Genomic DNA, 106,143 nt, shown 5'->3' on the forward strand with positions numbered 1-106,143 from the left:
ACATTTATTTCAACTGTATGCGTCTTGCAAACTCAGCGGCTGCAATTCGTTATTGCAATGCCTGCCGTAAAATAATTAGTTAATTAATGAATCTACGTTAATTAGTAATGTCCGCCTCTTCGAATAATCCAGCTCAAGGACAAGAATTATGCTATCTGCCCCATAGAACTTAAAAATGACCACCACGTATACGCTCACGGTCAAGCACACGTATAGTAGAGTGGAAGATCACAAATGCTGTGTAGTTTCATTGCGGGGAACACATCACGGCTACAAGTCAGTCAACCGCGGTTTGGAGTCGGGTCTCTCTGAAGCGAACAGCTTCACCTTATGCGGGTTTGGCACATTTAATGCCTTTATATGAAGTAATTTTTATCGGAGCGGTCGACCTTTCTTTGTCTCCGGGTGATGGTCTCGTGATCGTATGGTAAGGCGGCAATGTGGTCGACACGTTGCGTTACCACATTGACAATATCGCCGGTGCTGTGGAGGCATCAGAAAAGAGAAGAAAAAACTCACTGGCGATTTAGTTCTTAATTGGAGAGAAATGCGTTAGCATAACGTCGCGCCACTTTGAGGCACCGGGTCTATCATTTAAACCGCGTTCACCACATGTTACAAAGTGTTGTTCGGGAGCTCACTCAACACAGATCCTGCCTCTTCAAGGAGCGAAGTGGAACTTTCTCCCTCTCTCTCTCTCTCTCCATATATATATATATATATATATATATATATATATATATATATATATATATATATATATATATATATATATATATATATATATATATATATATATATATATATATATATATACACACACACACTCATCAAGCTCCCCTCCCATCTGCTCTCTATCACCTGACCGACTTCCCACATTTCCCACAAATACATTTTTTCCACTTTGACACAACACATTAAAGAAGACAATCTACGTACGGAAAATCTAATTGTGACCCATGGCAGTGTACGTAGTCCTTATGGGAAATAGAAGTGCATCCTATGGCAGCGGAAATTCTTGACAACGGCACTCACCGGCACTAATACTCCAGGCCTCCTGCAGAAAATAAGCAGTTGTAGACGGATTGAGCTGACGGAACCGCTTTTACGTAGAATTTACTTGCGCTCGCGTCACGTAAGTGCGTGCCTATATGGTTCTGCTCGTGTCGTCCGACGGACTCAAGTGTGGGTCGGAGGAAAGAAAAGAAAGCGAAATAGCATAGAACGTGATCAGAGGAATTGGAAGGTAACCATCGCAAAAACAGAATCCGGTGGCATAGGGGAATCTGTCAACGGTGCAAGGGCCACCACGAAGGCCGTCCCCGGAGCTGGCTCACTCACGACCTCTACCACGCCTCGTCATTACAGTAGCGCCGCATCCATTCATTCGGCCAAATGACGCTTGTTTTGCTCCCTTGCCTAAACGCGCTCTTGCCAGCAGGACCTGCATCCGTCCGCACAGACCAGTCGCGCCACCGTCGGGGGACGCAGCCTCCGTCGAGTGTTGATGCTCGTTCTCTTCAAAAGCGCGGACATTTATGGGGATAAACTGCGTTTGTCATTCGCGCTAAGAGAGGCTGCCCTCCATTCACAGTGAAGGTGACAGAGCCACTGTTCTGAGATGAGGATAGATGCAGGCAACTTGTCCCTCCGCACTCGGGTGCTTTGTGCGTTTGTCGTGACAATTATGCTCTTTATTATTAAGCGATAACGACTTGCCTTAAAGCATAATGTTTGGTGTATATTATATGTGTGCTGTAAGTCCTGTGCTGCCTATGAGTTCAGCCAGCGTTTTGTGGTATCTCTTGCCATGTGCCCAGCGATAATAGCTAGTCGGGGCACTGTAGCGGAGGCCCGCTTGCAGTAGGAGACGGGAGCGTTCCGCTTGCAAGCCTGGACAAGTCCGTACTATGTGGTAGGCACCTGCTCTCGTCACTAGAAGGAGACAGTATGGACACGTTGCATAGAGCGGAAAGTTCGGCCAGTCCCATGTAGAGGTGAATGCTGGTGTAAGGGCTATTTCGGCCCGAATCCTCCTAAACACAACTTTCCCCGCCTTAGTAAGGTGACTGTGAAAGGAGCGACCTACGGTGGGTTAAGAGCATGCGTGTCCTGCCGGAGGGAATTTTTTACGGGCGCGGAGTGAGGTGAGGGGTCGAGGTGGCAGGGGGATTGACAGAAGATTAGCAGGCCTGCGTGCCTTCGGGTCTGCAGCAATCATGTGATACCGGAGAAGACACTTGCCGAATGGAATGACGCAACACCTATTCAGGTACAGAACATCGAAAAAGTTTACAGTACAAGTTGTCGAGAGCCACTGGCTGGAGATATCTACCAGTACAACAGTCAGCACGTGCCTTTTGATATAAATCGCACGTGAATTAGGCCAGCCGGCATTTGGGCGAAGGCAGCCAGGAAAAACGGCACATCAAAGTACTTCGGTGTTCAATAATAAGTACTGCGCAGAAAAGTGAATAATGTTTAGTAGCGTGGAGCAAAGGAAAAAAATTTCGTGATTGGTAGCCATTATATTGAAGGTGTGCAGGAGTTCCTAACGATTAGGGGGGCGCAAATGGACACACATACATAGAAAAAGACAGGCCAGACAAGTACAGGAGTGTGTTCGAGCCTTCAGGCTAAGTTGTCACAGAAGACCCGGATCATTAGAAGGGACTTTCAGGGGAATAAACATGGCTTGGAGCGCATATGGAAACTATTCTGGCTCTTTCAAATCATGAACGATAGCTTACCGATATCCTTCGAAACGAAACTATGCAATCGGTGCATTGTACCACTACTAACCTATCGGGCTGAAACTCAGAGGACAACAAAGAAACTTGAGTCTAAGGATCGTGCCACGAGCGATGGAAGGGAGAATGATAGGAGAATGAAGAATGAACGAAGAGACTGGAAGACAACAGTGGTGCATCGGAGAGCCAACGCGTGTAGCTGAGTGTCTAGTTGAGATTAAGATGAAGTGAAGTTGTGTAGGTCATGTAATGCGTAGAACAGATAACCGGTGATCCATTAGAGTGACGGAATGGAGTGCCAATGGAAGAGAGACTCAGTCGAGGATGACAGAAGATTAGGTGGTATGATGAGATTGTGAAATTCACAGGAATAGAGCTGGCTGTTGCAAGACGGGAGTAATTGGAGATCGCTTTTATTTAGCATATTTATGAAAAAAGAAAATTGGGGATAGAACTTTCTAATAAAATGTGCAAAATGGCGGGCTGGTGGACCATAGTTGATGGGCAGTTGCTATTATGTGCTGTGCAGCGCCAACAGAGCACACAAAACCACAGACAGCACCCTCGTCTTTTCCGTCTTCTTGCATGCTCTGTTTGTACTACAGTGCAGATAATTCCATAACGTCGTTGTCCTTTCTATCATTCTCGTTTTGTAGAAAGCAAACAATTTTAAAAAAAAGTGCAGCGCGCTTTCTATACAGGATGCAAATTAGGCAAGTATGCTCTACCGTGCAGGTCTGACAACGAGCAATAGCTATCCAAGGAATTGATCGGTAAGAAAGTGAAGCACATTTTCTTGCTTTTGCTCGTCAGCAGGCTCTGCTGAATAAAAATATGAAGGAGAGCTTTCCCAATATTATACGTACAGTACACTTCTAGGTATGTCATGGACTTTCCCCGATAGCCACGAACGGAAAAGTGTAAATGACTACATTTTCACGATTTTAGCCAGTTGCCTACCATTCGCGAAAAATTTGTCCAGTGAACATTTCGCGCTCCTGTCATAGTAGACACGCTGTTCTTCCGCATGACAAAATTTACCATTCGCGAATTATTCCCAAACTTAAAACCGGCCCATAAAAAAGAAATATCGATCTCACGAACAAAATCTCGCTTATAGTAACATGAAGCGCGATATTTGAATTTAGGACCGGTAAACATCGGTGCAACAAATGAAATATCCTCGCACGTCGTACGCAGGAAAGTAACGAATATGTGGGACTCAGTATAGTAAGAACCAGCAAAAAAAAGAAAAAAAAAGAAAAGGAGAACGTATATGAGAATAAAAAAAAATGCTCATGTAACATACACATTTCCCAAGGCGACCGTTGTCTCGGTCATTAGGCCTGAGGGTCATGTGCTGGTTGCATTCACTGCTCGTCGACAGCGTCTTGAAGCTAGACGCACTACACGAGTATAATATATAATGACGGTAATTAAGCAAGCCTTCTTTACTCTTTTTCACAATATACGCTTTCGGTATACCTAGTGGGCGTGTCCTTTATTACACGAAAGTAGGATTCCCGGAGTTTGATGAAGCGTTCTTGTTTTTGTTTTGTTGTGATGTAGGTTTAGTGAGTCAAAATGTAACAACTTACGCGCTGGCGTTTGGCTGGTAAAATCCCAGCATACAATGTAACGCATGCACATGTGCACGCGTGTACTTATTTGAGTGGTTATATATAGCTGCTCAGTGTTGCCTCTTAATTACGAGAGGCAACGTAACGCAGTACATGAGTTGTTCCCGACCCTGGTATTCTGCGGTGCAAATCTTCCCGTTCGACATTGGAGAATGCGCCATCAGGAGAGGTAATACCGGAAAAGCCAAGTGCGCAGAAAAGAACCCTTAAGTGACAGCAGCACACAAACATGCGAATGGAAGTTTCCGCATTGGCGGAAACCTTTCATTGATCAAAACGGAAAAGAGCCAACATGGTGACTGACGCTATTTCTAAAGATTATGCGGATACATCAAGACAAACGTTTTATAACTGCACTCTCTTTATACGGCGGATAGCTAAATTAAGCGCTGGCGCCGAGGAGTTCCCAACGCTAAAGCCGTGACAGTCCGTGACGTCGGGGGGCGGTTTGACCTCGTTCGGGCAAGGAGCCGAGAAAGTGTATCAAGCGCCGCGGCGCTGATTTGATCTGGGTGACACGACCCTTGTGAAGACCCTCTTTTCGCCGCGAGCAGCGTGGAATCCCCCGCGCGGCGTCCTTTTAACGCGCGAGACGCGGCCGTTCGCCGCGGGTGTCTCGAGGAGCGCGCAGCGAAAACAAACTGCGTCAGCTCAGCCCACTCTTCTCCCCAGGTAGCCGACTCATTCCGAGAGTCACACGTTTTTTGGCGACACTGGCCAGGGAATAGAGCGAAATGGGTGATTTTGGGTCCGTTTCCTAGTAGTTCCCCCTGGGGGCGTGTTGGGTGGCACGCGCCGGTCACGACGCATCCCTGCGGACGGACGCCTCGTGAGGAGGGCCAACCGCGCATTACGGGTGGCGTGGTTCCGAGGTCTGGCACTTTCGCAGCTGCACGCCAGCGTCGCCGGTCGCTGTTGGCGCAGCGTCGGCACTCGGTGCACCAGATAACCTGCCGCAGCACGAGCGCGGCAGCGCATCTGCGGAGAGGCCTAACGAGCCCCTCCTCCCCGACCGAAGCGCTGTCGTCATTTGGAAGCGCATCTGTTCCCCTTCCTGCCTATGCCTGGCCGCGAGCCGTGCAGCAGCCACTCGGCCGCAGACGGTCCGCCGACGACGCGAGCCCATGCCGCGACCTGCCGCCGCCCTCGCCCCATCGGGACTCCTGGTCCTGATGCTGTACGCCCTCGCAGGCACCGCGGCCGGAGCGGTCTCCCTGTCCAAGGCCGAGGTCGACGAGGTGAGCACTGCCCGCGCTCTTGGCGTTGCGTCACACGCTCGCTCCGTTTTCTCACTCCTCGCTTTCGATCACACCTCGAGAAGACCACGTGCCCCGCGCGATCTCGTCGCTGGAAAGAAGGAAACCAGTTGCCGCGATCGAGGCCGCAAACCGGCAGCGCTGCCTGATACCAACTTAAAAGATTTAATGGTGACGCTTAACGCTGCCTTGTGAACCAGAGCAAGTGAACGGGTATGTTACAGAAAATATTCGAGTGACTGTTGTACGAAAGCGCGTTTGCTAGCGCTGCTCAGTAACTGTCTCCATTCGCTTACAATGAGGATAATCTTCGAATTTCTTCACTTAGCCATATATGCGTGCCATTGAGCTCTTTTCCCAAACTGTCTGAAGTGCAGTTTAATTTATGGGTGTCAAACAGTTAAGTTTCATCTGAAAATTCAAGCATTTCTTTCTTTACTTTTGTTCATAATGAATTCAAAAAGGTCAACATAAGCTCTTTTAAGCGCTCGAAATAAGTTCTGAATGGAGCTTACGTCTGTCTCGGCTAGCGAGAGGAAACGTTCAAACCATTTAACAACGCTCCTGCTCGCCCAGTGGAATTCACCACTATACACAGCTCGCAACATATGGACTTCTACACTCGTCAAATTCTTTGCGCAAAACCAAAAACTGGCACCAGAAAAGCCTCCGTTACCAGAAATTTGCATAATCCATACTAACAGCATTAAGGAAAGGCGCTGGCGAAGGAGTGCGTTGAAGTAGCGAAATAAAAAAAAAGCTATAAAAATTTTTAAAAATGAGCAATGCAACGTGCTGTGTGTTGTTACACTGACAAAGATCACCGCAGTCACAGATGCTGAGTTGTTTCCTCCAAGATGTGTGGGCTGATGTCTCCGCGAAACTTGTAAACAGCACAGGTAAATTCAACAGACCTACGGAATTCGTGCTTAGCTCTTCGTAAGACCAAGCGCCTTCAAGCGATGCTTGAAGCTGTTTTCTGTAGGAAGACAGCTTCAAGTACACATGCGGCGACTCAAGCTATTCATTTTCTTTGTGTCCTCTTTATCCGGTTAATTATGTATAGTTGTTTCATATGCCTGTCCGCTTCTTTTAAGCAGAGAGTGAGATGCATTCATACTGATAAAAGCTTTCCTAGCCCGAATAACGTGATATTGATTCTTGAGCACAAATGAACATTTCAGATGCGATGTCCCACCATAAGCAGATTAGATGCGCGGCGTACGCACGTATTTCTATAGCGTAAGGAATGTGTAGCTCATAAGTGTCACACTGACCAACCGCTGTTTGCGACATGTGTCGTCCTGCAAGTGACAGCGTTTAAAGCTTGCTGTTGAAATACACGTACGCGTGTCATAACAGACGAATTTCATTCGCAAACTGTTTTACCATGTGCTTCTACTGTCGAAGACGCAATTTTTTGAAAAGGAAACACTGAACTTTATTTATTCTTTCTGGACAAAGTAGAGGACGTCGGTAGAAGCAGCAACAGATCTTGCTTGGGTCCCGTGCCCCACATGACAGCGAATGCGGCACCAAAGAGAAGTGCATCGTACAAGCATTACGGAAGTAGCGTCCAGCACATCCAACACGAGGGCAGTGGTAACAAGCGGCGTAACTAACTCGACACCTTCTGCCCATGAAGTCACTATATAATCCAGGAATGTTCATAAAAATAAAATTGGCTTTATAGAACGGACAACATTACTCGCTTTTCCATAAATAGCCGACTGTCAACGAAGAAAGCAGTTCTGACCTCCAATATAGCTTCAGTGAGGATATTATTCTACAGTACCTTGCCCTGTGGCCAGATGAAAATGCGTCAGTGATCTGGAAACACAAGGGGAAAGTGACAAACACAGCTCCATGGTGGAAAAGACACGTAGAGGCAGCGGCAAAACAACGAGGCAGAAGGATACTCTATCCAGCGCTTTTGCCCGGACAAACCTGTGTCGTTGCCTCTGCTGTTGTTCGAACGCTTTCTCCTCCGGCAAATTAGCGGGCGCGAAGCTTCTGCGAGGTCTCAAATGCAGTATAAGGAGCTCGCGCCTTCAATCGCACCTGAAGAGACAAGGTGCGTCCATAACACCACCGACGTGCACGAGCACTGTTTCTTTTGACAAAGCCCGACGCGGACGAGATTAGGACCGAGGCTTTCGCTTCCACATTGATGCAGCTGTTGTGGGGCAGAACAGCTGCGAGCGGCGAAATCGCTCTGTCCGAGGAATTTACGGCGACGCACGCATACCAGACCATCCCGACAACGGCCGGCGGCATGGGTTTCGCGCTCGGGGTCATAGAGCACGTGACGTCACTCGTAATGTTTGTGGATTTGCTTGCGAAAGGGGTGCAGGGCCGCTGAACGCGTCGCGATCTCTTTCCTACAGCTCAGGAGTTTACTATTCGCACTGATGAAAACATGTGATTTCTATTAGAATCCCCTTTTGAAACAGGGCGGCGACAACTAGTCACCTAGACTGCTTGAGCTAATAAGCTTTTGCTAGATGTATTGGAGTCTAGAATTTTGCTTATCTATTCTTGATTATGTCTCTCTCTCCATAAAACCTCTACGCCAGTAACCGCTCGGGCTATATCAAGCTCTTCCTCACCCCTCACCCCCCTCTTTTTTTTTTTGTTACGAATACTCAGAAGGCCTCTCGCTTGCCTCAACTGCTGTTTGGTTAACGCTTCCATCCGCTTTGAATCCCTTTGCTAGGTGAACATGTTGGTATTGTATAAAGATGTGCTGAGTTGTCTCCAGATTTTTGCTACAGCAGGCGCATGCTTCATCCTGCTATGAATATTTGCCGCGATACGTTTTTGCCCTCAGACAGCAAGCTCGGGTGTCAAATAGCAAGGCACTGCCCGTTGTGATATCGTACAGGTTTTCCCTCCTGATTTGTTGCCGTATTTGTAAATCTCTATGGAAATTTTTGTTACCATGCGTTCAATCAAATTTACCGTCTCTGTTTCCGTCACGTTCCTTTTGACGGCTTCGGGTTGCCTTCTTGCACTTTCGATTACACTGCACTTGGTTTCCAACCTTCTTCACCTCTTCCTCCATTTTGGGTCCATGCTAATCATATATACATAATTGTGCACTTTAGCCGCCCATTTCTTTTCATCCATGTTCCCGGATCACTTTTCAAAACTAACTTTGCTCTGCGTTTCTGTGACTTCAAAAGCGGTCCAACCCATGTCACCCTCCCCTTGTGGTTTTACCGTGGACCTCCAATTATAATTGGCCCACCGACCTTTTGTTAACTGGCAAACCCGATAGAATATCTGGTTTTAAACACATAATGCAATTCGCGAAACTTAGCGCTGGAACCATTACTCCTTTCCAAATGTCTCTCGCCACCCTATATTTATTGTAGCCCTAATATGCTCGATATTTATTTATAGCTGCATTCCGCTTCTCCTTCATTCTGAGATTATCTTGCCGAGTTCATCATCGTCTCTTTCGCGGAAGCCTATTGCGAGCCGTTCGTGCCGACCTACGAACGGCTCCGAAAATTCTGGACCAGGAACACGAACATAGCCTTCGACAATGACAAGCGACTATCTGTTTACGACCCCAGCTAACGCTTAACCAGCCTGCTGAGGGGTGTAACGAGGTTCTCGCAATGCAGGGAAACTATCCCGCGCTATCGCTGCCCGCATGACTTCCTCTATATGCCACGTATAGAACTTCATTTCACATTTGATAAACAGATCAAAACTTGTTTTTTTGAATGACGCAAGTTAAATCCACCTAGGCTCTATTCCACGATGAATGCAGATTCTGATGCGCCACATACTCATTGTCGCTGTGATAAAAGCGAGCGAGGCCTGAGAGGGATAGGTCGTGGGCCTAATTAAAAGCATGTACGCCGAGAACGACATGTCGCTCATATACACAGCACACTCCTTTTCGCCAGATGTCGCAAGGACGGCTTCATTGAGACCCAGGCGACGTCGTACAAAAAAACACACCACAACACAAGCGATGCTGTGTGCACAGAATTCATGTCAACGGCCCGCTCGTTATGGAAGTGACAGTTGGCGAAGGAAGACACGCACGGCATGGGAGCACTGCTCAGACGTGGCTGCAGCGAGTGTGTAGCACGGTGCAACGCGCTGCGAATATGCTCGCGAACATCTATACTAGGGGTGTCGCCCAGTGGGTGCGGCCGGGAAGTGTGGTCACTCGCCAGTCACTGCCGAGCCCCATAGATGGTTAAAACACGTTGGCGAGCTAGTTGGTTAGAATCCATGGGAGAGTGTATAAGCGCGACTGGACGAGGGCGAAGAAAGAAACAGATACACAGACACAGCGCTTCACTTTCAACTATAGATTTTATTTTCGCACGCATCGATAAATGTATACCGTGCGAGCGGAAACAAACGTAACAGCAAAAAAAGAACATTGAGTGGTACATTTCGTTGAACCGGACACGTGCCCGGTTCAACGAAATGTCACTCGCTACTTAAACGGCCATGCCCCCCGCTCGTGCACGGTTGTCGCTGCAAGCATCATTCGTACACTTGTGTCTCATGGTACAGAACAAAAAAGCAGCACAATCAATCAATCAATCAATCAATCAATCAATCAATCAATCAATCAATCAATCAATCAATCAATCAATCAATCTCTTCACGTCAGTAATAGTAAAACTGAGAAGAAATGTACATATAAGAGGTGGTCCCATAGTAAGAAACTGAATTGGGACCTCCTCAATGAATGAATGAACGAATGAGTCAATTCATTTATCCTTTTTGAATTTTTCAATAAGAAATTAACTTTCTGGTCATTATAAGTGCTCAGCGCTTGTTAGTCCAATGGACAGTGCTAGAACTTTTCAATGCCATACAATAATAAGATTAAATTTATTTTAAAATATTTCTACATTTTCTGGAAACTCGATACAGAATAAAGTGGAAATGCACTTTGCACGAGGGAAAGACATGCCGCTCTTCCGCACCTCATCACCAAGCTTTTGGAAAGCCCTCACGGTCGTGCACATCGCAGCCAGCAGCGGGAACACGCCAGGTCATCGGGAAGTGCACAGTCGGCTATGTATCGTGAGCCCGGGTCCAAGCTCGCACCTCAGTACTCTAGCCGCCTTCACTCATTCGAAAGGCGACGTATGTTGGCAGCTCTCTCTCTCTTTCTTCTCCTTTCTTCCTTTTTTTTTCTTCTTCGTTGGTACACCGTGTACCTCGCCGATTGATGATTTTTAAAATTTATTATTATTATTTTTCTGTTGCGAAGCTGGTGGGCTCGCGCCAAATTCCAGCAGCTAGTGGTCGTCGTTGCAGTCTTCTTTGCTCGATGCACCGCGCTCGTGCACTTCCCACTCCTCCTGTTCCTCCTCTTCCCACAGCGGTGTCACAAGTATTCATCATTACACGCAAAGCTGAGCAACTAAATTCTGAAATGAAAAAAAAATTGACAGTCACTTAGTCTGTTTATATGACTTGAATACGAAAGCATTAGGACTTCTCTAATTGATTGGTTACGTCCATGATACGAGACGACACAGATTTTTTACATTTCCTTCATAACTCCACCTTAATCCACCTTAATCATCCTTGCTTTAATATGTACCAACCTTAATCCATATTAATCCATATCAATCCACCTTGATCTAATTTGTACCAACCTTAATCCACTCCAACGTCGCTGCGACGTGACGTCTGCAATGACTCACGCACTAGGCCCACCTTTAGCCTGCCAGAAACGTGGAGCTGCCGTTGTGTCGGGGAAGCGTGGTCATCTCGCACCCCGGAGGCCCGGGTTCGGCTTCCACCCAGGCCCAAATTTACTCGTACTAAATTTTATTTTCAAAGTCATTAATTTACTTTGTTTACAGGAACCTCCATGAGTAATCTGACGTAAACCGGAGCATTTTTCCACTATTTGCGCCGTCGGCCATATTTTTCCAACCGTCGCTTGATCATGCCGGATTTTTTGCCTCAATGGACATATGATGCTTTCGTATTAATAATTTCATTTTGTTTGTGCTCTACATTTGTTTGTGATCAACATAAATTTGTGCTCTACAATTGCTGCAATTTCAAATAACCCGACATTTCTGGGGCCGAATTCACAAAGCTTTTCCTTCAGAAGTACCGTTTTCCATTGCACCTATGCTATAGCTGACATGGCTGACATCTGCTCTTATAGTGTTAGCTTCAGCATATATTTTGTGAACATGGGCCGTGATACTTTTACCTTAGCACACAAAAATAAAGATGCGTATAGACTCTCTATGTTTACACCCGCAGGGACGCTATTAAGTAAAGCTATTCCGAACTTTTCTATTCCGATTATGCAATGAGCCATCCACGATTGGTTAAAAAATTTTCTGGCCACCCCTCTTCGCCTGTCTGTCGAGCGACGCCCCAAAAACCGCGAATACGCCCCATCTGATATGTATGTGCACACTGATTATGCATAATTAGACTGAACGAAAGAAAAAGAATTTCTGATTCGACGCCTTCTTCGTCCTTAGCCCTCTGCTATTGGTCAAACGTTTTCGGGTTGCGCGCACTTCGCCTGTCTGTCACGCGACGTCTCCAAACCGCGAAAACTCACCGCGTCAAATTGGCGTGTAGGCGTTAAAAACGCATTAATATGCCGAAAAAAGCAGATTTTTTTTCTGAACACTCGGAGACTGCCCCGTTCCGAAATTAATAGAAGATGGCTGCCCTTCGATCACTCTGGCACTGGCTACTCGGAGCTGCCGGGGAGCATGGATTTACTTGCATATAGTAAACATGTTTGCGTGACAGTACAACGTTATCGAGCCCTTTCGTCACGTATACGACTTCGCTCTGCCAACTCTTCGTTGTTGAGGATCCGTTCTCGTGGCATTTTATCCTCCCGTTTCACGCCGCAGCGATTTTCGACCAGCCACCGCAAGCCAAGTAAGGGCAAGCGGGCCAATCGCAGAAGCCGGCACCGCCCTCCTCAACCGGTTATCTACTTTCACTCTGCTGGCTCGGCCCCATCGACCCTCTCCACTTGAGCGCTCCTCGCCTCTTGTCAGCGAATCAAACAAGAAAAACTGCTCCATGTAGGCAATGCTACTTGCTTTGAAAGGGAAAAAAAAATGACCTACTATAAACCAGGGTTAACGCCTGACGCTTACGTCGGTGATTATGTAAACTTGAGGTCAGGAGATTGGAATAAAAACATATTAGAATAGTTTTACGTTATGGGGCCCGAGGTCTCGAAAGTCTTCCGGGTAAGCCCTCTGGGACCACACAATTGTCTGTGGATATATGGAACTCTCCAGGTGGCACCAGTTCTCTTGTAGAGATAGAATGTTTGACAAATGAATTTTGTTGCTAAGTGCAGAAAGAAAGCCACGTACATGACTACCTGAGCTTGACGCATGCGGCACGTATCTTATATCTGAATCGGTCGAGACCATCTTCAGTCGACCGGTACTTTAACCCTTTGATTGGCAGCTCAACAATATTGTTGACCTTACAAAAATATCTGCAAAAACTACACAAAACCTAATATTAGTCTATGCATTTCAATTTACCTTAATTCATGGGCCTGTTGAAGAGTGGTAGTGACAAAAATGTCGACCGTGAGCAGCTGCAGATGTTTTGGCGACGAAACTCGATGACTTCGTCGGTATCGTCTTAGCGGACGTGGTGGTCGTATTATCGCTAATGCGAAAATCTTTCACTTTGTTTAAGAAAGCTATTATACTTTTTTCTTCATTGAGGTGCCTCTCAAGAACATGTACATTTACCTTGTCAAACCAAGTACCAAACAGAAGTTTTGGACCGTACATTTGCCTCTAATAAGCTAGTCAACAATATTTTCGATCCGCTGTATCTCACTTAGTTTTCAGAGAAACCTTTTCATATTTCATTTGGTATGTATTTGAACAATATCAAGAAGAAATAAAGGAGTAAAAACATTATAGGTCAGGTCTTCCTTGCCAGTTAAAGGGTTGACAGGACCGCGCGAGCGTCGAATGGCCGGCCGGTAAACGCCTTCTAACGGCGCGAAGCGACGCAGTCAGCAAGAGCGAGAGAGACCAGCAACAGATCAACAAGTTCTTGCTGACCTGGTCGCTTCGCGCCGTTAGAAGGCGCCCACCGGCCGGTCATCGCGCGGTGCTGTTAAAGAATCGATCGACTGTCCGTATAGTAAACTATGAGGCAACATATTATTTTTCATTAGCTAACTTAGCTGTGTTAAATGCACGTTTTCTGGGGTCATGAACTCGCTGTTGCCACAGCGCAGATAAAATGGGTCTATAGTACATCAGCCTGTGCTGTCCATCCAGCCTGAGGCCTTTCGGCATCTGACAGTGCAATTAAAAAAAGGGAGATTTAAATAGGATTGATTAAAACGGACCCGAAATGAGAAAAGCAACCAAAGGACGACAATTAAATTACTCCTGTGGGGTAGAGGGGACTACTTTATAACGCAGTTAGAAAAATAGACCATGATTATTTATAAGGTTTTAAGACTATATAAAAAAGCTTCTCAGACAGGGAGTGAACTCACGAATTTTCTCGCTAGTAACTGATTTTCGTCATTGGTAAATCAACATCAGGATTGGTTGGAATTTTCTCGTACGAACAATTCTTTCGTGACAGTTTTTTATGAATACGAGCCCACATTCTGACGAGGTATGCTAGTTTATTAGGTTTAGAAATATAGGTGAAAAGACCTCCCCGATAACCTGTGAGAACTTGTGAAAATTACAAACGATAAAAAACAAGTGAATCGTCAAATGCATGCAGTGTTCTGCCTTCAACGAATCATGCTAATTGCCTTTTAGCCTCTAAATACGTTGATATCGTCGAATATGTATTAGCGAGAGATAGCGGCAGCTTTTATTTATTCTTCCTTTAAGGCAGATAGATTGTAAGCATAGGTCTGCGCCGAGTCACTGCAAGACAACTTCAACGGAACTTACGTCACAACGGGACACATTCCTGCCGTCGCCTTCTAACTTAATTGGTACAATCGCGCTGTTACAATGTCTAGGCGTCCTGAGTAATATAGTCTGCATCGTGTTTCCTGTACACTTCATTTTGGGTTGTTTCAGAGTTTTTTCGTCCGCTCTCATTTCCCCTTTACCCTATAATTCCTACACTCGAATTAAAAGCGCAGGTAATATTTCCTATGCTTTCACTGAACTTATTGTGTGTTGACTTGGTGTGATCGCACCTAACAAAATATTTAACCACTCGGTTTCTCATCTTCTCGTCCATTGTACCGCGAGGACCTCGACTCTGGAGTCTTTGATGCCTTCACGTAGCATACGAGGGCATATTGCCCAGTTTGCTCGGTTCACGTATTACGGAACGCCTGCGGTTAAAGGGACGTCCACCGTCATGGCCTTGAGCGGCACTGGCTAACACTCCCAGGTCTTGCACACATACACAAATACGCAAAAGGGTGGATGAGAGAAGAGCCGTTACCCTAACTGAATAAAAAAAACCTTGGAGGACGCTTAAGCATCGCCTTTAAGAGCGGAACGCGATAGCATTCAAAGATCCCCGACTACATCTCACGCTTCCCGGCGACTGCAGCTTATGTAACCCTAATGTTTATCGGGAAACGCTGGCGGCGAATGCGATGCACGAAGGCGAGCTTTCTGGTAGAAACTCGGCCTCTTGCGTGCGCCGTCATTGTTTCGCACTTTTAATATTTCAGTCTGAGAAGGTTTAACATAAAAGGCATGCGCTGTCGGCGTTTTGTTTAATGACATTTGTTTGTAGGCTGCATTCTCAACATTTCGAGGAATAACTTTGTAAATAATGCAAGACAAGGTATGGGCAACTTTGGTGGCAGGAGAAGAGCTTTAATGCCGCATAGAATATATAGGGTAATTTTCGCTCACAGGATGCACGACGCCGGATGGCGACACAGGATTTTCTTAACGCTATCGCGTCAAAACCCGCCTCCCTTACGCCTTGTGAAAGTGCACGTACAGCGAAGATGTTGCCGACGTTAGACGAGCACGACCCACGTTAGACGACGTTAAACAAGCACCACCACTACAAGCGACATATGTCACGCGCGCATGGACGATACGGAAGTGCAGCATACATGCTCATTCCTCTAGGCCCTCTGCCAAGCGCAAGTGTCTTATTGAACTAATCCAATTTTTCAAAGTATATTGCGTCAGAGAACTTGTAAAGTACGACTTGCAAGCTGCAGGCATGATAGCTTCGGGTTGTAATTCGAATATGCGAGAATAACGGAATCGTTGAGTAGAACTCGTTGCTGAGCGAGTTGGTTGGGATCTAATGAATACATTGTTGCGCCAAAAAGGAAAACAAAGACTTAGGAGGGAGAGTATGAAACAACAAATCGAGCGCTGAACTTCAACTGATTTTATTCTTACAGCAGCGCAGGGAGAATGAACAAATGCGTACACCAGTGTTGCCTAGAGCGATTACAGTGACGTTTTTAACAGTCGCATCTCGTTGTCAAACAGAAAAACAGACATATCACTAATACAACTCGTGCCTCTTTCTTTTATGTGATCAGCTCTCGATCTGTCGTTTCATACCCTCCCTCCTAAGTCTTTATTTCCCTTTTTTGGCGCAACAATGTATTCATTAACGGAATCGTCACGTGAGGATGTCACCTGATGACGTAATCTGATGATGTTATCACGTCAAATGTTAGGCCACGTGATGACGTCTTCGTCAAGTGATGATGTCACCTGATGATGCCATGTGATGACTCTCGGAGGAACAGCACATTGTGCGCTTCGCGCTTATTTGCACAGTCTTCGGAATCAGCTCACATTTTCGTGTGAGCATGGCGCATGCGGCCACAAAAAAACCCGACCTGCTAGAGGGTAACAGCTTGGCTGTAAAAAAGAAAGAAAGAAAGAAAGAAAGAAAGAAAGAAAGAAAGAAAGAAAGAAAGAAAGAAAGAAAGAAAGAAAGAAAGAAAGAAAGAAAGAAAGAAAGAGGATACTTATGGGGTTTTACGTGAAAAAACCACGATATGATTATGAGGTCCGCCGTAGTGAGTGACTCCGGATGAGTTTTTACCACCTGTGGTTCTTCAACGTGCACCCAACGCACGGTACGTGGGCATCTCATCCCCATCGAAACGTGGCCGCCTCGGTTGGTATTAGCTCAATTGGTGGAACATCGCAAGTGTAATGCGAACGTTGTGGGTTAAGCTCCCACCGGCGGCAAATTGTTTTTTGTCCACATTCATTTCTCCTTACCTGATTATTTCTAGGTTTTAATAAAACCACAGGCAATTTCCCATGTGCTTTCTGTGGCTTCATATTTTGTTTAATTTATGTGGTAGAGACAGAATGGACATTTCTTATTTTCTTTCTTTATTGTGCGGTTTGCGTAAATCGCACAGTGCGCGCGTATTATTTCACCAGAAACAGGGAAACAGGTCAAGGAAAAGCCATAGAAGTAAAACATGCTGCAGCCACGTGAACAAGCGAAAAGCGTGAGTGGAGATCAGCACGAAATATCGGTACGTATTCCAAGATTATACGTTGATGACTGAGCAACGTATTTTGAAATATCCGCTACTTTTTGACTCGGAAGTCTAACCAACGAAGTCGATATATATACACACGACGAAGAGCGAATAGGTGTCGCGCTAGAAAGTCTTTGGTTCACCTTTGGCAGAGAAAGATTGCAGTATACAAAACGCCCCTTGCTGCACGGCAAAGTGACCTCATATTACTCTGAGGTGGAAGGCGCGTAGACGACGACATAGGCAAGAGAGGTAAAACACACACAAGGCGCCCGTTTTCCAACAATGTCTCCTTATGTGTGACGTCGTCTACACACCTTTCACCTCAGAGTATGCTAAGCCAACACGCCCACTATTCCATCCTAACCTCATATACTGAGCTTCTACAAGTAGCTTTGCAAGGAAATTGAGTAAGCACCGTGGTAAAACCTGCAACGAAGCATTTGTCCTTGTATACCGTCCCTGTGGACGCCTTTATCCAAAAGAAATTATATGACTATATTTTATTTTAGAACCAAGACAATGAGCATAGATGCCACGCTTTCATTAGTACCTTCAGTACAAAAGGAGCCTGACGATTCAGGGCACCAGTTCACAAATATTTTTGCTCATAAGTACTTTGCCAACAATCGGCTAGCCGCCTTCGTTGATAATATGTCTGACATCGTAATTGGCTGGCGCCAGCTGCTCTTACAAATTTTAGCGTAAGCACACTTTTTTGAGTAAGGGCCTATCGATGTGCCACTGGTGGCCGAAGTTCTTTTTTTTTTCTGTTCATATCGCATCAGATGGTCGCCCGTTCAGTCTCGAACGCAGCTACGAACGAAGCTTCCAACGCAAAAACATGGTCGCAGATTCCACTTTAGTGCTCGATATTGTGGGTGCAGTACAGAAAGAATTATCTGGCAGATGCAGCCGCAGTGCGGTACATGAACCGTCCAATGAGTGCTGCTGAGGCTGTACGGGGCATTGGAGTACAGATATGGCGTAACCAAATGCCGCACGAGTGACACTAATTCACGCGTTACAAAACTTACGAGCTTAACTTATGATACAACTAGTCGGGGTCCTACGTAATCTTGCAATCGTGTTCGCTCTTTATTCGTAGTGGCCCTCCGTGGTCAAGGTTGGCGGTTGCTCTTGTCCATGCTGCCCGAGTTTATTCGCGCCATTTATGGTCCTTACGTGTCTAACGCGGGGGCTATAGCCGAGCGATCGTCCAATTTCTGCAGGAAATTGCACACTTTTAAGTTTTATAACTACACATGAGCGCAGGTTTGCGTTTGATAGATTATAGCCACCACGGCAGAGTGGGCTCTCCGAAATGCGACCACTGCCGCTCGTATCGACGGACGTATACTGCCAAGATGCGCCTCCCCGAACGCCGCTCACGGGACTAAATTTAGCTCCGATTGCGCCATACGTGGCGCGACAACGGTGCCATCTGTGTACGCGCCCTATACACGTTCGAGTAATGGCTTTTTTTCCTCTACAAACGATACCAAAGTAAGGCGCGTGGGTAGTAAGCGTTTGCATATACATGTAGGCAATAATGGAATAACATGTTTTCTTTAAATGCGTAAAAAAGCCTATGCTGACCGAACTGAACGTTTTAACGTGAAGAAAAGGACAGAAAAGAAGGAAAGAAAAACGCGACTGCATTGAAAAATACAAACAGCGCGGATCCAGCCACAAAGGGACGGCGAAGGAAAAAAAGGCATCGGCCACTTGGAAGAAATGCGGAAAATTAATAGGAACATACATGGAGCGCGAGGGTGGCACACTTTTTTTGTGAATGGATCACTGAAAACGCTTAAAAATTGGTACGTGACTTAGAATGAGCCATATTAATTCCTGTGCAAGGGATCTGAGTTCCAAATGTAGATACACACGCCAGGAAGTCGACGAGGAGCGCCTTCTTTTCGAGCGTGTCTGTCTTTTTCGTGCGCTAATCCACTTTATAACGAATTGGCCCGACAACAGGTTCTATTGAAGCTTCTTAAATACTAGGCGGGTATAATGCAAGAATTCCTTTCTCTCCATTCTGTTGCCTTCTTGTCATGCACCGTTTCACGGCTTGCCGATCCTTGTGATACCGCAGGCTGAACGCCGTCCTGACCACCGGCAAAGCGCGATAAGGGAGTTCAATGAAATAGAATAACGTTACAGCATCCCGGCGCTGCTTCACTATTTTTTTTAAATCTCCTTCACAAATTCAACCAAGTCCAATTGTAAGCTCCCTTACAGATATTCACAGGAGGTTTGCGGGAGACCCATAGGAAACACCCCTTAGCGCTACCAAAAAAAAAAAAAGAGAATGATGCGAAAGCCACACGGTGCTCAACCATATCGACGAATAAAGCTGAATGCGAAAATTCCGCAACCGTTTAACTGCACGACTTCAAGCCAGTCACAGCACTATTTTAGGGCATATGTTATGGGCTATCTGACAGAATATGAGAGCTGGAAGTTTCTTCTAGTGTGTGCGCCCACTTATGTGCTCTTATTTACAATTTCCATTTTACAGTTTCCAAACCATTTTAGCAACCACACGATAGCCATCCATACTATCTCAGGCTGTATTATCGCTGCCTTTACCATCGTTCTCTCTCACTCTTGTGAGTTTCCCAATACTGCGTAGCTTTTACAGCTGAGGAACCATTTTATACGACTAATTGATTACATAAATGTTTCTTCAGTCTAGTATCTCTCACTATTTCGTCTAAGAGCTCGGTATCAACGGCGATTAGCGCTGACAGCCTAAATCAGCCACAGCCAAATAAACTTCATGAACATCGGGTTTACTTGCGATTATCAAGTTAATTTCAGGCAGTGTTAGTCAATTTTGGTGCATTAACCTCGGCGAGTAAAGCATTCTGCAGCGCCTCTCGCTGACGCAGCTGTTCTTGGCGCGCCCAACCAAGCGAAAGCGCATTGGCTCGGTCCCGTCGCAGCACGTGCAACCATCGCAGGGCACAGCCACCCATGCGCACTCAAGCGATGCATTTTCCTTTTATTCGATGCGCCTGTGAATGTGTTCTGCTCTGCCGCCCAACAAAACCTGCCAATGGTGACACCTCGCCTGCTTTCTGGTTGTCTGTCCAGTATCAACGTTCACAAAGCCGAAGTTTATCTGCTTCTGCGCTACATTTCTTGCCCATCGGGCTCTTTTTTTTTTCTTATCTTTTTTTTTGGACCCTAACGTCTTCAACAGCGCTTGTATTGGTACCTTACTTCGTCGTCGTCTGCTTTAGAACTGTTTGTGCAATATGAACAACTCGTTATGTTGTAGAACGCCAGCGCCCTCAGCGACATTAGTTAGCACTTATGCCGGTTGTCCCACGTAACTTGAGGCGAACCTTAAAAATATACAAATGCCACGTAGCTGGACAGAACCAAGGTAATGTTGTTTGCGGTCGCTTGGAGATGCTCAGATTATTTCACAGATTATTTCTTGCATTCCGCATAATTACATAATTAGCCTTAATGAATTATTGAACTGCTCAAGAATTATAATTAGATGAAAAGTCTCAATGAGAAAATTGTCGAGCAACGTGAAAAACTCCCGATACAGCTTTCTGTTGCTCATTACGTGCTACATAAAAATGTTTTTCCAAGCATAAGAGAAGCCCGCGAATACATACAAAATTGCCGCGCGACTGGCCGCTCGAAGCATATATATATATATATATATATATATATATATATATATATATATATATATATATATATATATATATATATATATATATATATATATATATATATATATATATATATATATATATATATATATATATATATATATATATATATATATATATATATATATATATATATATATATATATATATATATATATATATATTCGCTTTTCGAACAGCAGAAGCATTCAGAGGAAGCCTCGCATGTTCGAGATGCTTGTCGTTCTGAGAAGAAAAGGAGCCCATCTGGTGTACCTGTACATTCCAACTTTGCTCCGTCCTAATGAAGAACTCAACAGCGTAATGCCGTACAAACCGCCTAAGACACACCAAGTCTAACGGCCCATTGTACGGGCCGTACTAAATAAAAATAAAAAAAAGACTCCGCACCAACGCGCATGCAACGGGACTTAAAGACGCAGGTAATAATTCGATTCATCGACGGCATGCGAGTGGACATAAGCATGCCATGCACGGAACTGAAGTTCTCCACTGTTCGATGCCGATGAAAAATGGGCGGCCGGAAGCCTACACGGCCAGCGAAAGCAGGCATGAATCGAAACGACGTACGCACACAAAAGAACTCGCGCGGCCAGCCCGGTAAGCAAGGCTCGCCAAGAGTTTCTGGACTGGTTTGTTACTGCGAAGACCAACAATGACTGAGAAATCAAGGACACGCAATGGATTACATCACATTACACCGCAATTCGGCGCCCCCTAGCCTTTAGTAGTTGCCAAGAAATGTGCTGCAACGGCGTGGGATCTTTTGTAAATTTTTGCTAGCGGACATCACAAGGTGCCGGTGGCTTCACTCACTCTTTGCTCCCGGCTCGCGAAACATTGCTCGCTCCGATGCGCTGTCCGCGCTGGCAAGGAACAACGCCTGCAGTTTCATTGAGGAAGAGCCTACAGCAACGACCGGACTGGGAGGTGATTTACACGGTGTTCACCGTAGTAGGAGAACCTCAGGCCGTCATCCATGCTTCTATTTAGAGCGAAGCAGTTCGACGCCCGTTCCTGTGGCAAGCGTCGGCGTCAACGTTGTCCCTCGTGACCGAGCGAACGAACACAGCGAAGGATAAAAGCGAACGCGGAGCGGGGGATGAAAGACGGCGAAGAGAGCGCGAGGAGGAGGGTGCAGCGGAACCATGAGGCGGAAAGCGAAGGAGAAAAAAAGCGTAGTGCCGCGCAATCGTCGGTGAATTTTTTCGTCCTCTTTTATGACTAAAGGTTACGCCACAATGCCAAGCAAGTATTCAATGAAATACTTTTACACGTCAAGGCTGTTCGCAAAAGCAGATTGGAGCCGCTCATAATGCTGGACATACCATTTACGAAAGAGGCCGGCAAATGGCAAAGAGTTGCGAAAGAAAGGCTTTGTGAATATCTAAAGCTTATTTGTCAAGTATACCATTGGCTATCTATGAGTGGCAGGTATCTGTGAGGGGCACAGTATATTCACAAAGGTCGCCTCCACGTAGAAGCGTTAAAATGCGTTTGCATGCAACCTTAACCGAGTGGGCCCTCTCGGGCTTTTATGCCGTGTGGCCGCAACTTTACGGTTGCATACAAAATATTTTCCCATCTACTTGCCGCCACACTAACATAAAAACAGGATGTCACGATATATGTTGCACTCGGAGAAACGAAACAGAACATGGAAAGAACAGCTCCTTTACTTGAAGGTACGCTACTACTTTCACTTTCCTAAAGAGATGCACTGAAGCAATTTACTACCGAATGACGCAGATATCGTGGGCTTACTCACACTGGGCAACAATTTGGCTGATACTGTCCGCAACTGTACGTTAAATGTGCTGCCGACGGCCCTGTCCCGCCGGACAATGTTTGAAAAAGTGTTCCCAGCGAACGCCGAACAACATCTTGGACAATTGTTGCCCAAGAGACATGTCATAACAAAAAGAAAAGAAAAAAAAGCGCTCTGTGCGGCTGTTCCATCGTTCTCCCTCGTTCTTGTCACGTGCAAATAACCACGCGACGGATTTCTTAGGGAAGCAAGAGAATGAGATCACGGCAATCAGCAACTTGTCGGATCCTAATTAGGTAAACCCCACGTGCCGTGCTAGGTGTAAGCAAGCGGTATCGCCTGTTCATATGGCTTCAGGTGCCTCATATACTGTTGTATTGAGCACAGAACACAAACCTTTCACCGAGGAGCCCAAACGCGCTAGGCAGCGCAGGCTTTTATATCGACGTCGCAATGATGGTAGTGGATGACGTCCCTCGTGAAGAGCCATTCCTTTATAATCGATATCATATCGCCTTCCTTATCGGACGATATAGCATGCATCTTGAGGACAATCGCAAATGTAGCGTAAGCACAGCTCGCCACGTTAACGCAAGCAGAGATGTGACTGCGGCGCGGTTCAGTAGGCGACCGCATTCATCAGCGTTTGTAATTTAGCAATGTGTACGTTACACGTACCGGGATGAATTAAAGGTGCTATTGCGTCTTCGTGGCACGTGTCACGACATGTGCCACGCGCACAATAAAGCACACTAATCCTAACGAGGCACCATAGCGTTCGCCGCAAGGTGTGCGACGGAACTAAAAAGAACTCCGCCACACGTGTGGTACAGCGCTGTTGTTAATTTTTGTGGCCGAAGCTGTCACACTGGGCAACATCGCTGCAGTTTCCTACGCTGTGCTGTGCATCATGACGAGATGTTCGGTAACGCAGAATTGATCAACACATTCGGATGGGAAATACGTGCTCCAGGGTGAATAGGCCTTAAAGATTTCCATCAACTTAAAATGTAACCATTCTCTTTCGTCGCAGTTTTCACTTTGCTTTCAGACTGATATCGTCATTACAGTATAGTTAATCATGTGACCTACGATGCGCACTTTGATGCGAAATACTCGGTTCAGAAGTCCTCCAGGCTCTGAGCTCGGCTCATGAAGAGCTCTTACACTATAAATGTTGAAAATTTCAGCCAATCCTGATGCCGGACATATCATTGGTAAATGGCCGAGGGCAAGGAGCGCTTGCGAACGAAGAGCTTTGTGAATTCGATCCTAGATTGTCAGAGACATTTTTTTATTGCAGATCTCGTGCTCCGAAAACTTTTACTGCTGGGAATACATGCTGGCTGATATTTGGGGCAAAGTCTCAAAAAGAAACGCTTTCACTAGGAAGAAAGGCTCTAGGAAAAGCGAATTATTCCTGGTTGATTTAGCGGGTATTTCATGTAACCGGTAGGTAAAAGAAGTCGGTGCTCCTTGACCAATGCGAGCCAAAAATCTCAGCAGGGCACAAAGCAACTATCCTAAAGACTACATTATATCAAATTTTTCAATAAACTACGACTGAAGCAAAAGAAACGTTCGATGCTTATATGAGGTATCTGATATACGCAGTTCCCATAACTTTGTATAAATGTCAGAGTGTATTGACATTTGATGCAAGTGGCAACAGTTAAGTTGTAAAAATAGTTGAACTTTTGTTCTTAAAGAAAGGAACGCATCGATGGGAATCGCTTTTATTTACCATTCCAGCGCGAAGTGCGGATGAAAAAAAAAAAAAAAAACGTTACAGTGCCATTCATTGTACGTATACACCAAGCTCTCGAGGATGTTTCATTTCCGCGCAGATGCCAATTTACCTTTATTTTTCTTATTCGCTGTGGTTTTATAATGTAAGAGAGCGCCCTATGTTCTATTAATAAATTGCAAAAGAGCACTATAGCTTGGGCTGGTTGATCCACACCATAGCTAAGAAACAGAATGCACGGGAGAGGACATACAGAAGGAAAAGACGAAGACTGCAGGGCCATAGCGGGAATAAGCAACTTAGCAAGAACAAGTTTGCGGGAAGTGCGGCCGCTCAGCCGCCGCGGGTTCTGTTGCGAAAAAACGGGCGCGGTAGACCAGAACGCAAGAGGAGTCTCACCCTCGAATATGATCAACCGACAATACGTGGCGGAAGACAGAAAGAAGCGGAGGTAAAGGCGACCAAGCCCTCTTGATCGACGGCCCACATATTATAATGAGAGTATCCGTCCAAGCGAGTCAGCGGCTTCCCTTCCCGCGTGGTCAGACCGGCAAAGAGAAGTGACGAAGCTAGTGCGTAATAGCGGCATTCCACGAGCCGCCGTGCCGTAATACGAACGCTCTGCGCCTTAGTGCGGCGCTAAACCTTCGATAGCACCGCGCGTTCGGATGGGAATTCAAATCTTTGGTGAAGAGTGTAAGTGGGGACTGGCTAGCGCATTTCCTGGTGGAATTTTGAAGGTTCCTCATTTCTTCTCTTTCTTTTTCTTTCTGTCTCAAACTATTGCGTTACTTTATCGCAAGTGTCATGTGGCACTGGGTTCGGCTCTGATCAGTATTCGGTGTGTCGCGCGCGCACGCCGTCATACCCATTGCGACCAATGTCAATTAACCGCCAACTTGTCCCCGTGCCCATGAAATACAGCATTTTGGAATATCAAGGTTAGATTGGGCCTACCATTCTTTTAACAAAACCTAGCGTTCCTCCTCCGGAAGACTACGCTTATGGCTGTGAGAGAAAACAGAGAAGTCACTTGTGTTCGTGCTGGTGACTTGTGGGCTTGGAGAAACAAAGCGGAACTTCCATGTTGTCCATCTTGGCCTGCAGCACAAAGGGGCGACTAAACAAAGCACCTGCTCCAGAGCTTGATCTTCTCACAAAGGTCAACATTGTTGTCCTGCTCCACAGCGAAAAACAAACAAGACAGGGTCAGGACCTCCAATGCGCATGCGCACGCTCGCACGCTCGCTGACACTCCCGCAACAAACACATGTTTACTCCCATTTACTCGCTCTACGTTCATACCGGCTTGAGCACTTTCATACAGCAGTCGTTCGTCGAAAATTTCTCATTGTGGCTCACCCTCGGCACTAATCTTTCCTCGACAAGCTTTACTTTAGGTGGCAGTAAGGCTTGCAAAGAGAGTCGCCAATCGTAGAAACAACCTGGTGCGAAAGGCATGCATAAATTTTGATTAACTTAAGTTAGGGTTGTTCTCTGCAAACGCTCATCATTAATGACTATAAATGTGAGAACAAGGTTGCGAAAAAACAAATATTACAGCGAAGCTGTTAGCCTCTAGTTGGTCGGTACTTTTCGTATCCGCCTCCGCCAGCAAAAATGTGGGCCGATCCCGGCGGATGTGCAGGGCCAGGAGCAGTGGCTTGTACCCCCGTAAGGCAGAGGCTTCAAGCACTCAGCAAAGTGAAGCGAACAGTGCATACATTCTTTGGAATCACGCATACAACATACCGAAAAAGATTCGTTTCAATAAAGAACAAGCAGGAAACAAGCATCCGAAGCACACAAATGACGATAAGGTGCTCCTGATAATAGAGAGTTTTAGCAGAGCGTTTACGGTCCGCTCCGCTCAGACCGGCTTATCACAACAATTGGCACGCAGCCGCTCAGCAAAACACTACCGGGAACTCTGACGCGCGTGCGCACAGCACACATAGCGGCAGCGGAACGTGGGGCGCTGACCACGTTCCGCTAGGAACCTGATTTAGCGGTGCGTCAGGGAGCGTGTAGTTGCTTTCGTAATCGTTTTACCGCCAAGCTGAGAGCGCGTCAGTGGCGTCTCTGGGAGACGTGCTTGTTAGATAAGCGAAGTCAATGCATTCTATGCAGCCACCGGTGCGCTGAAACGTGTGCGGAGCGGAGCGCAAGCAAGCGCTCTGCTAAAACTGTCTAATATTGCGAAGCACGTAGCGCTCCCCGCATAGGTTTCCCGGTAAAGATTACTGTTGCGCAAGCTGCCGCGGCGACGGCAGCTTGCGGCGTGGGGATTTACATTCCTAGACTTTCGTATATAAAAGAACCAGCTTAGCAACTGATTTCGATGTTGCTGCAGCACCGCTATGGGCGGCGGCATACTGTCTAAATTACCATTGCTCCCATTACTGCTATTACTGCAAATTACCATTCCTACTATTACTCTAAACAAATAAGGCATTGCATACTTCCCTCAGCAGTCGTAGTGGTAGTTTTCTGCAGCTTCGCTGGACATATACTATGCAGGGCCGGGATGGCGAGTACATTTTTTGAACTTCGCTAAATTTAAGGTTTCTTCTTGTCTTAAGGCTAAACAATTTATGCAGATTTTCTGGAAAGTTTTTATAACATAGTTACAAATAGGGAAAAGACAATTTGTTCGCTGTAACGTTAAAGGGCTGCTGTAGCAAGCAAATCAGGGAACAGACTTTCAGGTGATTCGGAATGTATTAGAGTAGGTCAGGGAGACGCTGCCTGAGAGTGTCATGTTTCAAGTGTCTATTATATTTTCCATTGAACTGCAGATTAACATTTTTTGGAAGGCTACAGTGCAATAGATATGAAGAGAGACAGAGAAAACGATAAGAGAAAGGCGGGGGTCGACGTTAACTTGGACTGAGCCCGGTATGCTATCCTACACAGGTTGAACGGGAAAGAAAAAGAAGAGCAGGAGAGAGGGTCATGTCTTAGTGTAACAATCTAGTCGCTGACGTAATGAAAATGCTCAGCGCTCATCCTGGTGGGCGGTTCGCACCTGAACAGATGCACTCAGGCCACTCGCAGCCTCACGCAGGAGCGCATTTTCCGCTCGAAGCTGTCGCACATCAGCGGCCAACGCATTCATTCGACTGGCCATTGTGTGCATCATCTGAGCAACACTAGACGAAGCGCTGATGGAAGCCGCGTCCTGAAGATCGAGGGAAAACGTAGGTTCCTCGGGGGCCGTGTCTGTGCAGCCGGTATTGCAGATGATCTCTGTCGACGATGGATCGGGCCGCTTCACACACTGAACACATTTGTATACTTGCTGGTCCCGGATTCCATGAGGATATTGTATTCCTCGGTTTGTATGTTGATGCATCTTGCCGGCAAAACGCTGCCGACAAGATGCGCACGGCAAAAGTTGCTGCCTATGCCACGAACGGGCTGGGAGCACCGCGCAGATCCGTCTGCCACGGGCGCCATCATACATTCGACATGAGTGAATGAAGTCAGGAGTGTGCTTCAGACTCGAAGCACACAGCTGTGACATGCGCGGTTTATTTGGCGACTTTCCGCCTGAGTTCGCGATGACGAAGCGGTTCTTGTGGCTTCGACCAGATATTCTACGAAAAAGACGTGCTGTATATTTGCATGCAGGCGAATCCGTCAACAAGGCAGAGCCAGCTAATCGCCGATGTCCAATACCCAATTTAACGAGCCAAGAGGTTATTATTGGGAGAGAAGCCCTGTTCCCTTAGGTGAACCTGTTATTCCGTTCCGTCTCATCGCTGGATCAAAGCGTCTTGCGTCCTAGGAAAGCTTCCCGTTCTCCCGTGCTCGTGGCGGCGTGCGTGCTGTTGTGCGGACATTTCTCTCCACGAAGGAGGGGTTCTACGACGGCGCCGGGCCACCTCAATGGATGCACATGAAATCACTGGTTTCCTTCACGGAGGGGATCTGGGGAAGACGGACGGCTTATGTATGGGACATTCTGTGTGTTACGAGTGTACTGCTCCGATATAGCAGGTAACTATCAGATAGTCCCGTATTCCTGCACTTGTGAGCCCTCCTTAATTCATTAGACATATGTATGCTCTAATAACCTCCTGTAACAATGTGAATAAACCCTTTGCTATTATTTCTATCAAGGAAATATAACTCCTCACCAGCAAGCAACCCTTTGCACGAAGTGATGGACGACGGCGTGGATGCGCTTAGCAATCTTCGTAGGTGAGCTACCACTTCTGAGACGCGCCTACGCCGTAGGCAACAGAGCGACGCCCGTCTCCCATCTCAGAGTTCTAACATGAATAAGAATAATCTTTATTTGCACTGAAACAAGAAGATGATCGTGGCAAGAAAAAAAAATATTGGAAGAAAAAGAAAACGAACGTGGCGTGCTATTATTATAGGCTTGGCAGATAGGTGCAAACCCGGAGCGCCTCCCAGCCAACTCCCCACAGCGAGGTCGCTGCCTGTTAACTGATCCAGAAGCCACTGAAACACGATGTTGTACCATTTCGTGACCATGTGGTGGTGCGCTTCTTGTATCGTGACACGAGTTCTTCCCAGGACTCACGATAAATAGCTCACTGCAAACACTGCTGACTCTCTCCCTTTCTTCCCCTTTCTATTCCCCTTTCCCCCACCCCCAGTGTAGGGTAGCAAACCGGATGCTGTTCTGGTTGACCTCCCTGCCTTCCCTATACCCTTGCTTTCTCTCTCTCACTGCAAGGGCTATACCGCAGAAATCCCATGAAAACCAGTCCGTACAGCTGCAGCATCGAGCCGACTGTTGAGCTCCATGTTTTACCGGCGATTAAAATGAAAATGTGCACAATAGATGCGAGTAAACAAGATGAAGGCGCCAGGAGAAGGCCCGGCCAACAAGAGCACCTAAACACCAAGGGGTTGTCTCATAGCTACTCGAGATGAAAGTCACTAATGTTATATCGCACGGACAAGTGTGGCAAGTGTCTGTTCAATATTAATACATTCGCTTCTGCACAGCATTAGACTATGGCTGCGCAGAGTATAATTCCCCACAATTAAAAAAAGAAAAGAAAATGCGCTTAACGTGAGTGGATGGAGGTAGGCAAAATAGGGTGTGCTGCGCTGAACAATGTACGGGGAAGGCCAGCCCCTCCCTACTGCTCACATTTGTGGAGAAAAAAACGAACTGAAAAAAAATTTATGAGGTTAGCAACACAGCTAATTTGTCATATCTACGTCGGTGTTTACTGTCCAAACAGGTCATTGAGCGTGTGTCGATTTGGTCAATCACATCAACGAACCCCTAATTTTCACAATATTGCTGGCACACTTGCCTCTTGGTGTGACATCACTTTAAGCAGCAGCGAGAGAGAGCTTCCGGAAACACCTGTACCGCTGTACCACGCCGCGTGGGGTGAACGCCCAATTAAGACAGGTGGCAATTTGAACAACTGCGACCACTAGTAGCAGCCAAGCGCAGTCATTTTCCCCAATCCGTACACGTGCGGAACAGAGGTGGCGAGCCCGATGGCCGTCGGACGATAAGAAGAGTAATCGAAGTGGTGGTTAATCGTTATGGTATACGGAATGTTTGAGGCTGCTAGTGACATTAGATTGGAAGCGCAGTACTGTAGCGGTGGCGTGAGAGACTTTCTTTACTGAGCCGTCTTTTATGGACCGATGCCGTGGCTATAACGTCGCCCGCTATTATAATTGGCCAACCGCCGCGAGGGCTTAGCGGCCATGGTGTTGCGCTGCTGAGCAAGAGGTCGCAGGATCAAATCCCGGCTGCGGCCGCCGCATTTCGATGGAGGCGAAATGCAAAAACGCCCGTTTCTCGTGCTTTGGGGTCACTTTAAAGATCCCCCCCCCCTACCCCCCGGTGGTCAAAATTAATCCGGAGTCGCCCCACTACGGCGTGCCTCATAATCAAGTGGTGATTTTCGCATGTAAAACCCCGGAATTCATTCATTCTTCTAGCTGGGCAGTGCGCACTGTCTCCCTGGCGCCTTCCGCTGCCTGCCGTGCGGCCTTCAGTCGGTTTTATTCTTCCAGCTGGGCAGCGTCCATATGGGCCAGTGCACAGTATGGCGTGGTGTGCCATGGCGAACATGCATTACACCCATTTTAAGAAAGTACCTATAGTACCATCTCCAATCAATCTGCATTGCGGGTTGCCATTTCATGCTCACATCTACGCTCGATTACGTCAGAGCCAGCAATTATTTTTGCATAGGGGACGTGTACAAGCCGAGTAACTATTCTGATGGTTTGGTAAGCGACGTGAGTAAAGACATTAAATCACCTGTAACTGGTCAATGTTCACAAAGTTGCTTCACTGAAAGGCTTCAAGTAAGGCGCATTAGCTTGAACAACCAGGAATAGTTCCGTTCTTTTTGCAAGCTCGCATTAAAGGAAGACGTCCGAAGTCGTTTAGATCATTATGCGCGCGGCACGTTATGCCGCGTATCTTAGCGAAGGATCGGTGAAACCATAATGAAATTGAATTTAGGCCGATGTATATACAACCACCGCCTTCGCTCTGTGGCTATAATGGCCTGTTGCTTTGCATGAGGTCGTGGTTTGAAACCCAGCTATTTCAGTCGTTTTTTCTTTAACGATAAACTACAGGCACGTGCATTTTTACGTAGTAATTAACGTTAAGAAACCCTAGATCAATATTATTCCGTAGCCTCGACATCTCCCGTTGCTCCCTATTCAGATTCGGGTCGTTAAAACTCAGCCAACGAAAAGCGCCGATATTTTACGCCGAGCAAAACATATCAAGCAATTGTTTCTCGTGGTGTCCGCGCCCGGGAAATCCACAGCATGATTAGGTACTTAATACGGGTGTGGCTAATGTCGCTTACCATGTCGCACTGGGTCTAAAGTGTTCAACCAGCTTGAACAGGAAGTATTCTAGTTCTTTCTCTCTTCTTTAAAATAAAATGCATATTAAACCATTACACTAAAAGCTGTATGCATTGGCAATTACAGAATAAACTGTTGAAGTGGGGTGGCTAGCTTCACCTGAGCTTATGGCCTGAAAGTCTAGACTACGTGAAATCCAAATAAATGGTTATTCAATCAGCTAAGACACGCCGTTCATCGCTCTGTACTTAAAGGAGTCGAACAGACACCTATGTTAACGTCAGAAACAGTAAGGATGCAAAATAACCAAGCGTAGCTCCGCTAAAATTGTAGATATACAACGAAGATGATTTTATTTCTCACCTGCATTGTGCTTTGTTTTGTAAATGTAAAGTTATCCGACACCTTATTCTCGTTTGCTGCGAGCTACCTGTCAATAGTAACCTCCGCAATAGTAAATAATTTCTAAAGACACTAAACAGCGCCACACATCCGCTAGCGTTTCGTGGCGATTTGCGGTAGATCTACGTATTTGTGGCATTTTTCAGCTTTGTTAAAATATAAGTGCAACACTTACGACCACGAAGAGCTCCTTGCGTTTTCGGAAGCTTCATGCAAAGGAATAAATTCACTGATCTGCGAGCCAAATGTGACGGCAAATTTGCTTTTCCAATTTATAAAACGCATTTGATACTCTTAATGTAAATCGTAAGCGGTCGTTGGCACGCTCATTGAGCGTAATAACTATGTGACTTCTACAACTTCTGCTGCCGCCCTCTCATTTCGTGTTCCTTGTGCTGAAAGTGGAGGCAGCATAAAAAATTGCACGCCCAGAAGTTCATTGCTTTTCTGCCAGTCATCTGTAACAGAAGCCACGACGCCATATACAGCTAGAATAGCAGCTTGGGCTTGTTGGTTTTACATCCTGGTGTTAACAGCGCAAAACGTAGACGAATCGCTAAGTGCTGGCGCAATACATGACCCTATACAGACGCCGCGTTTCTGGAGGCGTGGAAGAATGTATAGATGCACACGGTCCTGTCGCTTTTCAGAATGCCTGCAGGATTTCAATTGATGGATTCCTGAAACTCCTTTCTGTATATTTGAAGTCCACTCATGTTATGTAGGAGGGGAATGTGTACCTCCAGAAACGCGGCGTGTGTATAAACGTCATGTATTGCGCCAGCACTTGGCAATTTGTATGTTGCCCAGAAAGGTTACTTCAGAATGCCCTAACCGGAACAAGCGTCCGGAGAGTCTTTCGTTATGTTGACGATTACTTAGTTCTGTGTGATGGCTCTGGCGCGAATTCAGATGACGCAGTTTCGGAGGCACTAACATGCTTTAGTCATGCGCTTCAGCCGCTTGCGGTTTACCCACGACGTCCCCACACAAGGGTCTTTGAGATTCCTTGATCTCAGACTCGAGCTCTCCAGGGGGAAGGTCTGCTGGGCCTATGAACCCAGAGGCGACAAGGCGCCACTGCCATTCCAGTCAGCGCATTCAAAACGGGTGAAGAGAGCAATTTCAAACCTTTGTCTAACAAATGCTCTTAAAGAATCGTGCATCCACGCGATAGAACAAAGTTTTCGTCGGCAGGTTGACCGCCTTACTAAGGCTGGTTACCCGTCGCACCTTCTTGTGTCTTCATGTGCACACCGAGCTACGCAACAGGCTCTCAGGGGATAACGTGCAAAAACTTGTGTACATGCACTCGAACCTCAATGTCCGCAAGGCTTCGTCCGCTGCACAGAGAAAGCGTTGACGCTTCAAGCAGAAATGAATCGGACATAGAATGCCTAAAAAAAAATCGCTATTGGCGCTTTGATGTGAAATCAATGCCTTGACGTGAAATCGCGCCTAGATTTTGAGCCCGGAAGGTTCTGCCACGCCCCTCAAAATTTCATTGAATTTTACATCCCTGATACTGAGTGATAGCGACCCTGTATATTCTATCGCAGGGCGTTTCCTTTCCTCGCGTCTACCCGCCGTGGTTGCCTAGTGGCTATAGTGTCGGGCTGTTAAGGACTATAGGTCGCGGGATCGAATCCCGGCCATGGCGGCCGCTTTCGATAGGGGGCGAAATGCGAAAACATCCGTGTACTTAGATTTAGGTGCACGTTAGAGAACCCCAGGTGGTCCAAATTTCCGGAGCCCCCCACTACGGCGTTCCTCATAATCTGATCGTGGTTTTGGCACGTAAAACCCCATAATTTCATTTCCTCGCGCCACCCGCACCGCCGCACGCCGAGCGTCATCACGTCGTTGACAAGTGATTTCAGTCGTTCTACTCGATAAAGAGAAGCCAACCAGGTGATAACAGCACTGGCTTACGTACCACTTGCTTCAGCTCTTGTGCCATCGGTATCGGCAAAGGCACGTTCCCACCGTAGCCATAGCGTTTACTATGTTACTATATGCAGTAGCAGCATTAGCCCATGCTTACTAAGCCCTTTTGACCGCTTCGGCCGGCGCAGCGGTGTCACTTTATCGTGTGCACTGGAGCAGTATGTACGCTGACACTCGTTGCCGCGCGACACTATACGTACAGCATCTCTGAGCATGATGAGGTGCCGCGCACAGGTGCTGCACGAATCACATTCAAAGCGCTGAAGATGTTTACTCCGCGGCGTGCGGACGAACTGTTATTAGACAGTTTTCGTTGGGCGTCCACAACCAGCCACGTACGCAGCGCGCGAGGTCGTGCGTACGTAGCGAAGCGCGCGCGCGCGATACGGCAATAGTCGGCCGGACGCAAAAGTTGAGAAGGGGATATTGCTGACTTGCACGCGCAGGAGCCGGCAGTGTGCCGCCCAGCGCCGCCATATGCCAGCTTCTGGAACTGCGTAGCCAATATAAGCCGCCACGAAGTCAAACCACAAGCCGGAGTCGTATTTTCGGCAAGAGCCATATCGAAAAACGCGCTCTCGTGGACACGCGAGAACGTCCCACAAAGCCCGCAGCGGACGCTACGCAGCTTTTGAAAAGCTGCGGGCGCACGCAAGAGACCGTACGTGCTCCTGCGTACTGCGTATATATATATATATATATATATATATATATATATATATATATATATATATATATGATCCACGTTTGAAAATAGACGCGACCCACTGCTGCTGCTGCCGTGTGCGAAAACGAAAATGCCGGTCATGCTTTTCCTTTTTCTTTATTCTCTCGTTTAATTCCGTCCTGGTAAATACACAAAGTGTGACTGCCTGCACTCGGATGTTGCTCGCAGTGTTTTTTTTTCTCCCTATATTTAGGTGAAAATGCGATACTAAGGCAACCTCCCTGCCTTTCATTTCTCTTTTTCGTACATTTTATATCCACCTTGTTGATTGGAAGTTTGTAGGAGTCGTCCAGTCCATTTTTTTAGCAAATACTTCTTTCATGAAGAGCCAAAGCGTTAGTCTTGGCAGTGCCGCTTGAGCTACTGCCTTCAGTAATGAAAGAACAAACTGAAATAATCAATGAATACAACAGTACCAGGTGCATAAATAGAGCGCAAATAACCCTCAGAACATGAAAACAGCCATCGTATTAACGTACAACCGCTCTTAAGCAGGTACTGCGTGCTCAGGCCGCGCTGTGGCGCGCTGACCCCAGCAGTATACAAACTACGCGCACAGACGAAGTATTCGACAGCTGTCTATAGCACGCAGAGCGACGCCAGGGTTACCCTCACTGAAACGCGCAGACAAGGAAAGGCAGTCAGAACATGAAAACCTCCCCCGCATATGCTGCACTGTGCTAGCTTGCGCTCGTCGTGACGTCAATGACAGGGGCTAGCGCACCGAGCGGCTGTGGCGCTGATGTCACCGGCACTAGCTGCCTCTGGCACAACACAGACTGCAGTGGCGGAGAGCCGGCTGCAGAAACTTCCGCAACACATTTTTTTTGCACCTGTTGTGAACGCGCAGCGAAACTTTTTGCGGTAGTTATAGATGCTGCGCACTCTGTATCCATACACTACCTCGTCTCGCCACCCACCCCCACGACGAGCGTATCCTATATCGCCACGTGGGCTGTCCTTATTGTACGGCGTTCTAACGCGCTAAAACGACGCACCTTGTACTTGACCTGAACCTTTTCTCTACCCTGTAGTCCGAAAACTATATATGTTTCTTGTATACGATAGGAATCTGGGTCGGCATTACATGTTTTGCATGGTTAGACATGACACATAAGAGAGTTCAGAAAGTTTGACACGAGCCAGTGCGAACACCAAGCAACTTGTTATCGCAAGTAAAATTCAGCGTGATTACACATCTCGCAGCTACATAGGACACAAAAGATTGCTTTATACGAGAGGCTTCGAAAACGAGTACAAAAGCTAAGTATGACTGCGTTATCACAAGTAAAAGTGCATGCCTTCGTTTGACTTGACCAGAATGACCGTTTTCCTCGGTGAAATGCGTTCGTGTGCCAAACTGGACCATCAACAAAATCTTAAGATAAGGCATTCCCGCCCATTTTTTTAGCTTTCATGTACTTAAGTGATGTTACAGGTGATAGGAATCACGCGTTATGATTGGAAGGGCAAAGTCATAGTGGCGGCCTGTGCTTTCCCATTTGGATACAACTTGCTCCCTTTCGCTGGGGCCACCTGCAAAGTATGACGTGTCAGGATAGCGCAGAACTCTCCACCGAAACAGAGCAATGCAAAATCTGGCAGCAGCTGATGCGTTCAATATACGGTACGTTTGTATATGAGGCTTTCCCACAGCCACTTTCACACAATGCGACTTCACTCAATTTAAAAAGCACGCAGCTACGTGTAAACGTCACTTGCTTCTCTCCGCTACCTGCCGCTCTGACACAAAATAGCCATCATTTACACTACGACACCATGACACCATGCTCAAAGAAATTGATGGGAATGCGGAGCAAGGGTAAAAGGGGTGAAGCGTTCTACTCACAACCTAGGAGTTTGTGAGTTTCGCACGCCGTGGTCTACCTTTTAGAGTGTTCGGTCGGTTTCCAGTAAGTATTGTTAGACAGTGCATAATGTGGTCACAAATAGAAAGCAGTATTAGGAGGTGATAGGCAAGGAGGCGAAGCGAGAATGTTACAATCGTAAGGTTTCGTTCCGTACGAATAAATGCGCTTTATATGAGACCCGTATTTCAAACCATATCCACAAAAAGCACCGCGTGAGCCGTAAAAACGATTCTATTGACCGACAGAAGTCATGTGCTGTGTCCGGTCGAGTCCAATCGAGCGGTCCAGTGCTTCCGCATACACCTCATTCAGTGCAACGTGAGGTGCCCCAAATTGCTTTTTATGTCATTTACCAAGGTATATTATTCTAAACTTAATAACACCCCTTCTGGACAATGTGGCGTGCCGTTTAAGCCAGCCTCTTTGTCTGTCCTAACTTAATTGTCGATTCGCAGTTTTCATGCGAAAGCATTATATGCCCCACTACGCGAAAATCTGCCGTAGTCGGCATGATAGAAAGATAGTACCCAAAATGGCTGACGACGCAAAGGGTAAACACACACCAAAAAATGTTCAAATTGACGTCAAATTTCTCAGGGCGGTTCCCGAAAACAAAGTAAATTAATGGCTTTGAAAATAAAATTTGGTACATTTCGGTTTGGGTGTGAGTCGAACCCCGGCCTCCGGGGTTGCTAGACGAGCACGTTTCCACCGACGCCACGGCCGCTTTTTTTTTCCGGTCTTATTTTCATGGTATTTATTACAGTAGCATGCATCGCCACGGCGGCGTCACGGTTCTGGCTGACTAAAGATGCGCCTAGTGCGTGCGTCATTGAGCACGTGACGGCGTAGCCAATGGGGAGAAGGCGGCGCCACGTCATGAGTGTATAAAATAAGTGCGTCCATGATGTTCCGAAGTGTACAAACGGTACAATGCTTTCGCATTTCCACTCGTAAGCAGTCTTAAATGTCTCTGCCGATTTTTTTCTCATGTTTTCTTGTTCCTTTCTTTGTTTAGTGTTTATTCAAAATTATTCGTTTAGGCTTGAAAACGCCTTCTAGATATATTGCTGTACCGCTGAGGTCACGTCCTGTAGTGATCTGGCGTAAGAGAATTGCTGTCTTCGTCTTCTGTAATGAGGCAGTGCCTTGAGCGCAATACGGACCGCGGTACACTGTAGGATTCCTTTCGCTCCAGCGTGTTCTTTTCTTATCATCGATGAGGAAAACCAGAACACGATGAAAGCAGGAGCCAACGTTTCGACAAGTGGGCTCGTCCTTTTCATCGAAAAAGACAAGTCCTAGTTTTTCATTGAAAAAGACAGGTCGAGACAAGTACAAAGACATTGTTCTGGTTTTGCTCATCGTCTTGAATTTCCATCTCCGCATTTTCCGTGTCTTCCCTGGATTTCTTATCGTCAACCACTCACGACCGGCCGATGCTGGTGATAACGTAGACGTAGCGCCGCTCATGCCACTGAATAAGCACGAAAAAGAAAGTAATCTACATAAAACTGTTACATTATCCCAGCCCTATTAACACCCGCGGTCAACCCGATGGATCGGTGACTTCAAAGTATGCCACAATTCATCACCGCCCTGAACTGCCAATTTCATCAACTTTCCCGTGGATCTGGGCACATTTAGTGCGGTTGAAGGGGGAAAAGAGATATTGGTTAAAGCCTGGCTACTTTTACGATGGATGGAGGGGGAGGGGTCATGCCACCTCTATTGGCTACCGCTTTCCAAGCAACGATTCCCGATGGCGTATTCCCGATGGACCGGTATCTGAGCGCCGAACGCGTGGCAGGCCACAAATTCAGAATGTGGCTTAAAGTTCTGGAATAATGAATTCAATTACTGAAGTTGCATTGAAGGTCTTATTGACGATCCTCGCACAACTTGCAATGTCCACCGCTGCTAGCTGTGAATTTCGGCCAGCAAACGCTCCTCTCAGTGCACCACCTCCTGCGCTCTAACACAAGTATACGCTAGAGGCTTCACGTCAGCTTCAGGTAAAGTGTCAAAACAGTGTCACCGACCGACTCCTGCGCAGTACGTTCTCATTGTGGTTTGACACTGTTTATTTATTTATTTATTTATTTATTTATTTATTTATTTATTTATTTATTTATTTATTTATTTATTTATTAGTATACCCTCAAGACCCAGAGGGCGTTACAGAGGGGGTGGGTACAATGCAAATACAAAACAACAAAACAATAAAAGGAATTTATAGGAAAAAGCAACAACAGTTTGCAGCTACACCAGCAAGTGTTCAGTAACTGCAGACCTGAACAACGCTTGGTCCTCAGTGGTAGCGATGGAGGGGGGAAGGTGATTCTACTCTCTACTTATCTTCGGAAGAAAAGAATGTAAAAAGAGATTAGTGCGGCACAAAGGGACGGCAACTTTATTTGGGTGGTCAACACGTGATGAAAAGTAAGCAGGTTCTGAGATGAATTCCTGTCGAAGTACTTGATTACGAAAGAAAACTATATGACAAAGCAAGAGGCAGGAAATCGTTCTTCTCATTACCAGGTCTGGAAGGTTAAGAATGGATTCCATCAAGGTGACACTGGCAGTACGAGCAAAATCACTGAGTATAAATCGAGCTGAACGGTTCTGGACCGATTCTAAGGTGTCAATTAGCGTTTATTGAGCTGGATCCCATACGGCTGAAGCGTACTAGAGCTTTGGACGGATTAATGTTTGATTTAGCTGTAGTTTAAGGCGTGCTGGCGCTTGGCGAAAGTTTCGGCGAAGGTAACCAAGAGTACGACAAGCATTGTTAGTAATGCAGTTAATGTGAGAGTGCCATGATAAATCGTTCGATATGTAAACACCAAGATATTTGTAAGTACTAACCTGCTCTAGTTTAGTTCCGTTCAAGCTGTAGGTAAAAGGCTAAGAAGTATTAGAAAAATGCGAGATTGCCATACTTTTACATTTATTTACGTTAAGGGTCATTAGCCAAGTATTACGCCAGTAAGAGACGCGATTAAGGTCAGCTTGAAGAAGGTACTTGTCGTTTTCGTTAGTTATTCTACGGTACATGACACATTCGTCTGCAAACAGCTTTATGGATGGCGATGTTGCGCGGAAGGTCATTGATATATATTCAAAAGAGCAAAGGACCTAAAACTGAGCCTTGCGGAACGCCAGATTTAACTGCACAGGAATGTGATGAACAATCATTAGTCGTTACGTACTGAGTGTCGTTAGTCAGAAAGCATTCTATCCATTTGAGAATACTGAGGTCGATGTTCAGCGTGCTTAGCTTCAGTAGTAATAGTTGGTGCGACACTTTACCAAAGGCTTTTTCGAAGTCTAGAAACATACAATCAACCGGAACTCTATCATCTAGCGCTAAGATGACATCATGCGTAAAAGACAGAAGCTGAGTTTCGCACGAGTGGTGCTTACGAAAGCCATGTTAAAGCCTGCTGAAGAATGAGTTGGTTTCAAGAAATGTTATAAGGTTAGAATAGATTACATGCTCAAGCATCTTACAGGGGATACTTGTTAAAGAAATTCGTCGGTAGTTTAAGGCAGAGTGTTGGTTACCGGATTTCAAGACGTGAATCACCTTCCCCACTTTCCAATCAGGTGGCAAAGAGCACTGGAGAGACTGCGTGAAAATGTGTGACAAAATTATGGAAGAGTACACTTCAGTGTTTTTCAGAAATTTTGCATTTACGTCATCCTGTGCTCGGCTCAGCAATGCTTCAATCTTGCATTCGTTCACGGTTTACGTTCTGTGACCTTGATACAACGTAGTAAGACTCCGCTTGCCTGTACGCAATCTTACTCTTTCGACAAGAGAGAAGGGAGGATGCTTAGAAAGCCAGGGAAGGCTTTTTTTTTTTAACAGATAGAGAGAGCGGAAGAGGAGGCTTACTATATGGCTTGCCAGGTAAGGTAGCTCTATCACATTGTTTTATATTTAAAAAAGCGCCAAGAAAAAAAAGGAAAACAGGAACTGTTTCGATTTTGGTGTCATTATGGAAACATACGATCGTGCTTCCATACATTCGTGTGCAAGAACGACCGATTTGACGCTGCAGTAACGTCGAACGTTTCAGTGCGTGTACCCGTCATTACTGATGAGCGGAAACGTAAACATTACTGCTGAAGGTTCACTGCTCGCTGTTAGAGGTACCCACATAGCGAACGTTGAGAGGTCAAGTTGATGATCGCCCAACGTGACTGGAAGTTAATAAACAGTGCGATTCTTCGAAACGCATGTACCGACGCCGCAGTCCCACTTTGTGATGCAACAGGTGTCTTGACGCGAGCGGCCGCCTCGCGTGCCTCGTCGTCACAGCCGGCAAAGCTGATTTCCCGGCGTCAAGGAAAGAATTGCCGTTGCCGAGCACGTTCCGAGTAACAGTCATACTCAGCGCCTCCACTTGTTTCACACACCGATTAAGCTGCACCGTCTCGCAACACTGCGAACCGTCATTCATATATACAGGGTGTATCAGCGAACGCTTTTAAAAATTTTCAAGGTTGCCTATGGCAGATAGCACAATTCTAGTTCATGAGCTGGTCTGCTCGAAGAGGCGGACATAATTTGCAAAAAAAGTTGAAATGCGTAGTCGTCTAATTAAAAACTTCACTAATTAAGTTTTTAACTAATTACTGCATGGCCCATATTGCAATCAACAAATTCTAGCCGTGGAGTTCGCAAGGTGGATCCACTTGAAATGAATTCTCAGGATGACACCAGTTTCGAGATATCAATTCCCGAACTTTGCGTAGAAATGCATTGGCGTGCCCGTTACTGTTGTGCGTCAATGCATAAAACGAAGTTTTCTTAAGAAAATTAGAAGAACGACAACGCATTTTTCTGCAACGTTCGGGAATTGATATCTCGAAACTGGTGTCATACTGAGAATTCGTTTCAAGTGGATCCACCTTGCGAACTCCGGCTAGAATTTGTTGATTGCAATATGGGTCATGCAGTAATTAGTTTAAAACTTAGTTAGCGATTTTTGATAAATTGATTATACATTTCAACTTTTTTTTGCAAATTATGCCCGCCTCTTCGAGCAGACCAGCTCATGATCTAAAATTATGCTATCTGCCACAGGCAACCTTTAAACATTTTTGAAAGTGTTCGCTGAAACACCCTGTATATACGCATCAACGGAAACAATAGTACACCAGGGCCGACATATTACAGTGCAACCCTATCAAAGAATATTTTTTTGTCGACCTACGCGATGAGTGTTTGCACGACGGACATTCGCTGTGCACTTGTCAAACCTCCCCTCCCTTCCCCCCATATGCGATACCACTCTACCGTTTTCGTTCACCGGCTACCTGCACAAGTGCGGCATGATGTGGGTAGTGCGCGCGCTTCTAGACAGGTGGACATTCCAATTGGCCAACTGCGCAGGCGCGTCGGACATGTGCTATAGTCTTCTTCAGTTGTTCAAGAGAAAACAAGGCGGCGGAGGTCGTGTAAATACCAAAATTATTTCCATATGATAACTGGAAATTACCATTCTAAAATAGCGTGCAGCAGGAAAGAAAAGAAAAGAGCGCCCTCCACTGAACTTTGTCTCAACCGCTGCGTCTTTTTTTGTTAATGGAGATTTTCCATAAGGAATAATGGTTGGTACGTCTTACATGTCTGCTGTAAGGGCTGCGTGTGTTTGAATTCAAGGAGAGTTTATATGGTATACCTTTCAACCGTGGAATTTCATTTCCAGACTCTTGCGAATTCTACATCTATTGAGTGTATGCTTTCAGGATTATTTGAACGACGACATTCATGTGTGCGCAAACAATGTTTTTTTTAACTACCCAGTGAACATGATCCTCTGTTAACGCATGTGCATATGGGTACTTATGGGATGTATGTGGAATGCAGTGGCGATATTTTTCAGCGTACCGGCACTGACCCGCAGCGTTGTTTGAACCACCCAATAAAACGCTCTCCTCGTTTATAGGAGGTCACTTTTGCTTGATTTCAAAGGGAATAGGATTACCTACCTGGACCCCATGCACCAGGGGTTGAATGATTCACCTAAGGATTAGCGGCAAACCACGGGCGAGTTCTTCTTCCTCAGCGACACACAGCTGAAGTTTTTTTTTGCTCATTGGCTGACGGGACACGCAGTATTCGCAGCACTCTATCATCGCATGCATTTAGTGACTCTGATTACAGACTTATTTAGGGGAGGTCGCTTTTCTTTATTGCAGGTCCAGTTTGTCCACTTGGCGTACAACAATTATATTCCGGCTCAATGCGAGGTGTCCCGGGAAAGTGAGCGACATGAGAATCGATGCCACTGACAAAGTTGGTCGCTCTATACGTGCCTGCTACATGCATAAGTCGCGTCTGCAGCCGCAGTGGCACGAAGCCAAATAGCGCGCATTCCCCGTCGAGAGGACCACGCACGCCCGCCCGTGATTGAGATTCCGTCCGCGCAGCAGGTGCCCCCGGCATTTAAGGCTTCCTGAGAACCGTTATCGGGGCAACGCTAATTAACTGTTCTTGTTGTACGCACGCCGAGTACCGGTAGGCATGCACTAGGTCTCTGATCTTGAGCAGACTCAATGCAATTTCGTCTCTTCCGTTTCGCGCAAAGAACGTCGACGTAGCGACGTGAGACGCATAGGAAATAGGACCAGATGAGATTTCCCACTACGATCGGTGTACTTCCTGCATTCGGATTGTCAGCGTGCTAACCGAGCGGTGGCGGTTAAATGGAGTTGCTGTAACATTCGTTGCATTCAAATACTGATTTGCATGTGCTCCGAACGGATCGAACCGCCACGCTCAGCTTTGAAGTAGAGCTCCGAATTCCAAGAAAAATTGAGAGAATTCATGACACCCACATTCTGTATTAAGTGTTATTTTTGGGTGCAGAATATGGGATTCGTGCGTAAACCTTTTTAGCAATCGATGCTGTCCACGAGGTTGCTCGAACTCGTATGTGTTGTGCTACTTCATACTGCTTTGTTTTCTCAATAATTGAGCAACCAATATTCTGCGAACAAAAACAGTTTCTGTAACACAGAAAAAGATCGCAGGCTTGACAAACTATGGGCAAGTTGGAAAGTAAGCGATCAGCAGCACAGGAAAACGATGAAGATGGGAAAATAAATAAGCAACCGAAAATTCTGCAGATCCCCCAACGCAAAATATTGAAATGTATGTGAAGTGAAGCTGTAGTGACGTGAGTAATTAAACCAATGCGATGGCGAACAGTTGTGTTTATTTTCACCCTATCTATCATGCAGTGCTTATGCGTAATGCTCATGTAAAGCACAGGTCACAATTTTATTGTCAACACTGTTTCTGTTCATTCACTGCACACCGTTCACAATCTACGGCAACATGCAAACACCAAGTCAGGTGGATCCACACTTTGTAATGTGCATGCAGCGATGTCGCGAGGGCGATGTTTGATTTCTATCGAGGGAAAGATTGGTGAGGAGAGGTGTATGAAGGGAGAAGCACGACACATGTGTTAATGCATTTAAGGCTTGCGTTACAGTGGCAAATTATCATTCTGGGGGATTGGTCAAGAGTGGCCACTTACGCAGTAGTACATACCTAATGGCCCAAGAATGGGGTAGGCCATATGTATAAGAAATTTATGACATTTGAATAAGCCGTCCAAAATCACGCGCCATTCCAGTAACCGTTTATTGACGAGTGTTGCCTACAGGCAACATACCAGGAAATTTTTTTTTTCTTGACGAGTTTTCGTATTGAATATGAAGTTTCTGACTAAATGTCTTCGGTCGTCACTAATGTCATGCAGCAGGCGTTATCTGTTGATTTGGAGCTGGAAAACTGGACGAAGAAAAAATAAGTTTGCCACACGACTCGCTTTGTTTTGACAGCATGACCCGAAGAGACAGATCGATGAAAAATCTTTGGCTGCAGTGGTGCCACACACGTGATGTGAAGCAAATGAAATGCATTCCTGTGGTTGGAATTTCTACAGATAGCTCTCGTCATATGTGAACCACAGTGTGGTTCACATATGACGAAAACTTGGGCTTAGGAAAAATATGGGCTTAGGCTGAAGCCCACTTCCAATTGTCTGCTGGGTATTTCTTCCCTGTTGCTGAAAAAGCTTCCGCAAAATATTTTTTTCTTTTGGTTGATTATGCTTATTCTCGATGTATTTTGCACATTTAGACAGTAAATATTTTCTTCCGGGTATCCATTTGTGCTGTAATTAAACGGATAAAATGTCTGTATGTTTTAAGGATACAAAAGAACCGACGTGCGCAGGTTTTATGTAGTGATTTATTGCTTTATTACGGAGAACAGAGGTGCGCTCCCTGGCACTACTTTGTTGGCCGAAATTCCGTGCAAAAAAGCACAGTTGTGCCCGTTTTGGGAAAAAGTGCTAACCAAACTATCCGGGAGATTTTAGAAGCAGCTGAGATTGCGTGCCGTGGCGATAATTGTGTAAGCAAAGAGTCAAAATAATTGTCAGATAAAGAGCTATGCTACTATACTATACTTAAGCATATAGTCCCGCGAAGCATCTAGTACTAGAGCACTTGGCGGTCGAACCCAGGTGTGAATACCACTGTGTGAACGAGGCGGTCACCGGAAGATCAATCAGGAGTGCCCCGGCGACCGTACGCCATGTTTGTAAAATAGCTGTTACCAAGCAAAATATTTTGCTTTTATTTCCTAAATATTGAAAAAATAAGAGTAAACTATTTTGAACTGATTTCGTTGCAATGGTGTGTAGCGTACCGTGCGCCGTTCTTTCTCTCTCTTTAAAAAGCTGCGCCATATTTTTAAGGCAGACGGCTTTTCCTCCCCGGCCTATAGCTGTTGGGGAGGAATAATCCATACTGGTTTTACTCGCACGAGAGCTAAAAAACAGAATTTACTAACTTTGTTATGAATTATTTCATGACACATAGCAATTGAACTGCAACTGGTCAGTGCTCGAGGCATGACTGTCCGGTGACACGAATTCGTCGACCAGTGCCCGTTCCGAGCAGTTCTTGGTTAAAGTTGCTGCAAAATGCTTCGGCGTTCTACTTAACGTGTCGCCGAAAAAAAATTCATTTGCAAACTGGGAAACAAAACTACACGCAACGCCACTGTTTGTACTGGTACGCTTTAGGAAGGATTATCTAGGAACAGGTGCTAGAGCATTTTCCATCTGGTAGACAAGCGCTGCCAGTGCGATTTGCGATTTCAACTTGTATCCCAATTTAATCACTACTTCGATACTTGGATACTTAATTCACGTGCCTGTCGACAACCGAGTGGCCTCCTCGACAGTTCACGTTGTCATAATAAATACGGTACTTTTCACAGAAAATGGCGAGCTCGGTGGTTTTATGTCCTTATGTCCATAGCGCCTGCGTCCGCAACATGAGTCGAATGTCTTTTGCTTTTAAACACTTCTTTTGAGCAGTCACTAAACATTAAATATAAAAAGACCCACATTCAACAAATGTAAATTAAAAATGTAATCACAAGAACTGGTTATTCAAAGTTTCTTCTTCTTCTTCTTCTTCTTCTTCTTATTATTATTATTATTATTATTATTATTATTATTATTACTACTACTACTACCACTACTACTACTACTACTACTACTACTACTACTACTACTACTACTACTACTACTACTACTACTACTACTACTACTTAAACGCTCTAATTATCCCACTAGTTCTCAACTGAAATTAAAGCTGCCCTGAAGTATAAAGATCCCACGCACCGAAAATCCATAAGGCATGTGCCTAAAGAGTGGAAAGAAAAACTGCGCTTTTTTTCGGACTTTGAAAATGCCTCTATAAGCCGGATTGCGACTCGTACACTGCATCCTTGGAAAAGGGCGCCTCTAACCGGCCGGCGGAATTTCGACAATATATCCGCAAGCGCTCTAGAGAACGGGGAGAGCTTTTAAGCCTGCTCGACTCAAGCGGAGTAGAAGTACAAGCAGTAGGGGAATATTTTGCTCCCAATTTCTCATCCTTATATCAAGCTTCAGGTTTCAACGCTGGTGTCAGTCAGCAGCAAAGGACGGTTCCTACATCTATAGTGCTGGGTTGTTTGATAAAAAAACTCATCAGCGAACGCCTTAAGCGCTGAAAGCCTTCCCTACCCTGCGGCCCTTGTGGCACCCCCACCGCAATTCTAAACGCTTACGGCAATATATTTGCATCAGTATTGACATCTATATATAATAGCTCTGTCAATACTTCCACTTTGCCTCACATGCGGAAAACTGCTCGTGTTCTTCCTGTATTTAAGTCTGGCTGTAAAACCAATGTCGCGAGTTATCGCCCGATTTCTCTTCTCTGTGCCTCGTCTAAGATTTTCTAAGACCTGAGCAAAGTCTTCGATGTAGTCTGCCACTCACTGCTTCTGATTACGCTTGCGCACTCTGGTGTATGTTCGTCAATCTCTTGCGCAGTTTTCTTGTTAGATCAGGTTATGTTAACGTCAATGGCCGAATGTCTTCTTTTTACATGGTAACTAACGGCGTCCCTCAAGGATGAGTATTAAGACCACTCCTTTTTAAAATATTTATTTATGACGTTCCCCCATTCCGTTATTCGGAACTCTGCCTTCCTTCTATATGCCGATGACATTAACATTTTAAAGAAAATTCTTACTGTTGATGACTGACGCGTTCTGGAGTCTGGCCTGTTTTCTTTTTCTAAATGGTGCAAACATAACCTTACCTTGAATGCTGTTAAGAACAAAGTCATGACTTTCACACGCATAACAGCAAGCATTTCTTTTTCTTATTCTGTAGATTTCTGTGCCATTATGTAAAGCCTGTGAGATCAATGATCTCGGTCCACTTCTTGATACGACCTCACACTTTTCAGCTCACACTAAACGCGTTGCAATACGGCGTATGCACTCTCTTGGCTCAGTTTGCCGACTATCGAGAGAATTCAATTCTTCTGCACCATTCCGCAAGTTGTACACAGCAATCCGTCTTCATCAACTCCAATACGCGTCGGTCGTCTGGAATGGTATTTATAGATACAGAAGTGACATTAAGATCGGGTCCAGAAAACGCTTCTAAGCATCACCGCTTTGCTAACACGGACCTTGTTCTCGCACTGTTGGATTATTGCCCTTACGTCGCTGCCGACGTAATCGCGCTGACCTTCTGTCTCTATTCAAACTCCTTCAACGTATCTTCGTAATATATTTTTACATATTATTGCTTTTTTTTGCAATTGCGTGATTGTACAAACAGATATAAAATTCGGATAGAATGTGCGTATACACTTCCGAGTTTTGCCACCCGGAACACGAAAACGCAGCGATGGCGAACGTAGATCACAATCGAGCCTACCCATGCACAACTTGGCGTTTGTAAAAAACTTATGTCGCGCCGAAGCCTCCAATCGGACAAATACACCAGTCCAAGATCCGTTAAAATACAACTGCATGCAGCTGTAAAACCGCCGGCGCCTGTTATACCTGTCATGTACAACCAATAAGAGTAAAATTTGTTTCGCTTTAAATGAAGTTTGTAAACTAAAGAGCCAGTGAATTCAACGCCCCTGGTGCAAACTCAAGACAAAACTGCACAATGGCGTAGTAGCGAACCAGGAAACAATGAAATCTACAAACTTTTTTTTGTTATTGTTACGGCACGAAATCACACCGAGCCCTCCTGGGGCTAGAATAATAACATGCGACACAAACAAGCGAAAATTGAACCTGCAGTCGATCACAATTATCATAGCCCTGTACCCGATACATCCGCCGTGCTTTACCGCCAGAAAAATATCACCAAACATTAAGCAATTGTGTCGAAAGGCATAATTGCTTCGTATTTCTTGATACTAGCGAGCAACATCATTGAAGTCTTCTTCATGCTCACTTGAAGTTCACCTATCACGCACCATTGCTCGATGGAGAAGAGGTCATTCTGCCAGTAACAGACAGTTAGGCATGCTTTCAACCTTTCTGAACAGTTTTAGGTCGCCAGCAAACAATAAAGCATCTGCGTTGAAGCAAATATTCTTTTAATTTATTATCGCATTAGACATCATGATTTCTTACGAAAGTAATGCCAGCCCCTGCAACCTACTGAACTGCAATGCCAAATTGCGATAGCTATCACAGGCAGTTTCAAACGTTTGGTGCACTTATTCAAAGAAGAAGAAAAGATTGTAAACGATATAGCAAACGGAAACCGCAAGCCATTCGTGATAGCTCAATGGTTCGCACCTGTGCGAAGCTAAAACTGCGCTTCCTAATTATAACATTTTGTTTTGTTTTCTGTTTTGCAGTTCTGGAAGCAATACAAAGATGACCAACGTAAGTGAATATCACTCGGCATTGTTCATATTGCGCGAACGTTAGCAGAAGCTTGTAATTGCTGAACAGGGAGTGACCAATCTTGGTTAATGTACCTTGGGAGGCCTTGTATATTCAAAGGGTCTTTAATACTGGGTGTTCTTGTGAAGGCTAACAAAAATTTAAAAATCGCCTGTGGCAGATAGTACAATTGTAGTTCTTGAGCTGCATAGCTAACTAATTAATAAAATTTCACTAATTAAGTTTTACCTAAGTAAGGAACATATCACAATTTGCGAAATGTAGCCGGTGCGATTACAAAGCATATCTGCTTGGAACGAATTTTGAAGACGACACCAATTTCGAGATATGCGGCGCCAAATGGGAGGTATAAATGCACTATTCCACATTAAAAAAGATAAAAGAAACGCCGTTTTATGCGTTGAAGCACAAAAATCACTACGCCAATTCATTTCGCCGCAAACTTGAGAATACATATCTCAATACAGGTGCCATCCTCAGAAATCGTTTCAAGAAGCCTTGCGAGTTACAATTGTAGCCTTGCGAACTCCCAGGCTACAAGTTCTAAACTGCAGTATGTGCCGGAAAGTAAATATTTAAAAAATATAATCCGTGAAATTTTGGTAGTAAGGCAATCATGCATTTCATTTCTCGTGTAATTAATGTCTGGCTCTTTAATTGAGTAATCTCACTCAAAGACTAGAAATGTGCCGTTTCTTACAGGTGATCTTTAAAATTTGCTGACAGGCTTCGCAAAAAGACACGATATACATACAAGTGCATTTAAAACGACTGCTCTCAGTCAACGCCACACAAGCGCAAGAATCTATGGCAAATTGCAAAGGCTGAAAAGGATCAAGGAAAAGAAGTAACGCTGATCTGCAATAAACTTAGATAAAATAAAGACGGGGAAGATAAAGCGCTGGTTATTTGCATGCTTGACACAATCTCTCAATAAGTGAAAAAAATTCGCATAGTTAATCAGCTAGTCAACAGACTTCTAAAGGAATTTCGTTACCGCAACAGGATCCTAACATCGTTGTGCTGAGACCTGGCTGCGCGAAGAAATAAGTGATGCCACTGAGAGGTGTTTCGAAAAGACAAATCTACTAATAGTAAAATAATAGCTGTTTTACTGGAAAGTGTTGCGGAGCGTGAATGTTCGGGCATAAACGCCTCACAGCGTGCAGTTTTTTACCGTTGTTAGACGGCGCTATCTTCGGGGTCGGCACGCAAGAACGGTTACACATTCACCAAAATATCGCGGTTAATAATAATAATAATAATAATAATAATAATAATAATAATAATAATAATAATAATAATAATAATAATAATAATAATAATAATAATAATAATAATAATTACCCAAGATTAGTTTCCAAACTCAGCTAAACGCTTCAAAAATTTCATTCGAATCGGTCCTAGCGGTTGCCTAGTGAGAGCGTTTCTGCGTTTGTAGAGCATTTGTGAATAAGTAAACCGGAGTTGACCCCGAGCTACAGCGTCCTCTTAAGTGCCGGATTCTAACTATATGGCAATCCATACGATGTCTGACTTGTGGCAATATTTCTTTGCTCGCTAATGTAGACGTCAGTATATCCCTGCTTCCTTTTGGTTAGGCGCGGCTGCAGGAGTGCTACGTGTCTAAATCCAAGCTTATAACAAGGCACACGGAGCCAGCAACAACAACTACAGTTTTCTAGATCTGCAAGAGCAAAAATACAGTCTATCATTCGTATGTGTTTATGTACAGTCAACCAATGAAAGTTTACTGACCGCAGTCTCTGAGAAAACGTTGAACTTCCGAGCAGTTTGCGACCGTAGCCAGCAAAACCATACAACACAATGTTGTTCCTGTATAATACAACAATCGGGAAATCTAAATACCAGGCTGGGAGTTCCTAAGCTGCTCAGATATTGAGCTTTTCTTTTTTTCAGATTCCGTGGTCCGTAAGTTTTGTGGCCAGTTGTACAAACATGAACAACCACACGAAGCCAACAAGAACAATAACATAACACCAAGAAAATCATGGGTGAAATTATTCAGTTATTTTATTGTTGAACTTTATACTCAGGTTTAGACGTGCACTAAGAAGAACAACTCCAGCGAAATTTCACATCGCATACAAATATTTGTAGTGAAAGTGTAGCTACAGAGAAGGCTGCCAGAAAAATTTTGTTTGTGAAGTGCGAACGGGTCCATCAGAGTCAACTTGCAATAGATCGTGTTTCTTGAAAACTAAACTTAAAAACAACAAGCCGGCATTACAGCTCTGCGCTCGTCCGTTTCTGTAGGCTTACGCTCATCCGGTGCTTAACTGCGCAGTTTCTAAGAGTGACTACTCTACATGCAGACTGAATTAACAGCAGCGCCAGTATAAATGCGTATTCAGGAGGCTGTGCACATCGCAAAGAATAATACTGCAGCCGTAGCTTGTTTTGAAGTCCCGACAGTTCTGCAGCTTTTCTTAAAATGCCAGGAATATTTTTCCGCATTTTGGGTTGTCGCATACACCAGAAAGGTGACAATGCTCTTCTCGCAAGCGTCAATGCTGATGGCAGGTATAGGCATGATGGATTAAGAGGCTGGCAAACGAGACGACGGTGACGAAACCGAGTCAAGTGCTTAATATGAATTTCCAAGGTATCCAAAAAGCACATTATAGTGATCAGATGATCACGAGAGAGCGAGACATGTCTTATCAATACACGTCATGCTCGGAGAAGTGCACGAATCGTGCAAGCAGTTCCCAGGTATAGAGCAGGCGCGCTGTACCGCAGCGAGTTTCTGGTTTTCAATTGTAGGATTGCAACTTCGACTGCACAATTTACAGCCGAGAAATGCGAGATTTACAATTGTGGTCAGCAATGCATGTCAGCGCTCCGAAAGACGTATCTCTTCATAATGGCTCCGAGATATCGCTCTGTTTCATTGTTAAGAATCGTTTAGCCATTGACGCGTAAGGCAAAGGTGCCGTATTAGTGGTAAGTGCGTTAACCCAACAAAGGGGCACTTTTTTGAAGAGAGACCCGGCCTTGCCTACTTAGGTACAACGGCACTCTTAGTCGCGGCCTTTGTCCTGCATTAATTCGTTGCCGAGCGTCAACGAATGGGTGCGCTACAGCTGATGCCATGCGCTGAAGTTGTCAGCGCAAATTGATAGCTTCAGAGTTAAAATCAGCAAATCGAAGAGACTTTTACGTGCCAAAACCACTTTTTCATTATGAGGCACGCCGTAGTGGGAGACTCCGGAAATTTAGACCACCTTGGCTTCTTTAACGTGCACCTAATTCGAAGTACACGGGTGTATTCGCCCCCACCGAAATGCGGCCGCCGTGGCCGGGATTCGATCCCGCGACCTCGTGCTTAGCAGCCCAACACCATAGCCACTAAGCAACCACGGCGGGTAAATCAAAGAGACTAAAGAGCGTAAGGTAGGAACGCGTATACAGGGTTCACGTTACTTGAACCGAGGATTTTTAAAACGTGGCTAACCGCAGCTGAATGAATGCTGAGAACAAATAACGTAAAACTATTCCAATATGTCCTTATTCCAATCTCCTGACGTCAAATTTGCGTAACCACCGACGCAACCATCGGGCGGTCACCCGCAGGGTTGTCTGAACAAACAAATCAAATGCTTCCCTCGTTTACAGGAGGTCACTTTTGTTTGCTTTAAGAACGAATAAAGTTGCCTACACCGAGCGATCGTCTTATCTAATTCAAAAGAAAATTCAATTTTGTTCGCCATACTATAGCATCTTTAACGTGCACACGTCACTGACGGGGTGAGGTTTTGTGATGTCGCGTGACAGGCAGGTGAAGTGGGTGTCGCCCGAAAACTTTTAACCAATAGCCGAGGGCTAATGGCGAAAAGGCGTCGAATCAGAAATAACCATTTTTCTTTCGTTCTTTCCAGTTATGCATAATCATTGTGTACACGTCATATCAGATGGGGATCGAGTTAGCGCAGTTTTCGTGGCGTCGCATGACAGACAGGCGAAGTGGTCCCAAAAAGTATTTGACCAATCGCGGAGGGCTGATTGCAGAATTGGAACAGGAAAGTTTGGAATAGCTTTACGTTATAGCGCCCCAAAATTTTATTCAACCGCCGCGCCGAACAGGGCAACGCCTCTCGCACGATAGCGAACACTCCTCGCGCAGAACGGGACAGGCTCAGCAGATACAACGACATAACCAATGCATGTCTAAACGCCAGAAGGATATAGCCACCGCCGAGTCCCAAAATTGAACAGGAGGCAGGCCGTCGCCTGGAGACAGCTCCAGACGAACACATTACCCTAACCCATTCCATCTGAAACGTATCTTCCCAGATAAGCATCAGGACGACACGTGCAAATTGTGTCAGTAGGGACCAGCACCACTCAACCACATGTTGTAGGAGTGCAATGTAATTATAGGAAGGAGGCAGTTGCTCCAAAGACCCTGTCGTCGAGGTGGGCCGCCGATCCATCCATCCATCCATCCATCCATCCATCCATCCATCCATCCATCCATCCATCCATCCATCCATCCATCCATCCATCCATCCATCCATCCATCCATCCATCCATCCATCCATCCATCCATCCACCCACCCACCCATCCATCCATCCATCCATCCATCCATCCATCCATCCATCCATCCATCCATCCATCCATCCGTCCGTCCATCCATCCATACGTCCGTCCGTCCGTCCGTCCTAACGTTGGGCCTGTCAAAAGCGAAGGTGGCCGGAGAATGGACAAGAGCACTTACGAAAGAAAACCGTTGTGAATACGGTGTGTATAGTGTAGCTAAAATCGCTTGAGCTGTTTTAGTATTTATTTGTATCAGTCATGGCGCTCTTTGGCCATACCTGGCCCTTGCGCCATTAAACAACACACATCCATCCATTCAGTATTTATTTGACATTGAATTTGCAATGCTCCAGTCATTCAGTTTACTAAGAATAGTACCGTATAGACCCGTGTAAGGGCCGCACCCGCGTAAAGGCCGCATCCCCAACTTGGCAGCCAAAAATTTGGAAAAAGAATTTCAACGGAGAAACAATAGCGCTTGGCACCCCGATGCCACGCGCGCGCATCGGCAAATTTTCGCTCGCTGCGCACTTCCGCATGCCGCCACTAGATGGCGAGAGCTGCGGGTTGACCCATGATGCAATGGTACATCCGGGCATCTGGGGGTGTGCATAAGTCAAGGCTGCACCGGCACAATTATGACGATAAGGTTCGGTCCCGTGTAGGGGGAGCACCTCACCAAAATTGTGAATAAACAAGTGCAGCCCTTATACGAGTCTACGCGGTACTAGCTGTTTCCAGCAGTATCAGGCTTCATGAACCTACTTGTGTAATCAGAATATATGATGCACTATAGTGACGCTTCTGTTTTCGAACGTGTTCCAAACATTTTGCGAAGTGAACTCTCAGCCTGCGCTATACGAAGGATGAGGAGAGCTGTTCCTTGGTGCAGGCGGACCCCTTGCAAGAGTTGCCGGCAATTGCTCCGCCCATATTAAACCCGATACAATCTGAAACACTTCGCAGATCAGCTAACAAGAATAAGAATAAAAAACAAGTTGACACGATGCCAAATACGCTGCGCGTTTTCTAAACCCCGACGACCTACACGGCTCACCATTTCCAACCATGTATCACGGAGGAGCCAAAGCATCTATCTCCTAAATATCGAACAGCACTATGCGAACGAAATAACACACGTATATGTACAGGGTGATCATCTTTAAGTTTTACGGTATCTTAGGAATCGCCTGCGGCAGATAGCGTAATGCTTGTCGTCGCGCTGGATTATTCGAAGAAGCTGACATTACTAGCACGAGAAATCGAAACACATATTCAACTGATTAACAACAAATCACTAATTAACTTCTTAATTAATTACTTTACGACCAATATTCCAATTCACGCATTGAAGCCGTTGAGCTTGCAGGACGGATCCACTTGAAATGGATTTGGAGGATGACACCAGTTTCGATATTTTATTTCCCAAAATGTGGGACGAAATACACGGGCGTTCCAGTTACTTTTGTGCGTCAATGTATAAAAGAGCGCTATGTTAAAAAAGTGGAACAACAGTGCATTTTTACGGCGAGTTTGACGGCGCATATCGCCAAACTGGCGTCATTCTGGAAATTTATTCCAAGTGGATACGCTTTGCAAGCTCGTCAACTACAATTCATAAATTGCAATCTGTGCCGTAAAGTAGTTAAGTCGGAAGTTAATTAGTGAATTTTCGTCAATTAGTTGAATAGGGGTTCCGAATTCTCGTGCGGGTAATGTCCGCCTCTCTGAATAATCCAACTCAATGACTCGAATTTTGCTATCTGTAACAGGCTGCGTTTAAAAATTCCATAAAGCTCAAAATTGATCACCGTGTATATTGCATCAGAAATAACATTACGAGAAGCCGCTAGTAGAAGGCTTACGCCGGACGACACGAGCGCATGCGGTCGTGCTAGAAAGAGCGTTGATACTTTACACACACATCGCCTGTGTGTGTGCGTGCGTGCGTGCGTGTGTGTGTGTGTGTGTGTGTGTGTGCGTGTGCGTGCGTGCGTGCGTGCGTGTGTGTGTGTGCGCGCGCGCGCGCGTGTGTGTGTGTGTTTGTATGTGTGTGTGTGTGTTTGTGTGTCTTTTGTTTAATGTCTGTGTCCAGTTATCGCTTCTTTGCTCGTACTTATGGAATAATGAAGTGCCCAAAACGCCACTCCGTTGATACTTTGTCGTGCAGTTTTCTGCACTTTTTGCTCCAAGCCCATGCTGCTGACAAGCACGTCTGTTATTATTAATAATAATTTTATTATTAGTAGTAGTATTATTATTGTTGTTGTTGTTGTTGTTGTTGTTGCTGTTGTTGTCGTCGTCATCGTCGTCGTCGTCGTCGCTGCTGCTGCTGCAGCTGCTGCTGCAGCTGCTGCTTAGCACCAAACGGTTACACACATAGCGAACGTGCGCCGATTGAATCGCCACCCACCGCTGTACAGTTATACTTGATTTGCAACCTTTGCGTAGAAATGCGAATGAAATCGCACATGTTTTTAAACGGAAACTAAAGGTGCAGCGATAATAATTTACGACGATGGCATTACCGTACAAAACAGAGCGTACCGTACAGCTCCTTCCATGACATCGCAATGCTAAACTTTCGCAGAACCGTCGACTAGTATTTTTTTCCTGAAGGCTGGCAAAAAGTACGAGACAAATGGCAACTTATTTAAGATTTGTTGTAGTGCCCGCCAAATCTGTGACCATATAACAACGGAAATGGCACCACATAAATAATCTGTACTAATGAAATATTGCATTAGCCGCAAAAAAGTGTTCGATGCCGACGTAGATCAATACTTGTCCTTTTCTAAAAAAAAAAGAAATAAAAATTGAATAGTGTGTTGGTACTGTCACACCTGCAGTTCGTTCAAAGTGCTCGCTACAGCGTGGGTTGCATGCAGCGTAGGTTGCTTGCAGCGGCCAAGAGTGAATTATTGCTTTCGCTGAAGCCAAAACAGGAAGGCAATGCCCTATCCTTCATAATTCCCATGAAAATGTTTTTCATCGCTTGAAATCAACAAATTTTCCTCTACGTTCATTCACATTCTAAATATACCATTTAATCAAAGGGTGTTTACCCCCTAAATCTAGTGTAACGTGCAAATTTGAATGATTTCAGCCACTGCTGAATGGAACCTTCAAATTCTTGTTTAGAAGTGAGACAAGAAGACTGATTGTGAGTACGACTAACACTGCAAAAAATCGGGGCAAAGGTAGATAGACGGCGCTGTGTCGTTAGCTCTTGTGTCGTGCACGCTTTTAGCACCTGTGTCATCTGTATTTATTGTGCTATCTTTTGCGCTAGGTGTTAATACAATGTTGACCAATAAATGCGTTCAGGCTCCATACGTAAAGAGACAGACGATACGCTGTCCGAGGGAACACTAACAATCACAATGTGACCGCGGCGCGATAAGCTTTTGATCTGTCGGCAGAGGTAGCTAGCGACGGTGCTGCAAGTCTGTATGCCTCGACTGTTTTATTCAGGCTCTGAACTGAACTCCGAATTTCTCATTCAGACTACATTAAATGCCGCTTTCGCGCGCCTTTATTTCAGAAGCACACAATCAGTCGTGCGGATAGTACCACTTTTTGTGTTCAAAGCTCAGAAATGTTACATAGGAAATACAAACTGCCTAGAACCGCAGCGAAATACACTGACCAAGCCGTGCGCCCAGCGCTTCGGAACATACGAGCACGTCCGCGAACTCACTCATGTATCGACTCCCTCAAATTCAGAGCCGCTCGTGAGTCAGAGCCCGAGTCAGCCGAAGTGAGTCCCAGTGTGTGTAAGTTGACATAAGCCTCTGTAAGGTTGAGCATGAAGCGGCGTAACTCGAGGCGAGTTGAAGTAGGCGTGAGCATGCATTAGAGTGATACCCACGTGAATTTGAAATTGTGTGTCTGAGTGAGTTCAAGTCAATGAACGAGAAGAAGGAAAACCGAGGCACTCAATTTTTGTTAGTCACAACACAAGGTGACAATGAAGCCACCGAAAGCATAGGGGATATTATTTGTGGTTTTAATTGAAGTGTATAAATAATAGCGAAACATGAAATGAAAGTGGACGAAGACACAACTTGCGCCAGTGTGTCTGAATCACATTTGACTCCCGTTGTTTTTAAGTCCATCAGACTTCGTGCGATGCCAAGTCCCCATGAATCAGAGGGAATCTGACTGTGGTTCTGCGAATGTAGTCGAGCCCATGATTCAATGAATCTGGGTGAGCACGAGTATGGGTCCGTGAGTGTGAGTGAGCGTACCTGAGCCTGATTTTGGTGAGTGAGTCTGAGAAAGAATATAATGAGAGGAAGGTAAAGAGATTAACCAGAAAAGTGAGCGGTCAGTTACATTACAGAGGGAAAAAAGGATGACAGAATAGAAAGTAGGTCAAGAAAGATAATGTTCCGCGTACAAGGAATATGTTCGCCATATCAAAAGGGATCGCACAGGACAGTTTTCCTATGCACAACACAGATTCCGATGTACAGTACATGATTCTGTCCGATGTGTAGGATAGAAAGTGATCACAGCCTTGCGCGCCCATAAACAGTGTGGTCTACGTTCCAGTATCCTGCTTGTAGACAAATACCTATTGTTTAATTGTGCCAGTGTAGGAGAACGACTATCTCTGTGCATCAAACTAAGGATTGCCAAATAATAGATGATCGATGATCGATGAAGGGCTCTGTTCTCGATGTGGCGCATGACGTGTTCTGGTAATCATTTCTTGCACGGTTGTTCCCCTGCGCGAAGTGTACAAACCATGGGCGCTATAACGTAAAACTATTCCAATATCTTTTTATTCCAATCTCTTGACGTCAAATTTGCGTAACCGACTACGCAAGCATCGGACGGCGACCCACGGGTTGTCTGAACAAACCAATCAAACGCTATCCTCGTTTATAGGGGTCACTTTTGTTTACATTAAAAACGAATAACATTGCCTACGCTGAGCGGCTTGTTTTATCTAATTGGCTGACAAGAGGCGAGAAGCACGCTCAAGTGGAAAGGGATTCGATGGGGCCGAGCTAGTGCACTGAAAATCGATGATTGGATGAAGAGGGTGGTGCCGGCGTCGCGACTGGTCCGCTTTCCCTTACTGAGCTTGTGGTGGCTGGTCGAAAATCGCGGCGGCATGCAACGGAAGGTCAAGAATACCGCTAAAACGGATCCTCAGCCACGAAGGGTTGGCAGAGCGAGGTCATGAACGTGCCGAAAGTGCTCGAAAACGTTACACGGCCACGCAAAAAGTTTTATTGTACGCAAATAAAGCTATGCTCTCTGGTAGGTGCGAGTAGCCAATGCCATGAGCGATCGGCGGCAGCCATCTTTTATTCCTTTCTGAATGGGGCAGCCTGTGGCTATTCAGAAAAATAAATTCCGTTTTGTTCGGCATATTAATGCATCTTTAACGTGCACACGTCACTTTTACGGGGTGAGTTTTTGTGGTTTTGTGACGTTGCGTGACAGGCAGGTGAAGTGTGTGCAGCTCGAAAACTCTTGACCAATAGCCGAGGGCTAATGGCGAAAAGGTGTCGAATCAGAAATAACAATTTTTCTTTTGTTCGGTCCAATTTTGCATAATCAGTGTGTATACGCGTCATATCAGATAGGGAGCTATCACGGTTTTCATGACGTCACGTGGCAGGCAGGCGAAGTGGGGGTGGTCCAAAAAAGTTTTTGACCAATCGCGGAGGTCTGATTACTGAATTGGAATAGAAAGGTTTGGAATAGCTTTACGTTATAGCGCCCCATGTGTCTCTAATTGATCGCACCACCTGCACGTTTGCTGTAATTACTAGGCGGCATAGCATTCCTGATTCGTTAGCGACTGGGTCTTAAAAAGGCTTCTTCGGTGACTGTGGCAGCTAGATGCGCCAGTAAGCAGCTAGGTGCGTCCCCGTTGCCTACGTGGCTCGATCGTGGCCATCGGGTGAGCGCGGAGACCCGTTCCGCTATGTTTTCCTTCCTCTCTAGTTTGAGTGCTGTTCAAGCTTGCTGAAAATGTCTAGTGTATCTAGCCGCCTTCACGGTCGCCTGCTTAGTGCGGTTCAGAACCACGATGTTAGAATGATTTGTAATTTTTTTCTTCCCCTTTTTCCCACTTTTTTTATTTTTTGTTTCTTCTCTCGCTTCTCTCGATGCGGCCAGAGACAGTGGAATGGAGCCGAATAAATAACATAGTGCTACCTACCGCGATCGCAAAACCCGTCTGTCGCGGATAATTCAAGTGAGTTTTTAAGCATGTAGGTTCCTCTGGGCTGGTCTTGTGCGCCTTAAGGTGGCCTCGCCACCTACAGGGTTACCTGACTGAGCTATTTTGGATGTTCGGATGCTATAGTAAACAGTTCAAATCCTTTTTTTTTCTTTTAAGGAATTCAGCTGCCGCTTGAAATTAGCCTTTCGTTGGTAAGGGGGCGCTTTTGCTTTTGCTGATTGCCTCTTTTACCTTCTTTCGGTGGTGCGCGATAGCCACTAATGCACATGTCACTCAGTACCCATTTGCCCGAATCAAGTGTCATTCCTGCGGCTCGCCGGAGCGCGGGTTAGTGAGGTGTTCCATTTGTAGCTATGTGAATGAAGCGGTGGCGTGGGGCAGAGGTAGAACGCCGGGCATCGAACCTGAAAGTCGTAAGCTCGAATCCTCCTCCAGTACACTACATCTTCAGGCTTCGAGTGGCTCCTAACACGAGCAAAAAAAAATGCCGAAAGCCAGTGGGGCCATACTAGTTCAAGTGCAACCAAAGCAGGAAGGCGCACTGAGCTTCAACAAAGACACTCACTCAATAGAACAGGAATTGCCCTCCCTGGTGCAGTACTCAGCCACTACCTCCCTCGTGACCCCTACAATTAACCCATGGCCCTCAGACCCCAGTGGCTGCGGAGCACTTGACCAAGGCGGCAGTCCGACCTGCGACGCGGCAGAGGGTGCTAAGTATTTCTGGATCCGGAGAGGCCGCCACTGTAAATTGGACCTGCCAACGTTCAACACACGAACCCTCTCGAGTGAAGCTAGCTTAGCAGGACTCTTTGAGGAATTATCAGGCATTGCGTGCGATATTATTAGTCTTAGTGAGGTTAGAACTGGTGAGGCTTATACAGTGCTGACTAACGGCCACGTCCTCTGCTAAAGAGGACCTCCAGATAAGAGACAATACGGGGCAGGACCTCTAATCCATGAGGACATAGCGGGAAAAATTGATGCATTCTACAGCATTAATGAGAGGCTAGCGGTAGTAATAAAAGCAAATGGGAGGCATATAATAAAGGTAGTACAAGCCTACGCTCTAACCTCCACTCACGCTGATGAAGCAATAGAACAGCCTTATGAAGATGTTGAATTAGCGATGAGAAAAGTGCAAACTCAGTATACTGTAGTCATGGGCGACTTCAATGCAAAAGTGGGGAAAAAGCAGGCTGGTGAACAAGCAATTGGCAACTACGGCATCGACTCTAGGTACACTAGAGGACAGATTTTGGTACAATGCGCGGAAAGAAGTAAGCTCCTAATAATGAATACCTTCTTCAGGAAGCTTAGCAACAGGAAGTGGATCTGGAAAAGCCATAATAGATAAATAAGAAATGAAATAGATCTCGTACTCTCTGCCAATCCCATCATAGTGCAGGAGGTAGAAGTGTTAGGTATGGTAAAGTGTAGTGGGTCATAGGTTAGTGAGGTCTGGGAGTTCCCTCAATATGAAGAGAGAAAGAGTCAAGAAGAAACAGGCCAACCTAGACGCAGTAAGGGCAAAGGCGGACCAATTCAGGCTCGTGCTTGCAAACAAATTTGCAGCTTTAGAACAGACGTAGGAAGATGACATAGAGGTAATGAATGAGACCCTAACTGGGCTGATTTCAGAAGCAGCAATTCAAGTGGAAGGTAAGGCAGCAAGGTAACCAGTAGGTAAGCTCTCCCAAGTAATAAAGGACCTAATATAGAAACGACAAAACGGGAAAGTGTCCAACTCAAGATATCAGACAGAGTTCGCGGAACTGTCAAAACTGATAAACAAGGAGAAAGTAAGAGATATTCCGAGATATAACGTGAGAAAGACTGAGGAAGGAGTAAAAAAATTGACGCAGCATGAAATGATTGAGAAGAAAACTTGGTATAGGACAAGGCAAGATGTGTGCACTGAAAGATAAGCAGGGTAATATCATCAGGAATTTGAAGATATCGTAAAAGAAGCGGAAGAATTCTATACTGACCTGTACTGTACCCAGAGCCGCCATGCTACCCAGCGTCATTGACTGATGATGATGATGATGATGACGACGACGATGACGACGATGACGACGACGACGATGATGATGATGATGGTCTCAATGAAACTGTCGGCAGTGCACGCAGCACCATCAACAATTCTAATGAATTCGGAGTAGATTTTCATAAACGCAACTCCGAACCATAGCTTGAACAGGACAGTTGCCTCGCGACGAGGGATCTCGGCTGGAGTTCGGAGCTGTAGCGAGGGGCTCCGAGTGTGCTTTCTGGCGCCTGTTTAACTTGGATGATTCTACTCCCTTAGCGATTACGGATCGTCAATCCGATGAAGTTGTCTAGCAGCGTTAATCCTTGAAAGTGGGATAGGAACACACTATCTCTCTTCATGCAATGTTACAGCAGTTCCGTGTGCGCTATCATTGCCAATTATGCCACAGTGGGCAGGCAAGAACTTAAAGATAATTTCGCCTCCTCTTTGTGTGATGTGGTGATAAATATCTGTATTTTAAACCATCAACTACTCATGGTAGTCGCGTCAGAGGAATAACTGCAGACATTGTGATGGTCGTTTTAATTCACGAAATATTACCCGCTGCTTCGGAGGTTCACGATCAGTAAACTGAAGAGCGCCACGCAGGACTGCAAGTTCTGCGAGTGCCGACGTCGTAACATGAGAAATCTTTACTCAGGTTATTCTGAGTCTAAGTGAGCCCTAAGCTCAATGTCTATTTTGTGAGACTGAGTGAGTTTCGTTTATTTTGCCGACCTATGGTCCGAAGCGTTGTGCGCTTCACATGCCGCGGATAAAATTTCAGCCATTGGTGAAGCTGTTTGCTGCGCCGTGGCGCCATGCAGCGGCTGCACGATCCCTATAGGAAATGTTAGTCAAGCAAGTTCACCGTTCTCCGATAAGCTGATTTTTTGACGACCATGCATGGACCGAGAAGTTTGGCGAATGACAAAGGAACTTTTCAACCTGACGCTCAGACACAGAATAGGAATGAATATAACTAACATTCGGGATACTCGACCACAGCTTGGAGATTACAACGCGTTGTTTGTTTCGCCTTTCGTTCCTTAGCTTTCATATTCTAGTTAACCTGCCTTGCACTACTCGAAACTGCCAAAATTAAATCATAGCTTTGAAATGCTTCAAACTTATAGCCGAGTGCTTTGGCTGCGACCGCACGTCAAAAGTTCGTCAGAGACACTTAAGACTGCTTACGTGTGGGAATGCGAAAGCATTATAGTCTCTCTGATGAAATGTTTTTTTTTTCTGCGCGTTCCTTGTCCGCGCAAGCTCTCGCCTGCGTTCTAACTGCGCGCCTCGGTAAGGCCAAACGCGCCAAGCGTCTCAACGCGCTCGCTTGCCCGCGAGGAGTTCGTAACTCGAAGGAACGCTCAGCGCCGTTCGAATGGACATTAATGTTTTTTTTTTGCATACGCTCATTGTACACACGCGTGGCGTGGCGCCCACCCCCTCCCCATTGTCTGCGCCGTCACGTGCCCAACGACGCACGCACTATAGGCACGCCTTCAGCCAACCAGAAGAGTGCAGCAGCCGTGTTGTCGGGGAAGCGTGCTCGTCTCGAGCCCCGGAGGCCCGCGTTGGATTCCCACCCAGACCGAAATTTCCCAAACTTTATTTTTAAAGAAATTAATTTACTCTGTTTACAGAAACCTCCCTGAGAAGCTTGACGTCTATCCGAGCATTGTTGGACGTGTTTTTACTCTTTGCGCCGTCGGCCATTTTTGGTACCATCATTCGGTCACGCCGCCGACTACGACGGATTTTCGCGTAATGGAGCACATAGTGCTTTCGCATTATAACTCTGCGTTTTCGAAATTTGTTCAAATAGTGGTGCTTCTAAACTTAACAGGCCTTCAAATGTGATATCCAGAGAGCCGCCACTGTGTTTACTGTTCTGACTGCAGGGCCCCTTTGCCCGAGCGCTGCCTCGGAGCAGCACCGCTCCAGGAGGGTGGTCGGAGGCCGGGATGCTGGCGAGCCTATCCCATTCATGGTACGCACAGCAACCATTTGTTCTTGTACATCCAAGTTTTGTTCAAACGCCGTACGAATTTTCGCACAGAACAGCAAGGGGAGCATAAATATATGTGCATAATAACCTAATAATGAGTGAATTAAATAGCATAACACTTAATGTGAGGGAATGTGTGACTGCCGCCGGTGCTACGGCAACGAGGTTCGTGGTATGCTAAGCAGCAATATCTAGGAGCGACGCAAAGTACAGTTACAATGCTTGGTTCGTCTGCTGGCGCTACACGGCCTACCATATCTACTGAAGTGTTTGGACCCTCCCGCACGGTTTTTGTTGTGGTATCGGCCGGCGCTTATGCCCACCGCCGTCCTGTGGCGGCTACGGAGGGCATACTGGCAACGCTCCTATGTCCATTCGTCAGCCGCTAGGGACGCCTATACTCCTTTAGTGTACAGACAAATTCGCCGTAGGACTCTTCGCTGTAGAGGCGTGTAGAAAAACTGGATTAAACGTGAGCAGGCGAGCACTGCGAGAAAAGAAGTTGGAACGATGAGTATCTCTCTGGTTTCTTGACACCTCGTTAGTTTTCTACATTTTAATGCCGAAAACCTCCGTGGGGACACGTTTCCTTCATCATCGCACGTCTCAAGAAGACCTTGTGCTCCCCCTCTTCGCGCTGCGGGCTGCGAGGTCTGACTGGATAGCGTATTGTTCATGATCGGCGTGGACACTAGACCTCTATCTCAAAAGCTAATCGGATGGATCACCTCAAGACCAAGCGGTCGGCTCGACAAGCACACAATGCGAAGATTCTGCGGGAAGCCCGGTTGCTACTGACAGATCCTACCATGGACAAGCCCAAGTTTTCATGTATTTTCGACCGCCTATCTACTAGAAACAACGAGCTCTCGAAGCTTAACGATGCGATCGAAGAGCACATAGCCGATGATCAGCTCGAAGTAGAATACGTAACTCCTGCAGAGTATAACGATGAAGCTATCAGCATGCTTGCCGAGATTCGCTGCAAGATCGCAGCTTTGGAACGCGTGGACAGTATAGCGGAGCCTGCTCCTCAGAATGCATGCAACCCTAACAATTCCTGATGGTATGCCCAGAATTGGCCCAAGCATACCGAATCTTAATATGCCAACATTTACAGAAGACATTCACAAATGGGCAGCTCACTGGGAGCAGCAGTTCGAACAGACTGTTCAACTCAACAACGCTATATCGACAAAGACGAAGTTTTTCTATTTACAGCATCATCTTGCGGGGGAAGCAACAGCTGCCATTTCCCGTTTACCGACTTTTGAAACTTGATACGCAGATGCCGTGGAACTTCTCAAAAAACGTTTTGGCGATCCTAAAAGGATAGTGCAGCAATACCTGTCACCGCTTCGCCATCTACCTCAAGTCGGGAAGAGATGCACGAGGCCTCAGGCAATTTTATGATGCCGTGCAACTAAATATCCACCGTCTGATTGCACTGAACGCACGTACTCTCAGTTTACCTGCAATGCTGACCGATATTCTACAGAAGGCATTGCCATAATGAGATCGTTCTAGTATATACGCAAGGAAAGCGGAGCCAGACTTTAAGATAACATGGGTCTGATACGAACATCTCGGAGCCAGCACAGGCCTCATAATAAGAAATTGGTTTTGGCACGTTAAACCCCATATATTTTTTTCGGAGCCAGCGCTAGCAGCTGCAACATCGGAAGCAGAGTTAAAATAGCTGCTCATGTTCACACGTATTGAATTAGAAAGCCGAGAACCGTGCAGCCCATCGTCACAACGATCTGTCGATGACCGTGCTGAGACAACTCGAGGCAGCAGCACCGCTTCCGTACTGCACAGTGCATGCTACAGCTGGAGCGAGTGTTTCTTCTGTCGATCAAAGAAGCACGGCACACGCGCCTGTGAGGCCAACCTTGCTCTTGTTTCTAAAGAAAGAGAAACTAGCTGAGACAACCACTGCTATATATGTACATCACGAGGTCACCAGGTACGGTTTGGCCACGTCAAGCTCACGTGCTCAGCTTGTCACGGTAGACACACGTCGAGTATGTGTGACCCTAATTATTCAGAAAGAAAGACACTACGGCGCAAACTTAGCGACCAACGGAGGCTTCCGGTAGCACAGCAAGGATAGTATCGTCGCAATCAGTAATGCTATGCGACAGAGATTCCACAAATGCTTGCGCCAAGAAGGACAGAGAAGTGTACCTGCAGACTTCTCGCGCCTTCATCGTTAAAAATAGCAGGCAAGATACATTAGAGGGATTCTAGATGGAGGCAGTCAGAGACCATTCATCACATGATAGAGTGTGTAAGCGCGACTGAACGAGGACGTAGAAAGAAACAGATACACAGAGACAGCCCTGTCTCTATGTATCTGTTTCCTTCTATGTCCTCGTTCAGTCGCGCTAACGCACTCTATCATGGATTCAAACCAACTAGCCCTACAACGTGTTTTAACCATTCATCACAGAAGATCTCGCTGTCAAACTGCAACTCAGTTTTGGTAATCAACTACAGTTTTGGGAATGCAATGAGATACAGAAACTGATCCCTTCGAATTTCCTACCAAGTCTGTGGCCGACACAGACTTGGAAAAAAAGCCCGACACACAGCCCGACACAAAACGTACACTACTCAAGGCTGCTTCCCGAATTTTCGACCCTGTTGGTATTCTATCGCCTTTCAACGTCACTGCAAAGCTTTTGTTTCAACGCTTGTGGGTTTTAGGTCAGTCCTGGGATGGCGAGTTAGCAAAAGAGATCAAGACGTCATGGATGATGGACTGCATGGTGCGCAGACGTAATCCAGCTTGACTTCATTAAGATCCCCCTCTGCGTGAGAGATGGGCTATATAGAGCGGTCGAGAAGCCAAAGCTGCATATATTCGTCGACGCCAGCCTGAAGGCTTATGGAGCATATGTGTTTATTTGAGAGCAGTTGATGACGGCAGAAATTCAGCTACATCACTAAAAGCAGCGAAATCTCGAGTAGAACCTGCCAAGACTTTAACACTGTCGAAGCTCGAGCTTATGGCCGCGGTAGTAAAGCCGTATTATTACAATATATCCGCTCATCGTGGGATTCGACGCATTTTCTGTGCTTCATGTGGACAAAGCGAACTATCACACTGAGCTGAACTATCACACTATCACACTGTTATGGTGACCATAACAAGCTGAGTCATTTTGTAAAGCACAAAGTGACTGAAAGCGCATGAGTTGCTGACCCACTCCTGTGGCGCTACTGCCCAGGAGAAGACAACCCGTCAGATTTATTGACTAGAGGCGTATCCGCAAAGGCTCTACGTACATGTCGCAGCTGGTGGAGCGGACCTGAATGATTATGCCAGCCAAGATCAACTGGACCTAAAAATTCAGACGTGAGTACACAGATCAACGAAGAACCAGAGTGTAACACGCAACATGTCCTTCTTCAACTACCGAGAAAAGTGGACAGCCTGATTGACTTAAGGAAGTTGAGCAACCTCCAGAAGCTTCTGCACGTCACCGCCTGGGTATTTCGATTTGTGGATCGATGCCGTCGCACTCAAATGTCGCTCGGTGGCACTATTTCGACAGAGGAGCTAACCAAGACTGAAATGTTCGAGGCATTCGTGAATGACATTGAACACCTTCGGCTTACAGACACTGTCACGAAACACTCCGAACTGCGCGATCTCCATCCTTACCTGGATCAAAGCGGGCAGGTCCGACTTAGCGGCTGACTTGAAAATACGGACGCTACAGAGCCCTCTCCAATATGTCCTGCGCATTTTCTGGTCAGGCATTCATTTTTTTGCCTCTCCAGAGCAAACCAGCAGTGACTACGAAGCTCGAAATGTCCAGGCTTCTCGACGTGACCTCAGCAAAAAGTTGCGATACCAGCAGAAGCTCGTCTACCACCTATGGATCAGATGGAAGAAGGAGTACCTCTTCGAGCTGCGGACACTTCACCTCTACCCATCGCATGCTAATAAAAGTTTACAAGTAAGTTATGGGGTCCTCATCGAGGAACCTAACATGTCTAGCGGTATTTGGCGACTGAGACGAGTCGTGGGCGTCTTCCCTGGTCAAGATGGAGTAACCTGAGCCTGCCGTGTGAAAGATCAAGATGGCAAGTTTATAAGAAGGCCACTGCAGAAATTGTACAAGCTCGAATGTGACAACACTACTCGGGGGTGGGAGTATGTAGGGAAAAAAAGAAATTAACGTGGGCAAGCGAGCACCGCGAGAGAAGAAGTTGTAACGATGACTAAATCTCTCTCTGGTTTCTTCACGTCTCGTTAGTTTTCTACAAGGCATTCACAGTACACATGAAAGACAGGAATTCGGCCGGGACATACGAGATCTTTCGTTATACAGGTCATTTCGTTGTAAAGCCGTTCGACTGTGTACGAAACTTTCTCAAACCTGCGCTCTGCTCCTTCTAGAGGCCGCAGTCTGGCGCACGCCGCCATGATCGCTTTTTAATTTTATCCCTAACGTAAGTGCCCGAGCATGCAACCACTATCTATCAAAGCAAGAGCAATGACCATAAAGCACGATAGGTCAGGTGGAGTGAGGGGGAAGCGGGAGTTCGAAGGATGTAAAATTAAATTATGGGGTTTTACGTTCGAAAACCACATTATGAGGCACACCGTAGTGGAGGACTCCGGAAATTTCGACCACCTGGGGTTCTTTAACGTGCACCTAAATCTAAGCTCACGGGTGTTTTCGCATTTCGCCCCCATCGAGATGCGGCCGCCGTGGCCGGGATTCGATACCGCGACCTTGTGCTCAGCAGCCCAATACCATAGCCACTGAGCAACCACGGCGGGTATTCGAAGGATGTAGGTGGACGCGGCACTTGTAGCCCAGACGGGAAGGCTATGACGAACGCACTTAGTCTACCGTGTGTCCCGGCCAAAGTTATCCAAGCTGTTCAACGAGAAGAAAGATTAATATAATGCAGTGCAAGATATGATTATAAGACCTAAGGTTTTCGGTCGTCAGACATCTGATAATCACACACCGTAGGTCTTAAAATAGTACCTTGCATCGTGTATTGTTAATTTCTTTTCGTTAAACACCTTGGCTAACGTTAGCTGGGACACCTCATATATAATGCTTACATAACGGGCTATTGTTTCTTTTTTTTGCATCCATTGCAAACCCATATTGCGCTCGTATTTGATTTATATTGAATTAATTGATTTCAAACACTTAAAACCGTTTAGATTATGTAATCTAACTTTAAATAAAACCTGGGCCTGGACAAAATGACATTGAGTGCCCTCATTTACAAAGCCGCTTGTAGAGGCGACGTCATAAAACGCGTCGGATAGTGAACGAGACGATAGCGAATGTACTGCCTAACGATAAAAAGTTATCGCAAAAGAAAGGCTCTGTATGTTCTATACATCTCAAACATTGCTGTTGGAAACTGTCTCACGGTCGCTTCGTTATCCGTGCAAATAAACAGTTACGCATAAACGCAGGCCAGCCTCCAGAAGAACGTGACCGGGCTGTCCAAACCTTTCCCGTTCTGCGGTGCCAGCATGCTAACCGAGAAGCACCTCGTCACTGCTGCTCACTGCCTCAAAAAGTGAGTGCTCGACTGCCGGGGCTATCCTGACTAGCCGCCCTACCACCAATAATGCACAAGAAGGACGTAGGTCGCACAAAATGCTAAATGGTACCATTGGTACTTTACACGTCGGGAGCAAAAAAACCCGAGCCTTTCTAATGAATGTGAGGAGCTGCAGTATATATATGGCCATCCGATCTGCGCTGTGGTTTTCGGACAATGATAGGCGTGCCGGGATGTTCTGTCGAATGCAGTGAACAAACATCGCGAAGGAACACGCTGCACGAGAAGTCGTAGAAGTCACACGATGTCAAGCTGCAACAATCTGTAGCGATGTTTTGTACGACCTCGATTTACGCACAGGAACTCAGAATCATGGCACCTGAACAATGATGCAACTACCTGACCAAGTTGGAAGTTAGCGCTTGTCCACGTGTGACTGTTTCTTTGTGTATATGTTTTAGTTCGCAAAACCAATTGACTGGCCCAATCCTTCACCTTAGTAACTGACCAAGCTAAGAAATTGAAATCACTTGCTAGCGTTCGCCCCGTCACTACTCGTTTACACAGCTTTGTTGACGCGATACCAATGCACATGACGTGCACCAGTATTTGGCCGAGGTTGTCGCGTGGTTTCGTAACACGATGGGACAAATGTCGCCCGCTCGTAAACTGTGCGCTTTAGCAAAGTTTAGCGCGGGAGCAAAGAAAGGCGTCTGGCCCAAAAGCCGGGTGAGTAAACTTGTATCCCTTGTTTCTCACACACAGAGCTGAGCCGACTTCGTCACATGTCGCTCATAGCTGGCGGCACGCTGGAAATTGTGCAGGTCAGCAGATGACTGCGTAACTTCGCCTGCTGTGCCCCCTGCTTTTCGCCCCCCTTTCTTCCAGGCGCTTCAGACATTTAATAACCAGCGAAAACTTGTTATTCTGGAGAGTGATATCCTCGCAGACGTCTCAGAAGTTCCGATGCGATTGCCGTCACAGGGACATCCGCTGCTCTTCTAGTTTACAAGTGCTCCTGTGGTCACCATCTCGAAGAATCTCTCGTAGAAACTCCTACCACGCTGTCCACTCCTAAAGATCTGCCCGTGATTCCTACCACGGACAGACTTTCGTAACAAATCTGCAACAAGCAAGATATGCGCTTATAACTAGAGTTGTCGTAATTAGGAACTCTAGAGTTTAAGTGGCAATGTTAAATTTGCAAGACATTAACACAACAATGCTGTATTTGCGCTTTTTTATCGTTCTAAGCAGTAGTGGCGGGTTCCTTCTGCACCGCATGATCAGCAACATTTCGTAGCTTTATCCGGCTCGGTGTATCGAATTGAGGTATACACGCAGCAATGCGCTCGAACATTCCGTACATTCTACTGCGAAGTTGACGACTCGCACGGTTTTTAAAAAACTCGGGTAGGGTGTAGCCAGCCGCCCGCGGCGTGGCAGCAGAGCCCCCAGCTGGCGTCACATGAGTGAGGGCGCCACTCAAGTTACTCGAGAAAGAATTTCTTACTTTTCGCAAGGAGGCGAGGCGGAAGCAGCTTCCGAGTACCGACAGAAAGCGCACGGTATCTGTACGTTTCTTACAATTAATAGAGTTTCCTACAATTACTAGAGGGAACTCTGGCGCTGCGATCGTTCAGCCACCATGGGAATGATGGGTGGATGATCTTCGTGCTTGGGGCTTCAGACGTTCGTGCTGCTTCGTTTATTACGCTTTATCTGGGCCTTAATTGGCCTAAATTACCAAGCAATTTACACTTTTTTTTTAATGCAGAAGGTAATAAGACTCTGCAAGTACACATAATCACAGCTAATTGTAGTGGTTCCGCTTGTCCATGCGTCCGCGGAGTAATGATATCAATATACTGGGCTTTTGTGCTAGAGGTCCTGTTCGAATCCTGCCGTCGGAAAATTTTAATAATGTTTATTTAATTATTTATTACGCACTGCTTTCTAAAAAATTACCGCTTCGCAAAGTCACGAAGCCATTTAAAGCCAGAAGAACGAAGTTTAGGCAAATCCATCTGTTACCCATCATTCCTATGCTGGGTTTACAGCTGCCGTAGACACTAGCACCACAGTTCCCTCTAGTAACTGTACGAGACTCTGTTATCGGTGCCGGCTTGAATCGACCCATCACCAACGTTAGGTTTGCACAGATTCAGTTCAGTGCGTGCTTCGCGCATACTAGAAATGGTTTTAACTCCAATCAGCTACAGACCGTTTTGTCGGCGAGGAGGAACGTAGCCTCGAACCAGCGCGCCACTCTCCTCCTCGCACTGGCATGAGCGGATTCCGTTTTCTCCCAGCGGCAGCTTGTAATGGTAGCGGTTTAAATGCGGATTAGTGCCATTCTAACGTGTTCTGTCTTGGATTTCTGCGATGTCAGATGGCTCAAGGTAGCCGGGCTACCACTCTGCTGTATTCGGCTGCATGCTTTGACCATTGCCTTTGACCATCATGCTTTTATTATCATTTACAGCTGCACAAATAATTTTCTAATTTAGGTTTTGGTGCGCTACCTGGCAAATGACAATTAACATCCGTAATAGCGTCGTTATGACTTTCACTAATAAAATCACGCCTTCCGTTTTTCTTACAAAATTGGTAATAGCCCCATTCAGAGCGTTAGTGAATATAAATACCTTGGTATAGTTTTCACAGCCAGTCTGTCTTGGTCCAAACACATAGATTAAAAATTAAATTATGGGGTTTAACGTGCCAAAACCACTTTCTGATTATGAGGGACGCCGTAGTGGAGGACTCCGGAAATTTCGACCACCTGGGGTTCTTTAACGTGCACGTAAACCTAAGCACACGGGTGTTTTCGCATTTCGCCCCCATCGAAATGCGGCCGCCGTGGCCGGGATTCGATCCCGTGACCTTGTGCTCAGCAGCCCAACACCATAGCCACTGAGCAACCACGGCGGGTAAAAACATAGATTTAATAACCTCAAAGGCACTGAAAAAGTTTGGCTATCTGCGCCACACATTAACAACGGCCCCAAGAGATACTAAACTACTGACGTATAAATATCTGATCCGGTCTTTACTAGAACATGCCTCTCCTGTATGGAATCCGCACAAGCAACGCGACGTTAATCACATCGAGGCCGTGCAAAAGAACGCGATTCACTTCATGTGCCGCAGGTTCGCCTTTTCGCCTTCTGCAGCGTTTCCAACCCTAGGCTTGCAACCGCTCTCAGATCGCCGATGCACGGAATCGCTAATGTTTCTGCATTGCGTTATTAACTCCTCTTGCCGGATTTCATCAGATAGTTGTCTAACTCCTGCTAAACCATCCAATACTAGTAGTCGCCATCACCTAAACATCGCACCTTATTTTGCCCCGTAAAGACACTTTTAAATACAGTTTCTTTCCCCGTGTTATCAAATATTGCAATTCTTTGCCTGGTAATACTCGTTTTCTGCGTTTAAACTTATTTTTAGCGACCATTGAATAGGTAGTTATTTTCATTGCGTCTGTATTGTTCATATTGCCTTTGTTATTTGTCATTGTTCTGATTTTCATACCCACTCCTGCAGTAGCCCAAAGGGCTGCAGTATGTACAAATAAATAAATAAACAAATAAAATAAAAATAACTTTCGGGAGCCAGCGTGAAGTGCATCTTCAGCCACGGCGAATTCGTGGACACCGCCGCTGCGATAGCAGAGAAGCGTCCGCTTTGTATTGCCGCCAGCATTAACAGAAAGGGCTTGATGCCATCGCGTGTATGTTCGCAACGTTTTGTTCCCAGTGAGCGATCGGCGACGAACTCGGAACACGGCACCCATGCTCAAACTGTGATACCAAAGAAAGGCGTGTATTCGAGTCGGTCAACTGTTGCTGATAAAGTTAACTATTTCTTCGGGCACATTTAAATTATTCTGTTCAAACGTGCTTTAAGATTACCATGCTTCGCAACCAACGTTCTGGTAGAAGTTGACCGAGGACGTATTATGAAAACAGTTCGTGCCGACTAAGAAGTGAAGGTGCGTTCTTTTCCATTCTGCAACCAAAGCAATGCCTACCGCGTGCCGACCAACCCTATAGTTCACACGGGCTCTCCCGTGCTTCCGAGTGTCGCCGGCAAGCTGCCGACGCCGCTCATCGCGCGCGGTTTTATTGCAGAAAATAAAGTTGCTGTTGCAAAGAGTGGTTCCTTTTTTAGCTCTCTCGTGTAGGCGAAGTGCCCTTGGCACCGGCACCATTTGAGGCCTAAGAGTGCGCATAATCTTTCAACGCGTCGCGTGCGTCTGGTTGATCGTGTCATATTCGCGGCCACTATCATTAGCTCACTTTATTCGTGTTGATAGCCCTTTCGATTGAGTTATTTTACAGTTCGTGATTTTGTAAAGCTTGATGCACGGGGGCCAGATAAACGATGTTTAGAAAATCGTACCGCGAAAAATTTTAGGAGCACGAAAGTTAGCAAAACATGTTTCCTCGGAGCTTTGCAGTTACCTGGATTAGGATGTACGCTGGTGCGGCACACCGCATGACACATGCAGACACCTCTGATTGTTGTCACCTGAGTAATACCTTAGTAGAGTTCAAGGCTAGACATACAGTAATTACACGTTACATGTATGCGTTACGTATCGACAATGTTCAGACTTGACTCACCTCCTATTTCGATCGTGGGCAGAGCTGCGGGAGCGCCTCTAGGCCCGTCGCCATTCGATAGTGCGGCTATACCGAAGCTAAAAGCTTAGTGACGACACGCTAAGAAGTTTCCCTATCCAAACAACTTGTTGACACCTCTCGGAAAAGCGCGATAACTTGCCACTCGTCGTCTACAGCACGTTCGCTGTGCACCCTCCAACGCGATCCCACATACCAGCATGACGTCGGACGATAGGCGGCGCTGTGACCGCAAAATGGCGGCGCCCTCAATAAAACGGTCCATATTACTGCCACTTTTTCTTTCACAGTGGAGCTGTTAGAACCTCGCTGGGTTTCTCTTGACGTGCGCAGCTTTGCCGAGCTGGGGGATAGAGTGCTGAGCTAGAGTGAAAGCAGAGTATGAAAACAGCATTGCACAGCATAGCCACGCGGCGAGTGTGGGTGGAGCCTAGCGGGGGAGAAGGAGCGGTGCGCACGCGACCGAGGAACGCGGCCCTGATCAACACCCTCTAGAGAACTTTAGGCCTTCTGGCTGACCCTCTCCCCTTGAGCTACGTCACGCAGAAGAGGCCAACATAGAAGTTCCGTGCAGCGCTCTGCGAAGGTACTAGCGGCGCACACGTGTTGAAAATGAAGCGCGGAAGATATACAATAGTTAGCCTCGACTATTCGGAGAAGACCGAGGCGACGATGGCGGCGACAACAATTCGATTAGTTCCAGGAGCCCTGTCGCTCCTTGAATAGCTTCATGGTTAAACAAGTCCCGGCATGCTCAGCCATGCTGCCGCGTGCTTCCGAACGCACATTTTTTTCTAGATGTGACCAGTGCATGCAGTCTCAACACTTGTGCTGTGCTTGCGATTGTGTGTACCGCGAGTCTTCATTGCCCCGGAATGTGGAGTGCCATGCCAAGATATGCCTAATAAGTGCTGCGTGCCCATTTGCCGGAACAATCGGGGCAGAAAAATCACGTCTTCAAGTTTCCGCAAGATGAAGAAGGCCAGAGTGCCTGGATTAGGGCGATAACACGTGCAGACTTCATTGTATCACCGCACTCCAGGGTAAGATGTTCAGAACTTCTTTAAATAGTTACTTTTGAAAAATACGCGAAGTTTAATTGCTCAATCCCTTACAAAAAAAAATATAGATAGTATATAGACAGTCTATAGACATCTATAGGCTGTCTATAGACTTTCTATAAAAATGTTTGTAAGGGATTACAGAAAGTGCCTTTAAATCAGGAATGTTAGGATAAAATTTAGAACAACTTTTACCTTCCTTCTAGGTTTCTGAACTTCACTTCATTGAGGCCGACATCGTGCGGGAGGTCTCTCACCTCGGCGACCTTACAGGGCACACCGTCACTGCACCACTCTCACGCCTGCGTCTTCGCCCAGGCGCAGTCCCATCAAAGTTCCCTCAATATCCACCTTATCTTTCGAAGCCAAGCACCTCGAGGGAGGATCATAATTCCAAGCGCATGCGTCTTGAGGCTGCTTCTTTGAAGAAGGCGTGTGAAGCGTCTGTTGAAGCATTCCGCAAGGAGAAGGAAGTGGATAAGATTCTAAATCTAGAAGACCTGATGCAATTTATAACAAGCAAGAAGTCTACGTTCTGGCACGCTATTGAACGGAACGAACGACTAATTTTACTGCACATCACTGAAGATGACGCTCCATGCATAAAATATTCAATTGCAGTAAAAGCCGACCTCGGCATGACAGTTTACTTCGCAAGGACGCCGATAACGAAAGTGGGCACGGATTCCCCCGTTCCAACTGTAGCAAACAGCAAGAAAGCGGTGATGGCTCTACTCGAAAGCACTGAGAATAGCAGTGCCTACTTCCCTCAAAGTCCTGAATCCTAGCATTGCCATTTGTTGGGCGTGTTGGTAAATTGACATCATATTTAGCGCCAGCAGACAAGGACGGAAGGGAGACGACAACACAATGCTCCTGAATCCTGTAATGAAGACATATGCAAGCAGATTCTTCTGCTGCTTGAAAAGTTGTCTTTCTCGCCCACAGATGGCAGTTCCAATGTCATACAGTTCCTTAGCGAGCAGTTAAAGCTACTCTCAATGAAGAAAGTTCTGAGGCGTTACTCAGCCGACTTCATGATATTTTTCTGTCTACTATTCACAGTATCACCTCATGCATACAAATATATACGCGAATCCGGACGCATGGCTCTCCCGCACCCAGTGACCATTCGTTCAGTATGCTCATCGAACGGCATGAATCCTCAAATCGAAGATCAGAGTGAATCATTCCTCCGGTACATGTCGGGAAGAATCACCGACTTGAATGATCGCCAACGTTTTGTGACTATGATAGTGGATGAAATTCACATCAATCACTATTTCGACTACAAGGGAGGCAACATTACCGGTGCTGCTCTGAACAGCTCAGCTGCATCAACTAGCGCGCCTGTCTTTATGGTGCAGAGCATCTTGTGCCAATTTAAGGAAGTCGCTCACATCGTCCTTGTCCAAAGAGCCGACGCAGAAGATCTGCGCAACTTGCTGAGGAAAGTAATATGCGGACTGGAAGAGATTGGGTACAGGGTAGTTTGTGTCGTAAGTGACAACAATGCTATCAACGCGAAGGCTATGTCTCACTTCTCGTCATCTCCTTCTAAACAAATTGTTTACGCTCACCCATCGAACCCCAAAATACCACTCTTTTTTGTAATAGACCCGGTACACATACTCAAGTGTATACGCAATAAATGGCTGAACCAGAAAAACGACCAAAAGTGCTTCTATAATACTTTCCCGAGTTGAAACCAGACTTCGCTGAAAAACAGCAAATGATCTCTGCATCATTTGCTACAGTCAGAAATCTGCACAACGTGGAGTCCGAGAGGCTGTTAAGCTATGGCTACAGCCTGTCAAGAAAGGCTCTCTGTCCATCGAACATTGAAAGACAGACCGTGAAGTTGGCATTGCAGATATTCAATGACTGCCTTCCTCAGGCCCTTCGAGCCCTTGGGATGAAGCACAACCTTCTGTTTTTTGAGGGTACTGCCACTTTCATTCAGATAGTGGTAAAATGGTGGAAGATTGTGAACGTGAAAACCCCTTCGAAAGGAAAAAGGCTGCTGGACAAGTTCCAAGAACCAGTGCTTCCTTCTGAAAATGATATCAAGATTGTTTTCCTGCGCAATCTTTTCGCCTGGTTGGAAGAGTGGAAAAGCAAAAATTTGGACAGCGGCACGTTAACAAGAGAGACCCATGCCGCTATCGACTATACAACATATGCTTTAGTGGAGTTCACAAAGTACTGCTTCGAAGAGCTCAAGTTCTCGTACGTCCTTTTAGGAAAGATCCAGACCGACAGTCTGGAGGAGCGCTTCGGGAAGTACAGGATGCTAGCTGGATCCCAGTATCATGTGTCGATAAGACAAGTGTAAGAATGTGGGAACAAGCGTACATTACAAAGACGACAAAGCGCGACGCTATAGAAAGCTGCTGGCATGTATCTGTTTTGTATCTGTGCCTCTAAATAAATGCTTTGTAAGGTGCCTGCTGCTCATTCCGCAGTTTCGACTGAAGAAAAAGTGTGGAGTGGTCAATAAAAGCATACGGCTGCTAGGTGAACCAAGCCGCGATCCCTTCATTCAACCCGTATCCCCGATCGTGCCGCTGGCCTCTTCTCCGTGACGTCATTCGCCGAGCACTCAGGCCTTTTTGTCTAGGAGGAGGTGTTGCCCTGATGCGTGCCCTCTCCTGTGACGCGCGAGGCAGGGGGATCAGGCGAGGGAGGAGGGGCGTTCTTCTCCGGCGGCTGCTAGGGTGCCTCGATGTGCTCCTCGCCCGCCACACCGTACAGAGTGGAGACAACCGCGGCGTTTACTATGGCGTTGCCCACGCGAATCGCGGACCCCGTAGTAGACGGCTTTGGCGGACGCCGTAGGGATGCGTTTCCAGCGCTTGTGTGTCTTGTCTACGGTTTGGCACAACTTTACTGGCCTTCCCCCCGCTCCACTGGTTTCTGGTGTCAGCAGAGCCACGCATATTTTTTTTGTTGGCTGACAAAAGTGACTTATTTATTTTTTTGTCTCGATCTTACACCACCTTTTTTATTGATGTGCACTTCTCTTTTGGCATACTTTATCCATTACATCCTCTTGTGATTGTGCCGACCTCAGTCGCCAGTCTTCGCTCACAACAGCCTTCCTCTTCAACGATACATTTACTGAAATTGATGGAATCCGAGTTGAACGTGTCCATTAATTAAATTATGGGGTTTTACGTGCCAAAACCATTTTCTGATTATGAGGCACGCCGTAGTGGGGGACTCCGGAAATTTCGACCACCTGGGGATCTTTAGCGTGGACCTAACTCTAAGTGCACGGGTGTTTTCGCATTTCGCCCCCATCGAAATGCAGCCGCCGTGGCCGGGATTTGATACCGCGACCTCGTGCTCATCAGCCTAACACCATAGCCACTAAGCAACCACGGCGGGTGAATGTGTCTGTCTCTAAATATTAAGCGGCGAACATTGCTCCTATAGGCTTGACTCCTGCGTTTCGCTGATATTTTTAATGACTCAAAAGCCGCAAGAGTTGTCTAACAAAGTGTTCGAAGCACTGGGCATCCTTCTTCTTTCGTTTTCGTCGCATTGTATCTAGCGCACTCTGCCAGAAGTGCGTTTGAAATACCGGCATAAAGCGTCCTTCTATTTGAGATACAGCCTGTGTTTTCGCTGTTAATAAAATATTGCTCGTATTGTAGGCTTTTTCTCAGATGGAGACACGGTAAACATTTTAATCAATGCAATTTGTTGTTTATGTTGCTGACCGATGAAACGCGCTAAAATTTTCCCTCCTTTCGTTTCTAGCAAACAGCACCAGCGTAGCTTCACCAGAATTACCTTTTCTTACTTTCGTAGTATGAAACTGCATACAAATATTGCGTTTAAGTGGCAGACGGAATCACGAAGACGTCAAACTTGACCAGGACAGTAGCCTGCGTAAACCTAAGCGGCGTGTTTGTTTCATGAACAAAAGCTAGCGACAAGGCCTTTCAGATCAGCGTTGTTCGACGTAGGAGCTGGCTACGAGCGTTACTTACGAAGCTGACGAAGCACTCCGACGAAAATTCTTAGCATCTCTAAAGGAAGGAGCAACCGATCATTTCCCACTGAAATCGGTCGGTGTGCGGTCAGACTAACTGCTCGAGGAGTTCTCGGGAGAAACCGAGGCAGTACCTTGGGAAAGCAAGCGAGCTGGTCCAAATATCGAACCGCGGCACCTCGCTTGTGCAGCGCTCCACTCTGAAATACGGGTCACGTTCCCTTATCGCCTGCGCGGAAGATTGTATCCGGATGAACGGCCGGTAGGCGCCCGTTAACTGAGAACAGCCCACAGAAACTAGACTGAAGGAAAGAAGATGGCGAATGTTAATGCGATGAAAGAAAGGCTGGCGCTTGCGATGACGCTTGCGGACATTTGGCACGAAGTCAATAGCCTCAGGTATTTATGGTAGCGGTCTGCGGCGTGTGGCTATACAGAACCGCGATGGAATCGTGTAGAACTCGTGTCTGAGGTTTCTTCATTCAATTCTCGTCAGATATCGTCCCCCAACGCGAAATACACGCCATCGGCACGATAACCGTGAAATGATAAAGAGCCTCCATAGAAGGAAAGTGAACCACTATAAATATGTGATAGACAAATAGGCACAAACTATGGAGGGGAGGGCCCTCGGCCAGGTAGTGCAGACCCTACCCGCCCTCGGACTTGCCATGGGAGTAGGCATGGGAGGTGGTTTAATAGACTGTGTACCTTTCCCGCCCTCGCCGTGAAATGTAAGATGTGCAACGTACCGCAGTGTACTATAGCAATAAAGTTATGTAGATATAGTGTAAGTACGTAGATTGGTACCGTGGACATATACCATTATGCCGACAACCCCGTGCGCGCATTGGGTTACCGCCACCATCGTGAAGGGTATAATGAGCGGGCGACCCCAGGATACGCGTATATAGGAAGTTTGTAGGTCTCGCGGCCTCCGTTACAGCCGTACCGACCGTTAGCTCGTATTTCAGGCCAATTGTAAAAGTTAAGCGCAGCTAAAAGGAATGTTTACAGCGCACACACGGCACAGTTTATCCGTATTTCGTGTACTCTATAAGCTATAGCGCCGCGTGAACTGCGCGTCACTCGCCTAAAGCCGAGTCGGCGACAGCAGCGCCCCATTTCTTGAGACAAGGAGGATATACATGACGGGCAGGATGATATACAAACGGGGCACTCTATTTAAAAGTAGTCTCCATGAGCATTGAGACATTTGTCCCACTGACTAACGAGTCGCGTGATTCCCGTCTCATAAAACTCTTTGGGTTGCTGCTTCAAAAAGTATGTAACTGACTCCTTCACGTCATCGTATACGACACGAATCGGGTTCCGTTGAGCTGTTTATTTTTTTCTATTGCCCCAAATTGTGGAATTCGCAAGGCGGCAGGTCTGGGCTGTATGGAAGAAAAGTAGGGATACGACAAAAGACGGAGGCGTACAAAAGCACAGTTCGCAATAGGGGATCAGAAAATTTGGGCGTGGTAGTTTGAGCCACCATCGTTGGCTCACCCATGCCACCCCCCCCCCCTCCCCATGCTTTCACTCGTTCATGCAGCATGCGGCGCGCGGTCCCGATGTTATCGCCGTTGGACTTTATACGGAACATGAGGGCGACGGCGACGGCAGGAATGCGCCTGGAGGGTCCATATAATTGCTATCGCAATAATATATTAAGGGTATCCGGCAACTGAAGCGTCCCGTGGCTCTTTATTTTCCGCAAAAGAAGTCACGAAATCGAACTTTCACCGTGCGGCAATCCGCTGCGCCGCAACAATGTATTTTTCTGTGTGCGTGTGTGTGTGGGGCGGGGTCACCGAAATGAGAAAAAAAACGCAAAGGAAAGCATGTTGGCCACAATCGAATGCTTACTTTGAGCACCTAATGTGGTTACCGAAGGAATATCGAAGAAAACGTGAGACGCTTGGCCCACAGAGAATCATACGCATACTGCTCGGTATCCTACATCGGCGAGACAAGACTTTGGGAGAGGTTATGCTCAAGCGAACGCGTTGCAATCCGTCGAGTCCCCGCAGAAATGGCGGCGAGCGACCATTGTTTCTTTCACTCGTCTGCTAGCCAGAAAGCGTCCAAAACTCCGCCAGGCGAAAATCCACTCGGCGAGACAAAAACGAACGCGCACCGAAGGGCGCCGCGCGGTGGTCGGGGCAACACGAGAAAAACGCATGCGCCTGGCTCTGGCAACCCGAGGGTAGCAAGAACAAAAAAATTGAACAGGCTCAATGTGTTCTCGCGAATAAAAGTCAAAGTAGAAAAATAAATAAGCACGTAGTTATCTTTGCTGGCTTTAGTGTCTTGACATGAATGCTTTGGCGCAGGGGAACAAGATGATCATATTTTTTTTCTGTGACGTGACGGCACAAACTAACCACCACAACGCTTCCCCTCATCGGACCTCGCTGCGTGCTTTGTCAACTTGTCTGATAGTGTGTTGACTTGGCTTGTCTCGTTGTATGTTCCGATGTGCGACTTTAGAAACGTCAATGCACCTTTAGCGCCAAATGTTTATAACAACATTAAACCCACAAAGTTCTGGATTTGAAAATCTAAAGCCCGACTTTAGAAATGTCAATGCACCTTTCACATCAAAAGTTTATGAGAATTTTAAACCCATAAAGTTTCGGAATTGAAATCCATGCACTCCGTAGATTACTTGGCCTCCACAAGATGAAGCGACGAGCCCGCTCGCCACCAAAACGCCCTTGAAACTTTGTGCTCGGATGAGGCTCCTTACGTTATGCGACTCCTGGTGCATAGGCGTTGCCGCGAAAGCCAGCCCGAGTTTGCAATGTTCACGTGGAATGTCTTTTCAAGTGTGAAAAAGACATTCTAGACAAAATCTAGAACGATTTCCGGCGCCGGGGGTTGTTTTGGTCGGCGGCGCATGACAGCACGAAAAAATTTCGGGGGGGGGGGGGGGCAGGCTGAAGCCGCATAAGCCCCCCCCCCCCCGGCTGTGCCCCTGCTGTCAGTGACGTATTGCCTGGTTTACAATTCACGGCACAGTTACCCGCCGTTGCTATCTGCCCCCGTTTCGGTCGTCTCGTTCGCCCGTTCCCAGCTACCGGTTCAAGCTTGCTCTCATGTGGTTAAATTTCCGTGAGGTAATACAACTAAGCTCTACACTAATTTTAATTATCTAATTAGCGCATACTAATTACTTTGTTGCACATACCTGTCCCCAAAGTGTTCCAAAGAGAATTCTGTACGGGTATGGACGTGCTTTCTATTCGCTTCTGTTTAAAGCATTCGTATGTTATTTTTCACCTGCCAGTAGCCGTCGGCTAGCAGATCATTTTCGTGTCTTGTCCCATATCCTCGAGCGATTCAGGCCTAAAATTGTGTCAGATATCATGACATGGCGACGCGATTTCCTTGCATGTCTTCCTTTCTGTCCCGTGCAGTAAAACGGCGTCCATGCTGTCGGTGAACGTGGGCGACTACAACCTGTCATCGAGCGACGACGCCCAAAATGTGGTGCGCAACGTGCTGAAATTCATACAGCACGAGGAATACGTCATCTCCACGTACGACAACGACATAGCCGTGCTCACGCTCGAGGAGCCGGTGCCGTGGGAGTCTCTGACAACAGTTGTCCTCCCACCCGTCAACTCGGACCTGGCGCAGGGCACCACGGTCTGCGTCATGGGCTGGGGAAGGCTCCAGTACGGTACGTCACGCAACCGCAGCCCCGAACTTTTCTATCCCGTATTTTAAGAGGATATTTTAATGCAAAAGGATTATATGTCCCATTGAGCTGAAATGCGTCGTATAGTCAGCATGACCGAAAGATAGTACCAAAAATAGCCGACGGCGCAAAGAGTAAGAACAAGAAGTGCTCAGACTACGTCAAATTTCTCTTTGAATATAAAAAAATTTGATGAATTTCGGCCTGGGTGAGAATAGAGCCCAGGCCACCGAGGTGCGAGACCAGCACGATGACCCCGGCAGCTACACAGTTGTGGCTGCGCCTAGTGCGTGCGTCACGTCCCGTCGCAGCCATGTGGGTGACGAAACGTGTGACCTAAAATCTTTCACCCATCGAAAAATCTTTCACCCATCTTGGAAGGCTTGTATCAGAAATGGAATAGAAACATGTCGCAACAGCTTTGCGTTCATAGCGCCCCAGTATTCCTGCTGCGCACGCTGTGTGCATGCCGTGTCCGAGCGCCAGGCACAGTCAAGCTCCAGACGCCGATATGCGTGCGGGCACGTGACGGCGCAGCCAAAAGGGAGGAGGTGGCGCCACGTCATGACTGTATAACATGAGCGCGTTCATGGCGTTCCGAGGTCTACCAACGGTATAATGCTTTCGCATTGCCACACGTAAGCAATCTTGAGTGTTTCTGCCCAATTTTTATTTGTTTAATCACAAATCTAACTGCAGTGTCAGACGGCGAATTATTGGCGGTGGCGGTTATCGGGCAGTGCCTGATACGAACTGCCAGGAGCATACCGATGGATACCATTGTCGCAAACGCCGAATTCGCAGCGCGTGGTCGACATTTGCTGCTGTTTATGGCGCCGTCCTATCGCGTTCACAAAAGAAGAAACAAAAATCAAGCGTAGGAACCGCGTTGTCACAGGGCACAGTGACCGTTTTTCCTGACAGAGTCGGATAGCGGTCTTCTTACCTAAATTTAATGAATTAGCCTTTCAGCGAATGGCTCCAGGCTGTACATGTCACATTCTAGAAGTAGTAGCCAATTCGAGAGATGCCCATTTAACGCGACAAATTCCTAAAACCATTCCACATTAATAAAACGAACCTGTTCACCTTTATTGTTAGCCGTGTAAAGTACATTCGTACAAAAAAGCAATGAAATGTTACAGTAAAAATTAATTAGTAAGGTAATTCACTATTATTGGTTTGCTGAACTGTCCACAACTGTAATCTCGCTCGAGTTTACCAAAATGCTACTATGGGCTTTGCATTAGGTTCCTCGCTTAAATCAGAATTCCAAGGTATCAGACTTAGCGCAGCAAAAAGAAAAAAAAAAGATATATTGGGCTTTGTGGGGTAACTACTCAATACAGTAGTCTAGCTTCGATATGTGCACCACTAAATATCTTAGCGTTCCCCACAAGTACACGTCCTGAGAAGCCATCCTCGCGCATTCCAGGCACTCACGTGCGCAACGTTCGCTCACGGCATGTTTTGGGGATGGCTATGTTCAGGATGATCTGAGACACCTCCTACACAGACATGCTACACAGCTTCAGTTCTTCACTCACATGTGCCACAATGTTATTGATTAAATATCAGTGTTTTAGCCGCTTCTTTAATCAGAATGCTTCGATGCTTTGGCTAATGAAGTATGGCGGGAAAATCGCACTTTATTTATGCCGCTACTAAATTATGTTGAAAGATTTTCCATAATACCCTTGCTAATAAACGTCGAAATATACTTTTTTTGCAACTTTGACTATATAATTGTGACCATATGCAAATCTAAGAGGCAATGAAGCCAGGGAAAGCATAGGGGTAATTACTTGCGATTGAAATTGAGGTATATAAAATTATGAGGAAAAGGGAAATTACATATATATATATATATATATATATATATATATATATATATATATATATATATATATATATATATATATATATATATATATATATATATATATATATATATATATATATATACACACTCAAGAGACTGCGAAATCACGATGTTAGAACCATTGAGAAATATTATACCGTGCCACCTCCGCGATCATCAAAACCCGTATACCGCGGATAATTCGGATAATTCAAGCATGTTTTCAGGCATTTGAGGTATACTAAATACACTTAAACTGACTCTACCGACATGCCTCGCGCTGACTTTCTAACGAAAACCCCTCCCCCCCCAAAAAAAAAAAAAATTTGCAGCGCTAAAGGAAGAGAAAAAGTGATGAGAAGGTTTGCAGTAACACGCAAACAATCAGAAATAAATAACAACGTCAACAGTTGCAAATATCACATACAGATTGTCATTGGGCAACAAAAAAGTCGTAGTTTGCGTCCAGTTATTTCTTCTACATTTGCGCTTATATTCGTTTTCGCGGGTTTCCGTTTGCACTCCCCGTCGTCTGTATACGCCTGTCGGGTTTGCCTCCCCGAGTTCACGGCCGTCCGCGCACGTGCGACTCCGGAGCTACGAGGCCAGAACCGTTTAGAAATCGTTCTACCGTATACTCAGTGCAAACTGAGTATACGGTAGTTATGGGCGACTTCAATGCAAAAGTGGTGAAAAAGCAGGCTGGTGAACAAGCAATTGGCAACTACGGCGTCGATTCTAGAAACGCTAGAGGAGAGATGCTGGTAGAATTCGCACAAAGGAATAAGCTTCGAATGATGAACACCTTATTCAAGGAGCGTAACAGCAGAAAGTGGATCTGGAAAAGCCCTAATGGTGAGAGAAGAAATGAAATTGACCTCACACTTTCTGCTGATCCCAGCCTAGTGCAGGACGTCGAAGTGATAGGCAGGGTAAAGTGCAGTGATCATAGGTTAGTTAGGGCTAGGATTCACTTCAATTTGAAGAGAGAAAGAGCAAAATCGGTCAAGAAGAAGCAGGTCAACCTAGAGGCAGTAAGTGTAAAATCAACCAAATTAAGGCTGGTACTTGCAAACAAATATGCAGCTTTTAGAACAGAGAGATGATGATGACGTAGAGCTAATGAATGAAACCGTAACTAGGCAGGCTTCAGAGGCAGCAATTAAAGTGGGAGGCAAGGCACCAAGGCAACCAGTAGGTAATAGAGGGAGAGAGAGATAAAGAGGAAAGGCCGGGAGGTTAACCAGATATCAGTCTCCGGTTTGCTACCCTCCCGAGGTCTCCCAAGAGAGCTCTCCCAAGTAACAAAGGATCTAATAGAGAAACGAAAAAGAATGGAAGTGTCCAACTCAAGAGATAAGATGGAATTCGCTGAACTGTCAAAACTCATCAACAAAGCGAAAATAGGTGATATTCGAAATTATAACGTGAGAAGGACTGAAGAAGCCATAAGAAATGGACGCAGCCTGAAATCCGCGAGAAGGAAACTTGGCATAGGACAAACCGAGATGTATGCAAGGTAAGCCGGGTAATATCATCAGCAATCTCGAAGGTGTAGTAAAAGCAGCGGAATAATTCTATACTGACCTGTACAGTACCTAGATGGATGGATTATGGGGTTTTACGTGCCAAAACCACTTTCTGATTATGAGGCACGCCGTAGTGGAGGACTCCGGAAATTTCGACCACCCGGGGTTCTTTAACGTGCACCTAAATCTAAGTACACGGGTGTTTTCGCATTTCGCCCCCATCGAAATGCGGCCTCCGTGGCCGGGATTCGATCCCGCGACCTCGTGCTCAGCAGCCTAACACCATAGCCACTGAGCAACCGCGGCGGGTACAGTACCTAGAGGACTCAGGATAACTCCATTAGAAATAGTAATGAACAGGGTACAGAAACTCTTCCTATAACTAGCGATGAGGTCAGAAGGGCCTTGCAAGATATGAAACGAGGAAGAGCGGCAGGAGAAGGTGGAATAACAGTCGATTTAATCAAATGTGAAGGAGACATAATGCTTGGAAACTGGCGGCTCTTTACACGAAGTGTCTATCGACTGCAAGTGTCCCAGAAAACTGGAAGAATGCAAACATTATAGTAAACTACAAAAAGGGAGACGTTCAAGAATTAAAAAATTATAGGCCCATTAGCTTACTGCCAGTATTATATAAAATATTTACCAAAATAATTACCTATAGAATAAGAGCAACACTGGACTTTGGTCAACCAAGGGAACAGGCTGGCTTCAGGAAGGTATACTCTACAATGGATCACATCCATGTCAATAATCAGGTTGTCGAGAAATCCGCAGAGTATAATAAGCCCCTCTATGTGGCTTTCATAGATTACGAAAAGGCATTTGATTCAGCAATGATACCAGCAGTCATAGAGGCATTACGCAATTAAAGAGTACAGAACGCTTACGTAAATACATTGGAAAATATCTACAGTTCTACAGCTACCCTTATTTCTACACAAGAAAAGCAGGAAGATACCTATAAAGAAAAAGGTCAGACAGGGAGACACACTCTCTCGAATGCTATTCACTGCGTGCTTGGAAAAAGTATTCAAGCTAATAAACTGGGAAGGCTTAGGAGTAAGAATCGACGGCGAATATCTCAGCAACCTTCGGTTTGACGATGACATTATTCTATTCAGCAACAATGCAGACGAGTTACAATAAATGATTGAGTACCTTAACAGAGAGAGTATAAGAGTGGGGTAGGAGATTAATATGCAGAAGACAAAGATAGTGATCAATAGCCGGGCTAGGGAACAAGAGTTCAGGATCGCTAGTCAGCCTCTAGTGTTTGTGAAGGAGTACGTGTAACTAGGTCAATTACTCACAGGGGACCCTGATTATGATAAGGAAATTTGCAGAAGAATAAAAATGGGTTGGAGCGCATTCGGCAGACATTGTCAGATCCTGACTGGAAGCTTACCACTATCATTGAAAAGAAAGGTGTACAATAAATGCATTCTACCGGTGCTGACATATGGCGCAGAAACTTAGAGACTGACTAAGAAGCTCGAAAACAAGTTAAGGATCGCGCAAAAAGTGATGGAACAAAGAATGTTAGGCGTAACGTTAAGAGACAGAAAAAGAGCGGTTTGGATCAGAGAGCAAATGGGTATAGACGATATTCTAATTGACATAAGGAGGAAGAAATAGTCGTCAGCAAATAGGCGAATTTGAGATGAAATACAGGAATGCAAGTCGTTAATATAGATGAGAAATAGGAGGGGTCCAAGCACGGAGCCCTGTTGTACACCTGAATAAACTGGACTCAGATTAGAGGTTACTTTGTTAGCTGAAACAAACTGTGAACGGTTAGTGAGGAAAACCTCAAGCCAGTACACAATTTTGGGATCAAGGTATAGTTGGTGCAGTTTGTAGATCAATAAGCTATGGCACACTTTATCAAACGCTTTTGCGAAGTCTAAAATATGAGGTGTGCAACTGAACAGTGGTCAAGCATTAGGTTCAGTTTATGCGCGAATGATACTGTTTGGGTGTCACATGAATATCTTTTGCGGAAGCCGTGTTGAAACTCACAAAAAGACGAGTTTGCTTCTAAGAAGTTGGCAATGGGAGAAAACAGAATATGCTCGAAAATTTTGCATGGTAGACTGGTTAAAGAAATAGGCCGATAGTTCAGTGGGGAATGTTTAGTACCTGTTGTGTAGAGTGGAATCACCTTCCCCACCTTCCAATCAGCAGGCAGTGAACCTTTGTCAAGTGATTGCTGGAAAATCTTTGTAAGAATGACGGAGAAATATGTGTTCGTGTTTTTTTAGAAACCTTGCATTAATTAAGTCACAGCCAGGGGCAACTGAGAGTTTCAGTGATGCGATTATTTTTTCTACGCCTACGGGTTCAATTAAAGGGTACATTGCGGCATGGTCGTAAGATAGTGCAGTTGGACACGTTTCATGAGCGTGTTTAGAAAAGTTACGCGTAAAAACGTCATTTAAAACGGATGCACAATCGGGAGGGGGAATTGCGTTATCAGTGCTATCAACAAGACTTAGCGGTGCCCCGAAAAGCCCATAAGTTTGTATTGTTCAGACGAAAGCCTTAGATTTCTATGTTCAAGGTCGCGTTGTGAGGTAGAGAAAATATCACGTGATCCAAGGGAGGCAAGAAGCGAACCAAAGCACGTCTAGCCGTGTATAAGAGATTATTAATGATTAGCAAAGTGAATTAATGATTGATTAGTGATTGGATTAAAGTGAATTACGGTCGATTAAGGTGGATGAAGGATTAACGTGGATTACGGTGGGTTAAGTAGGGATATGATGAATTAAGCTGGATAAAGAAGTATTAAGGTGGATTAAGGTGAATTGCAGTAGGCTTTACAAGGCTTTCGCCTCCGCGTCTCTTAGGCGATAGCTAAAGACACCTGGGGTTTTTGTCAACCACTGGAGATGGGACTTGTGGCGTGTGAAAAAAACATGCTGACAGCTCTCACACTCCATTACTTTACAATTATTCCGCAGAGTTGATTTCCATGATTCCAATCAACACGGCTTCAGGAAGGGTCTGTCCACAACAACACAGCTAATCGAAACTGTACATGACTTCGCGACGGCTTTAGTAGTCAAAAGCAAATTAATGTAATATTTCTTTATGTGTCTAAGGCATTTCATCGAGTGTTCCAAACTAAGATTATCTACAAGCTTGTCATAATTCTATAGGAAAAAACACCGTGACACAATCTGATTGGAAGATTATTTTAAATATGACAGTATGTATTTCTCGATGGATACCCTTCTGATCATGCAGCTGTGTTGTCTGTAGCTCCGCAAAGCACAGTTTTTTTTTCTATATATATAAATGACATTACCCATGGTGTCGATGCAAACGTGCGAATGTTTGCTGATGGTTGCATTATTTACAATATTATCAATACGCCTGAAGACCAAATTGCGCTGAACAACACACTCAGAAAAATGACTAACTGATGTCATGAATGGCAGATGCTAATCAGTTTAGAAAAGACAGTTTCGATGACAATATCTAGAAATATCTAGTTTCGACGACAATATCTAGAGCCCATCAGCTACCAGTATGATACTACAAGATTGGCTCATCAGGAAGGTTGACGAATACAAGTACCTTGGAGTATTTAGAACTTCAGATCTAAGATGAGGAAGAAATGTTTTTTATACTAGCGGGAAAGCTTTTTCTAGTGTTTATTCGTTAAAGCAAATGTTAAAATTCGCCTCTTCCTAAACCAATATTTTAACCTACACTTTCCTTATAAGACTGACGTTACACTGCGGTATAATTAGTTGATTTTCTCACATGAGTTCAGGAATAGCAAAATTAGATTAAGTACAACGTAAGGCAATCATATTTACTTACAATAAATATGACCGTTACACTTAGGCTTCTGAACTTCTAGCTAAGGCTAGAATCCCAATGATCAGTAAGCGTGTGAACTTGTTATGCAAGTTTTTCTTACAACTTTTAAATAAGCTAATCAGAATCGACCGCGACACATATGTGTCACTCACACAAACTAGATTCACTAGAGATAAACATAACAAGCAGTTGACAGAGTATAGATTCCACACAAACATTTATATTTATTCCTTTTTTTCCTTGCGCAATCCGAGACTGGAACTTTTTGCCACCGGAGATCGTAAGCTGCACGTCTGTTGAATTATTTGCAGAAAAATAAAGAAAATCTGAGTTTGTTTCCTAACCTCGAGGCAGCAGCCTAGCGCACATTATCCTGCATTTATGATGCCTATGTATTTAGGATTGTGAATACCTTTTGTGCATATTGTTGAGTCCTACATGCCCCCACTTATTTCTTGTATTGATTTCTCAATCCTACCAGAGCCTCAAAAACTGAGCCTAGCAGTGTGTGTAAACAAATAAACAAGTTGCTCTGTAGGCGCAGACAAGGCAGGTTTTACATAGCCCGGTGTGTGTCCGTTGCAGAGGGCGCCAAGCCGACTACCCTGCAGAAACTGTGCATGCCCTCGGTGAATAGGACCGAGTGCCAGCGGCCACTGACGCACAAGGTGCACACGAACATGATCTGCGCCGGTGGCCGCGAGGGCCAGGACGCATGCGTGGTGAGTGGCAGCTGATCCCGATAGCCGGCTCATGGCTTCCATCCATGGGAGCCACGTATCGGCGTTCTGTGGAAATTCTCAGTTTCGCCAAATACGCGGTGCGGTTACACTGACAGCTTTCATAACTGCGGTGACCTACCGCTATGAACGTTTTATTGGTTCTATTTCATGCAACCGTGTTTACACAGTCTAACGTATCTGGGCTTACTATTCGCAGCCTTGTGCGGCGCGGACTCGACGGTTCACGCGGGTCTGTTTCCTTTGTCAACTCTTCACGGTTACACTGCGCATGCGCCGTAAATCAAAATCGCCGTTGAAAGCTTTAACTCAGGAGCTCCTATCTGAATGCGTAAATAGCAACGAAGAAATGTAAGAGGTCGCCGGTTCGATCCCGACCGCGGCTGCCGCACTTCTATGGCGGCGAAATGCAAAAAAAGAAAAGACAAGAAAAAGCGCTCGTGCGCGTTAAAGAACCCGAGGTTGTCGAAATTTCTTCGGAGTCTACCACTACGGCGTACCTCATAATGAGATCGTGGTTTTGGCACGTAAAATCCCCTAATTTAATCTAAACTTTAATTAAACGAAGAAATGGTTTTGTTTGGCATCCATGGCACCGAATTTCAATGGCAAGGCGTTCTGACGTGACATATTCGCTTATAAATTTTTTTTTGCGTTCACTAAAGGTTCTGGACCTTGAAACCCTAGAAAATATATACTGGTAACACCGAATTTAGTATCAGTTTTTTTACGAACCAGTTTCAGTTTTGTCCTGACGTCATATGACGCAGAAAGTGGTCACGTGGGAGCAAAACATGTGGCATGCAGTCGCCCCAGCTGCTGGGTCGTCACTCGCTTGAACGCATAAAATTGTTGTGCGGCCCGATACAATAGCATAGTTGGTGACCGAGTGAGTCGGAGCAAAGCACCACCGATGTTTTGCTTACACGTGGACATGTTCTGCGTCATGACGTCATGCTGGGGAAGGAAACTGAAGCTGGTTCGGAGGAAAGCTTTTTTTGTTTTTTTTTCTTCTATGATTCCGAAGTTTAGAATCCTTCAATTAACACAATAAATCAAAAGTCAAAAATGTCATGTCAGTACCCCTTTAAAATGTACCTATTTATAGGAAGCAGATTTAGTTAAAGAAAATGGCTTTCTCAGCATGCTAGCCTACTTTTCCGTAGCACGTATGTTTTTCTAGCCTCCTTCGTGAGCCGTTCCCGAAGGTGGTGATATCTAAAAATGTGGGCCGATCCCGCGGGTATGTGCAGTTTAAAAATTTAGGCAGTCCGACGCTCCTTACACTTCCCTCACGCCAGCAGTGATGCCATAGAGTTCCGTGCGCAGTGACTCCGTCTCATTGTCACCCCTAACTCACTCAGAAAGACATTTCCTTTGATCGACTGCAACTAAAGGTGGAACCGCCTGCCAATGTTTTAGACACTATTTCCTGCAGAATTGGGTCATTAAGCATTGAAATGAGATTTTCGGCTACGTTTCTTTTTATTTTTCACTTTGTGAAGGTGCAGTCCTTTAAACACTAGAATAAATACTGGTAAGCGTCAGAGCGACCTAAATAGTTTACTATAATACAGGCGAATCTCGATGACACGATCAAGGTTCAACAGAATTCAGGGTGACACGAAGTTCGAAAGCGTTTTGTTTCGGGATGACACGAACGCTCCACCGGGCCGCGACGGGTAATACGAGCCTTTGAGTCGTCATCCCGAAACCTTTCGGAGTACACAGCCGCGGCGTACAGCTGCGAAGTACTCATAAGGAATCTTAGTATTTCAAAATGCTGACGGAGGCCTTCGCAGTATAAAAGTGCTCATACTGCGGCGTGGAACGAGCGCAGGCAACGTAGATGGCGAGCGAGAAGTTTTGCGCATTACGAAAATGCTCGACAACACCGAGAAAACAGAACTCCAGAATGCTATGAATAACTTGGTAAACTCAAAATAATCTCCATAAAGAACAATGCCTGCACCGATCGTTATGGATCATATGAATTTCGGATGGTACGAATATTTTTCCAGGTAGACACGACGGTTTATTGTAATTGTTTTTACGAACCTGTTTCGGTACACTCGCTCCGTCGCTGCCATCAGTGCCACACGCAAGTGAAGTCAGAAGGGAATAACGCGCGTAGCATTCTTAATGAGCAATTTCATCATATCTAGCGTTATTGATACACGACATCAGGAAACATTGTTGTGGCATCACGTCACGACAATGTAGATGATGCCATATCCGGAATTTCGAGGCAAACTTAAGAACCAAATGAAAATTATGGGTTGGGCGAATATTCCAAGTTTCGAATACGAATCGAATGTTACACACTAACTATACGCATCGAAAAGAAACTATTCATATTTTCAATTATTTAGAACTGTAGCCAAATATTTCGCAACAAACTACTGTTAAAATCGTGTTACCATTCACCATCTGCCGCCGCGTGGGCGATCTCATCTGCGCTTCCGCGGGGGAGGATCAAGGTACCGCGAGGTAAGGAGGGCTACGGTCGCCCGCGAAGTCAGGTCAGTCCGCGGTACCAGCGTGTGTGATGCGGTACCGCTGCTATCACTGCTTCTGCAAGGGGCAGTGGCGAGCGGCTACGACTCGATGTGATGCTCCCTTGGGTGTTGCCGCTGACATTGGTTGCGCAATAACCCCGCGACGAACGGCCGCTCCCGTCATTGGTGGAACGAAAGCGTGAGAAGGAAAGCGTAGTGCCGCGCGAAACGGGTTGTGCGGCGACGATTGCTACGATATGGCTCCAGAGTAGCGCGAGTCGTCTGTATGGAAACAAAGCGCTGCATGAGCGGAGCTCTGTCTGCGGTGGCTGCTGTGAATCGCGCCCACGCGTCAACCACGCGTTCTCGCGATATCCCAATTAGCGAGGCAGTGGCGCCAGTCTTCGCTCCTATTGCAACGTGCCGCACGAGGCAAATTGTCCGCGCCAGCTATGCCACTCACAGAGTACTCTTCCTAACATAAACCGCGTACCTAAATAATGATAATGCAAAGTATTGACACGCGAAATTAAAACACGTATAGAGGCGCACTCAAATTTCGCATTAGGGAGTATTGTAATCGTCGGTGAATGTGTTTACGGCACGCAATTCCTTTAGCTGTTTTGTTTTTCTTTTGCTACTTCTCATCTTTTTTCGGCAGCCATTGATTTAACGTCTGTGTAAAGCTGAGCAAAATCGTTGAATTTTAGTAACTGCACGAAACAAATTTTTATTTAGAACCTGGAAATTTAAGAATTCACGAAAATCTAAGCTACAAAAAATAATAAAAAAAAGAAGCGCAAGGTTAACAAGTCTAACTGCACCAAAAACAAATATCGCAATTCTGTAAACGGCATCGGTTAAAGCATCCAAACAGGACACATCTGACATATATGAATTCAAAACTTACGTGAACTAGTTACAAGGTTTACAAGAGTTTTGTAAAAGTCCCACTTACGAATTAGTGGTATGTCTCAGAGGGACGCATGATCAAATTTGTCTGCATTAGATGCAGTAGGTGCATTTTACAGCGGTGAGATATCGTTTTTCATTGCCGAGTTGCGGGGTGGTAAACTAGATAGTTTCGTTTACCGAAATTTATGGATATTTAAAAATTTTCATTAGAAAGGTTGTCAACATAAACAATCTATTTCACTGGATTTTCGATTTTTCTTTTAAATGTAACAAGCCTCATCAAATTTTGTGCAGTGGTGGCCAAGAAAAACGATTCACCCCTTCCCATGTATTTAGATAGGAGACTACGAACTAAAGGTTCGTCATGAATTCTGATGTCTTTAGAGTAAGATAATTTGCTTTCGACACGTGCGTAGATTTCACATTTCATGTAAAAGTACAGGAGAGTTGTGACTTGATATGGAACTCCTTCCGCAAGTACATACATTCCATATATGTCGAACTACATCAACTGCGCCCCCGTAAGGTACGCTTTTGCGTAGCACTTGTCACGCTGGTTCATGCAACGCCTCAGTCTGTCACGCGTTTAGACGTAGAGTTTTTGCCACGATTAATCAAAGGTTGTTTTCAACTGCGGCTAGCGTGGTAACCAGCCGCAACGTATTACGCGCAAAATGCCTTATGGCGATTTCCAGTGGGCAGTCAGAATTGCTTTGAAGCAGCTCCGAGGGACCCGGTAGTCCAGGCCTTACTGCAGCCTGTACCAATGCACGGACCCACGCGCACCTCGTGCACTCGGAGGAAAGCGGCATGGCTCTAATAACGTGGCTAATTTGACGAAAGCATATCTTACGTACCGAATTAACACTTCATCGAACTACCTTGAGACTGCATATAATTGACATACATCCGCGCGTGCGTGGAAGGTAAACATTCGACTAAAATCAGTCTGGTCGGGAAATACGGAGACCATCGACCACGCGATGAACTCGTTCGCACACCTTATGTACCTGACGAATTTTGTGTCCAGGCGGCGTGTAAGTGCGCGCACGTATCAATGGCACCCACGGTCGCAACCTGCAAGTGAGCAGTAAGCCGAGGTTTGTTTGCCTAAGGTAGCCGCCATGTGCAAAGATGCAAGTGTTAATGCAAGAGCACTTCAGTCAGGGATGGGTCAGTGCATAGTGTATATATATATATATATATATATATATATGGATCTCCATACAGCGTAAAAATACCTCAATTGCATCTCTCGCACGTGTTGCCTGGGATCTTTTGCGGTTATTCGATTTGGAGAGTATCTTAACAAAAAGAAAAGAAAGTGCTTTCCGCGATACATCTGGTACATAGTAGGCTCCTGGCTTTACCTCTTCGTTTCCTTCACAACGCAACGCGTTGAAACCAGTGCACAATCCTGTTGACAGGGTGATTCTGGGGGCCCCCTGATGGTGCAAGTGGGCAACTACGAGGCGATCTGTGGAATCGTGTCATTCGGCAAGAAATGCGCCCTCAAGGACGTGTACGGCGTGTACACGCGAGTCGGTATCTTCGTTCCGTGGCTGTACGAGAAGACTCGGGACGCCAAGTGCAAGCCGTCCATCAGCGACGAAGCAAGCTACCCCGACCTGATCCAAGTCACCACCAAGCCCGCTCTACCGGAGCTAGACCCCGACAACCACATCTAGGACGCATCCCACAGCCTCCGATATATTGGGTGTTAAGCGATTCGCAACACATTTCCTTGAAAAGTGCGTATGGTAAGGAGTCCTGGCGCTCAGACGTACGTTCGTGGAAGGAGCGTGCTTGTTTACTCTCAACTGCAACAATTCACAACTGTCGCTTGCGTATGTCACCAATTATCAAACTACTACACATCTATACCTTATTGCAAAAAAAAAAAAAAAACAGGGGAGTGGGCGTCGACACCAGATGTGGGTCTCTAAAAATTGCCATAAAATTGCATCTCGGCGCTAAGTTTGAGCGCCCAAGGCACGGTCCAAGACGCACTTTTCAAGCGAAATACGGTTGTTTCTGCAAAGCCCGTGCAGAGGTAAGAAACTGCTCTCGGGGGCTCACCTACACTAGCACTTTCAAATGAGTTCAGTCCCTGAGTGGCGCGGATAGATGCGCGGCCACAGCTGCATGACCGCGTCTCGGCTAGCGCAACCGCCAGTGCGCGTGGGCCCCCAAGGTGGTTGCTGGTGACGTTACGTTTACGAATGTGTTTTGTGTGGAAGATGATTATGTCCAAAGCAATGTACACGAGCGCATGAGGCTTGCTTTGTTTTTCTTTGCTCAAAGCAGAGCGCCAAACCTACGCACGTATCGTGCAACGAGACGGATGCCAAAATGCGCAGCCTCATGCTGAAGGATAAACGAACGAAATTTCCCCGTGCGACTGCGCTAATGCGTTTTTGGTGCAGCTGAAACATTCCGTAGCCGTTTTCTGAGAATGCGGTAGACGCCGTGCGCTCCGTGGTCTTTCTGTGGAAGCTTTTGGGCTCATAAGCTTTGGCAACGAATGGCGGGAGAAAGAAGTCCCCAGGTGGCGGCATCACTACATACAGTTGCACCAGCGTCGCCAGAAAATCAGAAGGGCCTCGTTTTCGCCCTCAGATGACGGCGCATGCCGCTGGCGCCCGTCAGTCTGCCGAGCAGCAATTCTCCCGCCTTGCAAACTTTCGGCAGCGCGTCCGCCTCATTTAGGCAAAACTGATGTCGCTCAAAATTAATGTGTGCCAAAGATAACGGTGATAAAATTTGGGGGAGGCTCGTCCTTTCAATACACCACGTCTCATATCTAGTCAACCAAATGGCCCCGGCTGTGTGCCGCAGCGACCACAGGTACGGGGCAGTCGCCGAGGGCTGATGCTCAAGTGACACCATATGCTCCTAGCAAAAAGACCTATTTACTCAATATTTCAAAAGTTTGAAGTCTCTTATTGTTGCATCTTATAGCTTTTGCATGACGGTTTACTTGCTCCATCTTTGCTACTATCCTGTGAAACAAATGGGGCAAAATATAAACGTCGCACATGTTAACATTTTGTGCTAGACAAAAAGTAAAGCTTATGTTTTTTTTTATTCTTCAGTTGAAGTACGATTGTTTGCAAAACGCGTGCGAAAGTATATGCAATTTAGGCGCATATGACAGCTCTATGCGCAGTTCAGAAGCGTGTGTTAGCGGTGTGTTAAATTGTGCTACTTCCGAAGTTCCCGCTACCCAGTGCTTAACACTTTCCATAAGGTTCCGATGGTTATACTCGGGGGTGACTAACACTGGAGCGGCGGTCACCACAGTAAGCACGTGATTAATGAGAAAAGGAAATGGATACGGTTTCGTGGGGTAATCGAGCCTGCTGGGAAAAGCACGCCCGAAATCGCGAGCGACTTTTTAACTTGCCAAGTGCATGCAACCACATCGCTTTCCTCCTCCCTCTCCTCATTAAAAGTCGTGTGTTGACCGATTTTCCGTGCGCGACCTGCCTCCGTGCTCTGGATATGGCGGCCGCCCCGCTGCCGTGCACCTGCAATAAATCGGGCTGTTCATGGCACACGAAAGATCGGCGGAAGCTCGAATGAGTGCGCCAGCATGCACCCGGCACCGTGTGCTCACAGGGCAACTGACGAAAGAGGCCACCATACACGGGCACGCATACGCCGTGCCCAGAAATAGCAGCTTTAGGATCTGTGCCAGCATCGCGGCACCAAAGTCTGCCAGAGTCGTGAAGCCATGCAAGGTTCAGCAATACATGCATGCTGCTTCGATCTCAAGCTGGTGGAGACAGACATGAGCTATCTGGGTTGACCTGTACCGACCTATTTAGCTTTACGCTCGACATGACTGGCCTAGTGCCTTTTCGTCCCGTTTATTGAGCCGCCAAGCCCACCGGCTTTCGTTTGCAAAATTCCCAGGCGGCAATCGGGTAACGCGCGCTGCCTAGCCATTTATTTTATCGCGACGTTCATTAGTACGCGAGCAGGAAGTAAATCTCGTCGAGAACCCGGGCATTACCATTATTCGGGGCATTATTTTCTTACCACGCCATTTCATAAGTGACCAAAGTGATTATCTGCGGCTAATGCGACCATGACAAATTTTGACCGCAGTGGATCCACCATTTGCGCAATGACCGCATCACCACCGCTCACCTTAGAGCAGTGATTGAGAGCGCCACACCACGTTTTTAGAATGCACAAAGGAATGCACAAGTCTCTACTCCATCTCAATAACTCCGTGCAGTGCAGTGAAGCTTCACATCAGACATTCAGTGACGATGAGTCGGGTTCCGAGAATGGACGGGCACTCGCACATTGTGCGCCTCTGATCCTTCCATGGAATCCTCATTCAGACCAGAGAAGGTCCTTTCTATATTCTGGTTGGCCACCCGTAGCTTTCTCTACACAGCACGGAGTTGGCGAGACGGAGTTGGTGAGATTGTGTATGGTGTGGTGCATCAATGAACAAGTTTGCGGAGAACATGGCCTCCGATCTCGGAGGTCATACTGAGAAGCAGGTTGTACATACGTCCGCAGCTAGACCAGATTACACAATGATACATACTGTACAGGAACCAGTGGTGAACTGCACAGCTGATCAAACATCACGCACCTGCTATAAATGCACAACTTTTGTAATGCCAGCGAGGTATGCACTCAACGATCTTCAACGCTAACAATGTCGTTTGTGGCACAGCCAAGTGGCGCACACCCTGAAGACCATGCTTTCTTGAATAGGGATAAAGTGTTCGCACAACACCAGGACATGGACACAAGAAGGTACAACAGAGTGTGTCTACCCTTCCTTCTTGAGTCCATGTCCTGGTGCTGCGCTACACTTCATCGCAATTCAATATGACTGACCAAGCCTACATCACCACCGTTGTCAATCGTGCCTTCAACAGCACAATTGGTGGTCAGAAGTGTCGGCCTGCAACTACCCTGTGGTGTCATGTGGTGATGTTTAGATGCTCTATTGTTGCTGTTATGATTGGAGGCTCATTAAAGGTACACCTTAATTGCTAGACATTTTTGCTATTTTGTTTGTTATACATTACTAGCATTAAGTGCATAAAAGTCTAATGTAGTGAGAGAAGTTCTCCATAAAAGGGATGCTAAATAGAAAAATTATTTCAGCTGTGTTAGTAAATTACCATTCTGCAATACGAAAAAAGCCACGTTTATTGCAAAAGGAGGCTTGGCAAGCCAGAAAAGACGCAAGCACGAAAGACGGGTGGTGATGGTACTTTGACGTTCCCGTGCAAGCTTGCCATGACATTAAATTTGACAGCATCTGCTCAGGCCCAGTTAACTTATTTTATTGTTAAAGATTAACTATATCTATCCTAAAGGAGCCACAAACTGAACTTGACAAGTCTCGAAAACACTTGATACACAACTGCTCAAATACGGGAAATAGACTGCTGTCCCGTTGATGTGCCGGCTCTCAGGTTTTGTTGCAAAACAAAAAAATTAAGCCATTATCTCCATCTTTTCTTTTATTAATCAAGCTATATTACAGTGCAGTTAACAAAAATAGTGTTTCAAAGAATAATCTAGGGATCAATCTAAGCTGATTTAATTTTTCTCTTTGATGTCCCTTTAATGTTGTTAAATTACAGCTGATGCAACCGACTGCCGATTTTAGGGCATGCAAATACAATGCGAAGTGCCCATCAAGTACTGTAATGCGCAAATGCTATGCAGTGTAGCCGTTGAAGGTCCAGTAAAATATGAGTTATGCATCATAAATAGATTATCCACATCTCAATCTTCCTTTCAGTGCCACCACATGTGTGGCGTAACTATTGGTTTAAAGAAACCAGATACTTTCTGCGTATTAAAACTTAAGCCTTTGCTTTTACACTTCATTACAGACAATAAGCATACATGTATGCATACAAAAAAAATGATAAACTAAACGTTTTTAAAACAAGATATGAAGCTCATATTTTACTGGCACTAACACAGCTTTCGTGTTGGAGCATTTGTGGATGTTAAGAAAAAAATGCAATGTTTTGGTCATGCCAAAGAATTTACTGTTCCAAGACAAAATGTGTTAGAGTTATAAGACAGTACACCTGCTCCTGTACTTAAGTGTATGAGTCACCTACAGCTTAGCAACAAATGTAACTGCACTGCAAAGTAGTTGTGAAATATGTGGACAATAAATATATTTTTGTTTGTTAAAATAGCATTGAGTAAGTGTCAAAAATACTTTTTTTTAAATATGAACAACACTGTCCAGTAACATGCTTACTTGTTACTCATTGGCACACACAAAGAAGATGCACTATACTTTCTGGCCAGGTCAGGTAAAAATGGACTGATTAATCACACACTTGGACACATACAATAATCGAGGCACTAAACTTTCATGCCTGACGGGTTACAATGTGCAGATAAAAATGTGCTCATGGAATGCTTAAAAATATGCGCACTGAACTGCAGCTGGAGTGTACAATGCAAAGTCACAAATACAGTAGAACCCAATCATATTAGTAAACCAGTTGAAACACTGCTTAATGTTTACTCTGGGCACTATTGTTACTCCAGTGAACAGAATTGCACACTGAATAAACAGCTCATTAACATGTCAATTGATATAAATATTGACACAGAAACCTGGAATGCACTGACACGATTACCTAAGCCCCCAGTGCGCTGAAAAGCATGCACACCACCCATAAAGAAGAGCAGCTGATTATGGTGAACAATCCTCCAGAAAAACATCAGGGTATGTCACAAACAGTGAATACTCAGAGCTTGGATTTAGCCTGCTGAGCAGCAATTGATTCAGGAATGTGCATTTCCAATGTGCAACAGCATAACTGTGGCTGCTGGTATATACTAGTGAGTTTGCTTTTCTACAGTGGCAGATTTCTGCCACAAAACAAACAGGCTGGCATTTTAACTATAACTTGATTCTAACATGTGACGTCACTGTTACGGGGTCCTCCTGTATGATGGTAACATGAACATTCGAATGCTGTCAAAAGAAAAATAAGTATGTAAGCTGGCCAAACATGTTTTCTTTTAAAAACTTAAAAAGCTGAATTTCCTTGAAGCTTAAGTGAACTGCCAGAAATCAAGGGCGGGTGATTCAGCTCCATTCAAATCTGATGCTGCAAATGCAGGCCTTGCATCCAGGCTGCGGAAAAAAAAGCTTTTTTTTTTTCATGGCTTACACGTTGCTATAACTTAAGCGAACACTAAGATGAATGTGGGAATACTGTGCTAAATAAGCAGTGATAGCCTCTTGAAAAAGCTATCACCAAAAATTTTGGTTTAACTTAGTGCATGGCGTGGTTTTCGTACATGCAAAGTTTTAACCCAAAGCACAACGGCAAACAAGGCAGAAACCGAGAAACACACCTAATTAAAACAAATACAGCAGACGTTTTAACAATGCCCAAGGTGACCACGGACTACAATGCCAAAAGACCAGATATATACTTTTTTTTTGCATAATAAATATTCTCTTTGGTACAAAGCATGTCGAGAAAAGCTTTGCTACAAGATGCATCTAACTATACTCCATTTCAGTTGTTCCTCACAGCACATTGGAAGCTACAGGCTTCTTCGACCAATCAGGAGAGCGAGTACATATTGAAATGTGTCCCTCTGCAGCTTGTCAGCTCACTTGGGGAGACCGCAAGTGTTCAGGGAAGCACTAAAAACAGAACATGGCATGTATTTATCTGCCAGCAGTAACAAAAATGCCATAATGACAGTTATGCATCTTTTTCTATCTTTTTTCTGGCATCCACAGCATATATGAACACTGGGCAACTACGCAGCAATAGCAGGGGTGTTAAGTTCGTTTTCTGTGCCGGTGATAGCGAGATGTTTGTCTGATGACAGTTATACTTGTGGTAAACACCCAAGGCATGCGCTTCACAGTGGCAGACATATGGTCAGTCCAATGTGCGTTACTGGCAATCTCCGGCTTAGCATTACATGAAGATGGACCACTGGGCGTCCCTGCGAACATGTGCAGCTATGCACACACGAATTGGAAATACCAAGCTTTATGTGACAACACTGCTGAGTGCTTCCGCTCACAATTTGCTTGTCAACGTGCGCAGCTGCGCAAGCAAGAAATGAAAAGGCCATGCTTCACTTGAAGACGCTGCAGGGCGTCTAAGTTTGCTCTTTGCTTGTGAATGTGAGCAGCGGTGTACGCACGAAATGGAGAGGTAAGTGGTTCACCTCTCTGAAATTTTAATGTATTATGGCACGAGTTTAATACTTACTGTCACTGAAAAGGCATGCATCTACGAGATACAGAGGAGAAGGGTTCTGGAGACTGAGGAAGTGGAAGATTGGGAAGGAGTGCTCAGCTAGCATGCAACATTGCACAATATGGTGACACCATCTCTCGATCTCTCGTATAACATCCACTTGAAATAGTAGTTCTGCGGAAACCCGCAAGGTGGAGAAAAGTAATTAATAAAAAGAAAATCAGACATCCGCCTGTTCGTAGCAATTGCTACAAAGGAAACTCATACGGGTTCCTCGAAAGAAAAGCCTCAGAGTTGAAAAAGGGTTTCTTTTGTAGCAATTGCTCCGAAAGGGTGGATGTCTGATTTTCCGTTTATTAAGTAACATCCACTTGTACAGGCGTGCACTTGCTGATGTTGGCAAGTGCAGCCATTCGCTTAATTACAAAGTGGACGCTTGCACCTTTACTGCACTCCCTCTGCAAAGTTCCAAGAACGTTCAACGCCAGCTGCTCCGTTCCTTTCGCGTAAAAGAGCAGCTTGGAACGACACGGCACAGGCGAGTTGAGGACAGCATTCTCACGAAAGAAGGAGCCGCCTGCGGTGCTGTGGCTGTGCCGACTACACATATGAATTGAGCCAGTGTCAAAGCAAATAATTGTTTGTACTTTTTATATGCAAATAATGCCTATACGGCAACATTGCATTGATTTCTTTTGTTCTTTACACGTTCTCACTTGAAAAAAAAAAAACTGAGAACTCAATTTTCAGTATCGTAGAGCTTCAATAAATATTTGATTAAGTGAAGCAATATCTTGCACCAAAAACCACAGCTGCAACCTGCAGTTAAAGCTTCCAAGTAAACAGCTGCCAACAAGAGCACCTGCAGGCTATTTAGTCAAACAGCGGGTTCTGAACTATGGCACTACATGTTGCTGAGCAAGAATCTGAGCTCAGAGGCCTCATAGCTTTCGCTCTGCTACGAGGAACTACTGCAACATAGTAATATAGAGAATGTAAGTCAGTAACTTTTCCCCATCTGGCCTAAACAGTACTAGGTACAGAGTTAATTTTCTGCAAGTTTATTAAAAAAAATTATAATGTTAAAAACACTATGCAATCTCTGCCATTCGACCTAAGCTACATGGTGTGCTACACAATAAATGAAACATTAATCATCATTACGAAACGGCAAATTACCTAAACATTACTACTTCCTGAGGGCGAACTCTGGGCTTATCGTGAAGTTAAAGGCAGTACTTATCAGATGTTAAAGCATCTTATTTTTCCTAGGAAGCATGTGCTTCAGGACAATCTGTGGTGAAAGTAAGTGCTTTGAACCCCTATATTGAGAGATGTGGGCAGGTACACAAACTTTATGGGCTGGAACTCATAACTGCCTATCAGTGTCCCAGTTGAATGAAAGAAAATGCATCCGAGTTCAGGTGTCCTCTCAATAGAAGGGAATTATCAGCTTTGACATCTCAACAACTGTCATGAGCTAATTGCAAAGTTTGATGCCAAATGCAAACCACATAACTAAAATAATTGCAAAATCATAAGCAAGTATTTTTTGTTCATATTTATTTTTGTGCTTAATGTGCACTTCACTGAAGGTGTAAGTGTGAACATGAAACACCAGCCACGCCTCCCTTTTTTTTAACCTTTATAGACTGAATGTATTACCATATCAAGTGCTGCTCAACTTCTTCACAAATAATGAAGCACCATTCCAAATGAACATCTCCCACTTGTGCTCAATGTATGAGGAGTTTTTTCTGAAATGAGTCAAATCCACCTAAACAGAATTTGAGAAAAAAAATGTTATAGTGCCCAAACGCAAAGCTCTAAAAGCAATTATATGATATGTTCTACATGTCAGGTACAGCAACATTACAGCGACAAGTAATGAAAGATTATGCACCACATTTGTACAATATTAGCACGTAAAGTTGGGATTTAGCTCTTTTTGATTTGAAACACTTAATTTGATGTGGCTTTGGTCAGAAAACATTGTTGAAAATAACTTTCAGAACGATCTGATGTTACCTTAGTAGAAAAGCTATTAAAACACTGCTATGCTTCATGAACCCTAAGAATAACATTTGGAGAGCACAAATTCATCTGCTTGAAAGCATAGGGCGCCTCATTTGTAATGTCTCGCAGGATCTTTTTCTTGAACAGAATTGAAAGCTGCAACAAAATCAGGAGCACAACTTGCAAACAGACTGGTATAGTGCCTCGATTACATTGTGTGGTAAGCGCTCCCCTAAAGCGAGAGTGAATTTGACCCATTTCAATCCGTACACCAGCAGGATCTGGCTCATTTTCGATTTGAAACAGGATCTGTGTGCCTGCGTTGCAGTTGTCATTTGACCCAATTCGTTCTGATAGATTTTTCGAGGAAAACCAATTATATCTGTTTGCCAATGGAGCATAATTAGACCTAATTTCAGTATTTGGATTTGACTCATTAAAAGAAGAAAAAGTATTCATATATTGATATATTGAAACAAATTGCCCATAAACATCAATGGTTTTTACAGTTCTTGTTAATAGGCTGATAAGCCATTCCCATTTTAATAAAGCTTCATTGTCATCACAGTTCTTGATCTCCAAAGTTTAATGAAGAAAGAAATTTTAAACACACATGCAGGGTTTTATGTAGCAGAACAAGCACAACATATAGAATATATTGGGGCAGAAGGCTTTGTTTGTTTTCTCAACATTAGCTGAAGTTTTGCTGCAGAGAATTTGTTATTTGTTTTTCCTCTGCTAACTCAATTTGCCTTTACTCAGACTGAACAAAACGCATGCCTAGTAGTGAATGAATAGAGTAACACATTTACTCTTTGTGCATTAAGTTGATGACAGCTACAGCTTTAAAGACTACAAGCACCAGCTTCTACGAAAGTTCATCGCTTCAGTTATGACTGAAAATTTACTTCATGCTATGTACCAATAAGGATGGATCTCAGCAGCCCAATATTCTTAATCAAATCAGACGTCTAATACACGCACACACTGATCCGCAGCTTGCGCCTCAGAGCTTGCAGTTCAACCAACATGCTTGTTGATATAAAAATGAAAGTACCAACTTCACATGCTCCAGGCAGGAACACAACTAAATTATTTTCCAAGAAGTCAAATTTTCAGACAGTTCTATTGAGGTAATGTGGAACAAGGTCGAGGATTAGAGATGAAAGGGTTCATTTATCCTTGGAGGCAACTGCCTAGGCAGAAGTAAGTACTACTGCATTTATGATGCCAAATAACTGTCTTAACATGCAGGTTTTACATGAGCAATGCTAAGGCCTTGCCTACACTGTGTGCACAAGGCAATGGTATCATCTAATTATGCTTATGTTGCTTCCAACAAAAATTGATTTAGTAGCCTCTCTGCCATGGCAACAACCATCTTCACCTTGATTTTCCACAAGAACATTTAGCTATGTACCTAAAACACTGCCAATGAAAAACGAGGAGGCTCAATAGCTATGGTCATTCGATGAAGTAATACACATTTGCATAAGAATTTTGTGGTAAACTGCAGAACCCATTTTCATTTTCTGATTCTCCAAATAACAGCGAAGAGCCTTAGCTTAACTGTAAATTCAGTGCCTTAACATAATTCAAAGAGGGAGGTGCTGCAAAACATTTGGATGTCCATCTTTAAACAATCTATTCAATTTTTCTCAGCCACTTTCTTAAGGTAATGCCATGAACATCACTCAAAAGGACATGCCAGCAAGAAAAGACCCTGGATACCACTGGAGCTGATGTGCATTGGGGCCTCAGCACAGCAGTAACCGTGGTAGTAGATATTTATTGTTTGGAATGATGCCCATTCACATTAGGCAGCCCTACCAATGAAAGCAAACATAGGTACTATTTAGCATTACTCTGCAAGACAGCATCCCATAATGCAGTCCCCCTCAATCACTACAGATATACCTGGGCTTTTGCTTGTGTTAGCACAACAGCTTGCACAGCAAGTAGGTAACAGTGCAAAGAATATTTTTGATCGAAAATAAAGCAACTTGTATGCACAAATGTGTACACTACGAGTGAAGGGGATATTTGAGTTTCTTGTGTTGTGTGCAAAATACAAGCAAGCACTACCCAGCTGCAAGCAAAGTCACGAAAAGAAAAACAGGAACAAACATGGGTTAGAATGATGACATGCTTTTGGCTTTAAACCTTCTAGAGCAGCAAATATTATGCAACTGTCATCCAGCAAAGGATACAATGTTCATCTTAGCTCTAATCCATTAGTATGTATGCAG

The 106,143-nt window shown here is 45.5% G+C and overlaps 1 protein-coding gene and 1 pseudogene across 1 annotated transcript; both read left to right on the forward strand.

Annotated features, from left to right (window-relative positions):
- Positions 1 to 5,366: 5,366 nt before the first annotated feature.
- LOC135916173 (trypsin-1-like) lies at positions 5,367 to 99,828 on the forward strand. The gene is made up of 7 exons (XM_065449439.1): positions 5,367 to 5,628; positions 48,411 to 48,438; positions 63,174 to 63,262; positions 68,742 to 68,848; positions 81,969 to 82,234; positions 90,065 to 90,201; positions 95,060 to 99,828. The coding sequence occupies exons 1-7, from the start codon at positions 5,515 to 5,517 to the stop codon at positions 95,318 to 95,320; spliced, it is 1,002 nt and encodes a 333-aa protein (XP_065305511.1). The 5' UTR covers positions 5,367 to 5,514; the 3' UTR covers positions 95,321 to 99,828.
- Positions 74,380 to 76,878, forward strand: LOC135916459 (uncharacterized; annotated as a pseudogene).
- Positions 99,829 to 106,143: the final 6,315 nt, after the last annotated feature.

The sequence above is a fragment of the Dermacentor albipictus genome, chromosome 1 (assembly GCF_038994185.2).
Source record: "Dermacentor albipictus isolate Rhodes 1998 colony chromosome 1, USDA_Dalb.pri_finalv2, whole genome shotgun sequence".
NCBI lineage: Eukaryota > Metazoa > Arthropoda > Arachnida > Ixodida > Ixodidae > Dermacentor > Dermacentor albipictus.

Bases quoted from the DNA above. Each gene is read 5' to 3' on its own strand.
- LOC135916173 (XM_065449439.1), top strand. From the start codon at position 5,515: ATGCCGCGACCTGCCGCCGCCCTCGCCCCATCGGGACTCCTGGTCCTG. The intron at 5,629-48,410 runs GTGAGCACTGCC...TCTGTTTTGCAG, and splicing joins CCAAGGCCGAGGTCGACGAG to TTCTGGAAGCAATACAAAGA. The intron at 48,439-63,173 runs GTAAGTGAATAT...TTCTGACTGCAG, and splicing joins GCAATACAAAGATGACCAAC to GGCCCCTTTGCCCGAGCGCT.